Consider the following 122,809-nt stretch of genomic DNA (forward strand, 5'->3'; position numbering starts at 1 on the left):
GCTCTCCCCCTGGCCTAGGGGCAGGGCCATCCCCGCGCGCACGCGCCAGCCTCCCCGGGGGCTGGAACCCCTGCTCCTCCAGCGTTCGAAACGGTCGTTCCCCCTCTAACGGCAGGCGGGGTCCAGCACCAACGTTCTAAACAACGGCCGAGGCTCTCAAAGGGCGGCGCGAGCTCTCCCTCCCTCCCCACGTGCCGGCCAGGCCTGGCGACCTCACTTCCGGCCGCGGGGCGGGGAGTGGGCGGAACCGGAGGAGTGCGCATGCGCCGCTGACCGCACACAGCCCAGGCGAGGCGGCTGGTCCCTTGCAGGTCCCTGAGTGCTCGCCTCGGTGCTGCTGCTGCGGCTGGGCGCAAAGTCCGCGCCGGGCAGGGCAGCGCGGGGTCCCCCCCTGGCCCTGCGGGAGCAAAGGGGGCGCAGCTGGGCCCGGCGCTTCCCACCCTCCTCACCCCCCCGGCCGCGGTGCCGCTGCCTGGCGGGGCGGCGGGCGAGTGAGCGGGGCGGGGGCAGCTCCCCGCGGGCGGAATGTGAGGCTCGCAGCCCGGCTCCTGCCAGCGGCGAGCGGTTCCCCGGGCAGCGCGTCCTCTCCTCCACCCCCGGGCACCCCTCGCTGCGGGGCCGGGCACTGCCCGCGCTTCTCCGGCTCCGTCCCCAGCCCGCCGCTCGCCATGAAGAAGTTCTCCCGCATGCCCAAGGCCGAGGGGAGCGGCGGCGGCGGGACGACGTGCGCTGGCTCCGGCGGCGCGGGCGGAGCGGGCGCCGCGGGCCGGGTGCTCGCTGTGGGACGGCACCAGGTCACCCTGGAGGATCTGCTGGCGGAAGGTAACGGGTGCAGGCCCCGGGCCGTGGGGGTGGGCAGTGCCAGGGCAAAGCCCCCGCCCTCTCGGTGGAGATGCCCCGGGGGCGATCGGCGGGGCAGGGCGGCTCAGCCCCCATCCCGCTCGCTTTCCCAGGGCCACGAGTGCCGGCCCATGCCCCTGCGAGAGGGAATCGGGGCTGGGAGGCAGGAGCCCTGCAGAGTCCATGAAGGGGGCTCCCGTAGACCGACTAAAAAGTTGGGGACAGAAGGAGAGAGGTCTTCCCTTTGCGCCCCCACTCTGGGCTAGAAGCCGGAGACCTTTGGATGCCCCTTTTTTCTCCTCCCCCCGGCACTGGCTCTCCTTCCCAGACTCTAAATAGCTGCATACACATTATAAGCCGGTTAGTGATTTTTTTTTTTTTAAATGATTGGCTGGTGCATTGGCCTCATTATAGGGTTTACTTAGTTTCCTGGCATATTGTCACCAGTAAACCAGTATGAAATTGCCTAGCAAGTGGCATGCTGCTGTTGGATCTGATGATTCATTGGGTCAGATCAAATGGTGTTTCAGAGAATGTGTGTAGTGTACAGTAACCAATGCCAGAGAACGGGCTTGTATAAGATTTTTGTCCTGTTTGCTAAGTAATTCTAAATGAAGCTCATATTAAGGCCTAACTTCTGGAATTCAACAGATTTGTACTTGGATCAGCAGTGAATGTGTGGTGTTTGCAGCTTTATATGCAGTAGGACTCCTGTCTTTCCCCTTGCAACAATATTTGATTAATTACTCCATCATTAGCATGCTGCTTGTATTGTTAAACCGGCAATTGACATTGCAGTGAACTTATGTTAGACAACAAAAGCTCTGAATGGGCAATATTTGGTCATTTATTCTATGCATTTTAGTAAACTAAATAACATAGGTAATCTTGACTAGTATCCGCTTTGGGTTCTTATTGTGGGAGTAACCAGTATAGTTCTTATCCCTTAGCTAAATGTTTATGTATTCTCTACACTATGAAGACTACTGTAAAATTCCCTTCTCGGATGGTTGGACATAAGGCCAGTTTTGTTTTGCAATACACCTATGCGGTGTGGTATTCTTGCAAAATTAGAAAACAGTAAAGTGAATAAAATTATGTTAATGTTTATTGTCGGAGAAAGAAAAGGAGCACTTGTGGCACCTTAGAGACTAACCAGTTTATTTGAGCATAAGCTTTCGTGAGCTACAGCTCACTTCATCGGATGCATACTGTGGAAAATACAGAAGATGTTTTTATACACACAAACCATGAAAAAATGGGTGTTTATCACTACAGAAGGTTTTCTCTCCCCCCACCCCTCTCTCCTGCTGGTAATAGCTTATGTAAAGTGATCACTCTCCTTACAATGTGTATGATAATCAAGGTGGGCCATTTCCAGCACAAATCCAGGTCCCCCCTCCCGCCCCCCCCCCAAATCCATTCTCCTGTTGTCGGAGAGTAGACTTATGTGCATATGCATGCTGGCAAATTTTCATGGTTTATTTATAACTCTCAACCCAAGTACTGTGTGCAATTGTGTAGGTTTGCATGTTCTCATTACCCCTTGCATATATTTATTAAACTGCTATTAATGTCAAACAATGTTTATAGGTTCTAAATTGATTTCCTTATTTCAAAGTGAGAGAATTGGTAAACGGCTAAAGCATTGCAGATACTGATAGTAGATCTGAGTACTGTTTAACCCGTGCTATTGAAAAATGATTGCAACGGGAGTATGTTATTGTGGAATTTTCATTTTTTCAAAAGTATGTGGGATTCTGGGAATCCTCTTTAGAACCTTGAAAGGTCTATTGAAAAATATGAATACTAAGGAAGAACTTGCCTACCCTGACTTTTAGTGCTCTCTGAAAGGGACACTGTCATCTTGAGATCTTTTTGATTTAAAAATATGAAATGAATAGTTTGTTACTGCATCTTTTTTTAGCTTTTGTGCAAATTTTTCTGTAATAATTTCCTATTAAGGTTTCAATTCAACTATTAAATACCCACACAAAGGAATACTGACCATGCACTTCGCAGCACTTGATGCCAAAAGTAGAGTGGAATTTTCCCACCTCACCTTTCAATTAATATCTTTATCTATTGTAATGGATTTTTTTAAATCTTTCACACAGAAGTATTAGTTGACAGTATCCCTTTAGCTAAAATTGAATTAGTGTTCAATATTGAGAAGAAGGGTAGTTTTGCTTTTGCAGTTTGGAAGTGAGCTCAGTACTCATGCATTAGTTTTAGGCCACCAATTCCACAACTAGCAATGCAGGTGGACCCTTTTATGGAGCTTTAGCCCTGGTCTACACTGTGGGGTTAGGTCGAATTTAGCCTTGTTAGGTCCATCTTAAAACGAATGTGTCTACACAACCAACCCCTTTCCGTCGACCTAAAGGGCTCTTTAATCGACTTCTGTACTCCTCCTCGGCAAGGGGCGGAGTGCTAAAATCGACCTTGCTGGGTTGAATTTGGGGTAGTGGAGACGCAATTCGGCAGTACTGGCCTCCGGGAGCTATCCCAGAGTGCTCCAATGTGACCGCTTTGGACAGCACTTTGAACTCCCATGTACTAGCCAGGTACACAGGAAAAGCCCCAGGAAATTTTGAATTTAATTTCCTGTTTGGTTCGCGTGGCGAGCTCAGCAGCACAGGTGACCATGCAGTCCCCCCAGAATCGCAGACAAGCTCCAGCATGTACCGAAAGGGAGACACTGGATCTGATTGCTGTATGGGGAGAAGAATCTGTGCAGGCCGAAATCTGATCAAAAAGAAGAAATGCTAAAGTATATGCCAAAATCGCACAGGGCATGGTGGAGAGAGGCTACAACAGGGACACGCAGCAGTGACGCGTGAAAGTTAAGGTGCTCAGGCAAGCCTACCAAAAGACAAAGGAGGCAAACAGTCGCTCAGGGTCAGAGCCCCATACGTGCCGCTTCTATCATCAGCTGCATGGCATTCTAGGGGGGGACCCCACCACTGCCCATGGACACCTGCAAGGGGGGAGTTTCACGCAACAAGGAGGAGGATTTTGTGGAGGGGGAGGAGAATGCTCAGCAGGCAAGCAGTGAATCTGTTCTCCCTGGCAGCCAGGACCTTTTCATCACCCTGGAGCCAATACCCTCCCAAGGCAGGATCCCCAATCCTGAAGCCAGAGAAGGCTGCTCTGGTGAGTGCACATTTGTAACTACAGTACAGGGTTTAAAAGCAATAGTGTTTGTTTTGCTCTGAAGAATTGGGATGCATTCGCAGCCAGTACAGCTACTGGAAAAGTCTGTTAACGTGTCTGGGGATGGAGTGGCAATCCTCCAGGGACATCTCCATGAAGCTCTCCTGGAGGTACTCTAAAAGCCTTTGCAGAAGGTTTCTGGGGAGGGCTGCCTTATTTCGTTCTCCATGGTAGGACACTTTACCAGGCCAGTAGCAAGTAGTCTGGAATCATTGCAGCACAAAGCATGGCAGCGAATGGTCCTGGGTTTTGGTCGCATTCAAGCAACATTCGGTGTATATCTTTGTGTTAGCCTCAGGAGAGTGATATCATTTCATGGTCACCTGGTTGAAATAGGGGAATTTTTGTAAGGGAACAGTAAAAGGACCCCGTTCATGCTGGGTTGTTTGCGCTTGGCTAAAAGGGATCATCCCTGAGAACAGCCACATGGCGGGGGGAGGGGTGAAGGGATCATCCCAGAGAATAGCCACGTGGTGGGCTGGAGGGAGGTGTGTGCTGCACATCCACCCGAAAACCGCAGCCCCTCCTTTTAAATGTGAAACCCAACTGGCATTACTTGCTATGGGAAAGGATGGCGCTGCAGTTTGAAACCATTCCCACATGTTATGAAGGCGTAAGAAGCCAACCCTGTGTACCAAAAGGCTTACCATGGCTGCCTGGAAACCAAATTCTGTTGCTCCATACCGGCAGGCGCTCAATATAAAAGGCAAAATGCGACCTTGTACCTAAAGCACATGTGCTGTCTGCTGTGAATTGCTTGATTCACTGTGAAAGAGTCTCCTTGTTCTCAGAAATGTATTATTTTAAATTTTACTCTCCCTTTTTATCTCCCCCCAGGTGCAAATGTTTCTATGCTCCCTCTATCATTTCCATCCCTGAGGTTATCGCAGATTAGAAGGTGAAAAAAACGCACTCGCAATGACATGTTTTCCGAGCTCATGCAGTTGTCCTGCACTGATAGGGCACAGCTTAATGCATGAAGGCATTCAGTGGCAGAGGCCAGGAAAGCATTAAGTGAGCGCGAAGAGCAGAGGCAGGAGGCGGTGCTGAAGCTAATAGGGGAGCAAACGGACATGATGAAGTGTCTGTTGGAGCTTCAGGAAAGCCAACAAGAGCACAGACCTCCGCTGCATCCATTGTGTAACTGCCTGCCCTCCTCCCCAAGTTCCATATCCTCCTCACCCAGATGCCCAAGAACGTGGGGGGGAGGCTCCGGGCACCCAGCCACTCCACTCCAGAGGATGGCCCAAGCAACAGAAGGCTGTCATTCAAACAGTTTTGATTTTTAGTGTGGCTACAATAAGCAATGTGGCCTTGTCCTTCCCTCCTCCCGCACCCCACCCAGGCTACCTTGTCAGTTATCTCACTTTTTTTTTAATTAATAAAGAAAGAATGCATGGTTTCAAAACAATAGTTACTTTATTTCCTTTGCCAGCTGTGATTGAAGGCGGGAGGGTGGTTGGCTTACAGGGAATTAAAATCCACAAAGGGGGCGGGTTTGCAGCAAGGAGAAACACACAACTGTCACGTCTGGCGAGTCATGAAACTGGTTTTCAAAGCCTTTCTGATGTGCAGCATGCCTAGCTGTGCTCTTCTAATCGCCCTGGTGTCTGGCTGCTCAAAATCGGCCGCCAGACGATTTTCCTCAACCTCCCACCCCGACATAAACGTCTCCCCCTTACTCTCACAGATATTATGGAGCACACAGCAGGCAGCAATAACAATGGGAATGTTGATTGTGCTGAGGTCTAACCTAGTCAGCAGACAGTGCCAGCAAGCTTTTAAACGTTCAAAGGCACGTTCTACCACCATTCTGCACTTGCTCAGCCTATAGTTGAACTGTTCCTTACTACTGTCCAGGGTGCCTGTGTATGGCTTCATGAGTCCTGGGAGCAAGGGGTAGGCTGGGTCCCCAAGGATAACTATTGGTATTTCAACATCCCCAACGGTAATTTTCTGGTCTCGGAAGTAAGTTCCTTCTTGCAACTGCTCAAACAGCCCGGAGTTCCTAAAAATGCGAGCGTCATGCTCCTTTCCTGGCCATCGTACGTTGATGTCAGTGAAGCATCCCTTGTGATCCACCAGTGCTTGCAGCACCATTGAGAAATACCCCTTGCGGTTTACATACTGGTTAGCAAGGCGGTCCGGTGCCAAGATAGGGATATGTGTTCCATCTGTTGCCCCACCACAGTTAGGGTACCCCACTGCAACAAAGCCATCCAGTGCGACCTGCATGCACATTTCCCAGAGTCACTACCCTTGATAACAGAATGTCAGTGATTGCGTTGGCTACTTGGATCACAGCAGTCCCCACAGTAGACTTGCCCACTCCAAATTGATTCCCGACTGACCTGTAGCACAGTCAGGCGTTGCAAGCTTCCACAGGGCTATCGCCACTCGCTTCTCAACTGTCAGGGCAGCTCTCATCTTGGTATTCCTGTGCTTCAGGGTGGGGGAAAGCAACTCACAAAGTTCCATGAAAGTGCCCTTATGCATGCGAAAGTTTCGCAGCCACTGTGAATCATCCCATACCTGCAACACTATGTGGTCCCACCAGTCTGTGCTTGTTTGCCGGGCCCAGAATCAGCGTTCCACTGTATCAACCAGCCCCACTGCCACCATGATGTCCCAATTGCCACAGCCTGTGTTTTCAGGAACGTCTGTGTCCATGTCCTCATCACAATCGTCCTCATGCTGGCGTCTCTTAGTCTGGTTCTGCACATACTCCAGGATAATGCGCAAGGTGTTTATAATGCTCACAACAGCGGCAGTGAGCTGAACGGGCTCCATGCTTGCCATGGTATGGCATCTGCACGGGTAACCCAGGAAAAAAGGCGCAAAACGATTGTCTGCCGTTGCTTTCACGGAGGGAGGGAGGGGCGACTGATGATGTACCCAAAACCACCTGTGACAATGTTTTTTGCCCCATCAGGCAATGGGAGCTTAACCTAGAATTCCAATGGGCAGCGGGAACTGTGGGATAACTACCCACAGTGCACCGCTCTGTAAGTCGATGAGAGCCACGGTACTGAGGACACACTCCCCCGACTTAATGTGCTTAGTGGGGACGTACACAATCGACTGTATAAAATGGATTTCTAAAAATTGACTTCTATAAAATCGACCTAATTTCATAGTGTAGACATACCCTTATTGAAGTCAATGGGGCTCAGTATAGGGATCTGCCTTTGCAAGGCTTGTTACAGGATACAGTTTTCTTGGATTGTGTAGGGGTATGATTCTCTAATAGTTGAGGAGGTGACTTAAAATAGGCCTGTGGTAGAAAACAGGGAAATTGGATAGTGCTTTGCTCAGGCTTACATACTTAAGAGGACTGGTAATCTCGTTTGTAAATTGTCAGTTAAGAAAAATATAAACTCTAATTTAAGGTGGATGATGTTAGGATACTACATCAGCCTAAGGGTTGGAGAAAAGTAATACGTGTGTAGCCTGTCCCTTTTGTTGGCTGCTGTGTTATCAAGTAACTTCGCATTAGCCATAAAATATAATGTTGTCTATAACTTCATCCTTTTGTGTGTATCTGCTTTTGCTCTATGATTACATTAGAAAGCATTCAAGTCAAACTTACTGTTCAAGTTAGTTGATAATGTTCAACGTTTGTACTCAGCAATGATAGTTAGTGGCATTGTGAAGACATCTGCATCTGTAATCCTTCCACTGAAGCCAAAAGAAATGAAAGTGAAAATGTGGAATTAAAAATTAGCAGAGCTAAAATAAAATCTACTTGCGCAAGGGCCCGTAGGAACCTTTCATCGTGTTATTTACTTCTGCAAACTCTAAGGTTCTGTTTATCCTCTTTCCTGTAAAAAGCAAGTTTCTAGTCCTTATAGTTGTGAAGAAAATGTTCCTAATATGGTGTAGGGCAGGGGTTCTCAAACTGGGGGTCGGGACCCCTCAGGGGGTCGCGTCCTGTGAGCCTCCACCCTGAACCCCGATTTGCCTCCAGCATTTATAATGGTGTTAAATATATAAAAAAGTGTTTTTTATGTATAAGGGGGGGTTGCACTCAGAGGCTTGCTGTGTGAAAGGGGTCACCAGTACAAAAGTCTGAGAACTCCTAGTGTAGGGTTCTCTTGCCTTTCTGAATGCAGGCATACCATCTCAGCCACTCTTGTCAGTTTTCACTGTAATTTAAATGCCGATGAAACTGATAAGAGGGAGACCAATTTAAATTCAGTGTTTCTTGGGATGAGCATTGGAAGTGGTCAAGCACTGGAGCTGTCAATGGAGAGGATTCAAAAGAGATTTGGGGAGAGCTAAAGTAGTAGCTACAGGAGCCATGGAGACTGTAGTATGGGAGTTGGGGGAACAGGAAGAAAAGGCTGGCTGAGAGGAGCAGCAGGCAGAGGACGTTTGGGCTGGAGGGTACCACATTGATCAGACCCGTACTAGCTGGAGGCTATAAAAGATGGAGTCCTGGGGGGGGTCCAGGGTAGCATCCTAGTGGGACTCCCAATGCCTTCACCTGTTGCAGTAACTGGAGGTGTGGGGGCTGGCTTATCTGAGCATTATCAATTTGACAGCAACCTATTAGACCCCAGCCCTGTTTGTAATCTCATTGTATTAGGAGATCTGGTATCTGTTTGTTTGACTTATTTGGCAGATATTTTTTTAATTCAGCTAGGTCTACGGCGGGTCAAATACTGTTCAGCAAACATTACTATTTTTGTTAAATCCTCTAGTCAGGATTAGGGGCACCATTGTGTTTGGTCCTGTATAAACCCACTGGAAGATATATGGTCTATGCTTCAAAGAGCTTTTAGTCTAGGGCAACTGGAATTAATAAAATAGAAATTTATTTAAGAATTCATTGCAATTTGAATACACAGCTGTCTATTCTTCCAATTGAAATGGTGTGGAGTGGCCATGTAGATATTTTCACCCCAGCTGATAGGCTTAGTTGTTGGATAAGTATGTGTTGGATAAACATGTCAAACTCTGAAAATTAATATTTCAGGTTGAGTGTTTGAAGGCTATTACAAAGGCAGGCCCTGATCCTATAGCTTGACTTCAGTTAGGCTCCATGTGAGTGGAGGATTGGTGCCCTGGAAGTGGCAAATTGGTATTTTAGAGGTTTACCTATACATAAATTGCTAGCATACAGTAACGAATCTTCACTAGATTTGCCACTGTAATATACATGTCCTCACTGTAAAGAGGAACAATGCCAAGGAGAGTACTGCCAGTCTTTCAGTGACTTGAATGGCTAGACTTCATAGCATTGCAAGTTTGTTTGGAATGGGATGGGTACCGGAATGAGAGAACAGCATCCATCTGCTGGAACACAATGATTCATGAGATCTAAAAGCACTGTTCTTTTCAGGGATGTTCTGGTCATGACACTTTGTGTCTGGTATAGTTTTCATAAATTAGCAAAAACATGATCAGTCTTACCCGAGAGAGAGAGAAATTTCTGTCTCGGGTGGAGCAAAATTACTTATTTCTGTGCGCACTGCCTATTAGGTGGAGATGGAATTCTGAGACATACATCGTAAATATTGGATTAAGCAGAGCGCAACATTCACCCAGAAATATCTTCACTCGTAAATCAGCATGGTGGGTTGTTTGGTTTCTTTGTATCTGGAAACAGCAGTCAAGTTCTGTGTGGCTTCTCCATAGGTCTGGACCCAAGATATGAGGTGATGAATGACTTCTCATAGTGCTGGGCAATGTTTCTCATTTATGCTTTCCCGCTGCGCCCCAGGATAGTTGAGGGTGGCAGTGATACTGTTCCCACCCTCCCTGGCTGAAGAGGCTATGTTTGTCAGAACTGATTAACCTGGCATGGACCTTCCAGTGCCTGCCTGCCTCCCTCCCTCTCTGTCTCTCTCAGTGGTGGTTTGCTATTGCAAAAAAAACAATTTTCTAGGACCAGACAGTATAAAACGGGTAACTTTAACTGATCATTTCTCTCATGAATGCTAAAAAGAAGTCGTCAAATAACTTATTCTACTGAGTGGTGCAAAGTCCGTAGTTTAATTACTGTATTAAAGAATGAAACATACTTTTGAGTTCTTCCAGAAGGACTTTAAAGTGGTTGTATAAGAGAGTCCAAGCAAAAAGGTCAAGTCTCTCTGTCGTATAATGTTATAGTGTTCAAGAAAGAGAAGTTTTACACAAACACCAACGTTAAATGTTTCCTCTGGTCAACAGCCCTTTTTCCAGCCTCCAACGTCATGGAGCACTACCTTAAAAGTTCAGTCTGCTTCTTATAGCAGTACCCCGCTCAAACTGCTGCAGAAGGTATCATTATACTTTCCACTAAAATATATCTCCTCATAATTAATAACTGCACGCAGACAAAATTTTGTGATGAGACCCAGTATTTTTAAAATTAAACAAGTAGTCCACTGGGCAACCTTAACTCAGAATTAACCAAGTTTTGGGGTAGGTAATATATAATGTAGGTGGTTCTGGATGTCCATTTTTAAAAGATGGTCTTGGTTCCCATTCTGGAGGCATACTGCTGTGAAAATCCTATTATAATGGATCTGTGCAACATAGCACAATGAAGAATAGGAAAAGCTACCAGCGCTTTCCTGAGTTTTTTTTCCTTTCTTTGAGTAATAAACTGTGGCTCACCATAAAGCTAAACAGATGATTTAGAAAAGCAGAGCTGAATTAATCTGAGTGTGGAAATTCTCAACTAGAGGGAACTTCAGGAGATGGTGGCAGAGATGGGTAGGCCTGGTTCTGCCTCCAAGCTGCAAGCCTGCTGAAGTGTCCATTGTGATGAATCTGTGGACTTTGTTACTTGAAAGGAAATTTTCATATATGCTTAGATAAATTTTTGTATTCTCTAGCTTTCAGTCTGAATCAAAATCTCAGTATTGACCATTCTTGTTCCTATAGGCAGAGGATGTGTTCCCATCTGCTACTTCATTTTTACACCTTAATTAGGTAACTATATTAAATGGAAACTAAGGCCTGGTCTACACTACACAGTTAGGTTGACGTAAGGCAGCTTACGTTGACCTAATTATGTCAGTGTACACACTACAGCCGTGTCCTGCCAGTGTAAGTACCGTACTACACCGATATAATAACTCCACCTTCATGAGAGTCGTAAAGCTTATGTCGATGTAATTAGGCAACGCAGTATCTCTGTAGACACTGTGTGACTTACATAAGCTGTTGGCTGCCATGCTGGAGCCTTGAAATTTGACAAGAAAGCTGGGATCCTACAGCCTGGCTGCCCCTGGTGCTCCGGAATATGGCTGTGCCCGCCTGGCTCCCCACTCAGGGAAGCAAGAAGCCCGGGTGGCTCCTCTTCCCCGTTCCCCCCCCCACCCCACAGTGGGGAGCTGCACTGAGTTGAGAGCCATGGCTCTCCGCCCCTCCACACTGTCCATCTTCAGTTGGTGGAAGCGCTCCTTGTGAGGATGTGCACCTCTGACAGAAGTAGGGTAGTGTGAACATCAGTAATTACTGAGGGGGCTGTAAGTTGACCTAACATAGGTTGACTTAAGTCTGTAGGGTAGACATGCCTTAGTAACTCTTTGCAAGCTTACATTTTGTTACACAGGCTTTCTTCAGCACTTCAGCAGTTAGGTCACATGTATCATGCTGCTCCTTGTATCTTCAAATAAAAATAAGAATCCTTTCTGTTGGGAGTCTAGAAAGCTTTAGATATTCAAATGCTTATGGACTACTCTGTTTGCTCAGGAAAAAGTAGTCCAGAAAAAATCAAGACTTCTTGTAAGTTTAGAGAGACAGTTAGTTTTCCAAACTGCTGGTTTGTTTAAGGGCTTTACAAAACATAATATGAATTAAACTTTGTTGAGAAAGGTTAAATACACAACTCACAACTGGTGCTGCCCCTAAACACAACTATGCTGTGCTAATACAGGAGAGCTAAAAAATGGAACTGACTTCTCTCTTTTGCCCAAGCTAAGTTACCTCAAAAAAATTAAATAGCAAAATTGGTGAAAAGGAAATAGATTTAAAAACATTTCAGACTTAAGTGTGATGATGATATAAACTTTAATTTTCTGTATCTTGTCTGTTTATAGAATAAAACATTATTGTGACTGTGAAAGAACATAAAATATTTGATATAGTTATTTTTATTTGAAGTCACAGCTTTGAAATAAGTAAAATATTCCAAATGGAGGACTGAGGAAACTATACAACCTAAAAAGAAAAGGAGTACTAGTGGCACCTTAGAGACTAACCAATTTATTTGAGCATAAGCTTTCGTGAGCTACAGCTCACTTCATCGGATGCATTTCATTCGTGAGCTGTAGCTCACGAAAGCTTATGCTCAAATAAATTGGTTAGTCTCTAAGGTGCCACTAGTACTTCTTTTCTTTTTGCGAATACAGACTAACACGGCTGCTACTCTGAAACCTATACAACCTAACTGTTCTGTCATGCATTCCCCTTCTCTCCTCTGCACCCAGCGCGACTCCACATGTACAAACTAAGTTTCTATATGAAATTCAGTGAGAGTTTTATGTCAATAGCATGTGGGGCAGGAGGTGAAGGGTTAAAGGAACTTTTGATCTTGGAGTTATGTAAGGCAGGAAAATAGGCTGTTGAGTACTAAAAGGTATTCTAGGGTTTTAACTTCATCAACACTTCTGATAGACTAGCTCTAGTAATAGCAATATGAAGTGAGATTAACATTTTGCTTTCTACAGGATGCAGCTGTGTTCAAATACATTTTCTTTAAAAACAGGAAGTGCCTATGGGTAGATGTGTGTAATTCTTGATTTGTCTTTCCCATATGTTGTTGATGCATAACTGAGAGTGTACTGAGTAGAGGAAGGCTTCGTTTTAACTCAGTGTAGTGGTACTAGGTACAAAATAAGAAAAAATGTTATGGCTCCCTCCTTAGCATTTCATTTTCACTGAAAAGTGTTTAATTTTGGTGGAATAATAAAATTAGTAACTAGTCTATTTTGTTTACTAACTCAGTATACTTTAACTGATTTTGATGTATCCTAAATTAGAATAAGATCTTAACACTTTTACCCATCTACTTCACAGGGCTGTTAGGATCAGCTCTATTATATAGATGGGGAAACTGAGGAAGGGAGGATGAAAAAAATTCCCTAGGGCTGGAGAGGGGTGTCTGCATCAGATCAAGGATAAAAATTCAGGAATTCCTGAGTTTTAGTCTAATTCTTCTCTTTTCATATTATTAGTGCTCAATCATTCCCTAGACAATTATTTCCACATTTTAGTGTGTATTATAATTTATTTTCACATTTCCCACTTTATTGTCTAAACTCAATTTGATTTAAAAGAGAAACTAAATATATTTTCTGTGTATGCCTAATTGTAGTTGGATATTGGTTTAAATTAGCAGAAGGAGAAACCCACGTACATGGTAGTTCAGTAGCTCTGAAAGCTTTTTTGTAAAATAGTGCTCAAGAATCAGACTATTGTTAACTAACAGTTTTTCTTTGGGAGACGTTTTATGCTTAGCTTGATGTAAATTTTTCATAATTTTTCCCACCAGTCAAATCTTGATAGATTCTATTTGCAAACACTTTTTGTTTTACATTTCATAAATGTTGCTTTGGCGATATTGACATTAATACAGTTTGACATTACTATTAATTTATATTATGGTAGTACCTACGAACTCTAATCAATGGTGAGGGTTCCATTGTGCTAGGCAGTGTACAGATGAGTAACAAAGAAGACTGTTCTTTCTCCAGAGAGCTTAGCGTAGGGTTAAAATTTTCAAAAGGGACTTGCGCACTTAGGTGTTTTTGAAAATTTTACCCTAATCGTGAGAAAGCAATAGGTGGACAAAATAAACGGAATGGGGTGGGAGTGGGTGGGAAGATGAGGATAAATTGAAAAGATAGTGAAAGCATAGTTTTGATGAAATCAGAAGTATCTTAAAATTTTATGTTTTTAGTGTATCATAGAAACACAAACAAATTAAGATCAGTGTTAGAAGATTTATTTGGCTGTGTATCCTCTTGTCATTCAACAAACTTACCCTGCATATCTTTTGTTTAAAATGGAGTAACAGTAACTTTAACTGACATGGATTGTAGTTAGTGTGCACGAAGCTGGTGTGTGAATCTGCAGCACACTAGCTTGCGACACACTAACTTGTTTTGTGAACCTTGCTACTGTGCATTAAAAGTTCTGTAGTGCACTTTGATATGCTGCTGGAACATATGCAGTTAGTGTGCAGCAAGCTAGTGCACTGTACATTCCCACCCCGGCTTGTCACGCACCAAGTCTCTGGTGAGCTAAGTCCTTAATTTTTGATGGATGAATGAATGAATCTCAGTATTTGATATGACAACACAATACATGTTCAACAGTGAAGAAAAGTCAACTTCTCAGACTAATTCCTTTCTAATCAGTAGTGGTGATTTCATGTCTAAGCTCCTCCTAGGCATTGATCAGTTTATCCTTACAGCACCCTATGAAGTAAGGAAGTAGTAGTAGAGGAGAACCTCAGAGTTATGAACATGTCTGGAATGGAGGTTGTTCATAACTCTGAACAAAATTTTATGGTTCTTTCAAAAGTTTACAACTGAACATTGACTTAATGCAGCTTTGAAACATTACTATGCAGAATAAATATGCTTGCTTTCCCTTTATTTTTTTAGTGGTTTACATTTAACACAGTACTGTACAGTATTTGCATTTTTTTTTTTTTTTTTGGTCTCTGATGCTGCCTGATTGTGAACTTTTGGTTCCAAATGAGATGTGTGGTTGACTGGTCAGTTTGTAACTCTTGTGTTCATAACTCTGAGGTTCTACTGTATGACCATTTTATGGATAAGGAACTGAAACAGGCAATTGGCAAAGGTCACAAGGGACTGAATGTAATTCTCCTAAGTCTCAATCAGTGACTTAACCAGAAGACCGTCCTTCCTCTTGCCTAGTTTGGTGAGTACAACCTAGAAGAGCAGCTTGTCCAAAATTAAATTATGGAGACTCACTTGTAGGGAGAGAACCATCCAGACCCAAAAAGTCAAATTGGAAAGTGTACCCTTATTATTATTTTTAAGAGTTACTTGGTCATTCAGGCATATAGATAGAGAGATAGCACATGCATATTACTTGGGTTGAAGAGAGAGTGAAATTGATTTTTGACAGAAGAGAATAGTACTCAGTGGGTGGGGCAGTATTTTAAGTCTTGTAACTGGGCTCCTGGCTATTGTGTTTATATATTTTTCTTAATTTATTTTAATCTTTTTTCAGTCTTTCCCTCATTGTTAAAAACTTTTATTAGCTTTCTTTAAATCCTTAACTTAGATCTTTATCTCTAATAAGTTTTATGGACTTTAGACTGTCACTTTTGTATTTGTTGCTTGGTGGCACATCCTGGTCATTATAGTCTTATAATTCAGAGTGTAAAAAAACCCTGACAATTTGGACACTTGCCTGCCTCAGTCTACTAGAGAAATACTGTGAGTTTGTTTCAGATGGCACACTAGGAATTATTGCTGGAACCTCTGTAAATCGATTATGAAACTTCAGGTTTTTTTGTCTCTGCATCAGTTGGTTCTCTGTGTGTATACAATATGTCAATACTGCTTAATTTAGTAGTTGCTTGAAAAGGCTTTTAACAGTGCCTGAAATACTTGTATATAGCTAATATCTAGAGGTTAAATGTCTGGGGATAGGATTCAGTTCCCAATGGCTTTAAGGGGCAATTCTCTGTTACATGGCATATACAGTCCAGTCCTCTTGGTTGCTGGAAAGGGAAAGTTCACCCCAGCTTTCGTCTCTGCCTTATGCTGAGAGTAAGTAAACTTTTGAGTTACTGGTCTGGTCTGTGTATGGGTAAGGTTTTGTCTCCATTCTCCCTTGTCAGCAAGTGGACAGGGTGGAGAGAGAAGAGGGGCGTTCTGTTCCCTTCTGTGCTGGTTTTTTTTGTTTTTGAGGGGGTTCAGTACTGTCTCCTATTAGTCTCTTGTTAAGTATCTGAGATTTTGCCATGCTGGTTTTTGGTTCACCTCTGCCCTTGGTCTCAATCACCCCACATCCCTACTCTTCATAACTTTTAGGAGCAGCAGTGTGATGATTACAAGATCAGAGATCCGTGGTGAAACTGACCAATCTTCGAAATATAGGTGGAATGGAAGAGATTGTAATCAGTTACACTGTGCAGCTGCTTGGGAGCGAGCAATGATAGTCATGTTTTTGCACTGTCCACACTGGCGCTTAGGTTAATGTAACTTATGTCGCTTGGTGAGTGGTGGCTTATTCACAACTCTGAGCATAGTAAATTATACTGACATAAGTGGTAGTGAGTACAAGCCCTTAGTTACTGTGCTGATATAGAATGAGAACTTGAAGAGAATACCGTAATGTATATGTGTAGTGAGGCTAAGTTAAGGTTGTACATGAAACTTTAATTTTTTAACTTCCTGTCTTTTGAGTGCTTAACTTTGCAACTGTAAGATTCCTTTTACATGATTTGTTTTCTGTAATTTCTTGGGTCTGCAGATTGACCAATCTATAACTATTTTTTCACTCCCATAATACTGGGTGGACAAAAATTGGCCAAACAAATTTTTCCTGTACATCCGGAGGTCTGTGACAGGGTCTCTCCCCCCTAATCCAGATGGATTAATTTCCTTTGGGACTAAAAACCATGACTGTTTGAGATTCTGATACCTTTGACAAGACAGTTTGTATCTAGAGTCTCTCATCCTATCTGAAAAAAACGTAATGTGGTGAAATTTGTTTTATGAACTTGACGTTCCTATTAGAAGTATTCAACAAAAAGGTTGAGCCACTGTGATCCTTCCAAATCTACCTGATATGCAGAAGCCTGCATTCCACAGGACGTGGTCAGTTGGCCTTGTATCATGGTGTATGGGGAAACAAGTATTACAAGGCTGAGACCACTCCTTCTGAGACTTCAGCTGGATACCTTATGCAATCTAGTTTGAGAAGTTGTCCTGGGAAACACTGGCATCTACTGCAGATGTGAGTACACTGTGGTGTCTCCAAAGTAGTTGTGCTACTTCTGGAAAGATTGATAGCAAGGACTAATTTAATGTTGACTCTGGATTGATGGATTTGTGGTATCAGAAGACACATACTGGTAATGGACAAAATGGTCAATTCTGTAGTACAGAGTGGATTGACTTAAAATGATTTTAATCATGATTACAATCGGCAAGCAGGAAACCTTGATTTAAATCATCAATTTAATCTTATTTTGCATTTGTAACTTTTACTGGTAATCATTAAAACATGTTGGTTTGCAGCTAAATATAGACTTACCAAATTTAGTGTGTTACTTTTTGCTAACCAGGAGGATAAGCTATATCTACGCATTTTTTTAAAGCTAAACATAGCTTTATTTGGATTAATTTTTACTTATGTTGGAAAGTTGTGAATGATTCATTTCTTATTTACTAGACTATTTTTTTGCTTATGTTTTGTACTGAGCTGCATTTGGATTGAAAGTGGAATTCAGCTAAAATTCACACAAGCTGCCTTTTAAAATATTATTTTTATTAAGTAAAACTACTGTAAATGTGCTGGATGTTTTTTCTTATGTAAGTTTTGATAAAAACATGTTTTGCAATTAAAACCGTTTTATTAAACAAAAGGAAGACTTTAAGACTTTCGAACAGGTAGCTCTCGTCCTCTCGGATCTTGTTTATAGATTGGAAAAGGGAAAACAAGCTTTCCTGCTTTTTCAACTTCCAATTTAACTTTGAATAAATTTAAATGAAGAAAATAATCTTTCTTCACCTGCAGAAGAAGCTGTTGCTGTCAAAAGCTGGTTTAGCACTTCAGCAAACTCTGGCTCCAAATTTCTACCATTCATTGGTTTGATTTTCTTTAAAACTTTTTTGTAGCCAGCATGTCCTGCTTGAATATTTTTTATTTAAATGGTAGGTTTCAGAGTGGCAGCCGTGTTAGTCTGTATTTGCAAAAAGAAAAGGAGTACTAGTGGCACCTTAGAGACTAACCAATTTATTTGAGCATAAGCTTTCGTGAGCTACAGCTCACTTCATCGGATGCATTCCTCCACTCCATACGGCTAAATGCAGTGCCTTGCATAATGACAGGTTTCAGAGTAGCAGCCGTGTTAGTCTGTATTTGCAAAAATAAAAGGAGTACTAGTGGCACCTTAGAGACTAACCAATTTATTTGAGCATAAGCTTTCGTGAGCTACAGCTCACTTCATCCAAAGTGAGTTGTAGCTCACGAAAGCTTATGTTCAAATAAATTGGTTAGTCTCTAAGGTACCACTAGTACTCCTTTTATTTAAATGATTTTGATAGATTACTATTAGTTTAATCCTTAATATAGGTTGTCACAATTCCAAATTTAAATTAAAATAGGTTTATTTAAAAAAAAAAGTATTTAAAATAAATCTGATTTAAATAAAATATTTAAATTAAAATCTGATTTATTTATCTGCCTTGTTCTACAAATCACATTTCCATGGGAACTGATTTTCTAATTACACAAAGACTTTCCAGTCAAGTGAGGACTTGACCTCACTTGTTAATTCAGCTACTGGTTATCTCCAGCTGAGATTTACCTATTGGGGCATGTGTGTTTGGTAAGCTTTGTTAAAAAGCTTCAAACTCCACAGCATGGAATTTAGAAGTAAAATTAATTACAAACGACCCACAACCCTGCTGAAATTTACAGACTATATAATATACAATAAAATGCTTCTAAGATACAGTTTTAATAGCAGATTAGTTAATGTGTTTTCTAAAATTTTGTTTATCCCACGTATGGCCGAACTATATTTCTTAACTCATTATTCTTTTCATGGTATTTTAGTTTTTCAGAACTTCCAGATTTACGTATTATTATCCACCAGTGCTTAAATAGTAGGAGACAGCAATTTCTTTGCTTTTACCTGCTGTCCTATACATGGTGGATCTAGCCATTTTGCTGTTGTAAGCAAGTTTCAGTCTGTACATAGCTCCCTCAATTGCTTCAGGTGTAACAGCACTCACATATGGGATTGGGACTGTGTTCAGTTTTGTTCCTTGCACCTGAACGATCCAAAGGAAAGTCATTTTTTTCAGAGTTTCCTTTAAAAAAATTTATGGATAGCCCTTATCATTTCAAAGATAAACAGATGTAGTGATATCTGCTTTATTCTGCATTCAGTCTGAAACAGTAGCTCTGAAAGGTATAAACTTGCCCCATTTATTTCAGTAAGGGGCCTGTGGGCTTCTCTCTTCTGTGGCTGTGGAAAGTGGTACGTTTCCAAGATGCCACAGAATTTGCCATTTTGCTGTAGCTGGACACTTTGTTTCCATGCCATGATGGCAGCTTCAGGATATTCAGTTGGTAAATGATTAGGGAGCGGGTATACAAGATGGTAGAAAGTCACTTATCCTTGCCAGACAATATAGGAAAAAATACAAGCCTTATACCAGTCCAAACAGTCCCCTTGGGGTTCAATCAGGAAAATACACTGGGAGAGAACAGCTGCTTGAGGGGAAAATAGACCTGTCTTTCAAGAAGTCTGCAGGACTCTGTGTTGGCTTAATCTGGACTGAAATCCCCTTGTCTGTGATCTGACTTTTCTCCCAGTGTGCGGAGTATTGTTCAGTTTCCATATTGGATGAGTGAGCTTTGGGAGACTTCCCTTAAGGGGATATGCCTTAGAAAAGGTCCCGGGATGTAGACTCATCCTGTCATAATTCAGCCTCAGGAAGAATCACAGTAGGCTTGAAGCTATCCATTATCTGCTGTGGAGAGGGGTGATAGTCAGAGCCTCTCTTCTATTCTATTCCTCGTTACAGAGCAGTGTCTGATTTGGTGTATTCTGTAAGTTCCCAGAAAAGTTCAAATCCAGCATAGGGACTCTCACATACACTTCGGCAGCCATAAATTTAGAGGCCTTCCCTACTTTCTATAGCTCTGAAGGCTACTTCCTATAAATCCTTATTTATTGATCACATGGGGGAAACCTGTATTTTACCTTGGGATAACAAAAAGAAAAGGAGTACTTGTGGCACCTTAGAGACTAACCAATTTATTTGAGCATAAGCTTTTGTGAGCTACAGCTCACTGCATCCGATGAAGTGAGCTGTAGCTCACGAAAGCTTATGCTCAAATAAATTGGTTAGTCTCTAAGGTGCCACTAGTACTCCTTTTCTTTTTGCGAATACAGACTAACACAGCTGTTACTCTGAAACTTGGGATAACAGTACTTCCAGCACATTTCCTTTGCCTCTTTGATATGGCTACTACTCCTAGTGTGTTCATGATGCTTGACATGATAGTAGCCCATAGAGAGGAGAGAATCTAAGGCTATGTCTGCACTGTCGCAGTGCAGGCGATGGGACTGTGAATTGCAGAGTGCACCAAAATGTTGTGCTCTAACTGCCCTGTGTGGATGATTCTGGCGCAGACTAAAAGGTATCTAGTTCACATCAACATAGATGTATTAGATTCTCTCCTGGTCTCACCAGTGGCCTCCAAAGCTGCTTTCGATCTCTTCTGTACCCTGGTCTGTCTCACTTGACATCAGATATGCAATCCTTCCAAGCAGTGCTGAAGTAACTCATCTAGTATCTCTATCTCGTGAGTGGGGGTTTTAAGGCCTCACAGCTTCTTTTCACTGTGATAGTCCCAGGAAGCCAGTTTCCTAAAGGTTCTGTGCATGTGCTTTGCTTTCGCTGAGGGCTATGAATAGTATGTTGCTACCGGTTACAAGTTACTGCATGGCTCTTTCTAATCAAGCAAAAAGCATTACAAAGAAAACAGATTTAAATGCACACTAAATATACCCAGAGTCATCCATTGAAAGACTTACCAACCCTCCTGTAGGACTGCAGGGTCCCCTTGGACAGAAGATCTTGTCTGCTTGCTAGATCAGAAAGGCCAGGTCTACACTATATATCAGTATAACTATGTCGCTCAGGGGTGTGAAAAATCAAAGTGCTACAGCAGCTGAGCTGCACCATTGCAGTTGTGCCACTGCCGCTTTTTAAGTGTAGACCTGCTCTGAGTCAGTTTAAGCACAGCCTTCTTATGCCCTTTCTTTGTCTGTTGGTCTCTAGAAAACCCAGTTTGAACCACTATATGCAAGCTTCCCCAGTGGGTGGTACCTGCTTAGCAGTGTTTAAAACCTAAGTGATTTACCTTAATGCCCCCCACTGTTTTTGGTTCCTGGAGGAATTGTGGCAACCCTGCTCCCTGGCGTTCGCATACAATCCTTGGACCACAGTGATACATACATTTAATAAAATATGGGCCCCAGCGATATCACATGGGATTGCATTATCTGTTACAGCAGCCTACCAGGTTTTGCAGCAAATACTTTGAGAAGAGAACAGTCCTAATGGCAGGGCTCTTAAAAGAAGGGAGACAGTATAGGTGGCCAAAGCCTCAAGGTGATCCAGTATGCTACTGCTTCTCTGCACAAGTTATGGTTGCGTTATAGTTAGATCCATTCCAAGGTTTGAGCCCTGAATACATATGAGACTTGACATTAGACTAGTTAAAGTCAGAATAAATTCTTGTTTCTATCACTAACTCTTCTGGACTAGATTACATTTTTAAACATAAAGATTTTATCTTTAATTGAAAAGACATCTCTCCAGTTAATAAAACAGCAAATAGAAATTCACAAGGCAGAACTAGAAGTATATTCCTTAGAATGGGACATGTCAATGACTAATGTTTGTATCTTTGGAGAAAAACCTTTATTTGTTTTTAAACTCTTCTGTAACTATCACATGTTTGCTGGCATCCGAAATTGAACGTTTCTTGAACTTACTTAAGAGCTCTTTGGTTTTTTACAGAAGAACTAGCTTAGGCCGGTCAGATATTCTAATAACACAGCACTATTAAATGATGCAATTAGAAGTTGGTGATTGTTGCAGTTAACTGAGTGGAGGGAATCTGAGGGGTGAGCTTGCACTTGTACGACTTTATCTGTAGACTAAAAGATATGCTTAATTGCATATGGGGGGGGGGAAATTCATCCTTCTAACCAATCAGTAATAGCATAATCTTTTTAAAATATAAAGGAAATGAAAAAGCTGTTAAGACAGTTTCTGTGAATAAGAGGCTGAGAGAAGGATCAGTTACCCTCATTTTGAAAACATTAGTGTCTGAAATATCCTGATAGGTCTTGCATAATTTCCTTACGCTTTCATTGTCTGCAGATCTTTGGAAATTGGGTTACTACAAAATTGCTGTACGTTTTACCTAAAAATAACGAGGTAGAATGTGATGAGAAGCTTTTGAATTAGATGGCTTATGCAGTTTCTTTTGACATCCAGTTCATAGTGTGTAGTTATGACGTTGGTAAGCAATGATGGATTTTTATTTGAAGACCTCTCATTGGAAATTAGTGGAGGCACTTCTAGCTTTCCCTCTTCGTCAGTTTAATCATGTTTGAGTTTATCTAATGGCATCACAAGTAACACCAACAGTTAGTATAAATGAGATTAAACTGAAACATGAATTTTTCCTGTCCTGTACACATGACCTTTTTATTTGTTGGATAAGAAATTCAGTTATAGGAAGTCTTGTTTGAGTGAGTCCTTTTTTTTTATAAAGAATTAATTGAGAAGTTTCTTTTTGTATATTCCAAATCTACATTTCAAAGTTTTTGTGTATGACTACTAACCATAACTTTAAATTTTCTCATTGTTGTGTATGAATATAACGTTAAGTTCAACATCAAAGAAGGCGCTGTTGCATTTTGTTTGTCTGCATCTTTAAATCAACATCATGTTGGAATATAAAGGAAACGCTGCAGATTGAAGTGCATTGGTGTAGTAAGGGATGAGATGTATAAAATATTCAGACAGGTGATCAAACTACTCATCCTTAATGTAAACCCACATCAAGTCTTTCTTTTGCATAATTTGGAGATGTAGTCTGGTGTCCCCATTTTGGGAAGATTTAATGCAGGGATTCAGGTTCCAGCATTTTAAGAGCAGTTTGTGTTTTTGTAACAGACATGTCAGGAGCAAAATGTTTAAGGATGTTTTGTACAATATGTTGGTCTAGATTTGAAAGGTTGCTTTCTCTAGGGCGTCCATATAATATTGAAGTGACTACTCTGTCTCTAACCAGATTGGGGGCAGGCCAGATTAATGTCTCTAAAATTCAAGATTAAGCCCTGCTTTCAATTAGTATGTTTCCCCTTTGTGAGAGGATGGCTGCAGATGTGTTGCAGAACACTACAGTACTTCTAGCCCCAAAATGCATAATTGATATTATGTTTAATTACAAGTAAATCTTGATACCTTCTTATGAATTCAGTTTCATAGCACCCAGTTATAAAGCGCTGTAAAAGCTGACTCTTTATTATTAAAAAAAAAAAAAAGTTGAAGCCAAAATGATTGTGATTTATGACCAAGCATAAACTTGATTGACTTTTATATTAACTCATTTCTAAGACTGTTCAGATTAATTCTTGTAGTGACAAGTGTCTCTTGGATAAAATGTATAGGTGAAAATGGGTTATCATTTGAATCTGCATACTTAGCTGGGATATTACTGGCAGTGAAAGCAATCTGTTAACCTTGCATTACTAATTATGGTACTTCATTACCACACTTCCTTGTTAAAAGAACCAAAGTATTTTAGTGCCTTAAACAATGGAGTCCATGAATTATTTGTAATGTTAGAGAAATTTGGATCTTGCTTTTAATGAATAGAAAAAAGGCAGCTAGTGAAAGCAGTGCTATAGTTAAGGTTGATAGACCTCAGTCCAAACTTTTATTTTTGGTTCCAGTATTCATACTTTTAGACATTCTGCTTCAGAAATGAATTGTTTGGGAAAGTTTATAAAAACGTGTTGATTATGTCTCTTAGAGGCCCTTAATTTATCCTAATTGAGAAGGAAAAAGCCTTTTACCTTAGATGCAAAATTCTATTTTTTAATCTTTTCTTTGGAATGGTAGATGCTGAATTAACAATATAGTCTTTTCAAAGGTTTGCAATTCTTGTAACTTTAATTAAAAGTTAAAATCGATATAAAATGACTGAACTTTCTACTGTTCAGGGTAGTTCTTGATATCATGTGGAAAAATCCTGATGAAGCTTGATAGTTAAATTCTTGAACTGTACAATTGTGGGACATTTTAAAAATTCATGGATGTTTATCAATTGTAAGCATCATTGCAAACTTACTTGGATTTAATCTTTTCTCACTTTCTTGGGGTACTGTGCATGTAAGCTTATATTGATATGTTGCTGCTGGTCATGGGTAGGCAAATCAAAAATAGAAGTACAGAAGTTTCTTATATGTAATCCATAAGAAAGGAGCAAAATACTGATGCTGATTTGCCTCACTAAATGTCCCTGAAACATTTTGGTAGCGTACAGTGGCATAGGTCTGTGTGATACACACTTTGAATTTACATGACACAACGCTGCAGGTTTGGTTATGATGTCAAATGTGCTTTAGAAGAGCGTGCTTTAATTGGTCTAGCCAAGCTATACCTTAAAGTGAATGGTAATTTGGGATACTTCAACTTTTTATTATACTTAACTGGAGACAATTTAAAAAGTGCTTGATTTTCAGGAGTTGGTGTGCAGCACTTTTTGAAAATCAGGGTCTCCTTAAGTTGTCAGGTTGGTCACCTAAATTCTTGAAAATCTTGTCCTGTATTCCTAGCTCATAGAAATAGAGGTATTTTTAATAAGCTTGAAACAAATAGACAAGGGCAGATATCAAATGGAAACGACTGGGTATTCGGCTAAAAAAAAAAAAGGCCAGAGATAAATTTGTGAAATGTTAATGTCCAATAAATGGGTACAGATTTGAAAATATTGGTGTGTTGGGTCAGAGAAGAAGGAAGGTTTTAAATATTAGTTTCATAAAACAATAAATAAAGTGGAATAAAATGCAGGAATTAATTTATCTGAAAAATACTATATTTCTTAATATTCTTATATATAAGACTCATGAATGTGACTGTAATTGCTTTGAAATTTCATCCTGTCACCATGGATATAAGCCCAATCAAAGACTTTGGGTAAAATTTTCACAAGTGCCTAATGGGCACTAAGTGAATTAAATGCTTTTGAGAATTTTACCCTTAGTTCATACCTGTTACTTCCTGAGTCTGTTGCATATGGGTGAAGGTGCCTAGTAAAGAGTCTGTCACAAGTAGCATGGCTAATGTATTGTTTTTCTGAATCTGAGACTTCTTAAAAATGGATTTTCCCAAGCAGGAGTAGGTGTACCAAATATTATTTTGTTTTCAGTAGTAGTTTAGCTTCCTGTGAATATATTCAAATTACACAGCTCTTGTTGGCCATACTAAAAGCTGTCTGTAGAAAAATCTCTTCCCTCTCCAGTGCCTAGGTGTACTATTCTATCCAGGTAGAGAACATGTTTTACCATGGAATTTATTTTGTATTTAACAGCACTGATAAATAGATCATGCCAATGTAGAATGTTTTGGCTCCGGCCCATTGGTGGTACTGGTATTATTTATCTCATAGGCTTAAACTAAGGGCCACCAAATGAAATTAATAGGCTGCAGGTTTAAAACAAACAATGCACAGTCAACATGTGGAACTCCTTGCAAGAGGATGTTGTGAAGGCCAAGACTATAAGAGGGTTTAATAAATTCACGGAGGATAGGTCCATCAGTGGCTATTAGCCAGGATGGGCAGCCTCTATTTGCCAGAAGCTGGGAATGGGTGACAGGGGATGGATCACTTGATGATTACCTGTTCTGTTAATTTCCTCTGGGGCACCTGGCATTGGCCACTGTGGGAAGATAGGATACTGGACTAGATGGACCTTTGGTCGGACTCAGTATGGCTGTTCTTATGTTTAAATTACCTACTACAGTTACTTGCATATTTGTATTTAAATTGCTACTGGTGACTGGCCCATTTAAGACGAAAAAAAAAGTTTAAGCCATAGCAGGTGAAAGGTCTACTTCAGGCTTTCATGGAATTTTACTTTGCATGTGTTCTTGTGGAGAGGAGGAAAATGTAACTTAATCTAATCAAACAAATTGTAATTTAGAAATATATTTGATAATCCCTGGACTAAAAGATGTGGAAATATATAGCACGTGAATGAAAACTTGTAATATCTGGATTCTCAAAGCTTCATAAAAGTATCTTTTGGATGGGTCCCAGTAGACAAGGACTCAGAGATCTCACAAAAGCACTTAAGGCTCTCAGTATGGCTAGCTCCAACAGGCCTTATCAAAGCCACTAGAGAGCTTGTATGATCTGTAAGCGAGCTAAAGAAGCTAAAAAATCCAAGTAAAATAGGGGAAGAAAGTGTAAAAGATCTAGGAGTTATGAGTCCTTTGACTTCTCCTTCCTTGGTCTCTTCCACAGAGGATGGTGAATTGCTGGGCTGTGACTCCGATCAGGATTGGGGAAAGACTCAGCAAAGGTTTTTTCCACTTGAGAAATTTGAGGCCATGTTTAACAAGGTTGAATCTGTGATTCAGATTCAGTCTGAACAAAATCCCAAGAGTAAGCCTTTGAACACACCCCCCCCCCCCCCCCCGCATCTTCCCCTGCGGTTGCAATTCTTCTACACTCCTCTTTTGAGGAAGTAATAAGAGATGATTGGGATAAGTCAGAGAAGGACATATTAAACATGATCTTAAGTTCTGTAAGATCCAGGAACCAAAAATTGCAGTTACAGAGATATTGAAGATTCTTGCTACCATAGCGTCCCTGGCTAAAAATATGGTTATCCCCTCAGAAGGGGAGTTCTAGCCTAAGGACCCCATGAGGATGAGGCGGTGCTCAGAACTGCAGAATCGTTTGTCATGAAGGTGAACTCTTCTTTCATTGCTTCCAAAGAAGTGGTTCTACCTTCAATCTGTCTAAGGCCACAGTATCCCACTGAAGAGAAGTGCCACAACTGTACGTGTCAGAGGGGCTCTGAGAATTATAGGAAAAGGTCAAAAAAAGGAAAATGGTATCCCTCCCCGTCTATAATATTTACTCAAAGGGCAAAATCATTTCCAAGTGACAACCTGCAGCACATTCCTGCCAATGGATGCCGCTGCAGAGGACAGGAAGTTCACCTTGTTGTGCTTGATTGTGACGCGTGGCCAGAAAGAGTTAAACATCCTGCAGAATAAATTACTAAAATTCAACTCTTAAAGACATATGGTGAGATAATGTTTGTGTTTTGTATATGGGTAGAGGTCAACAGTGTAATCAACAGTCCCTGTCTATGCTGTATTCTGTTAATTCAAAGATCAAAAGAACACCCTAGCATTTAAATGAATTGAAAACACAGGATATCTCTGTATTCATCTGTTTGAAATGTACAGCAAATCATCTGTAAATGGTGGAGAAACAGGCCATTGGCCTTATGTTAATCTGTGTGAATAGTTAACAACGATGCTTAAGAAATGAGGGCCTGTTGTTCCCTGAGGGACTCCAATTTATCAAATAAGGCCTGAAATTGTATGGAAGATCCTTGGGCCCCAATCCTGTTTATCTCAGATCCGCTTAAGTTTCATCAGGGGAAGTTTGAGTTGTCAGATTGAGATCCCAGTTATGCTGGTACTCCCTGAAGGTGACATTGGACTACAACCTATTAACTAAATTCTAAAGGAACTCTTTGCAACTATAAAGCTTACTGTCTCTGCTATGTATCTGAACCTTAAGAATTGTCTGTATGTATGTTGATCTTTTAGCCATACTCTTTCCTTTTTAAATAAATTTTAGTTCAGTTGTTAAGAATTGGCTGTATGCGTGTATTTGGGTAAGATCTGAAATATTCATTAATCTGGGAGGTAATGTGTCCGATCCTTTGGGATTGGTAGAACTTTGTCTTTTATATGATGAAATAAGATTTTCAGAAATCTTCATCATATTTGACTTGGGTATCTGGATGGAGGCCTGAGGCTGGGTTACTTCAAGGGAACTGTGGTGTTGACTTCCGGGCAACCAGTGAGGTAACAAAGAATCTGTTTTGTGCTGGCTTGGTAAATCTAAGTATTGAAAATATCCACCAGCTTTGGGGATTACCTGCCCCATTCTTTGCAGTTCACCCTAATTGAGTGACCTCAGCTGGCACCCAGCTGGGACCCCGGTCACAATAATACTTACTCAAAGGGCAAAATCATTTCCAAGTCACAACCTGCAGCACCTTCCTGCCAAAGGATGCCTCTGCAGAGGACAGGAAGTCCACCTTGTAGTGCTTGATGAAAGTGGTAGCATTTGACCAGGATGCTATCTTACAAATTTCTGCTGTGGATGCACTAGCTCTTTCTGCCCATAAGGTCACCAGGGATCATGTGTAGTGTGCCCTGATTCCTTCTGGAACCAGAATCTCCGATGTCTTGTATGCTTTCACAATACATAGTCTAATCCACGTAACAACAGAGAACTCGGAAGCTCTGAGTCCTTGGCATTTCAGATGGAAGACTACAAACAGGGCATCCTGTCTCCTTTTGGTCTCTGTGTTTGAGATAAGTTTCAGGAGAATGATAGGGTTGGCTATAACTGAGGGACACTCTTGAAGTACGTGTGTATGCTTCAGAAGCATTCCTCAGAACAGTTCAGCTCTGAGAATCTTGCCAACTCCATGCATCTTTAGGGGCTGGAGGGACTGGGGTTAGAGAACGTGGTAATAGAGAGGCTGTGAGTAGTGCAGCTGCTGTAAACTGTACTGGCAGTGAGGGGACCTTTGATTTCCTACTGCAGATCGGGTCCCAGTGAAGTGGGAAGAAGCTGTGTTGCCTTTCTCATAGATGCAGAGGGAAAAAGGAGCCCCTTGGAGGTATGGGGTTTTGAGGCTCCCCTTCCCCTTCTCCCATTCCTTGCAGGCAATCTACAAAATTAACACTTGTAGATGTGATTCCTCCTTTTTTTTTTCTAACATGCTTTGATCAGCAGAAAGGTAGTTAACAAAGTTGACATTTAAATTACTGGGCATCTGAGCTAACTCCCAACTGAGATCAATGTTCACACATCTCAAAGCTGCTATTGCAGGCTACCTGCAAGGCTAAAATAGGCTTTCACTAAAACAGTCTGGTCAGGGCTACACTGCCACCAAAAATGTCAAAAGTAACCTATTAATGCTCATGCCTAGCATTTGAGGCTCCTAAGAGCAGGTAAGATTCCAACGAGCCCATGTCTGATGGGTTGGTGGTGGGCTCCCAAACTTAGCCTTCCTCAGTCTCTCTTCTCAGCACTGTTGGCTATAGGTAATGGGAAGCAGAAGGGCTTGTGGGGCTACAGTCTTTTCCCACTGCTGCCATTTTGGCAGTTCACAACCATAATCTAAACATTCATTATGACTTGCCTTCAAAATTAGACTAAGAGTAGTGCTCAAATTTCAGAGTAATAGCCGTGTGAGTCTGTATTCGCAAAAAGAAAAGGAGTACTTGTGGCACCTTAGAGACTAACCAATTTATTTGAGCATAAGCTTTCGTGAGCTACAGCTCACTTCATCGGATGCATACCATGTGAGCTGTAGCTCACGAAGGCTTATGCTCAAATAAATTGGTTAGTCTCTAAGGTGCCACAAGTACTCCTTTTCTTATTAGTGCTCAAAGATGATTTGCTCAAGAGTCCTACCGAAAAGTGTAAACACCTTAACTAGATACTTCCTGAAGATACCTCTCTTTGTATGTTAAAGAACAGATGCCTTGTTTTTCTGGAGAGTAACTTTCTCCCCTTCTCTTTTCTAAGTGTAGAAAGGAGATTCTTTGTTCAAACTATCCTAAGAAGCTTTTCTGTTTCATGTTTTTTTTAATATAGCTACAAAAGTCTAGGCAGCCTCTAGCCAGCAAAACAGTGTTGATGGTTTTCATTCCTAAATAACTTTTAACAGTGAAGCAATTTGGTTTGGAATGATGGATGTTTTGCCTCTAAGTGAAAATTTCTTAATAAATAAAATTTTCAACTCCTAGGCTACAAATGCGTATGTGCACATGCTTTGCTTTCAAGCATTTGAGTAGTCCTATTGAAGTCAGTGGGACTGCTTATGTGACAAATTACCTCTCTGCTTAAGTGCTTGCAGGATCAAAGTCTTAACTTTCAATATTTTGTTTTTGTCTATAACAGTTTTGTAAAAATCAAATAAGAGACTCTCAGGCATTTTAATAAACCACCATGTGTTATTTCATTATAGCACACATTTTCAAATGCATTTTACAAAGTCTCAACTGGATTTAAATCATGATTATCTTAAAAAAAACAAAACAAACAAACCTACGCAAAACACCACCCACCTAAGGAATTTAAACAATTTTAAATTGCTTCACCATGAATTTACTATTTTTAGGTAAAATAGTTGAAGAGAGCATAAATGTTACATTACGTACATTTGCAATGACAGTTTCAGTATCTCAGAATACCTTCTCTTGTGTTTTTTGGGAGGCCCATACTAACACTTCTAGAAAACTTTTAAAAACTATTTGCCAGAATGTTTTTAAGGATGTCTTCATATATGATCACCCTCTCCTTTTTCCAGTGCAAATTGTCAAGAGAGCCATTATATCTCTTAAGTGGTGGATTAATTTCTGGATTATATTACAGTAATTTTAAAAATTTATGCGTTTTTGAATAGGAGAAATGGTTGTCATAGTAGTTAAGCATTTCATTTTGTATTTGTGCATTTCCATCCTTGTTTTATAACCTTTCATTTTCTGCATTGTTGAGTCATAATTCCCAGATGAGTATTCAGACTCATGATCAGATTGTAGTGAATTATGGAGAGCCCTGATTGCTGAGTTGAGACAGTTTGCCTAGAAGTGTGGGAAAGATGTGGACTTTAAGACATTACAGACTTGAAAATCACACTTTTGAATAGTTTTCAAATCTACTATTGTTACAAACAGCCCCGAAGATTACTGTAATGAACATTAGAGAGGGAAAAAGGTTTTTTGTTGGTTTAGTGCATTTGAAAGCATTTTGTGCATATGCAGTTTCACTGTTTTCCCTGTACAGTTGTTTTTACCTATTATTTGTATGGTTCTTATCATAGCAAGGTGAGGAGAAAAACTAAAAACAAAAATAGACAAAAATTGACAGGATGACTCAAGTGTGTGTAACACTTGAAACTGAAATTTGCATTTCGTATTGATGGTGTTGCTTTTAGATGGGGTCTGATCTGACTGATGAAGGGAGAGTTTAATTTCATTCTTGGATATGTACATATGTGTTGCCAAGGGGATCAACAGTATAAAAGCAGATTAAGTTTAAATTGTCACTTGCATTGTGTGCAAAATTCAATTAGCAAGTATCTTTTTCAAGTTTGTGACCTTTTTAAAGGCTTTATCTTTACAGTTCTCAAGCTACTTTGCCTACCCCCTAGCTTTCTAGGGTGCCAAAAGAATTTCCTAAACTTGAGTTTAGGTTGTGTACTTGATGAAAGATGGGGTGAATTTGCCATATAAAGCTTAAAAATTGTGAGTAAGTATAGAACTAAAAATATAAAACATGGCACTGTTCATCCTGGATTAAACCTCTCAGAAAAGTTTCATTGTCATCTGCAAATGGCAACAGTTACAAGCTGCAGGAGTTGACAGACTAACATTAATGTGAAATAAACATTTTTCAGGCAATAGCACTGCATAACATATTGTAGTTGCCTTAAATTGTTAACCAACAATTAAGTACAATTACAAGAGGACCAAAGTGTCAGTGATTTCCTACTTGATTAAAAAAGTGTTCTAAAAAATCATGTTTTATCGTGGTTTGATACATTTTTAAAGGAATAATGGAAATTCTAGTGGTCTAACTTTTGTGTAATTTTTTTCCTCAGGTGGCTTTTCCACTGTGTTCCTGGTGCGTACCCATGGTGGAGTACGCTGTGCATTGAAACGAATGTATGTTAATAACGTGCCTGACCTCAACATTTGCAAAAGAGAAATAACAATTATGGTAAGTAAAGGTTTCAGAGTAACAGCCGTGTTAGTCTGTATTCGCAAAAAGAAAAGGAGTACTTGTGGCAAAATAAATTGGTTGGTCTCTAAGGTGCCACAAGTACTCCTTTTCTTTATGGTAAGTAAAGCAACTATTTGATGGTATGCAGCCAGGCATGGATTTGAATGGAAATTTTGCAGCTTTATTTTTCTAGAGGGGTGAGATTAGGAATATAGATATCCTCTACTTTTGGAAGATGTAGTGTGAATTGTGCTTTAGTTACTCTTAGCTGGTCAAGGAGTAGAATTGGAGAGAAACTCTTGTGAACCCCTTCTCTCTCAAAGATGATTTCAGTGCATCTCAGCAGCAGCCACAAATGCAGCAAATATAAACATATAATACTGAATGAAGAGGTGGGTAAAAGTCTTTATCTCTGATTCAGGATTATATCTGGAGTGACTGATTTGTGAAGGTCAAGTGCAGGCACCTTTGCTGGTGTTAATGCAACAAGCCACGGGGGCAATGTGCAAATGCTTTAGGGCCCAACCTTGCAGTATTAAAACTCATTTTTTAGCAATCTCAGTATTAGTATCTCTATTTGTACTCAATAGCCTATGTTAGAATTTCTTCACTGAACGCTGTTGTTTCCTGAAAGCTGTTGCTAATGTGTTCATGCTCTTCAACCTTCTGACTCCTAGTTAAAAGGTTTGAGAACATGCAAATGTACTGCTCTAGTCTTATAAGACAAACTCTCTTCCATGTATAAAAGAGAATATGCACACTACCAAAAAAAAAAAAGAGAGTAACAGTAAGACAGCATATCCCTTATCCTTCTAAATTTTTTACCTTGTGAATCATGTGAAAGAGATCCTCTCATTGACCGCCTCCTTTCTAAACCTCAAAATCACAATTCCCCGTAGCAATTGAAGTGTTACATGTAACAAGTAACATTAAAACTGTTCTAAAGTATAATTCTGTAAAAGCGATGGTAAAAATAGCAATGTAGGTTTCCACAGTTAGTCTGTTTCTGTGTCAAATGTGTTCTGTTTACAACTAAAAAAAAATTTTCTGACAGATCTGTGAACTCTAACTGTAAGCTCTGAAAGTACTATATGTGACAATCAAGGTTCTGCTGGCTAAATGATGCTTGTAATGGGGTTGTCAAGCGATCTAAAAAAATTAATTGTGCAATTAAACAATAGTGATATACCATTTATTTAAATATTTTTGGATGTTTTCTACTTTTTCAAATATATTGATTTCAATTACAACACAGAATACAAAGTATATAGTGCTCACTTGATATTTATTTTTTATTACAAATATTTGCACTGTAAAAAACAAAAGAAATAGAGTTTTTCAATTCACCTCATACAAGTACTGTAGTGCAATCTGTTTATCATGAAAGTTGAACTTACAAATGTAGAATTATGTACAAAAAATAACTGCATTGAAAAATAAAACAATGTAAAACTTGAGAGCCTACAAGTCCACTCAGTCCTACTTCAGCCAATCGCTCAGACAAACAAACTTGGTTACAATTTGCAGGAGATAATGCTGACCGCTTCTTGTTTACAATGTCACCAGAAAGTGAGAACACGCGTTAGCATGGCAGTTTTGTAGCTGGTGTTGCAAGATATTTATGTGCCAGATATGCTCAACATTCGTATGCCCCTTCATGATTTGGCCACCATTCCAGAGGATATGCTTCCATGCTAAAGATGCTTGTTAAAAAATAATGCGTTAATTAAATTTGTTACTGAACTCCTTGGGTGAGAACTGTATGTCTTTGGCTCTGTTTTACCCGCATTCTGCCAGATATTTCATGTCATAGCAGTCTCGGATGGTGACCCAGCATGTTTGTTTTAAGAACACTTTCACAGCAGATTTGACAAAACGCAAAGAAGATACCAATGTGAGATTTCTAAAAATCGCTACAGCACTCGATCCAGGGTTTAAGAATCAGAAGTGCCTTCTAAAATCTGGGAGGGACGAGGTATGAAGCATGCGTTCAAAAGTCTTAAAAGAGCAACACTCAGATGCGGAAACTACAGAACCCAAACCACCAAAAAAGAAAATCAGCCTTCTGCTGGTGGCATCTGACTCAGATGATGAAAATGAACATGCATCGGTCCGCTCTGCTTTGGATTGTTATCAAGCAGAACCCATCATCAGGAAGGATGCATGTCCTATGGAATGGTGGTTGAAGATGAAGGGACATATGAATCTTTAGCGCATCTGGCACTTAAATATCTTGCGATGCCGGCTACCACAGTGCCATGCAAATGCCTGTTCTAACTTTCAGCTTGTAGCAATCTTGTCTGCAGTGTGGTTCTACAGGTGTAACTGATTGGAACCCGGTAAACCATTCTGATGTGCAAAAAAACCTCCAACCCCAACCTGGTTTAATTTGTTAGTTTTGAAGTTTCTACATGAGAAGAAAGCAGTAAGAACTTTATATTTTAAACTATATGCAATGAGTAGATGTCTTAAGTAAGATGATACATTTTTTTACGCCAACCCACACTCTAGACACAATATAGAAATAATATGAAGGGTGCAGCTGCTTGGTTATGTGCCCTCACTTAGTATCAGTGGTGCAAGTAGAAATCATTTCTTTCGGGTACGCTGCCCTCATGGGGGGGGCGCATGTGACCTCCACACAACCTGGGGCCCCCGCATTCTACCTGTCCCCTCCCCATGATCCACATCCATCCCATGTTAGCTGGCTCATAGTTGAATTTAAACTAAAGAAATAACAAAGGTAGATGTGAAGCAAACATGCAGGATGCAGAATTTTTTTTTTTTTTTTTTTTTTTAAGTAGGTCAGAAGATCCTTTAGAACCCATAACAGTCCTGTACTAGGCTACAACAACCAGGGCAGAATTTCTGTGAAAGGCACAACATCCACATGTACTGCCCTTACTATAATTATATCAAGTCCATTCTGATCAGCATCTAATACATGAAGCATATTGTATATGGCTGCATATTCATGGGTCCATGGCTTTGATCTGATGTTTCTTCCTGGTGAGCAACAGATCTTTCAAATGTACTATACAACTCTTTTAAAGATCCTTAGAGCAGGGGCGGGCAAACTTTTTGGCCTGAGGGCTGCATCGGGTTTCTAAAATTGTATGGAGGGCCGGTTAGGGGAGGCTGTGTGTCCCAAACAGCCAGGCATGGTCTGCCCCCCCCCCCCCCCCCCCTGCTTCTCACCCCCTACAGTCCGCCCCCCTCTCCCCCCTGGGACTCCTGCCCCATGCAATCCCCCTGTTCCCTGATGGCCCCCCAGGGACCCTGCCCCATCCACTCCCTGCTCTCTGTCCCCTGACCACCCCCGGACCCCCTGCCCCTAACTGCCCCCCGCCTGCCCATCCAACTCCCCCCTCTCCTTCCTGACTGCCCCCTGGGACCCCTGCCCCATCCAACCACCCCTTGTCCTTGACCGGCCCTGGACTCACTGCCCCCTGCTGCCCCATCCAGCCCCCCTCTCTCCCCCCGGGAACCCCTGCCACATCCAACCACCCCTTCTCCCTGTCCCCTGACTGCCCCCAGAACACCTGCCCCATCCCCCCCCCGCTCTCTGTCCCCTGTCCGCCCCTGGACCCCCCCGCCCCTAACTACCCCCCACCGCCCCATCCAACTCCCCCCTCTCCTTCCTAACTGCCCCCCCCGGGACCCCTGCCACATCCAGCCACCCCTTCTCCCTGTCCCCTGACTGCCCTCAGAACCCCTGCCCCTGGCTGCCCCCCGCCGCCCCGTCCAACGCCCCCCTCTCCTTCTGGACTGGCCCCCTGGGACTCCCGCCCCCATTCAACCACCCTGTTTCCCGCCCTCAGAGTGCCCTGATCCCTATCCACACCTATCCCTACCCCCTGACGACCACCCCCGAACTCCCCTGCCCTCTATCCAACCCCTCCGCTCCCTGCCTCCTTACTGCACTGCCTGGAACACTGGTGGCTGGCGGCGCGGCTGCACCAGGACAGGCAGCAGCCCAGCATGGAGCACCGGGTCAGGCCAGGCTCTGCAGCTGTGCTGCCCCAGGAGCTCACAGCCCCGCCACCCAAAGCATGGCGCCGGCAGAGCAGTGAGCTGAGGCTGCGGGGGAGGGGGAGCAGTGGGGGAGGGGCCGGGGGCTAGCCGCCAGGAGCTCAGGGGCCGGGTAGGATGGTCCCGCCGGCCATAGTTTGCCCACCTCTGCCTTAGAGCATGACAAGTGATCCTGATCAAAGGGATTATTAAAGACCAGTATTTCAAAAAGTTCTCTTGATTCTGACAGTGCCACCATGTTCTCCATAAATCTATGGGGAGGCAAGGGTCTTAATTCTTTTATATAGGAAAACTATCCCTGTGAATGATAATTGGAAGTTGTTTAAGAACACTTCACTAGATGCTCCAAAAGCCACAATCAAGGAAGAAGGCAGTATTGGTTAGAAAACTGACCCGATTTAGAAGGGAAGTGAAGACAGCTATGAATAATAATTAAAAAAAAAATAGATGGAAGAAAGGAGACGTTGATAGCAGTCAATATAAACCGAAAGCTAGAATTCGTTGAAAATTTATCAGGGAACAAAGGAACACCAGGAGAAATCTATCACTTGCAGAGTTATGGACAATGAGTTTTAAAAAAAGTATATTAGATACAAAAATAATCCTGACAATGGCTTTGGTCCATTATTAGAGGCCAATGGTAGAATTATTAATAGCGCAGAAAAGGAAAAAGTGTTCAATACATATTTCTGTTCTGCATTTGAGAAAAAACAGATGATGATGTCTCATATGAAAATACTCTTTCCATTTCACTGGTATCTCGGGAGCATATTGAATAACCGCTATTAAAGATTTTTAAATCAGCAGGCCCAGATAACTTGCATCCTAGAGTTTTAAGAGCTAACTGAGGAGCTTACTGGAACTGGACTGGTAATGTTGGTTTTCTATAAGTCTTGGAACACTGGTGAAGTTCCAGAAGAGCGGCAGAAAGCTAATGTTATGTCAATACTTAAAATGAGTAAACGAGATGACAAGGGTAATTATAGACCTGCCAGTCTGACATTGATCCCAGGCAAGATAATGGAGCACCTGATATGGAACTTGATTAATAAAGAATCAAAGGAGGGTAATATAATTAATGCCAATCAACATAGGTTTATGGAAAATAGATCCTGTCAAAGTAACTTGATATCTTTTTTTAATGAGATTAGACGTTTGAGTAATAAAGGGAATAGTGTTGATGTGATATACTTTGCCTTCTGTAAGGCATTTGTCTGGGTACTGCATGATATTTTGATTAAACAACGAGAAAGATGAAAAATTAACATAGCACCCATTAAATAGATTTAAAGTTGGCTAACTGATAGGTCTCAAAATGTAACTGTAAATGGGGAATCATCATCAAGCATCTAGAGGGGTCCTTCAGGGATCGGTTCTTAGCCCTACGCTGTTTAGTGTATATTTATCAATGACCTGGAAGAAAACAAAATCATTACTGATAAAGTTTTCAGATGACCCACAATTGAGGGAGGGATTAAATAATGAAGATGACAGGTCACTGATACAGAGTGGTCTGGATTGCTTGGTAAATTGAGCATGCACAGACAATGTGTGGTTTAATATAACTAAATGCACACATCTAGGAACAAAGCATGTAGGCCGTGCTTACAAAATGGGGAACTCTATCCTGGGAAGCAGGGACTGAAAAATATTTGAGGGTCATGGTGGATAATTAGCTGAACATGGGCTCCCACTGCGACGCTGTGGTCAAAAGGCCTAATGTGATCCATAGATGCATAAACTGGGTAATCTAGAGTAGGAATAGAGAGATAATTTTACCTCTGTATTTGCCAGTGGTGTGACCGCTGCAGGAATGCTGTGTCCAATTCTGGTGTCCACAATTCAAGAAGAGTATTGAAAAATTGGAAAGGGTTCAGAAGAGAGTAATGAGAATGATTAAAGGATGAGAAAATCTGTCTTAGAGTGATAGACTCAAGGAGCTCAATCTATTTAGTTTAACAAAGAAGGTTAAGGAGTAATATGTTTATGTCTATAAGTACCTACATGGGGAATAAATACTTAATAATGGGCTCTTCTATCTAGCGGACAAAGATATAGCATGATCCAATGGTTGGAAGTTGAAGCTAGACAAATTAAGACTGAGAATTAGGCGTACATTTTTAATAGTGAATAATTAATTTATTGAGGGTTGTAGTGGATTCTTTCTCACTGACCATTTTAAAATCAAGATCGGATCTTTTTCTAAAACATATGCTCCAGGAATTATTTGGGGGAAGTTATACAGCGTATGTTATATGGGAGGTCACCTTAGATGACTGCAATATACCCAGTTGGCCTTGGAATCTATGAAGGTAGGACTGGGAATTGTCCAGTATATACTGCTTTTGGCTACTTAACTAGCTGGAAAAGAGAATGTTGTCATAGTAAGAGCTGGTTTTGGACCCTAATAAATGGTTGCTTGATCGGGTCTTTCTCTGCTGGGGTACATTAGAGGTGGAGCTCTTTGCCGCTAATTATAAAAAGAAGCTCCTGCACCAAGTGAAGGCTCATATGGTGTAACTCTCACATCCTTTTGTGAGGGAAAGCTCTCATAACTTTCCACTAGTCCTCTTAGAAGCAAGGACTGTGACAGCTGTGGAAACTGTCAGGCATGGATCAAGTTGCCTGAATTTTGGCTTATTTTCCATTAGTCCTTTTTAATGTAACACACAGTCCATGAATGTTTGCAGTGTATTATGATTATAGCTGCAAAATCTTAACATTTTTGAGTTTGTCTTAATGATGAAATTAACAGAGAACATTTTTCTTTTGACATGTGCTTAGTGTTTATAAAGTTTCCAAACTGACAGCACTGTAAATTGAACCTTACTACCTACACGGGTGCAGCATAAATAGTGGCAATCCAAGCGTGTTCACATTGTCCTGTCCATGGTATCTAAGTCCTCTTTTGGAGGAATTATGTTTCTGCTCTGTTTGATCCTTGGTGCTTAGCTTGGTGCTTAGCTATTTTCTTTGAAGTGGGCACCTGTCCCCTGGGACTTGTAGTTGGCACCTACTCACTTGACATAAGCTCCTAAGTAGCTATTAGAATGTTTTTTCAACAGTTACCTAGGACGTTTCAAGCATGGTGTAGAGATGAAAGACTCCATATCCCAAGAATTCTCCAGTCTTCTATATAGACGTATCTTTATACTTTCTAGAGTTTATTTAAACGTTTGTTATTCAAAATGTGATGTGTTGTTTTTTTTTCCGATTTCAGAAAGAACTCTCTGGGCACAAGAATATTGTAGGCTATTTGGACTGTGCTGTTAATTCTGTTAGTGACAATGTGTGGGAGGTGCTCATCTTAATGGAATATTGTCGAGGTAAGTAAACTACTGTTGGAGTTCTTATTTTTTATGAACATAAGTAAAGCATTCTTAAAGTTAGAGTCCAGGGTTATCTCCTAAAATGTGACATGTATTTTGGTAAAGACCACATTTATTATCTTCCTAGTTAAGGTCAAGACCACTGAAAACACTATCACACTTGACTTTGTTCTTAACTGCCAGAAAGAATGAATCTGGGAATATTGAAAAGCTCATCCTACACTGCTTTATATGAAGGTCTGACCAGAAAAGAGGGGGGGAAATTAAATGTTTACATAAATATGTAAAGTGTCCTTGTTCCCTCTTAACAAATCTCAGAATATATTTGTGTATTGATTTGGGAATGAAGACTTTGCAAAACTGAATATCTTTTCACTGATGAAACTGCTGCTCCAGATAATGAACTGTAAAGGCTACATGCTGTCTCATCATCCTGATCCCTTAAATTGTTTTAAATCAGTTTATTCGGTGGAGGGTGGAGGCCATGGAGGTCCAAATAATGGTATCTCATGTCCTGGTCTATAACGGTTCTTTTTGTTTTAGGCAATACAAGAGGCTTCAGAATCATTCCCTCTTTTTCAAATATTTAGTTTCTTTAATTTACAAGTACACCTCTACACCGATATAATGCGGTCCGATATAACGTGAATTTGGATATAACGCGGTAAAGCAGCGCTCCGGGGAGCGGGGCTGCTTTACCTCGTTATATCCAAATTCATGAAACAGCTGATTGGCGCGGCAAGCCTGGAAGGAAGGGAGGGAGCGGGGGAGAAGTGGAGCGGCGGCAGCGCACTCAAGGGAAGAGGCGGAGCGGAGGTGAGCTGGGGCGGGGAGTGGTTCCTCTCCCTGCCCCGATATAACGCGGTCTCACCTATAAGATGGTAAGATTTTTTGGTTCCCAAGGACCACGTTATATCGGGGTAGAGGTGTATAGTTTGGGTTTTTCCCCCTTTTTTGTATAGAAATGTATTCTAGTAGTTTAGCTCAAATGTAGAGAAGTGTTAGGATCCAGTTATGGTGAATCGGGAGAAATGCTTGGATTTCAAAGTAATTGTGTCTGCTCCATGTGAAAATAAAATGTTCTGCATAAGCCTGCGCATTAGGTGCTTAAAATGCTTCAGGTGCCTTCCCTTTGAGGGTATTTGGCCTTTGTCTGCACTCAGCCAGTGCTGGTCAGTTGGCCTTCTGTGAATTGCCTGATGTGATATCCTTGGATCTCTGTTTTGAAAGACAAATCTGATTCTGTGTCATTGTAGCTTGTGTGTATTCTCACTGTTGCTGTGAGGTGCACTGTTGTGTGCTTCTGCAACCTTCTAGAAAGCTATGCTCATTGGGAGCCATGTGAGTGATGCTTTCATTGTGCTCAACATTTACAGCCTGAATTTACTTCATCTTCTCCTATTGACTGAGGGTAAAGGGAATGTCTGCTGTAACCCTCAGATTTCCAGCTACCTATTCTCTTGTTGTACTTAATTTAGATAGATAACTATAGTTCTTTGACTTTTCTGCACCATCATGTACATGGTTTTGGCGATGGTTTTATCTCTGTGCTGATCACGTAGACTAAGAAAGCTCCTGCATTGTTCTGAAGCAGCCGTACAGAACTAAAACTGAATATTGCTCTTGTTCTCCTAAACTAAAGATGCTTTTCGATAGGGAAAAGGGGCACTGATCTGAGAGCCAGAAGACCATGCTTTTCCACTAATACTAATTCTTTTCATATTGCTTAATGAACAAGACCTGATACCTTCCCCCTTCTTAAGGTAGGGTTTAATCACTTCTCCCATCTTATAAAAAGGTCTTACAGGGTTTGCACAAGGTCACTTCTCCAGTAAGGCAGACCAGGTCTCATTCACTTAGCTACACTGCCTCCGAATTTTACCTAGGTTGGTATAGAAAAGGAGTGAGATGTAACTCCATTAATTTCAGTTGAGATGGACGAGATTTGTGACGTGGATTTGAAGCTTCTGGGTTCAAACCCTGTTGAAAATCCATGCAGGAGCTTGGTACAGTTGCACATGATGATGTTAGGTGGTTTTTAAAAAATGAAAACTGAGGAAATTACATGAAAAAAAACTGTTAAAAGGATATTAAGTTTGTGAAGTTGAGCACTCAGATTACAAAAACAGTAGAATTCAAGTTGCTGTTTGTGCAGCTTCTGTTTGTCAAAATGCATCAAGGGGGAGACAGCCTTTAATTACATGATCACATACTTCCCTTGCTCAGGCCCTTGCCTCTGCCTCATTCAGTGCATAAGCAGGACTTTTGAATGCTTGACTTCGCAGTTTTAATAGTGGGTGAAGTAATATCTTTTCTAGGACCAGCGTCTGTTGGTGAAAGAGACAAGCTTTCGAGCTCCACACAGATCATCCACGTTGTTTCTCTAATATTCTTGGACCAACATAACTACAACAACACTGCAAACAGTTTTAATAGTGTCTTTTAAACATATGTTTATATAGTAGAAGTATAGATTGCAGCTGTTCATGTAAAAATTGACTCAATTCAGCTCAAATTTTGAGTCGTGTTTTGATTTTGCACACTTCTGAGATTTAAACATCTAAATTTCAGTAAGTAAAATCTTAAAAATTTATGGCTTGTCCACTTGCTGATATTAATATAAGTTAACTAAACTGATAATTCTTTATTTTTTTTTTTCTGTTTGCCAGAAGCTGGGAATGAGCAACAGGGGATGGATTGCTTGATGATTACTTGTTCTGTTCATTCCCTCTGACGCATCTGGCACTGGCCACTGTCAGAAGACAGGATACTGGGCTAGATGGACCTTTGGTCTGACCCAGTAGGGCCATTCTTATGTTCTAACAAATGTGGTTTTGAAACTAATGGGAGCTATGCTTTCCTAGCGTCTGAAAGTAAGGCTTATAATCTCATAAAAGACAGTATTCTATGTGTAGTATAACTAAGCCCCTGCGTTTTCGGTTTAAACTGATTTTTACAAATAAAAAAAAATCCTAGGTTTTACAATAAGTGTTCGGTTTTTTTTTCTGATTTTCACTCTACGTTTGGATCATTCATATCTATATATAAAATATAACTTGTTTTATTAGGAAAATACAGTACGTTGCATGAGATATGTATTACGATAATACATTAGTCTGTGTGTGTATATGCAAAGGTGCCTGTTGAAGTAAGGTTATGTATTAGTCTAGAAGATGCACACAATAAAGCTCCTGAAGTGCGTATGCATCTGAATGTACTAATGAATCTCACGCCCACCATGTACGCATTTCAGGCTGTTAGCAGATAACAGTTTAAAGCTCTGACACACTAAAGTCGGGAAAATCTGTATCAGAATACATTTCAGAACATAAGGAAAGTTTAAAAAACTTTAAAAGTTTAAAAAACAACAAGGAAAAGCAATGAAGTTGAGTGTATACACTGCAAATGCTGTGGCCCACTTACTAAAGTAAATATTTATAGGCTAATAGTTTTAAGTCTATAACAGTAAACTGTTTATTCAAATTAAAAGTTTTAGTTTGGGATTAGAGGTATATTGTTTTCTTAAACTCATAGTTGGCATTGTGTTTTGAGTGGTTATAGTTCTGTAGCAAACCACATTGAATTCTATTAATCAAAGCATTAATCTACTCAATACTTTTGCCCTGTCCTTGTGTCCACCAAAATAAATACCGATATTTGTCCATAAAAATTAATAGTTTTTTCCTCCAGTTTTCATCTGTTTTTGTCATTGTATTAATAAACACAGATAAATTCCTGGGAAAAATAAAATAAAATAACTGAAAATGAAGGGCTCTAAGTATAACATGAGAATAATATGGTGATCAATTCAAAAACTGCTGTTTCTAAATGTAAGTTTAACTTGATTGCAGTGTAGATGGAGTAGAAAATTAAGCTACTAATTAATGGAGAGCATAAATGTATTTCTCATTTGATCCACTGCTTTGAAGTCATAATTAATAGGTATTGGTGTCTGAATCGACCTAATGGAGACAGTCTTTTCCTTCTGAAACTTCTCCCTGCTGGCACACTTGCTGAGTTAACTACACCTTCCTTCCAGTATGTCTGCCTGCACTGAAGATAATAGATGTTTTCTCTTTTGCTCTCTGTGAGATCCTTTGACAAGGGAGTTGCCTCTGGGAAACCAGTTTTTCCTTTATTTTTTCCACTTTAATGGAATATAATGTTAGAAATGACTCCATGATCACCAGAGATTACCAATAATCCAAGAACTTCCTCTGAGAATTTGGTGCTTATTCTGCCAGAGATATGTAACATAGTGGAGGGAGAACCATCAGTCCTCTCTGACCAAATCACAGTGTTACAGGATTTTTTTTCAATCTATTCTTTCTGAAATAGAAAAGGTGAATTGGTTTCTTCAGATAGCAGTTCTTGGGCAACAGATCTGTCAACTGTCAGTGGTTTTCAGGATAAAGATGTACATTTTAAAAAATACAATTTTGTGTTCAAGAAAATTATTCCTTCTGCATGCGGAAATCTTGAGTTCAAAGACTGTTGAATAGTCTCCATTGTATCTTTCTAATGTGATTAATTCAGATTTCTGGCAGTTACTCAGTGGTTGCTTTTTTCTCCTGAGTTATAGATGTTAAGGACAGAAGGAAGCATTATGATCATCTAGTCTGACCTTCTGTATAAAAAACCAGACCAGAGAACTTTCACCTATTGATTCCTGCATGCAGCCCCATACCTTTAAGCTGAGCTAGAACATGTCATAGTATCATAGAATATCAGGGTTGGAAGGGACCTCAGGAGGTCATCTAGTCCAACCCGCTGCTCAAAGCAGGACCAATCCCCAATTTTTGCCCTAGATCCCTAAATGGCCCCCTCAAGGATTGAACTCACAACCCTGGGTTTAGCAGGCCAATGCTCAAACCATTGAGCTATCCCTCCCCCACTACAACCGTTTCTGTCATTGTGATACTCTTTGCACTGGTACTTTTATTACTTTCCCTATATGGTGGTTGAGTGATAATGAATGTTTGTTACTTCTCATGAATTAGGACTCCTGTCTAGGACAGTGAATCCAAGAGAGGAAGGAAAAAACCAGATTTCTTACTTGCCTCCCTAATATGACTATAATTCTTAGGACATACTTTCCCTATATTTATCAACTAGTTTTTGTTTAGGCAGGTGAAGAAGCGCTGTCAGATGTCAAATATTGCAATAGTGGCATCTGCATAATGGTGGTTTATTTTCTATACTTTGAAATTATAACAACTTTTGTAGTTTTTGGGTCTTCTCAGATTTGGAAGGATTTGGCAAAGGTCAGCAAGTGTGTTCGTGTGGGGAGGTTTCAGATTTCAATTCCAAAAGATCCTTTTGCCACCATTGAGTGGGATTGGACACTGAATTACCTTCTGTTTGGAGCAGTGGGTTCTTATTAGGAATCAATAACATTAAGGGTAATTAACTTTGTCTGTTCTGTAGATGTACGGGGGATGGGGGTGTATTAGCCTTGTTTGAAAAACAGCAAGAGTGGTTGATTAAAAACTTGTTTAATTTTTTGACAAGAGGTTGAAACATTTTGAGTGCATATAGATAAGGTTTTAAATAGAAACACACTTTGTTAGATTCAAGGCCACAAAACATTTTGAAAGATCGTTAAAAAGAGTTGGTACTTTTACAAAGTTATGTTTCTGCTGTAGCGGGGCAAGTCGTAAATCAGATGAATCAGAGACTTCAGACAGGCTTTACTGAGCCAGAAGTGCTGAGGATATTTTGTGACACCTGTGAAGCTGTTGCCAGGTTGCATCACTGCAAAACCCCAATAGTTCACCGGGACCTGAAGGTAAGAGTTCCACTAAAAGGTAATGAGCTGAAATGTTTGCTGCTATTGAGCAGCTGTCAAAAGATGACTTGTAATGTGGAGGACATCTCATAGCGTGCAAAAGCTGCCCTCTTATATATGGGGAGAAGAACAAAGTCTGTCTGCAGAACCGTACCCAGAAGATTAAATGAAAAGCGTTAGGTAGGTTAGGCATCACATTCTTGTAGAATAGATTTTGGCACTACTGGTGACCTAATGAGGTAATGATGAAGTTATTGTTTTACTATTAATGCTAAATTTCTTTAGAATGTTCAGAATATTAATACATGACAGGTTTGTTAACACTAACTGAAAATTAAAGGGAAGACTTAGCTGCTTTCTATAAAATTGGACACTACACTGTTTTTTGTCTTTCAGTTTGTCAATTTACCTGATTGTTTCATTTTTCCTTTTAAGGTAGAGAATATTTTGTTGAATGACAATGGAAACTATGTCCTTTGTGACTTTGGCAGTGCCACTAACAAATTCCTTAATCCTCAGAAAGATGGTGTTAATGTAGTTGAAGAAGAAATTAAAAAGTAAGTTCACTTAAATAGCTATTTGTAAGCACTAATTAATTTTCTTAGCAGCACAGAACTTATTATATGTTATGTACATTAATGGAAACATAAGGGACTAGCTAGGAACAAATTAGTGTTCAGGGTGGTTGATTTAAGTGCACAACTCCTGAAGATACATTCCTGTTGTTAACCACTTCCTTAGTAGTGATCAGGGCTATGCAAATACCTAAAATAGGCATAGCAAGATAGTAGGAATACCTGGTAATGTTGATGCTATTTCAGTTAACCTACAGGCAATTCCTGCAAAATTTAAAGTGAATACACTAACAGTAGAGTGTTAGTTACAAAAAGTTTGATGCCTCCAGGTAATACATTAAACTTAGAATATATGCAACCTTGTGATACTTGTACTGTCTTGGCTCTTTCCCCCTAAGAACCTGCAGTGTTCTAAGCCTCGCTTCATTCCTGTTTAGGCCCCTGACCTGCAGTTTACAGCATACAAGTGAACTATTGTACCAACATGTTGTTAATTGCAGAATTGTGAGACCTTAGATTCAAAGTTATTTGATGTGCAAGTTTGTTAGCACATTGTTGAGACATCTGGGTGCTATTGAAAGACAACTAATAAGAACAGGCTCAATCAGCCTGCATGATTGCTGACACTGGAAAAAGGCTTCATACTAAGGTCTAGATCTGTCCTAATGATGGATCTAGTAAGATCCACGTCATTTCCACTCTGTTTAATCAGAGAAATTGTGCATGTGTTCAAGTTTAAAATTTGTTTGTTAGTTTGCCTGCTAAAGATAGTTGGTGCTGAAGAGTAACTATGTATTATTCAGAACTTAAATGGAAAATAAATAGTACACCTTTTTGAAACTACTACTTAGGATACATACATATGGGAATGATATGTTACATTTTATAAACACACTGTTATTTGCAAATATGAGACTCAATATCCCTGGAATATGCTTAGTTTTTAACTAGCAAGAATCAGTTCAATGAAGTGAGCTGTAGCTCACGAAAGCTTATGCTCAAATAAATTGGTTAGTCTCTAAGGTGCCACAAGTACTCCTTTTCTTTTTGCGAATACAGACTAACACGGCTGTTACTCTGAAACCAGTTCAAAGATGTAACTTCCGCATCTGGGTTTGGCTTTGACTGCAATATTTATCAAGAAAAGTTACCAAAAAATAGAAGTAGACATACTGCTATGAAAAAAATCACTCTTGGCTTTTCTAGCTCCATCTTTCTCTTTCCATGCTCCATATTTCCAGCATTAGCTTCATGTTGCTTAGAACTTCAATAGGAGACTGATCTGTTAATGTGTAATACCTTTAGAGTAGTGTGAGCAAAATATCAAAAAATAAGAGAAGTTAAAATGCCACAATCTAAGGTGTAATTTGGAAATAGTTTTTTCGTAGCTGCTTTTGAAGATAATCTATAACAAGAATTAAATATTTATCATTTCCCTGATTTTATTAAAATCAGGTGTTCAAGTTTGATACCTTTAGACAAACTTTTTTGTGTTCATAAACTTGGTGTATTTGATTTGCAATAGTTATAACTTGTTGTAATTCTTCTAAGAGTATAGAAAAACAGCAAAAGATTCTTTCCATAAAACAAAAAACTTTTGCTGAGCTATTAGTAGCATATCTACTGCCATGTCCGCATAGATGGTCAATGATCAATCCACACAGCATCATTTGTTGCTTACAGGAATGCTGCAATGACTTACTATTTTACATAGTAAGAAGAAAAGGAGTACTTGTGGCACCTTAGAGACTAACAAATTTATTTGAGCATAAGCTTTCGTGAGCTACAGCTCACTTCATCGGATGCATTCAGTGGAAAATACAGTGGGGAGATTTATATACATAGAGAACATGAAACAATGGGTGTTACCATACACACTGTAATGAGAGTGATCACTTAAGGTGAGCGATTACCAACGGTGGGGGGGGTGGGTAATAAACAAGGGGAAATAGTTTTACTTTGTGTAATGACCCATCCGCTCCCAGTCATACATACTTCCAGTCATAACATTCAAAAACCAGTCGGAGAACACTTCAGTCTCTTCGGTCACTTGATTACAGACCTAAAAGTTGCAATTCTTCAACAAAAAAACTTCAAAAACAGATTCCAACAAGAGACTGCTGAATTGGAATTAATTTGCAAACTGGATACAATTAACTTAGGCTTGAATAGAGACTGGGAGTGGATGGTTCATTACACAAAGTAAAACTATTTCCCCTTGTTTATTCTCCCCTCCCCCCGCTCTCCTCCTGGTAATAGCTCATCTTAAGTGATCACTCTCATTACAGTGTGTATGGTAACACCCATTGTTTCATGTTCTCTATGTATATAAATCTCCCCACTGTATTTTCCACTGAATGCATCCGATGAAGTGAGCTGTAGCTCACGAAAGCTTATGCTCAAATAAATTTGATAGTCTCTAAGGTCCCACAAGTACTCCTTTTCTTTTTGCGAATACAGACTAACATGGCTGCTACTCTGAAACCTATTTTACATAATGTATAAGTAATCTGTAGTGGGCAATTACCCATATTAAAAATAATTAGTGTGTATTAGCTTATGAATGGTGGATAAAAAAGGTATACTGCAAATCTTCCATTTCATCTCAGTTCCACTTTACTTATTTTCTGCTAGGTATACAACACTGTCATACAGAGCTCCTGAAATGATTAATCTTTATGGAGGAAAACCAGTTACTACCAAGGCAGATATTTGGGTAAGTAATATAAAAGGTGGTCTAATTCTTGTAGAGTTGTTCTGCTTTCTTAAGAGTAAAAAATTGATAAAAGGGAAGTTAGTGTCTCAGAAAATACAAAATAAAGGCTTTGCAGTGAGAGAATAAGGTGTGGCTTCTTGCAGCAGAAGTAGTGTGTGGGAAATGGTGATAAAAAGAAATAGCTGTAGATAATGGTTTTGTCTTTTCCTACAGAAAATTATTGGCATACGTGATGTACTGTAAAAGGGGAATTATTATTTAGATAAGTATTTTTTTTTTCTTTAGCCTACTAGTGCAAAATGTAGGTAACATCAGTATTTTTCCTCGCTCTGACTCAGTTGTTAAACAGGTTTCTATTGAAGCCATTGTTAAGTATGATTTAAATAAGGCAGACTGAATAGGTGACCAGCTCCTGTGCATTCAGCCATGTCAGCGATGTTTAGTTCAGTGTGGAAAAATAAGATTTTATTATCACTAATGATGTATAGTGAATATTTGCAGAGTGCATTAAAGATGAAGAGTGCTATATTTGCTGATTATTACACTATATATAATCAGAATGCAAAGTTCAGTAATAACCAGCTGGACATAATTTGAGCGTAAGGAGAAAAGTAACAATGAGAAAATAAGGTATGTAATACAAAAATAAATATTTGTAATGAGTGGCTGGTACTGTTCGTTAAACATCTTTTAATTGCTAAAGAAACAAGGTGGATGAGCCACTCTCTTTTATTGTACTAACCTCTGTTGGTGAAAGAGACAAGCTTATGAGCTATGGAGAGCTCTTCAGGTCTGGGAAAGATATGCAGAGGCCACAGCTAGCCCAGGTCAGCTGAGCTGGGCTGTGGGGTTATAAAATTTGCAGTGTAGATATTTGAGCTCAGGCTGGAATCTGGGCCTTGAGATCCTGTGAGGTGGGAGACTTGGCTCTGAGATTTGGTGCCACAAGTTCTTTATCGTAGTGTGTATCCAGAGTTTTGCAGCTAAATACAAGGTGGAAAAGAATTTGTTTAACATAAGTAGCTAATGTGCATTCTAAGGGCAAGTCTACACTACAAAATTAAGTCAACCTAAGTTAGGTCGACATATAGCAACCACAGTAATTAATGGGGCTTTTCATGTCCATACTGTGCCCTCTGTCAGTGGTGTGTCCTCACTAGGAGTGCTTCCACCGACTTAACTGTGTGGGGCATTGTGGGGTACTGACAGCTGGGGCTTTGGGGCTGACAGCCTGAGCTGTCGGCAATGCGGGGCTCGCAGCTGCAGCCCCACTCTACCCAGGGACGCACGGCCCAATATTTACATTATTATGTAAATAATGTAGCGTCTACATGGATGCAGTGTTGCCCTAACTATGTCAAACTAAGCACTATGCCTCTCACAGAAGTGGAGTTAAGTTGATGTAGTGGGTGACTTATATCCGTGGGAGCTAAATTTTAGGGTAGATCCTTATTAGATAAGGTAGCTTACCTTGACCTAACTCTGTAGTGTAGACCAGGCCTAAGAGACGATTCAAGGAGAAGTGGACGCGTTAACACCTCTTCAGTCATAGGTCTGTGAGAGTTCATTTGAGAGCATAGTTATGGTCTAGTTTCACCCACACATGATGATACCCATATAGGGTATCATTAAACAATTACAATCCATACTTGATGGGGACCACAGCCTGAAAAATCTTTTCTGAACCCTCTTTTCTGGCCTTAAAACAACCCCCCAGACTCACCAATCTCATGAATAGAGGCAAGCTCCCCACAGACCAGGACACATCAACTCAAAGTGGTACTGGCCCTGCCATAACAGATGCAAAACCTGCAGAGTCAACTCTGCTCCTATAATGACCATTACCCACCATAACATACCTTTTAAGATCCACGTGGCCTACACATGCCTATGGCAACGAGGTGTACTTCATTCAGTGCACTAAATGCCCTAGTAACAACTGTGTGAATGAAACCAGTCATTACTCTCTCAAATGAACTCTCACAGAAAAGTGATAAGACAAAAACAACATTCATGGGCCAACACTTTTCACAAAACAATCATTCCATATCTTACCCCTCAGTCCTCGTTCTCAAAGAGAACGTGCATAATGCTTTCGAAAGATGAGCCTGGGAGCTTAAATTCCTAACCTTGCTAGACACTAGAAATCATGGTCTCAATAAAGACACTGGATTTAAGGCTGATTACAACAATCGGTAACCCTCTAGCCTGCTATTTTTTTTTGTCCTATGACTGCAGAGGTGTTCACAGGTCACTTTACCTGGAATAGTCTCTTACAATATGTGTTAACTGCTTATGCTAAACAATTGTTTCCACCTTGTATTTAGCTGTGATGCTCTGAGTATCTTTCCCAGACTGGAAGAAGAGCTCTGAGTAGTTTGAAAGCTTGTCTCTTTCACCAACAGAAGTGATCCAATAAAAGATATTACCTCACCCACCTTGTGTTTCCACTATCCTGGGACCAACACTGCTACAACAACACTTTTAATTACTAAAACCACTGAGGAAATGAAGCGAGGGTAAATCTGATTACTATATGAAATATAACACGTTCATTGTCAACATCTGTAATACCTAATGAGGACTTAAGAACTTTTTCAGATCACTGAAATGGGAGAACAACTCCATGATTACTTTTCTTCTACATGCCAGACAGGTGCATCTTGAGTAGATTCCATCAAAAAGTTTATGGGAAAATAACATGAGCTCAAGGACTCTTATTTGTCAGTTTAGATGGTGGTTCTACACGTGCAATTTCGCTGTATAAACACACATTGGAATATTCATCTGAATTAAAAAATAGATTTTTTTAAAATTCAAAAACAGACGTAAGTTTCCTCTCTGAATTTCTTTACGTTAACAGCTTAGTTGCTGTCTGGCATCCAGTTGGAGGGACAAAAAGCACTTGTAGAATTGCTTCAGATCACGTCATTGCTTACATCCCAAGTTATGTCAATGGAGTGTTAACTCAAAATGCTACCATGTTCAATGTCTATGCAGGCATCAGTAGTGACCAGCATTTAAGTTATTTATTAAATCTAGCTTCACTTTTTACACTGATTTATTGCCATTTAGACTTTGCAATGACAATACTTTTTTCTTTCTTCTCTTTTTTTTTATTTTATTTTATAGGCACTTGGCTGCTTGCTGTATAAACTTTGTTTCTTCACACTTCCCTTTGGGGAGAGTCAGGTTGCTATTTGTGACGGAAATTTTACCATTCCAGACAATTCCCGATATACCCATAATGTACATTGTTTGATAAGTAAGTAGCTGGGCAGCACTTAAAATTGTTTTGTGTGAATTTATTAGACCTTACTACTAGTAACCTTCCCTACCTGCAGTATGCACTTATAGTTAATGTCCTTTAAATCAGTGAATTTGAAGGTTTGCTTAAACATAATCTAACCTTGCCCTAACACCACTTTTAGACCTTTGTTCTAAGTTCAGAAGAGTCCTTATCTCCACTGTCTGAGAAGTCAAAGTAAATCTGTTGTTTTGCTGGGGAAGAAAGGGGGATCATTGCATTGAGGAAATCTTTTGAAAAGGAAAATTGTCTGCTCTGATGAAGAAAAAAAAAAAACAGTTTCCTTTTAGTTCTTCTTCGAGTGCTTGCTCAAGTCCATTCCATGTAGGGATGTGTGCGCGCCACCTGCACGGGTGTTGGAATCCCCCCTCTCCCTCGTGGTATCCATAGGGGCTGGCTCTGGTGCCCTCTGGAGTCACGTGCATATGCGCCAGTATAAGGGAATCCCCCTCCCCCCTTCAGTTCCTTCTTACCACCAGTGCTGGTGCTGGAACGCTCCTCTTGCCTTAGCAAGCTGTACTGACCAGTGGTGGTTCTAGTTTTTTCTTGTGTATATACCTGTAAATAGTAGTAGTTTTAGTAGTTTCTAGTACTTCTTAGTGGTTAAGTGTAGTATAGATAGTCCCTGGAGAGACTTGGTCTAGGGACAGGGCATGCCCTGGTCCCTGGGCTTTAAGCCATGCGAGCGGTGTAAGAAGCCTATGCCAGTGAGCAATCCATGCATCCATTAGGTAATATAAAATATTAAAATTTTTCTTTAAAAAGGTATCCCTGTCTGAGATCTTTCACCTTCTTCAAGATCTTCCCTACAGATCTCCCCATTGTTTACAGTGTCTCTTCTCCTCCTTGCTGAAAACTTACATTGAGGACAGCCCCCCCAAAAAACTTTTTGATAGGACAACCAGCTATATCTGTAAAATTTTCAACATTGGTCACTGTATAAGAATCTAAGCAATATATACTGTCTTCAGTAAAACTAGTTACCTGTGCCAATCTTTTTTAAATAATCAGTTTTGAGCTACCCCCGCTTTGTGAGGACTGTTGAGTTTACTCCTGAGCTAACTTAAAAAGACAGAATCGCAGCTAGGATGGAAAAAAACATATGTTTTGAAAGGATACTTATGCAGTATTTGCAAGGATACTTTTGCAGCAAGGAGCAGGAAATGCATTTCTTTCTAAAAAGAGTGTTTATAGAACACACTGGTAATACCAAAATTCTGCAGATATCCATAAAACCATGCTGAGATATAGCACAGAATTTCCCCTGCACTTCCTTGCAATGCTCCCAAATATAGCCCTATATTGCTCTAATCAATTTAATGAGGAAGCTACCATAGACAGAAAAACAAACAAAATTTTAAAATTCTGGGGAAAATCTTGTTTAAATCGTAGACCTCATAACTTTAAGTAATTATTATTTAAGTACTTGAAATGTACCTCTACACACTCACTTTTTTAAAGAATAAAAACAGTGTTGCCTTCTTCGTCGATAAAGCAAGATGTGTTCTAGAAAATGTTGTCCATCTAGACCAGTCTTACATTTCTGTTTGGTTTGCTTTCTACCTGGAGAAAAGTAACAAAAAGTAGGAACAGAACTCTCATCAGAATTAACTCCAGATACCTGGCTGTGCACACCAGAGATGAGGAAGAATCTCTCGCTTGAAACTTACATTTAATTTGATACAATCACTCTTTCAAATCAGATCTGTTTAGTTCTTTATTCTTATGACCTTTCTTGATTCCTAGAATGAATGTTGTCATATTTCAGCTGGTTTCTCAGGTTGCCAGGAAAGCTATTACCCCAAAACTGTTTGATAAAGCTTGGGCTGATGCAAATTATACTTTTAAAGTTTCCTGACATGTTCTTGCTATAAACTTCTTGTTCAGAATCTAAGACAGATTTTTCTATTTTTATAATTGTTTCTGTATTTGGCAACTTATTAAATGATGAGCTCAGTATGCTGACTTCACTGGCAAATTTCTGACCAACGTGTACTTTAATAGGCTGTAACTTATCGTGTAGTCTTGGTTCACACAAGACTACAGGTGATTTTGTCATGTATTTAGCAGGACACTAAAATCCAGGATGAGTCCAAATATGCCTCTAAATCCTTCTGAGCCCTGGGCATCTATCTTTTTAACCTCGAGTTTGTCAAAAGCTTTGTTGTGACATACCTCTTTCAGAGGAGGGCTGCACACAGTTTCTCCTAGCTGCAGTATATTACTTCTGTTAGCTAGGGGAACTTAATAGAATTGAGGTCCTAATTGTGTCCTGACCCCCCGCCCCTCGCCCACTACTTGCAATGCCTGAAACTGTTCTTTCTCAGGTGCTTCTGATGCCATCATTTCCAGCAATTTTGCACCAGGCTAGGATCATGTGGTGGTGACACTGCAACTTTTCCATCCTATCTTACACTGTTCTTGTCATCTTTTTTAAATGGTATTTCCCCAGCCTTTTTGACTAAACTCTTGGATTATTGCAAATATGTGAAATGAGGCTAGACCTCATTTTTAGGGTGAAATTTGCTAATGTTTTACTACAGTAGTGTCCAATCTCTTAATCCTGAGGGCCAAGTGTATTTCAGAATGGTCAGGAGTCTACAATCAATATTTTGGGGCTGATTCTCTGCACTGTTCTGTCTCTGCACCGTTCAGGATTTACCACGATGTAGGGAAGTCTTCTAGCTCTGCACCTGCTCTAGCTCCTGCATAGAGGGAGGCATAGCTCCTGAAAAGGGAGCATCTGAGTGGTTGGGGTGGACACTTGAGTTGGAATGAACACTTGGGCTGTGCCCAGTTGGCATATTGTCCCTTGGGGACCACAGCCAGCAGGCATTTCCCAGGGCAAAGAATTGGGGAACTGTAACAGGGTGGTGTTGCTCAACTCCTGGCCTGCCCTGCATGGGAGAGGAGAGTGGTATTTTGCTTAGTGCGCCCTTAAGCTCAGGCAGAGCTAATAAAGCTCTTTTGCTGCCCTTTCTGGGGCTTCTCCACGGAAGCAGACAGTGGAGCAGCCAGAATTTTTCTCTCCTCGGTGACGTGATGAAGGAGATAGAACTGCAGCAGGGAAGGGACAGCAGCAGCTCAGAGCGCTCGCACCTCAGAGCTGTTGGAAGTAGCATGAGACAGCGTGTCCTGTGTCCTCCCTGAAGTGATGGGTCTGTTTTGAACACTTCATTTTTTAAAATTGCACTTGTTTAGGAACACATTTTTCACTTGGAGTCAAATATCGTTTTTTCTTCATGTAGTGACCCTCCAGGCCACCAGCTGGCGCCTAGGTCACAGATGGGACACAGCTAGCTTAGCGTCTTATAAATATCACTACATACAAAATCAGGCTTATAAATTTGTCTGGTTATTCTTTGTGATTATCATTTTCAGTGGCAAATTGAAGCAAGTTAAAAGTAAAGGATGCGATGTGTAGGATTTCAGGCATGGCTAGACTTCCAAAATGAAGTTTAAGAAACCAGTTACTGTTTAGTGTAAGAGCCATACTTTTAAACATAACTCTTTGGTTTCCAAGCTGCATTTCTTTGTAATGTGTAAAAGGTAAGCTTCTGTGCGGTTATGGAAAGGTTTGCTTGCTCATGTTTTTTCTTTTAATCAAATAAATGATTTATTTTAAAATATCTCAAAACACTTAAGTATTTCGTACTCAAAATACTTTCCCTCTTGCTCTGTGTAGAATACTTTGGAAGATTGAAATTGAACTTTTACTGAAATGTTTTTCCTTCATATGTGAACTTTTCCTTGCTTAAAAATGTAGGATGGATGGATGCTTAATTCTCCAGTGCATTAGGTGTTTCCATATTTATATTTATTATATTGAATGCATTGCGTTCCAAACTAGTTAATTACATGCCATTACTCTCTGTAGTGAACCTAAATATTTCTGGTAGTTTACTGATTAAATCAGTGGTTCTCAAACTTCACTGTACCATGACCCCCTTCTGACAACAAAAGTTACTACATGACCCCATGAGGGGGGACTGAAGCCTGAGCCCCGCTGCCCTGGGCAGAGGGGTCAAAGGCCAAGGGCTTCAGCCCTGGGCGGGGGGCCTGTAACTTGAGCCCCACCGCCCAGGGCTGAAGTTGAAACCTGACCTCTGCTGCTCAAGGCTGAAGTTCTCAGGCGTGGGCTTTGGTCCCGGGCGGTGGGGCTCAGTCTTGGGCCCCAAACCCCAGTAAGTCTAACGCCAGCCCTGGCGACCCCATTAAAATGGGCTCACGGACCCACAGTTTGAGAGTCACTGGATTAAACTGAGTGTACTTCAGAATTACTTATTAACATTAAGTTTGTTTTTAATAATGCTGTTTCTGTAACGGACACATGGATTGGTGCTGGTCTAAAATCCACTCTTTTTTTAATTAGTCTGCATCTAATTTTAACATTCATATAGAATAATGTTCTCATGAAATGGCTGGCTGTGTCAGTTCAGAAAACATAACTTGTGTTCAGAGATGGAACTTGGTTATGTTTTGAGTGGGAGGGTGTGTGTGTGGTTTTTTGCATGGGTCCTCTAATTAAAAAAAAAAAAAAAAAAAATGTTGCCGGTTCCAAATGCAGTGACATTTACACATCAGCCCACCTGTGATGCCTTTAGTTGGCTCACTGTTTTACATTTCTGTGTCTCAGAAAATGATTTTCAAGAAGGCTGGTACTCCTGAGTTGTTTTCATTCTAATAATGGAGAAGAAGGTTTTGAAGACATAACTCTGATCTAGCTGGTGGAGAGACTCAGTTTTCCTAAAATACGAACTACTTTTTTTTTAAATTTATTAGTGTAGCACTTTGCAGTTTGTTTTATAGAATCCCTAGTAGTCCTTACAAGTCTGCTGTTCAACTGATTCAGCTGAGCTTCAGGACTGGTAATGCAAATTTTCTACTCTTTCATTCAAGCAAAAGAGTAAAACATACAGTATAAACCACATATTCTTGGCAACAGACACCATTCTAACTCAGTACTTGTCTGAAAGAAGTAAAAACCACTTTTTGAAATGAGTAAATTCTAAATCAATTAGTAAAGTAGTTTAATTCTCATTTACTCTTCATTTGTACTATGTCGTAGGCAAATTTTCTTTAATTGCTATTAGAGAAATTTTAATCAATCCACTTTTACAGGGTACATGCTTGAACCAGATCAAGAACGGAGACCCGACATCTTTCAAGTATCTTATTTTGCCTTTAAACTTACCAGAAAGGAATGTCCATTGTCCAATATTAATGTAAGTAGTCTTCTGTTTTTCACATCTTTTGATAGATTTAGTAAGTGTCCCTCAATATTGTCAAAAGGAGTTATTACTTCTAGATCAAATCAAGTGAAAACATGTCTAATGTTAACTTTTTTCTTTATAAAAGTCTGTCCCTGTGCTGAAATTTCTGGATATGATAAATTTCAAATAGATGCTGTGTTGACAGAATTCTTAGCTTGTTAAACTAAAGCAAAAAGGAAAACTGCCTTAGAATCTTCTGGATAGCCCTAATAAATAAAGATGGAATGGAAAATCGCTTCTGACACATCCTGATAAACTATATCAGAACGTAATGGTACTTTCAGTGAACTGTACTTTCCACACTTTTTATTTGGCTAGGTCTCTGGGTTAATATAAAATACATTTTAAATTGTTCCTGCTATGTTGATTTTCTCTCAGTAAGTTCAAATTTGAGAGTTACTACATGAGGTAATGAGGACAAAAGGAACTGATAATTTTGAACAGAGCTTTGAGTTAACTTAGTATTATTAACCATCCTTAGCCATTTCCAGCCTTGGCAGGCTCTTACGTACCGACAAGGGAAAATGGAATAGCCTGAGATTTTCTCCTCAGCCACCTTCACCCTATTTCTATATTTCTCTAGCATTTGGGGGAAAAATATAAAATCTCTAATTCCCAGACACAAACTACATTTAAGATGGAGTTAAGGTTGAGGGGACATAACTAGTAATGTTATAAGGATGGAATAATTATTTCAAAACCAAGCATTCTTCTTGAAGTAGTGTCCATATGGGTGCTCTGCTTCAGTTGTGCATATGCCTCTTGAGCCCTTTGATCAGAGGTTTTTCTACTACCTGTGCCTGTTTGACCTGTGTATGTGCCCTATACCTCCTCATGCCAGATGTCAAGGCTATATAGGGATGCTTGAGTGAACCACCCTTAGTTCCTATTCTACCGCCTTGGCCGGAGAGGGAGCTCTAGTGTGCCTGCCTGGAGCGTGCCGTGGCTATTGTGTATTCTTCTTAGAGTTGCTTGATAAGGTTGGTTAGTATAGTTAGCTGTTAGTAATAGTAATAGTACCTGGATGACTGGCTACTCGAGGACCATTCTTATGAAGCTGTGCTATCTTCCACCCAGAGAGCCCTTGCTCTGTTCCAAAAGTTGGGTCTTCAGCTGAAAGTAAGGAAATTCACCTTAACCTTCATAAAGAAGATACAATTTATAGGGGCTTCATTGAACTCGTTGACAGCCAGGGCCTGCCTTCCCTTAGACAAGTTCATAATCGTATCAAGTTTGGTACAGACAATTCAGGGAAGTCCTTGGACTACTATAAGGACACATGACAGCTTGCGGTTTTGTGACCGAACACGCATGGCTACGTCTCCACTTCTTTCCAGGCTGGCTCAGAATGACCTGTTTTCTAGGCAGCCGCACCTTGGACAAACAGGTGATGGTTCCTCTACAACTGAGGAGCTTCCTGGATTGGTGGAAAGATCAACTCAACATTTCGATGTGCATTCCCTTCTGTTTCCCAACTCCATCACTAACTTTAACAGAGGCAATATTGTTGGGATAGGGAGCTCACCTTAATGCTCTCATGACTCAGAGCAGATGGACAACGCAGGAAACCAATCTCCACATCAATCTTTTGGAGTTCAGGACTGTCAGGAATGTCTGCCTCCATTTCCTGCCTCTCAGAGGCACATCGGTCGGGTCATGATGGACAGTGTGTCCTGCGTGTTCTATATCAACATACTATGGAAATGGTGCATAGCTCATCAGATCTAAATGTTGGTGGTCTACATCTTGGGCATTCAGAACACCACAGCCAATGTTTTCAGCGGACACATGGCACAGAACTGTGAATAGGAACTAGACTTTCAAGTCCTCCAAAACATATTCCTAAGATGGGGTCTGCTGAAGGTGGATCTCTTCACAAGAACAAGAAGTGCCCTCTTTTCTGCTCATGAGGGGGGTCTGAACCACCATTTTGGGGGGGATACCTCTCTTCCTTTCTGAAGGAATAGTGTCAAATTCTATCCAAATGTAGGTTTTGTGTTTTAAAAAAAAATCTTTTATAAAGCGTATGGTGAAAATAAATGTTTCCATGAATGTGTTTGAAAACTCCGAAGGAAACATTTTAAAACAAATATTCTCTGCACTCTGTGCAGCCCAAACGTAACAGCGTTGTGCTAGTGCATGGGAGCCTGAAAGTTAAACTGACTTAGCTGACTTCTATTCAAGATGAGAAAGCTAAAAGCAGTCTATATAATGGTGAATTTTTTTTTAAAAAATTGCAATTAATAATCTCTGTGATGGTTTCTCCATGGGGTTCCACCTGGAACTGGGGTAACACTGAGCCCCCTGACCCACCAGCCTGTGCTCCCTCTCACATGGTACTGCTGTGACAAGCTGCAAAGCCCTTCAGTCTGCACTTTCACCAGCATTCATACAGGGAGGGACACACTCAGCTGCAGTTACATGCAGGCTCTCTGACCAGCCCCCCATAGGAAGGCTACAGCCAAGGCAACCCCCAGCTCCCCAGGCATGCCCCCCCTCTGGCGTATATACCCAAAATTGTACCGTCTTGTGCTGCATGGGGAACTCAACAGCATAAGCTCAAAGTTTCCCCCCTCCTTCAATGTGGAGAGGAATACCCAACAGCCTTTGAGCTATGATTCCCAAACCCTTCTCTGCAATTCACTGGTTAAGATAAAGCAAAAACAATTTATTAACTACAAAAGATCGATTTTAAGTGATGATAAGGAACAGCAAACAGATCAAAGCAGATTACCTAGCAAATAAAAAAAAAAACCAAACTAAGCTTAATATACTAGATAGACTGGATATGAATTAGCAGATTCTCACCCTAAGAGATGGTACAAGAAGGTTGCAGATTCTTACGGGGCAAGTGCACTTGCTTTACAGCTTGGAATCCCCAGGTGTTTCATTCACAGGCTAGAAATCCCTTTAGCCTGGGTCTAGCACTTCCCCCAGTTTAGTCTTTGTTCCTCAGGAGTTTCCAGGAGTTGTCTTGAGTGGGGAGTGAAGAACCACAGATGATGTCACTCCCTGCCTTATATAGCTTTTGCATATGGTGGGAACCCTTTGTTTCAAAGCTTGGTTCCCAGACCAGTCTGTGGAAAAATACTGACATCCCAGGATGGAGTCCAGCATCATGTGGTCTGATCACATGTCCTTGTAGAGTCATAGCAGCCAGTACTTACAGGCTGTTTGGAGCATTCACAGGAAGGCTCACCAGGTGGGAGATAAGCTTCTCCAAAAGCCTATTGTTTTTTCATAATGGCCCATTGCCCTGAATAGGCCCTTCTCCACCCACTATTTTGTCTAGTGGGCATTAGCCAGGTGTAACTACATTTGAAATACAGATATAGTCAATATTCATAACTTCAGATAAAAAGATGATACATGCATACAGATAGGATAATAATAATCAAATCATAACTTTTCCAATGACACTTCACATGCCTAATGTACAAAATGTATCATAATTATGCCATAAAGCTATCATAACATCACTGTGAAGAACATGAGGTGCAGCGTCACAATCTTTGTAACATAGGTAAGGAAACATTTTTAATACATTTAATCTGACAATGTGTGTTTAACCACAATACTGAGCCAAAGCACTGTCTGATACTTTGTTTATGAATTAAGATCCCCCAAGAAGCCACAGTATTCCTCTTCAATTTGTAACAACTTTCAGGATTTTATATTTTAATTCACATGTGTTTTTTCTGAAGAATTCTCCTGTCCCTTCAACTCTTCCTGAACCCATGACAGCTAGTGAGGCAGCTGCTAGAAAAAGCCAAATAAAAGCCAGGTGAGTAAAATAATGTAGAACTTCGTGGATTCTGATGTAGATATTTTTATAGCAATTTTATGCACCTGAAGTTTTCTTATATGTTTGGTTAATATGCTAAAACTGCTCCTGATACCCAGGACTTGTGTGTATATGAATTTTTTTAAAGGTCAATGTTTTTAGCAGTCTGAGATGGTAATTTTAATAGATAAGAATATTTTATTATGAAAAAATGTCTCTTTAGCATTTGTTTTTTTTTGACAGATTAGTGATAGGGGCACATATTGATAGGATAACTTCAAAAGCTCCTAGTTGACTTGACTTAGCCTCCTGTGTGCCTAATGACAGGTTTCAGAGTAGCAGCCGTGTTAGTCTGTATTCGCAAAAAGAAAAGGAGTACTTGTGGGACCTTAGAGACTAACCAATTTATTTGAGCATAAGCTTTCGTGAGCTACAGCTCACTTCATCGGATGCATAAAGTGGAAAGTTCAGTGAGGAGATTTTATTTTCACACAGACCAGGGCAACAAAGCCCGTTGCCAACTGTGCCCACATATCTATTCAGGGGACACCATCATAGGGCCTAATCACATCAGCCACACTATCAGAGGCTCGTTCAGCTGCACATCTACCAATGTGCTGTATGCCATCATTGGCCAGCAATGCCCCTCTGCCATGTACATTGGTCAAACTGGACAGTCTCTACGTAAAAGAATAAATGGACACAAATCAGATGTCAAGAATTATAACATTCATAAACCAGTCGGAGAACACTTCAATCTCTCTGGTCACTCGATTTCTGACCTCAAAGTGACTATCCTTCAACAAAAAAACTTCGAAAACAGTCTCCAACGAGAGACTGCTGAATTGGAATTAATTTGCAAATTGGATACAATTGACTTAGGCTTGAATAGAGACTGGGAGTGGTTGAGTCATTATACTAAGTGAAACTGTTTCCCCTTGTTTAATTCCCTCCCCCCCCAGTTCCTCAGAAGTTCTTGTTAATGCCTGGAAATGGCCCACCTTGATTATCACTTCAAAAGGTTTTCTCTCCCCCCACCCCACTCTCCTGCTGGTAATAGCTCATCTTAAGGGATCACTCTCCATACAATGTATATTTTTTCTTGGTCTGTGTGTATATAAAATCTCCTCACTGTACTTTCTACTTTATGCATCCGATGAAGTGAGCTGTAGCTCACGAAAGCTTATGCTCAAATAAACTGGTTAGTCTCTAAGGTGCCACAAGTACTCCTTTTCTGTGTGCCTAAGTACCTTTTGAAATGAGGTTAAGGCTTGCTCCTAAGTCAGTTTGGCACTTTTGGAAAATTTTACTCATGTTCTGGCAGAATATTGCATTGCTATAAAATTCCCAAATAGCGAAATAGAACTGGAAATGACTGAAGCTCTAGAGTCTGTAGATTTTTGACCACCATGAAGAGAGAAGAAAGGATTCTTGCTTTTAAAAAAATTTTATCATCTCCTACTTTTTCTATATTAGTGTTGAGTTTCTGGAATATTCCATGAATGATCATCATGGTGCAATCACAGTACTTTGCTCAAACTCTGAAACAGTTGCATTCTGTCATTAAGTTATGATCAATATATGTCTCCAGGAAAAACAGAACACTTGCACTTAGGAAGAATGAATGTTAATGATGTTCAGTCACCTTGGTCTCCTTGGAAATGTTGTTGCATGGGCCCCCTCTTGTGGTATCTATAGACATTTGAGAGTTTATCTGAATTAGTAGGCAGGTCTTTGGGCTTGTTCTCCAAAAGTAATGTCGGGTTTTTCAATGTCTTCAATATTTTTAGAAATCAAAACTTAGAAATATTAACATAAAATTTAAAGGTATGCAAAAAGAAGATGGGCTTAAGGGTATCTTGAATAAAGCTGAAGAATAGTCATATACATTGAAATGTCTTCTCTGGAAAATTTTTCATTATAGAATAACAGATGCTGTTGGACCAACAGAAACCTCAATTGCACCACGACAAAGACCAAAGGGCAATTCAAGCACTGCCACTTCTAATGTGCTAACTATCCAGAGCTCAGCAACACCAGTAAAAGTATCGGTTCCTGGTGAATTCGGTAACTGTGTGCAAAAAGGTAATTCACTCAAGCTGAAGGACTTAAATATTAACACCCTTCCTTCCCCCCATCCCCACCCCCAAAAGGGTGGTGGTGGAGAAGATTTGTTCTATTTTTCCATTGTTTTTAATGATAGAAATCCCTAGTCTGTGACAGTCACTTTAAACCCAGAGGTAGCTGTTGTGATCAGTGTCCTGGAGCTCTGAGCCATCTGGATAGCCCTAATGGCCATCCTACCTATTCTTCAAAACTCCACAGTGCGGATCCTGACAGATAGCACCTCCCCTACATAAACAATCAAGAAAGCACAAGTTCATCTCTCCTCTGCCTGGATTGGAAGCTGTCAAACTCTAGATGTGTCATCAACACCAGATAACTGAGATGGCAGAAACAACGTGGCAGACGTCCTGAGCAGACAGTTGGTTACTACTCATCAGCGATTTTTTGCCTAGATCCATCATAGAGATGAGACGTGGGGACCCTGGTGATAGATTTGTTCGCCACTGATGTCAACACCAAGTGCCAGAACTTTTGTTCCAGAAGGAGCACGAGTCTAGTCTTATTGGGCATCTTCCTTCTGCAGTGGTACCAAGGTCTCTTATGTGCCTTTCCAATTCCCCAGATCCCCCAGCATGATTTCCAAGATTAAAAGGGACAAATGAAGAATTATTTGTAGCTCTGTACTGGCTGAAGCAGTTCTGGCTTAAAGATTGATTACACATGTCCATCCAGCCTTTGGTCCAGCTCCCAGACTGCTTGAAGCTGAGCTACAGCCTCACAACCAGATACACTTCCCAATCCAGAAGTCACTGCAGCCTCCCAAAGACAGCATAGCTATTAGCTGGTTGAGTACCATGGACAGAGACTGCTTCCTTCAGATCCAGAAAATCCTGATACAGAGCAGGAAAGCATCTACCAGAAAAACATATTCATTTAAATGGGAGATGTTCTTGTTGCAAGCAGCCCAGCATGGTCTGGACCTCGTCCAGGCCTCTGTACTGAAGGTCCTCAACTACTTATTGCATTTAAAACAGTCTGGCCTTTTATTCATCTCTGAGACCCACCTAACAGCAAGCCAAGCTTGCCATCTGCCTGTACAGTATTGCTTAGTCTTGTCACCCTCAAAGGAATATTACACACATGCTCTCCCACTGGTCAGAGAACCTCCTACTGCCTGGGACTTCAGTTTAATCTTCCTACGGCTTGTGGAGCCTGCATTCAAACCTCTCCTTACACCACCGTGGTTTTTGTTGTTCTGATCCCTGCGATAAAGGGAACAGAAATTACATGAAAGTACCCCAATGTGGGAATTGCCAGTAGGTGTAGAGCCAGCATATATTGCTCCTTCACCACCCTCTCTAGAGACCACGATGCAGAGGGCATGTTGCAGGGAGTGGCTGGAGAGCAATTACGTGGCACAAGTGAAAGCAACCTTCAGATTGTAACTGGTGCAAAGAATCAGGGACATGTAATAATAGGTGGCTGGTTCTCAACTTCTCCTTTTTCCTGTATCCTGGACTCTCCCACATAGCTGTCTGAGGGAGGGGAACCATTCTTGGCTACACTCTCCCAGGCACAGGCAAAGGCAGTCAAACTCCTGTCTGACTCTCCGTAGGGCTCCTGTCCCGGAGATAGGTAGGTCAGATTTCCTTTTTCCCCTGCAAAGCAGAAAATGGCCAGTAGGGGAACGCGTGAGCAGCTGCAACAGATGATGGCTGTGCACCCATACAGTGATAAGACTGATTCAGGTGCTTAATTTGAAAAGTGGCAGGATACTTATGAGAATAATTTGTAATTATTTTCTTAACCCAGTTGCTCTCAAGGACCACTGCTTAAAGCTTTGGTCACAAGTGGCCCCAGGGCACAAGTTTTATACCACTGGCCTAGAATGTTACACATGAGATACATGATACATGAGCTACCTGACTTCATCTTACTTAGACAACAGTGTGTAGTACGTTAGTAACTACTTACCTAATAAAGGCTGCACAAAGAGGACTGTGTGGACTGGAGAATCTGGCCCAGTGTGTGTGTTCAGTATATTGCAAATGTTTGTGTCAATATGCTCTAGATCTCTGAATATACAAAAACATTTTTTCCTAGCTATTTTTTTAAAATCTTAAGCAACTATAATGTGTGAGGAGTTAGATTTACCTTGATGCATGAAGACTTCATGTGCCTAACTTGCCAGCGTGTGGAGTGATCCACAACAAGCAAATATATATTTTCCTAAATGGATGAGTCATGCATCAAGGTATATTCATTACATTAAAGAGTCAGAAGGATACAAATGGAATAAAAGGAACTGTCTATTTCAGTATCAAGTTCCCACTCACTGGAATGTTTTGGGACCTCTGAGCATTCTCAGTAAAGAAGAGCCCTCGAACCAGCTGACAAAGGCCATAGAGTCAAATCATAAGAGCAAAGGGAGTTTCCCACATGATTCAGGCTGGAGGCATGAACTCTTAGAGTGAGAATTCTGCAAGATATCTTCAGAGATATAAAATTTACCTTGTAATTCTACCTTCTCTTAAGATTTCAATTTCCCAAACTGGTCAAGGAAACTCTTAGAGCAGGTCTATGCAACAAACTTGAATTTGTAAAGACTTCTGGTGAAGATGCTGTAAACTGACAGGAGAGGCAAGAGCTGCGTCGGCAGGAGAAGCCCTCTGGCCAACATAGTGCTGTCTACGTGGGGGGCTAGGGTCCATATAATCTGGATTTTTCACACCCCTGAGTGATGTAGTAATAACGTAGTAACTGTATACTCGGACTTAGAAAACAGTTTGTTTGCAGTAAGAGTGTTAAAATAAAAATGTGACTGTTACTGACAATTCTGCCAATAAACTTCAGCAATACACGAGTTAATAAAATTCTTTAAAAATGTTATAGGAACCCTAAGACCAGGAAATGGACAAGAGATCTTGTCCCAAGGGACCAATCAGCACCCTCCACAACAAAATAGAGTACTGCAGCAACTGCAACAGGGGGACTGGAGATTACAGCAACTGCACCACTTACATCACCAGCAACAGCAACAATTACTTCAGGATGCTTACATGCAACAGGTACAGGTTTATTTTACTAAAGGAAAATGCCATGTTTAAAAATAATTAAATGTGAGTAAGCCCTCTTTTTAAATTCTATATTTCAATTACACATGGAAATTTAAACTTTTCTACTACTGGGGGGGGGGGGGGGGGGGGGGGGGGTTTCTGCCTTTTTCAGGCAGAGAGCAAAGTGGACTGTCTTATTTCCCCTTTGTCCTACATCTGTTGTGTAACACACTTTTTATAGTTACATTCTACATGCTAACCAGTTGCTGTTTCTTCCGGCTGCTTGAACTCGGATCCTAGCTGGATTTTGATTTAGCACTAGGTGTAAGTGATGTGTTGTGTGAGACACCCTTTCATTCCAACAATCTAGGAAAGCAACGTGATGCTGGCAATGACTGTCAGCAATAGTTTGTTCTCTAAAGATGCCATCTTATGTGTAGGATTCTCATTCTGTGGTTTTGCCTAGTCAGTGTAAAATTCCCATAGCTGTTGAGGTTTTTTTGACTCTGGAGGGTAGCAGCAGTGAGAGCAGAAGACAGATTCCCCTTCTTGTTGGATCCCCCTGTAAATACTACTTCGCAAACATTATGATCCCTTTTTTGACCATGGTCAGCAAAGGTGCTCCCTTTTGGTGATTTGTGATTCTGCATTGCTCCAGCTCTTCTGTTGACACTGTGTATCCTTAAAAGACTTACTTAAACGTGTGTTCTGTTGAGTATGGCTTCCTAAATTTCCTGAGGATCACATCATTTTACTTGTACTGTGTGGTGCCTAAAACACATTTGAGGGTGAGTTATACAATAAATAACCATCTGAGAGGGAATCTAAAAGAGCAATCAGGTTTGACAGATTCAGTGGGTCCATAATACATAATTTTTTCCCCCACAGGACTCTATGCTTTTTAAGGTAGACCATTGAGTTTTCATTTAAGTGTTCACTTGCAAAATAGACTAAATACTGGCCCAGTTTTTATATCTTGTACTATCAGAACAACGTGTTTTAAAATGCACCAATTGTTGATAGTGCGTTTTACTCTTATTTAACCATTGCTCTCCTTGCTGATGCATATAGATGCATTTTTTAAACAAGCTGTTTAAAATCATTACTCATTGAGTTGTTTTGGTTAATTTTTTCAGAAATATCTCTTTCTTTCTAAATGTAGTATCAACAAGCAATGCACCAGCAAATGGTCCAACAACAACTTATGATGCAATCTATGTACCAACAACAACCTTCCCCATCCCAGTATCCTGCCATGGTATGTTGCCTGTAGATGCTGATATTCTTTCTTTGATTAGTTGGTGTGCTGTACAGATTAATTGCAATGTATAGTAGTCTTAATAGGTATCTGAGCTGCAATAGACATCTTAAATATTGGGCAGTGAATCATCTAATTTGTTTCCCAATATGCTACAGCTTTCAGTGCTAACATGTTTCTCTGTTCATATCTGTTAACTGATTTTATAATGAACACATTTTAAAGAATGTGTAGATTTGGGTACAGTTAACACATACTGCCTGAAACACTGCTGAGTAGTTATTCACTAGCCTGAGAGATATTTGGTTGTTACAAGAACGTAGGCAGATGTTCAACGTCTAAAGGTTGGTAGAAAATTAAAGCTCTATAAAATCCAATATTTGAAATAAACTTTTCAGGCCAAGACTTTTTCAAAAGTGGTTGCTTAAAATAGGGTTCTTAAGTGGCCTGAATATCCAGCAGCTCCCCTTCAGGCTCCATTATACTGGTACTTATCACAATTGGCTAATAGTACATGTAGCTTCTGCAGTTGCATGCAGTCATATTAACCGAACACTCATTTTGAACACAATTGTGGAAGTCTGGTCCTTAAAGACAAAAATAGAAAATAAAGCACTACAGTAGACACCATTTAAAATATTTATAATTTTGCTTTTACAAGTAGATACTGAAGTATAGCATAACATACATTAATTTTGCTTGCCTTTGCCAGTAAATATTTTAATGGTGACAGTTGTATGCACAAACGTGGCTGAGTTAACATTACTATTAGAACCTTAACTTTCTCAGAGTAATGTTAACTTGGCTACTCCATGCATACTATCTCAACATCTCATTTTCCTGTTTTTACTTTTTATATTTGTTCATAAATAAATATTCTGAGTATGCCATAAAATATAGGATGGGCACCAGAGCAGAGAGAGAATTTTTCACTTGCTTATGATAAAGCATTTGAAATCAAGTATATGTTACATTGACTGAAGTTTGTTTATATGAAATATTCTTGAATGCAGCTTTTAAAATATATCTAAAGTCTTGAGTTAACAAACATCAAAAAATATCAGTTAAGTTAAACCTTTCCTTTATTTACCATTTGATGTATCATGATTTCCCTAAAGAGTAAATGTTCTTACATAGTACGTGTGCTGCAGTATGTAGATACATCACGGTGGAAACTTTAAGCTCAGAATTTTCCTGCTTTAAAGAGATCTTTTGTAGGTGGTCTGGTCTTTTCTTAACAAGATGGAATAATTTCCTATTGTTTTGCGGTATGCAGTCCCTCTGGACTTAGAACCTGACTGCAAAGGTGGTTTTATTTCATTAGACTTACGGTTAAACTAATTTTAAATTTTTCTATTTTTATTAATAGATATAATATTGTCAGTTTACTCCACCTTTGTGATGTAGAAAAAAGGACATGGAAAAATAATTAGCCCAATCTAATTAGTACACTCTCTTATCTCTAACATAATTAGAGATTTTACACCCCCCCCCCCCATCAAAATAGATTTATCTGGGTATGTGGGCAACTATAATTTTTGCAAAGATAATTTACACCAAGATTACTAAAATGAACATTACTCAGCATTTCAGCCTTTAGTGGATATAGTAAAACATAACTTGTTGACGGTGCATACAGTACAGCATTGTAAGGACTCCTCTGTGCTGCCATACAGTGCCCTCAGTATATTGAATGTGTGTAATTTTAAAAAAAAATGGTAGCAATTATATATTTACTTTGATCTTTTTCCTTCTCCAACTCGTATGTTTCAATGAGTGATTTATTAAACAAGCAATTTTATTAGTAGTATAAATGCTCTAATACTGATTTCTTGCAGTTTCAGCAGAAATATGTAACTTTGGCTTTGCCATAGCCTGATGTTTTTTGTCTTCCTCCTCATATATTAATTTCAGACAAGATGGGTGAGGTAGTATCTTTTATTGAACCAGCGTCTGTTGGTGGAGGGGATAAGCTTTCAAGCTTCACAGAGCTCTTTCTCAGGTCTGGAGAAGGTGAAGAGCACTGTGAAGTTCGAAATCTTGTCCCCTCCACCAACATAAGTTGGTCCAATAAAAGATACTACCTCACCCTCTTCGTGTCTTATATCTTGGGACCAATACAGCTACAACAACATTGGAAACTACGATGATTGAGTCATATTGCAAGTCCAAATACTGTACAAGAAGGAAAAGGAAAGTGGCCTGTTGAATGGCCACATGAATTCTGGTTACTTTATAATGGTGAGTCTCTTCCTCAGGTGCAACAATACCAGCAAGCTCTCTTACATCAGCGGATCCTTGCACAGCAACATCAACAGCCACAGTCTCCTGAGTATCTTACCTCTCCTCAAGAGTTCTCACCAGCCTTAATTTCCTACTCTGCATCGCTTCCAGCTCATGTTGGAGCAGTGATGGATTCTCCTTATACTGCCAATAGGCAAGTAGGCATGTTGTTGAGACAGTAGTGCCGGAGGCCCTAGTTGACTCAGTCCCGTTGTGATGGGGACTGTACAGATACTTGCCTGGTCCTTTCTCAAAGAGCTTATGCTTCCTTCACTATTCTGAAATGTATTTAAAATGTGTCCTACAATCTGCATTCAACTTGATGCTGTTTATATTGGGGTGGGGTGGGGTACTTCTCTGGTTACTCTGACTGACAAATCAGTTCAGGTTCTGCTTCTGACAGAACACACCATTCATAGCTGCTTGCTTCTGGACTAACCTCACTTCCTGCCTTGGTCGGTCATGGGCTAAGTTGCTCAGGTATTGAACTTGACACCCTGCTGCCATTTACCATTCTGCTATCTCTAGGCAGGATTAAAACCTTTTCATATGCTGCTTCAAGGTATGAGTATGTCGTGATTTGCTGTTGACTGTTACTTGTACACCCCACAACACAAGCTATGGCTGAAGTTTCTTTCAGTTTTCAGGCCTCAACTTTAGCTGCACGCAGTGTAAACTTTTCTATTTTATTCACTATGCAATGGAAGGAAAAGATCAGCTTCATTTGTTATGATGGAAATATAAATGAGGCTGCAGCTAAAATAGTTTCAGCTTACTTACAAAGCTGTGATTTTGTTAAATGAGTTTTCTGAACCAAACAGACATAGATTGAAGGGTAAAGGAGAGCTGTTATGGTCAGATGTGGGTGGGGGTTGTGTTAAAAAATTAGGCTGAATTTGGCACCATATGGGAGCCCTCTCCACAGATGTAAGATCACACTTGAGACTCGATAGCTGAAGGCAACATTCAGATGACAGGCAAAATTTTCCTCCTGGCCAGTAGCAGGAATCCACAGAGACCATATCAGATAAACAGGCATAGTCTGCATCCAGGACAGCTAGGGTATGCTGTTAGAACTCAGGATTAACCAGGGCCTGAGGTTTGATAGGCTTCTGTGAACCAGATGCATCTCAGAAGCCCCAGGGAGTTCAGCAGGAGATCACTAAGGTGTTGTGGCCCTCCAGATAAGTCCCAAATCCCACAGCTCCAAATATCACCAGGGCATTGTCTGATGGGCCAAGATGACCTGACAACCACAGACAGGATGGGGGAAGAAAACGGACACCAGCGAGGATGTAGGAGACCTTACTAAAGAGGTGTGTCAGTATTTAGTTTATCATCTACAACCAGAGTCTACATATTTCTCTTACCTGTCAGGCAAGTTCACAGTTTCTTAGCAATGCAGGTCCTAGTTGGTGCCCCACCTTCCCCAACTTCAATACCTTTTTCCCCAAGGTGGCTGCCTCTCCTCCAGCCCCTTCCAGGGCAGTTTTTCTTCTTGGCACTCCTTCAGCTTAGTCTTCTTGGGTGCTGCTGGTGTTGCTCTTCCTCCTCTCTGGAATAAGCTGGGTCTGGCTTGTATAAACCCCAGCCTCCTCCCACTCCAGCAGACTCTGAAAAAAGTAGTTAATTGGAGTCAGCTTCTTGGGTCCTTTTTTCTTCCCCATGTGGGAGAGTTCCCTTGGTCACAGCTTCACAGCCCCTAAATCTCTGCAGCTTACAACAGAAAATAAAATCAAAAGTAAAATACAGACGACAAAACACAAGAACATTGACGAAAAGCTGCCAATCCTTTGAGTTTTTTCGGTTTTTATATGTTGCGTCAATGATAGATACTGGTACAAGTTAATCATGTTTGAAAGACTTCAAGAGTGGATTTTCTCATCATTTTGTATTTTTTTTTTAAAGGCCTTGACTGACTGACTGACTTGTTTTCATTGTCCTAGTATATTTCACTTCTACCTATAAATAAATGTTTCAGTTCTTTAAGTTCATGCCTATGGATGCTCCACCTTAAGATGTGCTTGCGCTCTTGAGTGGAGACTGCAAATTAGTGTCCACAGGGCTGTTTCTGCTCTGAGCTGTGCCTCATGCATCAAACAAGAGGATAAAAGGAGGCATGAGCCTGCTGCCACTCAGCTTCCTCTTCGTTGCCTACAGCTCAGAATGGAGCGTTCTGCTGTCTTCAGGTTTCTGCCATTTTTTCCATTATTTATTTTATCTGTTGTTTTACTTAGTTATCCCCTTTTCAATTTTTGGTTAGCATGTTTGTGCTCCTGGGAGCGAGGGGCTGTTCCCCCTTCCTCTTCTTGGACCTTTCATTTGCGCTGGAGCACAACCTGTTACACTTAAGGGCTTAACCCCTACCAGACCTGCCGCAGGACTTGTCCCTGCAGTGACAGACACTTGAGTTGCCTATGGTGTTTGGGGGTCTCTTGCCTGCCCTCAAAATGTAAAGTGTGTCTGGTATTCAAAGACCGGTCCAAAAAGACAGGGAAACGAGACTAGAACTCCTGCCTAATGAAACGTACTCTAGTTCCAGAGGGGTCTGCTCCCTCCTCCTCTATGTTGGCCTCAACATTGCTGGCTGCTTTGGCCACTGTTGGAGCTTCGTCTGCAGCTCCAGAAATGATGATTTCAAAGGAAAAGAAGTACGCCTCCCCAGCCAGGTGGACGAAGAAAAGAGGTAGGTCATCCCATATGACCCACTTTCAGGAGACTGTGCATCCCTCAGAGGGTATGGCTGAATCTCTGGCTGAGTCCAGGACCAAGGTTTTTGTACCATAAGAAGCCCTATATAAACAAGCCCTCTAGCACCAGAGCACCTACTGCAGTGGCACCACCTGATCCTTCATGACACAGCTGTAGACACAGGGCTATCCTGCATATCTCGACACTGGTCTGTTACCACAGTTCCGCAGATGGTTGCAGACCCTGCAGCTTCCTCAGTACTGCAACAATCTCTGTCTCACCAGTAGGCATTTCTGCCTCTGGTAACAGCCCAAGTCTTTATTATAGGCTATCAGAGGCCTCCAGCGCCTAGATTTTTTTTTTTTTTGGGAGGACTTTATAATTTCTGATGAGCTGGAGTCTCCACTGTTGAGATCTGTCAGAGCTCCCTCCCTGGTAACATTCAGACAGTCACAAGTTGAGACTCACCTAAGTTGCTAGCCTTTAGAACTGGCTATGTTACCTTGAAGTTCCATTTGTAGCTCAAGAGAGGATTGGTCAGACTCCGAGATCTTGGTACAGGAATTCTTCCATGTACTGTACCACTACACTCCTATGAGTCCCTCTAATGGAGAGAATTTGGGGGAACCTGCCGGACATTGTAGGCCTAGAGAGTCTGATTATCATTGAGAACTCCTACTTTTTTCTTGGGGATAAAGGATCAGTAACCTTACTGTCCATGGGTACCAATGGACAATTCCCTCACTACTTCGGTATTGGATGATACATAGGAGGAACAAGAACCTCAGGCTGAGGGGATCTCTCTTCCTTCCGTCAGGTCCTCTTCATTTCTGGACCAGGTGGTAATACCATCACTGCCTTCCTGTGCTGGTGACATCAAGACCTTCCAGGACTTCAGGCAGTGGCTGGCGGGCTCTCTCCAAATCCTGCTAGAGGAAGTCCAAGAGTCGCATCATTCCTTCATGGATATTTGGAATATCAATCCCCAAGGAAAGTTTGCCTTGTCTATTAATTTCTCTGTCTCTTACGTGCACCCTGTGGCAAACACCTGCCACAATTCCACCCACCTGTAAGAGGGCAGATAAGATATATTCTATCTCATCAAGTGGAATAGAACACTTCTTTTCCCATTCCAGTCCTAATTCCTAGTGGTGGATGCAGCCAACGAAAGGAGCCATCAAGCTCACTCTAGACCTTCTCCAGTGGACAAGGGATCAAGTGGCTGGACTTGCTGGGCAGGAAGAGCTACTAGTGTTCTGCTCTTCAATTTCATATTGTCAATTATCAGGCCTTCATGGGAAAATAAGACTTTGCCACATACTCAAAATTTACACATTTTACTGGACACCTGCCACAAGACCAGAGAGATCAATTTCAGTCCCTCTTGGAAGGCTAATTAGTCGCAAAAGCCTCTATGCAGGCTACCCGAGATGCCACGGCTCCAGGTCCAGAGCCATTGCTGTGGTCGTGAGAAGAGCATCCTGGCTCCAGGCTTCCGATCTTCTGAGAGAGGTGCAAAACGCTATGGGGAGTCTCTCCCTTTAGAAGGACCCAATCTCTTCAGTAAGAATATGGACTCCTCTTCCTGCATACTCAAGGATTCCAGGGCTGTTTTGCAGTCACTGGGGATTTAGTGTTTGTTTAGTAGATCTCAAACTGCTCAAAGATTCAGTCCATTACAGTATCATCAGCACACCTTCTCTAAGCCCCAGGAACTCTTCTTTGGAAGATACAAACAGCAAAAACGAGGACCCCCTCCACTCCCCCACACACTTCTACTCAGTCTGCTCTCGACTGAGCAGTCAAAACCACCTCTTAGAGCATCGAGCATCCCATTCTGCTGGATCCTCTCTTGTGCAGTTACTCCCCCATGTCCCTTTTGGTGACTGCCTGTCCCACTACTTACCTTACCTCAGCCAAGTGGATACCGGAGGTCATCAGAGTTGGTTATTCCATCCATTTTCACTCCCCTCCTTCTCACTCCCCCTTACCCGTCCCTCTACAGGGACCCTTTTCACGAGGAACTCATAAGACAAGAGGTTCAATCCCCCCTCCTCCTCCTGTGAGCAATAGAGCCAGTTCCACCAGAGTTTATTGGAAGAGGCTTGTATTCCAATCTCTTTCTACTTCCAGAGAGAGAGAGGGTGAAACTCAGGAACTTGAATTATGTCCTAGCACAGCACTTCAGAATGGTGACACTCACTACCATTATTCCATCCCTAGATCCGGGAGGCTGGTTTGTTGCCCTCAACTTACAGGATGTCTGCGTTCATGTAGCCATCCACCCATCTCACAAGCACTGCTTACACTTTAGAATAGGAACAGATCACTACCAATATTGAGTTGTCCTTTTCAGACTCTCCATGGCTCAAAGGCTGTTGACAAAAATCCTCTCAGCAGTAGCAGCTTCTCTGTCAGCTCGATATTCCTGTACTTGGACGACTGGCTGCTCTAAGGCGGGTCACCTGAGAAGATCCAGTCATCAGTGGGCAAGGCATTAACCTTATTGTAATCTCTGAGCCATCATAGGAAATCCATACTAATTCTGGAACAAAGAATAGACTTTATAGGGGCCACTTTAGACTCCACAATAACAAGAGCCTGTCTACCCAAGGAAAGATTTTTCCATCCTATCCAGTTAATCTCAACACTGCAGTTCAGCCCACAAACAATCTTAAAGCCTTGTCTAGAGCTACTTTTGCCGGTGATATTCCCAACCCCAAAGAGAATTGGGTTGTCACCATTTTTTCTCTTAGCTTTTTAATTTTTAAATTTGAGTTGAATTTTTTCAGCCTGCATGGGATGTGGGATCATGGTTTTTATACAAACTGCAAAGGGGGTGGGGGGGAGCAACGTAGAAGGGGTTTGGAGATGTAAACCAAGAGGCTAGGGCAAAATGTTGTATGTTTCCAGTTAATAAGAAATGGAAAAAATGAAAGTATATTTACATATTTATTTAGGCCTGGTCTACACTGTAAAGTTATGTGTGCTTTAACTGAAAAATTTCATGCCCTGTGTGATGTAGTTAAACCAACCTAAGCCTCAGTGTAGACACTCTCGACATAGCTATGGCCTCTCAGAGAGATGGGTTTAAGAACCTCTTCCATTGTGGTAATGTCTGTCTGTGGTGCAGCTGCAGCACTGTAGGTGTGCCACTGTAGTGTTTCTAGTGTAAACGTTCACTTAGACATTCACATACTACTTACTCTTTGTTCCTTGAAAGTGATCTCCGAAGGAAATGGGTTTATGCCTCTTTTTTTTTTTGCTATATATATGCGCTATATAAAGGCCTGAAAAGTTTTAAAAACCACATTCATTAGAAGTTGACGTTATATAGCCCTCCTGTCTTCCCTTATTTTTAATGAAAACCAAAGAACAGATAGTATTAAGATTCCAAGAAAGGAAAAACTTGATTAAAGAGAAAGTGACTTTATTTTGTTTAAAATTTATCTTTTTCTTGTTAACACTTATTTAACTTCATTAACTCTATAAATAATTGGAGGAGGAGAACCTTTTAGTCAATAGCCCCAGCCCTTCAATTAAGGACCAGCAGCTCTCAATCTACAGATACGTTCCCCTCCCCCCCCGCCCCCCCCCAAATCCCAGCAACAAAACAGGGGAAACAAATTTTGACATTCCCAATATACCTCCCCTGCTACCCCCCTAAAAAAGCAGAAATAAACACATTGGCTATTTTAAAATATAATACAGAAACAAATAGATACACTGCCTTGACTATTTCAGGTCATGTTTACATTAGAAGGTATTTGCAATTTGGCCATGCTTAGAATGAATGGAGAAAAAAACTCAAAGTAAAACACAAGTTGAAGTGATTTACATACAACAATGTAAAATAAGGTGGAACAAAACTCTAAACTATCTCACTGGGAAGCTGTCACATTGTGTGTAAGAACAAATGTTCAAAGACCTCTGAAATGACGAAATTCTGATATGCTTAATTTTACATCAATAGGCTGTAATGTTTCTTTATCTGCTTCCCCAAATTGACTTCACAGGTCAGCCGTTCCTGATGCAGAGGCCGTTTCCAGTTACCCAAAGCAGAACATCAGTAACCCACCGGATATGTCAGGCTGGAACCCATTTGGAGAGGACAATTTCTCCAAGCTAACAGAGGAGGAGCTACTGGACAGGGAATTTGACCTTCTGAGATCAAGTAAGGGACGCTTGAAGGCTTATTTCGCTTCACAGTAAATAAGGGCTCTGTAGGTACACTCAACAGTGCCAAAGACTGTCCTTTTGAAGGGCCATGCAGTCTGTTGTACACAAAATTCTTTCTGAGCATTTGAGGGCAGAACTAGGTCCGCTTTCTCACTTTTCTTTCCATTTGGAAAATGTTGTGTGCGGGGGAAATTCACTGTTTAGCATTAGCAGCTATTGATATAATCTTTAACTCTTCAATATTTCTCACATCTCCTTGATTGTCAAGAATTCTAAGTATCAGTAGTATGGTGTTCAGATAAATGAGACAATTTAGCTGCTTGCATTATTCCATTTGCAGCTCTGTTTTCTTGCACACCAGAACAGAAGGGTCTGTTGGTCTGAAATGCCCTTTGAAAATGCCTGAAAGAAAAATTGGTCTATTACATTATGTTAATGTTTTGTAATGTCCTTTGATGAGTGGCTACATGTAAGGGCTGCTTTATTGTTCTGACATGGCAATAGTTAAATAAACTTTTTTCCTCTTTAAGTCAGATATCTCAATGTTTTGACTTGAAATCACTTTCTTTAGTCAACTTGTTGGTATTCATCCCGATACTGTTTTCAAATGTAATTTTGTTAAGGAAGACTAGATCTGTTTTTAAAAAGACCTGTAGCATGTAACAAAACATGACATTGACTTCAGAGTTACAGATATAATAATTTGACGGATAGGATCAGATTTCTCACTTGTAAAAATGCAACAAAATAGCTAGTGGGGAATTAATGGAAAAAGAAACTATAATTTTAACAGAGCTGGCTTCTTTCACATTTCTGGTGGCTTAATTTTTCCAAGTGACTTTTTTTTTGTAAGCTTGCTGTGAGAATGTGGAATGCCAACAAGCAAAGTGAACATAAGAATATTAAAGAACATACATGAAATTGTTTTTCTACCATTTAAATTCAAGAAATCATCCTAAAATAAATAGGGCAGAACCGAAAGCTTACCATAGTGTTGCACAAATGTAGTTTATTTGTACCATTTTTCTAAGAGATGTCAAAGTAGCACTGCAAAAATGAATTATTTCCAGTAGAACAAAAAACTTGTTAATGTTTGGGAAATGAAGATTGTCCTAGTTGAAAATAACCATTCTTTAAAAAATTGAACTTGAAACTATTGTCTTTCCAGTAATTGTGTTTAAAATCTTAAGCATACTTCCTTCAAAAGGAGCCTTTGAAGATTTGGAAATCAAAATAATACTCAACAGGAGAATGTTTGTTTAAAAGTGAAAGGTCAGCATAGCGCTGCCCATTCTCATAATTCCTAACCACTTTGCTGACCATAATTATGCTAAATGTCTGGAGTATGTCCTGTGTCTGGCTTCACTGATTATTCGATGTTTCCAATAGATGTAAGGAAAACAAAATATACTGACCAAAAAAATATTTTAAGTGTCTTCATGACTAATGTACTAGCTGCCATCTAGCAAATGTACTTACTGAGAATGGCCAGCTATACTGAGCATACCCAAAGTTCTGTTCAGTCTGGTGAAAGATGTAGAAAAATTGACAACTTAAACAGATTCTAAGAAGGGAAAATAAGATTGTCAGAGATTTAAGATTTTAATTTTTTTCTTCATACAGTGTGATCATATTCTAAAATTCCAGCAAAATAGAAATCCTAAAGTAATGCTATTTTCACGCAAAGTCACTTTCTTTGAAGGTTCTAGGAGGTTGATTTCTTCTTGTAAATGCTAGTGAACTTTGCATAAGGTTATCTCATCAGGAAATTCTAACACCATTGTCTCAGAGGCCCTGAAGTTATGTAATGCCTTTATACACACCTGATAGAGAGCTTATGACACTTTGTAGTGAGATGACTGGTGGTATTCTCAGTGCAAGATTAAGGAGAATACAAAGAAGAATAGTTGAGTAAGATTATTATACAGTCTGTAGGCTAGAGCTACGTCTACACTAGCACTTTGGTCGTTATAGCTTATGTCACTCCGGGGTGTGAAAAAAACACACCCCAGAGTGACATAAGTACACCGACGTAAGTACACAGATGTGCTCCCATCGACACAGCGACCGCCGCTCGTTGGAGGTGGTTTAATTATGTTGACGGGAGAGCTCTCTCCTGTCAGCATAGAGCAGCTGCACGAGCGATCTTACAGCGGCACAGCTGCATCGGTACAACTGTGCCACTATAAGCTCACTAGTGTCGTCATGGCCAACAGTTGCTTTATTCCAACATCACAGTGAGCAAGATGGGACTGTAAAGTGATGGCATAAAAAGGAAGAATTATTGTAACATGACAAGAATTAGGACAACTTTTACATGGTTGGTGGCTCCTGTTAATATTGCGTTCATTATATATAATGCCTGCCATTGAATTTGTGTAGTAGCCTTAATATGATGTTTCTTGGAACGCAGTCCTTGTAAAAACGGGAGTGCTTGAAACCACACAGTTTTCTCTCCTCTTTTGCTCTTTACTGTTAAGTCGGGCGGAATATGTAGTAAAAGTTAGAGCATAGTAGACATTAGACTTCATGTTTCCTTAATGCCGACATCTGTTTGAGTTATTCCTTATTTCCTCAAGTATACTGAGCTTCTACAAGAGAATTATATGAAGAAAATAAACTAATGGTGTCTTGTACTCTACAATTCCTTGTATCTTTTCTGCTGATTCTCCTTTAACAGTTACTGATTACTTCCATTGTTCAGTGTTTGTATTATACCCTGCTAGTATAACTGACTAAACAAACAATGGGTGCTGGTGTATCTTGCTTTTCCCCTACCCTAGTCTGTAAAGTGACTTTACTATTGTATAAGAGGCTCATGATAATAAGCCACTAGCACTTCACATTGTAAAATTAAGTACCTGAGCACTGTTCCATTTATTCAGTATTTAGTACTTAGCTTGTACGTAGCACTGTATATTTAAAAAAAAAAAAAAAAACTTTTCAAACATCAACTAATATCACATTACATTTCTGAACTAGGGAATAACTCCATTTATAGATAGGGTTAAGTGATGTGCCCTAGGTCCTTCAATGAGTTGTTAGAGCCAAGACTAGAAACTCAGGTTTCCTGACTCCTTTTTTTTTTTTTTATAACCACAAGACCGCGCTGCCTAGGAAAATGTTGAGACATAACTTGCTGTGGTTTGACAAATAATACACTAGGTGGCAGGCTGGTTTAGTATACTGCAGGAGGTGCAATAGTTTTTCTTCCTCACCTTTGGCTTGAGTCCAGTTTAAAAGCCTCAGTGGCAAGCCCTACTACACATCACAAATTTCCACAATCTTCACTCCGACAATGAGGATTTTCTTAATGAATTTCTCATTGCAGTTATTGACGTCCTGTCACAAAAGAGATCCCTGATATTAAGGCAGTTGTAGACAAAGTAGATAAAATACTTCCATTACATTTTAGCCTATGGATTTTGATGTTGAGACAGTTAGCAGTCTTGTTCTAAATGTATGTTCTGTAATACCTATAGTAATCTTTTAAAATCAGAGCACAAATGTTTACCACTATACAGTTAAAATGGCAAAAGTGGTAAATGTACAGGCATACACCTCTACAGAGATAATTTACATAATTCTGGTTTTAGTTATTTCATTGTACATTAACAAGATTATACTTGCTAAAATGTTTTTGACATCGTGCAGATGTGTTTAAATATATATCACCGCTCTTTTCATAAAATCACCAGATTCCTTTCAACAGGAGAAGACATCAGTTTTTACAAGAGAAAGCCACTGTTTATCACAGAATGTGTAAATTTTCTAAGTTTATTTTTGCTTTTTTTGATCTGAGGGAATAAGGACGGAAGAATGAAAACCCAGAGAAGAAAATTTCATTGCTGTACTACTTAGCCCGATAATTGACGTGTTATAAGCTATCATATAGTCTTTTGAAATAAACTTTTCCATTTGCTTTCAGTTTCACTGGGCTGGCATATCACAAAATGTTGATCCTTGTTTTTATTTTCTAAAAGCCTAATTTGTTATGTCATGTCACAGTTTACATATACATTAAAAATATGTAAAGTTTTGTTCACCATTCATTAAACAAGTTTCCTAGGTTCTCCCTTTTGGGTCTCAAAAGTCAACGTTTTTAGGGTATATGATTTATCTGCAGCTATCAGCATCTTCATCTTAATGTGGGCACGTTCTGCTATACAATCTCTCATATAAACTGGTTAAACTATTATCTGCGTGCATAGTAGAGTATGCACAGAGAACTAAAGTTCTTGATGCTGTGATGGTTAAGCTTTTTGTTCTCCATGTTCACTGCAGGAGAAATGAATAAACTGAATATTTTATATCATATATAAAAGAATATTATGCTGTGGAAAAGATCTTACTTTCACAGAGACAAAGTCACTTGACAATTAATCAGTAGATGAAGCTAAGTGAGAACTCTTTTGTGTAAAAACATTTTTTTCAAAATTAGCTATTCCATTAGCTGTTGGCTTTTTTTCTGCATGGTTTCCTTTTCCGTGGTCATGGTTTTAAAGATGCCAGTGAAGCTGCAAAGGCCAAACATGAGTGATTGTAATGGGTTTCTGAACATTATAAAATTGCATTACGACTAAATGGTTTCTTTACTGACTAAACACTCAGCTGCAGTACTACACTTTGGAGCCAAAGTAAAACACTCACTGGAATATGGGTAACAATAGTTGAACGGTCATCTCTGCTCACTATGATTTTCTGTTATCTTCGCTCCTGAAATCTTTGCTGAAGATTTTGTTCCTAGTCTAAATAAATAAATAAAACATTCTTTCCCAAATTGGAAAATTTTACTATTGCTGAGTTATTGCTTTTTAAGCTCCAGTACTCTTAAACTGGAACCTATGGTTTTGGGATTGAAAACTGCCCATTCTCCTAAATAGAATTCCTCTTCAGATCCATTCTGAATCATATTATTTTTGAGATCCAAAATCACTTCAAACAAGTGTGCATATCATAGAATCATAGAATATCAGGGTTGGAAGGGACCTCAGGAGATCATCTAGTCCAACCCCCTGCTCAAAGCAGGACCAATCCCCAATTTTTGCCCCACATCCCTAAATGGCCCCCTCAAGGATTGAACTCACAACCCTGGGTTTAGCAGGCCAATGCTCAAACCACTGAGCTATCCCTCCCCCCATATGGGGCCTATGGTTGCCAGCATCCTAGAGAAATGTATAGAAGACCCATGGGCATGGGATGCTCAATATAGTTTAACTCCACCTGTGTTGAGGAACCATCCAGTCCATGGCTTAAGCAAATTAACCATTTTTTGAAAATGATTTTTTTGTATAGTCATTTTTCCAATTTTATTCTGTTTTATGCTTTCTTGTTGGTTCAAAGTAAAAACTAGAGAGAGCTGGTTATTAAAGAGGTGTGCATCTTATGACAGGATGCAAGTCTTGTTTGGATTGTGGCACTTGTGTGGAATCTATTGCATTGTCAATTGGCATTAAAGAAACTGATAATTTTCCTCTAAAGCCTAATCATCTATGCTGAAGGACAAATAAGTCTTCATATCAGTGTGCTAACAGTCTTAATTGCCTTAATCATTGACACTCAAGGAAAGCTCATGCAAGCTTTTTATCCCTCAGTTCCAGGCTATCACATGAAAGTAACTTTGCTTGCTCCACATGTTGACCGTCCTTTTGAGCATCAAGAAACCATAGAGTCAGCCTGCTTTTGCCCTGGCCTTAATCAGGAAATTGGACAAACTCTTAAATCACAGCAAGATGCAATCATCTTCCTCACCCTTCCTTCCTTGGGCTCCTTGTTGTTACCAGTAAATTTACAAATCAAAGGGAAGCATGTCACTGTGACATTAACACCAAAGGTTAGCTCAATTGAGAAGGAAGGCTTACCCATTTTTGCTACGAGCAGAAGTATAACGGTAATGGTACACAGACTGAAAACCAGCCTCAGCAAAAACAATTCAATAGCGGCAGTCTCAGGGTGTGGAATGCAAGGAGTGCCAAGTCAGTGAAACCTTTCCTGGATCCCGTTAGCTTCGTCTTCTGAATCAGCTGATGTTCCCAGAGAGCTAAGAATCCCAACTCTTTATTCGGAATCTAGCTGTCCAAAAACCTTCTACCCATCAATCTGCCTCCTTCCCATCCATATTCTGAGGTCTTTTCTGTGAAAAATAGAGGAGAAAAACAGCTGTCTCCATTTTGCCTATAGCAGGAGACTAGGGATGATGGTACCTAAAGCCTCCCACATGCACATTTTACATAAACTTGTATTACGGTAGTGGCCACAATGCAGCAGGCTCTGTCCAGATATGCAGTAAGAGGCAGTCCTTGTCCTGATGACCTCACAACTTAAAAAACAAGCAGCAAACAAAGGGTGGAGGAAAATACTTTTTTTTTTCTCTATCAGCTATCTCCAGCTGGTCCTCAGACTCTCCGTGAATAGTCAGTTCATTTAATTGGCACTTGGAAGTAAGAAAGGTCAATACAGACCAGATCAGAGAAGATGTTACCTGTAAAAGGGTCATGTAGGAACAAATGTGAAGATGGCTGTGGGAGAAAAGGAAAAAATTGGAGGTTGTCTGCTCATCATGGGCAGGGAGGCAAAATGTAAGAGTTAAACAGTTAATGTTAGGCCGTATAAGTAGAGTATATGCAAAAGAACGACTAATCAAATTCCTCAGACTGGCCCTATGCAGGGGTGTGATGGTGGGAGAAAACAATGTTTTTTAAAGCCTACCCATACACCTGTCCTATACTATGCTTTAATTTGACAGTGCTTATTACTATGGCCTCTGCAGAATGCCATTTTTGAAACTTAAACTGACCAGGAGCTACTTGAAGTCTTCCATGACTCAGACATTCAGGATTTGCTGTAACAGAGCAGAAATTGACAGGCTTTTAATACAACAATCTGATAGATGAACACACACACATAAACTGGCACCTAGTGCACAGATGAGCTAGTGCAACTGAGAGCAAGTTGAGTGCACATATGACTCAAGAACCTGCTCAGGTCTGACACAGTGATGTTGCCACCATCATCTTCCCCTACACAGAGATCCATATGAAGTCTTGAGACTTGGGTACTGCTATAAGTGACACACCTGTAATCAACATAGTTGAACCACCATGTTCTGCAACTCTTGTGTGGGTATTTGCCAGAAGGGCTTATGACCCATTTTAGAAGAGCTGTGGCCACCTCTTTATCTTGCCTCCATCAGATTTACAATGCTTTCAGTTTGTATCTGTATCTGGCTCAGTAATATTCTCTCAAAATGCTGGAGCTAGACAATATGCTCACTCTGTCAAATCATTTATCCAATATCTGTCCAATTAAACACTCATTAGTCATCCACCTGGGAATTGCAACTACTTGTTAATCTACGATGGAATACCACAAGGGTAATTATATTAACTCTGGTTACTGGTAATTTTTCTTTCTTTAGCTGAATGTATAGTTTCTGTAGATCCTTGCTCACCTGCCCTCCATCCCTTCTTCCTTTTGAATCAAAAATCGGAGTTTAGCCAGAGGGAGAGGCGCTGTGGGCAATTGAGGATGTGGGCTTTTTATATTCACAGAATGCTCAACTATGACTATCAGTTTGTGTACTGTTGGGTAACTGCTTTGAAATGGTTCCAGGACTCTTGAGCAATAGTGCACCAAGATAGATCTGCTGACAGAATTCCATTATGGGTTACCTTCTTGTCTTATCACTGATGACCCTTGGAACACTAGGCTACAATAAATGAGGAGACTACATTTCCAGTTTTGTGTTGCATTATTCTTGTAATGTTGATTACTGTATGTATCCCGTTCTAAAACACATTGTATGGACCAGAACACTAGAGAATAAAGAGCATACAAAACATAACTATACTTGTTTGGATTTGGTGAAACTCAAAAACTGGTATTGCAATCATTAGTACAATTCCATAATTTAAAAGGGATGCTGGCGGGATTACAAATTTATGTCCTTCATTGTGGTTCTAGCAGAAAATCTTTACCTTTAGGGAAGTTGGTGAATTTTTTTTAAACTGATTTTAGACATAAAAAATTAAAATGTAACACAAGGTGTCTGACTTAGGTCCTTGGATACCATGGTGTTTGTGATGTTAGAACCTAAACGGAACAGAATGAAAATTAGTTTCTCTTACAAGTGCTGCTTGACTATATTGGTTTTTGGTTTTAATACTTTTTCATCATCTGCCACAATTTACTTCGGGGTGGGAGCAGAGAAGTAAAGCAAGAATGAACTCATGCAGATGAAGGCCTTCAAAAATGGGATAGCTGTCAGGGTACAAGGAGAGGATGTTATCCTTCCGAAACAAACACAAATCTATTAAACGTATCATTAATTTGGCATAAGAACTGCCATTTTTATTTTATTTTATTTTTTGTTCTGTTTCATTTATTTTTACAGACAGGCTCGTGGAGAGGAGAGCATCCTCAGATAAGAATGTGGAGCCACATTCTGCTCCACAGAACCATCCTTCTGAAGATCCCTTTGGTTCTGTACCTTTCATTTCTCACCCAGGCAAGTTACATATGTAACATCACTACCTCTTATTTAAATATCTCTCTCTCAAAGGAAGCTTGTTCAGTTATATGACCAAACCAATGCAAATTGGAATCATCAGCCTTGTGGTTGAAGATTGAATAGAGGACAATTTTTCGAACATTATCGTGTATGTCTTGGAGTTTAAATCTAACCTAGCACCCAAATGCATTGATACATTTACATTTCAAAAATTACATATGCATGATATATTGAATTTAATACAACCTGTGTCAGTTTAAAAAAAAAAGTCTCTTGTTAAGGAAATTAGTAATTTAGGTCACACACAAGTATTGCTACTTTCCTTTATTGTTTTCAGCCACCAGCCTTTCTGTCTTTTATTTTTGTTGTTGGCTCCTCTATTTTATTAGAATCTGCAGGTGCAACAGCAGAGGGATAAAGAGCTTAGCTTTATGTCTGGTTACAGTCACACTTATGACACTGAAACTCTGTATAACTTTCTTTATAGAGACAAATTTTCTGACTGTACTGTGAACTCTGGGATCTAAAAACCAAGTTGTGCTCTATCGCTTACTAACTTGCCAGTTATTAAAAATTCGGCAACAAGAACTTCATTGACAATTTTAATGCATGAGGTAGAATAGAATCTAGGGCACTCCTCCGTAACATTACCAAAAGTTTTTGTTACTTTGTACTACGGCGAAGCCAGCAATGAGTAAAATAAGGTGTAACTTAAAGATGCTCAAAGTTGTGGGTATGTTGAGTTAAAAATGCCCTCTTCATGTGATTTTTCTGACAGTCCATATTCACAGAAATGGTTCCTCTAATATGCTCTGATTTCACTTTGTCTTCAGTCTTGTGTACTTTTTTTTTTTGCAGCCACATTCCCTTTTTTTCTTTCACTTTGCATTTCTGTGAATCTCCTTATGTGATCTAACACTTAGGCCCTTTCTGACCATGCATTACCAGGTGTGAACAGAATAATATTTGGCATTCTGTTCTCTACTGTGGTACTCATTAAGAGCTAGGCTGTTAGTTCTGTTCTCATTCTCTATCAACTTTTTCCTTGTCAGGCTGCCTTAAACTGGTTAAAACTGGTTAAACTGCTTAAACTGGTTTTGCTCACATTACTACATTCTCTGAGTTTTCGTCTGTTATATCTGCTCAGCAAGCACTAAATTACCACCTTCAATCACCCTGCTCTAAAGAGTTCTAGCATTTCAGAGGTCTCTTAAGCCTGTCCTAAGTACGGTGTGTTTCCCATAGAACTAGACTCTGCAGGATTTGCATTATGCAGTATCTCCAAAGACTCTTCTTTGCCTTATAGGCAAGGCTGAATTAATGTGAAATAAGGAAAGAAATGGTCCCTTTGAGTGATGGCCATCCAACTTAGTGTCACTGTTTTACTTTCCTGATCTTGATACGCACTCAGCAAGCCAAGGTATCCTGCACTGAGATACTTCTAGGTCTGGAAACTTTTTATAGTCCCTTAACTTCTGACACAACTTTTTGATGCTTTTACTCTGCTACTGCTTCTCAGCCTGCTGTGCCTATAACCTTAAGATAATTACACTGAATTTACTAAATCATATAATGAAAACCCCCCACTTTTTTCCATTTACGTATTTAGGATAATCTTGAGTCCAGGAAATGGAAGAGCTGGGGAGATCTAGAGAGAGAAAATATATACCCTCACTATTGACTCTTTTGCCATTTGTAAAACTTACAAAAAAAAAATATTTACAATCCTGGATCAGTTGAGGCTGAAAAGTAAGAGGAGACTTATAAAAGATCTTCTCTAGCTGTTGATTGTAAAAATTCTTACACTACAGCAGTCTGGGAGGCATGGCCTATGTTGAGGTCTTTTACTGAAAAAACTGCAACAAATGTCAATGTTCTTCTTCAAGTGATGGTCCCTATTGTATTCCACTGCGGATTACACGCTCACACAATGTGTCTGAAGCCAGAGAATTTGAAAGTAGTGTCCACTGATCCGCATGTGCTCCCTGGCTCACCTTGTGCCTCTGACTGAGGGGATAAAGGGCAGGGCAGACTGACCGCCTCTCCAGTTCCTGTCACTGCTGCTTGGTGCGGGTCGGAACCTCTCTGTGTCCATAGCTTCAGCTTCATCCCTTAAAATAAAATTTAGCTTTTTAAATAGTTTTAGTGGTGTTATGTTATCCTGGGGGGACCCTCCCCACTAAACCTCTTGTGGGTACTATAAACACAGCTTTCAAAAATGGCTTTATTAGGTTAATTTCTTCAACAAGGACCACTTGTTGAGATATTGGACATGATAAAGCAAGATCAGTGCTATTTAGCAAATACAGAAGCCTGAAAATACATCCTTTCGTTACAAGGTGACAGTTATTTTTTCCCTAAATTCTTGATAGCATATCTACTGTCCCACAGTCTGTCAAATCTCAAAGCAGTGTATAATGTCTTGTGATGGCTGGCACAATTTGGTACAACATATGAAAGAGTTCTGAATTCTACAAACGAATTGGTCCTTTGTAGGTTAACTTCTGGTAGAGTTTTAGTTTAAAAAAAAAAAAGAACATTCCCATAAATAAATTTCTGCTATTTGGAATGGTACTCAATGATAATGTTATAGATAGATAGTTAACGGCCTTGTACTCTACTCCTTGCATAGGACATTTTGGTCTCAGTCTTTTAAGCGTAACTAAACTGGATGCATACAATTCCCAAGAACTTGAAGACTTTTAAAAAATATATATATATATTTTCAGGCTCCCAAGGGCTGGAATTATTCTCTGAATCGAGTTGTATTTTGTAGCTTTTGGTAAAAAAATTTTAAAAAGTAGAGTTTTCATTTCCTTACTACTGCAAAGCATCTCTAATGAAACTAATTTATATCTTTACCAGAAATATCGTCTAGCTTTCCCTGAAAATTTAATTTTGAACAGGTAAACTATAATGGTAGTGTCCCAGTCATCAGACTGTGGTAATCAAGAATAATGAATGATGCATGATTTTAAATCTGTAGGCATGATTTTAGACCATGGTAACTCATGTGATAAATTTCTCCCCATCATATTTTTACTATAACACACAGATTACTATAGATTTTGATTTGTAAATGTGAGGCACAATTCACTTAAATTTAGGCAGAAGAAATATGGAATATAGTTGAATCAATGAGGCAAATTTGCATAAAACATCTGATTCCCTATATAAATATCAAATAAGACTGCACAGTTCTCCAGCTGCATGCAAAACATACTTATTTTGGTATTTTTGAGTTGCCTGGAAGATGATGCAGCTAATTCATGCCAGTATCTCTGGCTAAATGATCATCTACTAAGCAGTGGTCCACTTCACAGTAACAATATCAGTGAGTTCATGGAGTAATTCACTTTGGGGGGAAACTTTTTTTTTTAAAACCTCGCACTTAATATTGTGGACTTTGACCGAAAAAATAGCATAGCTTATATTGCAGTAGTCTGTCTTTATTAAACTATGGCTGTCAGTTTCCTACTACAGTGGGAATTCATGATCTGTGACAAGTTGATGGTCCAGGACAATACTGATTGCTTTGCTCTTGAAATGACTCAAGTATACTCCTGTCACTCATTTTGTTGTGTGGTCATTTTCAGTCCTTTCCTTTTTGGGGATGAACAGAGATCCTTTGGAGGCTGCATAACTAGGCATCCTTTAATAGTAAATAATGAAGTAGGTTTTCTACTCCTAAAATTAAAATAGATCAGTACATCAGGATCATGCATTATGTAAGTCCACTCATGTTTCATGATACAAGAGGGGTCCCACTAAAAACCATCAAAGACGTCCTAACAAGTGTAAAGTTATTCACAGATGTGTTTTGAAGGGGAAAAAACACATCTAAGAAATACATGTTTTAATTTCCAGTTCTTGTCTTGAAAACAAGAGCAGCAAGCAATATACATCTATTACAGTATTCAGCAGCTGCTGCTCTGCCTGTCGTCAAAGAAATAGTGCAGATTTAGTTGAAATGTCCCAGTAATCCTGGGGCCTGACATGTGGCAAATTGCTGTGAAATGATGGCGGCAGTATGTTACCAATTCAAAGAAAGCGTAAGGCCCTTATGCCCCACTCTTCCACCCCCCTCCCCCAACCCCTAAAATAATGAACCAGCAGAAGGAATGTAATTATTGCAGTTGTTACAAGCCATTCATCCTCTTATAATCGGATGTCTAGAAAAAGAACATCAGAACAGAAAATTTCCTTGAAGATTATTAGGATCTTCTTATATGATTAAAGATGTTCCACCTGCCTTGCATTTGAGTGAAGAACAATTGTCTCCTACAAGATGCAAACCTGATTAGAAGTGTAGCAATCTGAGCAGTACATTGCAAACAGATGTTACTGCATATTTCTTCAGCTTTTATAAATATATATTTGAAAATTTCATTGCAGCAGTTTACAGTTTGAGAAGATTACTTAAAAAAAATGAAATCTTCTGCTATGTTTATTTTAAAGTGCATTCTGACAACATTAAAATGTCATTAAATCAACAAAACTCTTTTTTTCCCCTTTGGGCATTTATTGTGATACATTTACAAATTTTGGTAAATGAAGTATAGTTTGACAGCTTCTACTTTTGGGGTTGAAAATAGTTTTACTGTTATTGATGGAGGAAAATTTCTATAATGTTTAAACTTATGTGAATTATTAACAATACCGGGGCTTTGTATTTGGATATTTATTTTTACTTGTTTAAGGTTGAATGTAGTGCTCATTAATTTAACCAACTGTGACGCTGACCAAAGTCACCAGGAGTGTTGTCGTTGGTTTCAAGTGGGAGTATGCTTATTCCCTAAAAGCATGTTTGAGCTGTGCATAATCATAATGTGTGCAGGTACGTAGTGGAAGCTTCTTCAAGCAATGATGAATCCAGCAAAGTCTAGCACTGTAATATACGCCTAGTATATTCTGGACTTGGGCTTTTTTTCAGCAAAGACTGTTAATCATACTTTTTTTGTGCTGTGACTTTGTACTGTAAACAAATAAGTAGAGTAAGATCCACGCTCTTTTCTAAAATGCAAGGACATATGACCAGTGATGTCCCAACTGTACAATATACATTAGCCATGCATTCGTCACAGAATGGAGAAGAGGGAGAAACATCTGCCATCAGGAACATCTGACATTCACTGTTTTCCTGTTTTGAGGCCCCTTTGAATTCTAGTCATAGAGGCGTTACCAATAGCAAGTTTTTATTACAACTTTTGCTCCCACTTACTGAAGATTTTAATTAGCTTATCCATTATGCCTAGCCCATCTTTTTAAATGTTTTTGTATTTATTCAGGATTTTTTTGGTTTCATTACAAAAATCTAGTAATTCAGTTCTTCTCTCCACATCAGGAAATCAGCAATGTTCCTGCATATTGTTGGGGACATGGGTGGAGGGTGAGGAGAAACAGAGGAGAGAACCCTGGGGGAATTTTGGGTGAGGAGGCGAGGAGAGAACCGTAGGAATTTTGGCTTTTCCTGTTCAGAAGTAACGTACGTTGATTGAAAGACTGCCTTGGGCAATTCATTTTTATTGGTCCACTGGGTCCAAATAATACGTTTCAACATGATCAAGAATGTATTCAGTATGTAAGGGAATTCCTTGAGGTGATCTCCAAATCAATGGTTGCTTAAAAAGGATTTTCTCTTGGACATGTTTCATTGTGTATTTTTGGTGTATATAAAAAGTAAAGAAAACTCTTATTTCTGCAGAAACTGATGTAACCTTCTGATGAGCTTTCTCTTCCGTTTACCCCCAAAAGGGCCTGATTCTCCCCTTTCTTAAACTGGTTTAAATCTGGAGTAATTCCACTGAAGTCAATGGAGACCCCATTGTAAAACCAGTGTAAGTGAGAGGAAAACCAGGCTTACTATCTCTATAACTATATTATCTCAGCATATGATTTAGAAGTTGCAGAAGTTTAATACATCCATAATATATCAGATTTTCCTCAGCAAAGCTGAGGAAAATCATACAAAGCAAAATGTGAATCTCTTCAATGAAATTGGGGGGGGGGAAAGAGCGTTCCTGGGTTTGCTTTTGTATGATTCTAATAAGTATTTGACAGTTTCAGTAGGGACTATGTCAGGAAATTAATCTCAAGTTTTGAATAAAACACTGTGCTTCTTCCTCTAGGAAATAGTTTTTCACAGTTTTACCTGCAGATAACAAAAAAGAAATCGAGATTTGCTATTAATAGAAGTGGAATGACTTTTGGCCTCTTATTGCTGAGTCATTAAACAAATATTCCAAATTAACCCCCATAAACTGGCATTGGTTGTATGCACTTACAAGTACCCTGGAGAGGGTGCAGGGAGGCAACTTATTTCTAGATCTAAACAAAAATCACCTGTGTATACAAACAAGGAAAACCTACTTCTGTGGCTTGTAAACAAAGTATGAGAAATAAGCAGTTTAGGGCAGAAGTGTTACTTAAATGAAAGTTGGAAGTTATTCTAAGTCTAATAGTAACCAGAGGTAATTTTTTAATTGATAATAGTCACATCTAGATAAGGAGCAAGGACAACCCAATCCTAAATCTATGAAATAATTAACTGTCCTGGGGGAAAATATTTTGTAAATCTGATTATTCTAAAATTCCAGATGGAGTGGGTAATATTGAGGGTGGTTTTGATAGGGATGAGAATTAACAGAACGTATCTCTCACCCGCACTTCTTTGCAAGCTATGTCTTGTAACCTTCAGATTTACATCCAAGACACCCAAACTTGATCTCACTGTTAGTTACTGTCAATAAATGGTAACAGAACGCTGACACAGAGCTGTGGTTAGAAAAGATCTTGCAAGTTTAAAGAAACAAATCCCCCACATAGTTTCTTGTTCTCTATTCTTGGGTTGTCTCCTATATTTAGGGGTTTTTTGGTCACCGATTTTAAACTGCAGTGGTTCACATTAGACCATGGCAGAGAGAGAACTAAGAATGAGTCGGCATGGCTGCTGCTTCGTTAAAATCTTTTTATATGAGAGGTGGAAAGGGGAACAAGGGATGAACAAGGGTCTTTCAAGTGCACTTCTGTGTGAAAGCTCTTTGAGTTGTAGTACAAGCTCAGGAGACAGAGCTTTGATTCTAATCCCCACACTTACACGGTTGTGGTTTCAGAGTTTAAGTGGGCAGTCCTGTATAGTATGTAGGGTAGGAACCATCAAACTAGAAAATGACTTGGCAGTCATCAGAAAATGAAAATCCTGCAACTGTCTTCAAAGTAAGCCTGTAACCACAGAAATAATATATTTTGAATTATTTTTCTACTGGGTGAGTTGTAAGTAGTGTGGATACCACTTGTTCAGAAACTGTGCTGCTCTTTTTTTCAACCCCATAGCAACAGATATGATGCTTTTGTAACTGCATTGCAGTCACGAGCCGAAGTAGTAGGAAGTTCAAGTTTAAAGGACGTTATTTCTGTGCATGATATGCTCTGGGGAGTGCAGTTACTCTGTTCTGTACTTTGAAACAATGTACAAAAATGGGTATCGAGAGTGAGTTTCTGTTTAGACATTTAAGTGGCCTAATTTTCAACAATACTGCGTGCTCAGTAGCTCCCACAGAAGTCGTGGGAGCTCATCAGTGCTCAGCACTTTCAAGAACCAAGCCACTTGTTTAGGTACCTGCATATGGATTTAGGACTTTAAAGTTAGGTTCATGTTCTCGAAAACCTTGGATAGGGGATGGTCCAGTTGGTTAAAACTGCTATACTTTCTACTATATACAAGTAAGGGACACAATGAAAAACTATGGACTCTTAGAAATGTATAGGTCATTATTATTTTTGTGTGATCTACCTACTTCAGTGCTGATATAGCATAATCCAGGGGTCTCAAACACACAGCCCATGGAGTTATTTGCTGCAGCCCGCCGAGCTCCCCGCGCCCCCGCTCCCAAGTTATTTCCTGCGTCCGCCAAGCTCCCCTCCCCCCCAGCATGCCATGTCCCCGCTCCTCTGCCTACCTCCAGGCTTAGCGCTTTCCGGGGAGGGGGGAGGGAGGAGCAGGGACCCGTGCACTCAGGGGAGGAGGCGGAGAAGAGGCGGGGATTTGGGGAAGGGGTTGGAATAGGGGCAGGGAGGGGGCGGAGTTGGGGTGGGGACTTTGGGGAAGAGGTTGGAATGGGGGCAGAGAAGGGGTGGGAAGAGGCGAGGCAGGGGCGGGGCCTCATGGAAGGGGTGGGGGCGGGGCTGGAGCAGCGGGGGGAGGGGTGTCAGTGATGCGGCCCTCAGGTCAATGTACTAGTCCTCACGTGGCCCTCGTGGTGATTTGTGTTTGAGATCCCTGGCTTAATCTTTATTCTGAAATAGCCTCTCATATGTATATGATCTCTGTTCAATCGATTGATAGGTGGGAACAGTAAAAGACTTCAATCCTAATTCATCAGACACTTAGAATAAATAAGAAAGCACTCAAATAACACTAGTCCTAGCAATTTATTCTTCCTGTTCCATGCTCTGCCCCGATCCTTATTGCATCTCTGTGCAGATCTTTAGATCTATTTCTTCAGTGTTACGATTAGTGACATATGGATGCTAACAATGTCTAAGGACTCCATCGAACAATCTCAGACAAACACAACCCCTTTATCGACCTGATCGTGGAAACATGCCTGTGAGTACTGCTACTCATGTGACTAGTCCCATCAGCCTCAATAGGACTGCCTGTTCCTATGCCATTACAAGGAATGGAGGCACCAAAGCTGATTGGCAATGGAACAGTTAGTCATATACTGACTGTTTGCAGAGTGCTCTAAATATGAAAACTAAATATTATTTTATGTCAGCTATTAAGCTGTTCCCCAAATCTCTCAAAGCTCTCTTGGCTTTATTGCGGCTGAAAGAAAAACATCAATAAAGGCTATGGTGATAGTAAGAGGTGCTCGGGTGATCAGACCCAATAACAGCAAATGTTCATCCCAGTAAACAAACAAAAAACCCACCTAACCACTTCATGTATAATTAAAATAAGACCTCTTTGCAGTAGACATAGCAAGCAAGCTCAAATTAAAAAATTATTTCCCAACTGATTTCTTCTCCCGTTCCTCCATTCTCAAGCCCCTTCCTCTACAGGAGTTATTATCCATATATTGGAAAACTAGGCTTTCGGATGTTCATGTAGGTCAACAAAAGTGAAGTTGACCTAGTGTGCTAGGACTCTTAAACTGTATAGATCAGATTCAGCACACTGATTATAACGTGCACAGGCTCAAGCCTCAAGTCTTTTATTACACGTGTTCTGTCATGGCAACGTTTCCCATTTAAAAAGTAAACACGCACCATTATATGGGTTAAATCTTGCCGCAGTACAGTAACTCCTCACTTAACGTTGTAGTTCTGTTCCTGAAAAATGCTACGTTAAATCAAACGATGTTAAGCAAATCCAGTTTCCCCATAAGAATTAATGTAAGGGGCGGGGGGGGGGGGGTGGTGTTAGGTCAGCAAGTTGAGACAGCTGCTGCTGCCAGCAAGCTCCCTCCGTCCTGCTCTGTGGAGATGGGGTAAAGGAGTGAGGGGGACACCCTGACATTAGCACCTCTCTTCTCCCTCTCCTCCCCTCTGCACAGCAAGCAGCAGGCTCCCAGGAGCAGCACATGGCAGTGGGGGGAGGGACAGCTGAACTGCCCCGCAACTGATAGCCTGTTCGGCGGCTACCGCACAGGGAACTTAGGGGAGTGGGGATAAATAGGGGGGCTGTCGGTCCACCCTGGTTCCAAGCCCCGACCAGCTAGCTCCTACGGGCTGCTCTTTCTGCAAGCCGTGGACAAAACAGACGGCTGCCAAACAATGTTATAAGGCAACATTACGCAACTTTAAACGAGCATGTTCTCTAATTGATCAGCAACGTAGGATGACTTTAAGTGAGGAGTCACTGTGTATGCTCCAAGGGGTCAAACACAGCCCTCACAGTTTCTCTTTGTCTTGCTAATGCAGTTTGGGGATGGTTCGTCTCCTAGTATCATCAGGGTGAGAGGATGAATATGAGACTAAAGACTAATATGTGATATTTAGATATTTTAAGTGTACCAAATTTTCAGTTCATCAGACAGAAATTGAACCATTTACCGGTTACAAGTGTTCAACTCTCTTCATACAGAAATAGGTGTGTAGGTATATACAAAAAAGCGGCGTATACACTTACATTGGTACTAATATTTTAAAAACAAGTTTGTCTTTCTGAACCTAATGTTGCTAATGTCTACCCTAAATCAGATAGATTTAGGTTATTTTCATTTTGCAAACTAATCACATTCATGTTAACAATTACAGTGTCTCAACAAATATTGGAAATGTCAGGATTTGGAAGACATGGGGTTATCAAGTCCAACATGAAGGCTATACCTTTGGGAAATCTAAAGTATCCAGTCAAATAATCCAGATTTTAATTTAACAGTAAACCAAATGTGTACTATTTAAACTAAGAACAGATAAGACGCAATTTAACACCAGAAGCAAACAAACAGTCCAAAGCTATAATCACCTGATGTTTCTGGTCATTTTGTTCTTAAATCCATATAAAAAACGTACATTACTTCTAAATTCTTATTATGACTCTGGGCATGTTTTAGAGGTGAAAAAATGGTTACCAAAAACTATTGTTATACTTTTTTTCATAGAATACAACAAGATAGTCCAGTAAGCTTCTACTTCCTGCCAGAAATAGACCATTAACCATCAAAAGATAATATTGACCTTGCTTGGAGTGATAAAGTTGCATACTCCTTGAGTGGCAAAGGAATAAATCATAAGCCAACAGCAGAAGCTTTACCAGTTAGAAACCAATGAGTAGAGTGACAAACTTTTTACTCAGACTAACCAATTCATCCTTTAAGAAAAGAACAAAAAAACCATGAAAACTTGCCCTGTACTGTGAACAATCTTCAGTTGCTTATATTCCAGGAGTGCTGATTTTTTTATGAAGAGAGGGCCCAATACTTTAGTCCTTACTCAAGCACAACTGTCATTAAAGTATATGTAAATTTTGCTTAGCTGAGGACTTTCCAGGTCAAGTGGGGTACTACAGAGGTTGTTAGTTGCTTTAACAGTACATAGCTGTTCTACCTATAATTTACGTTGGGTGTTGACCGTGATGTAATGATTTATTCATTTATTTTTATGCATTAATGACTGTTGCATATGGGTATATTACTGAATCGTACTGTTTTAAACTGCCCCCAGTGGACAGTACAAATAGCTCCCCCCAGCACAACCCATTTCAATTGACCATAAATCAACTAGTAATTATCAGTTAGTCGAGCAAATGCTTGATCAAAAATATGTTTTGTTCCATGCTCTGAAGGTCGATAAAAGTGATCTCTTGTGATACGCCCAGAAGAAGTGGCTTCCATGCTAGGGGACTCTCCTGAAATTAACCAGCCTCAACTCCCTACACGAAAACACCATCGCACGGTCAGCAAAAGAGCTTCAACTGAGATGACGAGGCATAGGAAGGGGATGCTGTTCAAGTTTTACAGGACCCAAACCACATATGGCCTTATCAATTAAAAACTGAACTGGGAAGCAGTCCATGGAGCATAGATGTAATGTGATTGGGCCAATGTTATTGCAATTGGAAAGAAGTGCTTAAATGTGTAGCTGGTTTCCCTCATCCACAAAACTACAGATTTCTACTGACAAAAGTGTTTATTCTGTTCAGTATTTTGTATACCTCTCATTCACTTTATGAACAGCCTTTGGAACACACAACTAAATGTTCTCTTGTCAGATGCAGTGACAAGAAGCAGAGATTTTGTCCTGTGTGTCTTTGAAGGAGGAGCAAGGGGATATACGGTAGAGTACACGTTGCTGCTTCTGGGAGCAGACATATAACTATACGGCCCTTGCTACTGGCTAGTGCCTACTGCTGACCATGCTCATCTCAACACTGTTAAACTCAGATCCAAAATCGTGCCCTTGACACTCCCAAAACTGAAGAGCTGCATCAGATCTTTTGCCTTTAAGCTGTTTTTCCCCTACTATGCTACAGTTGTATTTGTAAAAACAGTGCCTAGGGCTGGGGATTACAAATTTGTCCCATCTCTGAAATAGGTGACTGTATGTCAGTTGTAAGAAGTCTTTTTATACATTCAAAATATATTTCAATTTAAAAATAAACATGCCTTTTAAAGTCTTTTATATTAAATTTTAAAATGTGTTAAATGCTGTAAGAATGGAGTTACATGTGGGGGGAGTGTAGATGAGAGAAAAGAGGTAATTGGCCCTTCCATATTTTAAACTCTTCTGCCGACGAGTAATTTTGTTTCCATGCCACCCATCCCTCTCCCTTCCTACTGATTATGAAGCACTTCAGTGTAGCAGTGCTCTGTGGGTAGGTGTTAGCAGTTGCTTTTTTTACTATCTGGAGTGGAATACAGTAGTGGCTTACTTCCCTTTATTACTCACGTTAGAAGAGACACTCATCCCCTCCTCCTTGCCCGTCAGTTTAATCAATGTAACCATCCCCCTCTTTCCAAATCCTTCCATTGGCTGCCTACCCACTATTGCATCCAACTTAAGCTTCTCATCAACTACCTTCAAAGCTCGCTGTAATTCTGGTCCTCCCTACTAATCTTTCCTTGTCAAGCTTTTCATTGCCCCTCATCCCTTCTACTCCACCCATGCTCTTACCTTTGTCCACTCATTTGTTAGCTTTTTGCACAAGCCTCTCTGTGCGGTCTTCCATGTGACCTCTATGCTACATAGGAGCTCTCTGAACTCACCTGCAAAGACTTGACCCCATCCACATTTAAGTCCCTCTGAAAGACACATTTGTGTGATGCTGCATATAATGATTCTAGTTCAGGGGGTCTCAACCTTTTTCTTTCTAAGCCACCTCTCCCAACAGGCTATAAAACTCCACAGCCCACCTGTGCCACAACGACTGTTGTTATGCACACAAAAGCCAAGGCCAGCATTAGGGAGTAGCAATCAGGGCAGTTGCCCTGGGCCCCTCGCCGCGGGGGGATGTGCAAAGCTAAGTTGCTCAGGCTTCGGCTTCAGCCCCATGCGATGGGGCTTTGTCTTTCTGACCTGGGCCCCAGCGAGTCTAAGGCCAGTCCTGCTTGGTGGACCCCCTAAAATCAGCTCCCGGGCCCCAGGCCCCTGGTTGAGAAACACTGCTCTAGTTAACTTGTATATAAACTGCCTATTGTTCCCTTTCCTCAGTCTCAATTTGCTTGTCTGTCCTTAGATTTGAGGTCTTAGATCAGGGACTATCCCGTTTCAGTGTTTGGAAAGCACCCGACTCATACTAGGCATTGCTGTAAGTAATTAATAAAGCCAAAAGTAAAGGCCAGTACAAGAGCTTTGCTTTATATTTTCCCCTGTAGGACAGCAAAACCCAGTAGTAAAACAGCTGCTGCTAGGAGATATTCAGTCCTTTTTTGTAGTTAAAAAGTGGGACTCATTAAAGACAATCAGTGGTGTGCTTCAGTAAGAGTGAAGATCTGAGAAGTCAGGAAGTATAGCATTTTCAGTAAATAAATTGATTTACTTTGGTGTGATACTATAAACATGAGACCCGTATTCATTAAGCAATCTTCTGTGGGTGAAATGAAATGTATCTACAAAGGTATAAATATTCTCCATACTGTGTGTGTGAGTAAACTTTTCTGATGTCCTTTAAGATGAAAGGTGCTGTATAAGACACCTGTAAGATATTAAAATATTAGTATAATTGAACTCTGAATTTTACAAAGGTCTCAAGGGACACGTGATACCTATGTAAAATCAGAGCTTCAGGTGACCCGGGTTCCCTCAGTTATAGGCTGGCTGAGTCCGCAGAAAGGGGTGCTGAAGCTCCACAAGGCTGAAGCTAAACTCCAGTGGCACTCGTAATTTCTGCAACAGGGGAGCTCTGAAGTTCTGCTGGAGCAAATCTAACCCCCTGGAGGAGTAGGGCTCTGCTTGATCCCTGCAGGTGATTAAGAGCTCTGCATGGTTAACTACACTCAGTAGCACATCAGAATAATAACAGATAACTTGAGTTTGAATATCTAGCTCTTGTATAGCACATTTCTTCCATAGATCTCAAAGGCCTTTACAAAATACTGACCACCTGATCAATATCATTCCCATTTTACAGATGGTGAAACTGAGGCAGAGAGGTAAAGTGACTTTCCCAAGGCCACCCAGCAGGCCAGTGACAGAACCAGGAATAGAACCCAGCTCTCTTATATTACAGTCTGGTGCTTCATCCACTACGCAACTCTGCCTCACCCATAAAACTGGGGTTGCAGTGTAGAAAAAATCATTTAATGAAAGAGGTCATTTTGTGCTATTCAGATGGACCCTAAATAAAGATGAGCTGCCTTTTCTATTTTCCCTGCCCCCCCCTTTTGTTTACAAGCTCTATAGACACTATTTTGGCCTCATAATTAACAAAAGTATTCCAAGTAATTAGACTTGAGACTCTACTACCTCAAGTACCTTATTCTGGAGTGGGGAGAATATTCTCTGTTCTGTATCTGCAAACCTACAATCCTGTACCACTGAAACAGGACCCATCATCTCTGTTCCTTAGAGATTGAAGAAAGATCCTTTAACGTATCCCCTTTATGCTATTTCAGAAGACTTGATTTTGTATTTGTAGTTTTAGTCTTTCTAGTGCATCAGTGTTTTACGAAGAAAATGAACAGCCTGTAGGCAGTGTAAGACCCTGATTCAGCAAGGCACTTAAGCATGTGCTTAACATTAATTATGGACTTAAGTGCTTTGCTGAACCAGGGCCAAAGTATTGTTGTAGGTGAGAAATTAGAACATAGTTTTTAAAATGTGCTCCTAGGGAGGAGGGAAGAGACGTGACCTTTTAAAATAAAGCAACAGACCGGTGTTTCATAACAGTTACGTCCTTTTATAGATATAAGTGGTACTGCTCAAACATCTGTTTTTGCTGGCTTTTTCATAGGGAATTTGCATACGCTTATACATATGCTGATCCAGAGACACCGCCAGGTTGGCACATTCACCAATAGTTCACCCTGCACGTGGTGCTGTATAAAAAATACTTCTGGGACCGTATTGCAGCCATGTGGCTTGCTGGTGTGCTGAATTCCCCCACCTCCTCTTCATCTGTGTATTTCTTCACACACAGCCTTCTTACTCGGACTATGTGCAGGAAAAAGTGAATTTCACCCTTTGAGAGCTCATGCAACAACACTAATCAGCACGATTATTACTACCATTATATTGTTCTATGATACACTCTCCATTCTTTGCACTGTATTTTTTTGCAATTTGGTTTCACAGTCAGAGCATAGCTAAGTTGTCCGCTGATGTACGATGCTGCGGTAGTGTATCAATATAAAAAAATCAATATTGCTATCCAGACCGGTACCTATGCAGTTGTACAGTGCACACAGCCAAGTAAGGTAGTGTCCACATTTGTCTTCCAAAAATAAAGAAGCATCTTCAAATTCAAATGCTGTCATACAACTGTATTGCTCTCTGATTTGTGATTGGTAGTTTGTTACATGGTGTACAGAAACTGCACAAATTAGATTCAGTGTGACTAGCTCACACTGGTAGATTTTTTTCCCCCCATTAATTGAGCTATAAGATTTTTCAGACTAGTTTTTCAAAAGATCAGGACCCCACCGGCTCCCACTTAGGCATCTTAAAGAAATGGAAAGATTTTCAAAGCGCTCAGCACCCAGCAGTTCCCATCATTTTCAGTAGGAGCTGCATTGTGCACACCTGAACAGCTGGCCCTACTTGTTTATATTATCTTTTGAAGATTGATACCAAGAGCTGTCAAAGGAGAGAAAATGTTGTTCTCACAGGCCAGGTGTATTAGAAGTAACCGAAGGGCACAAAGGTCTGACAGTTTACCTCTTTCATTAACATCAGATCAAAAGTTGACACTCTATATGGACCTTCAATCTCTTTTATGTGAATAACTGCAAAAGAGGCACATCTGAATGAACCTGCACCCTTCTACATGTCTATGTGGTATATGTGAAATAAGAGCTGTTGGTTGTAAAAATGAATGTAAAGTTATGTTTTATATTTTCTTTGGCCCTGCAGGTTCTCCGGGAAAGGCAATTGACAATTCAGCCAGCAGTCAAGAAAATAATTTAGGGAGCCCAAACAAGGCTGAAAAATCAAGTCAAGCCTCTCGAGAGCACCATTCAGGAAGAAAAACAGCAGGGGGACAAGTGCAGAAAGGAAGCGATGAGTCAGAGAGTGACTTTGAATCTGATCCTCCTTCTCCCAAGAGCAGTGAGGAAGATGAAGAGCAGGAGGATGAAGATGTCTTACAGGGGGAGCATGGAGACTTTAATGATGACAATGATACAGAACCTGAGAACTTAGGCCATCGGCCTCTCCTTATGGACTCTGAAGATGAGGCGGAGGAAGAGGAGGAAGAAAAGCAGAGTTCTGATTCCGATTCCGATCACACCAAGGGAAAGCCCATGGAAGGGATCCCTTGCGGTAGATACAGAGAGGTGGGTGGCAGTCGTGAAGACAAAGAACCTAATGTAGCACTCTCTTCCTTGCCTGAGTTACCAAGTACTGTGGCCAAGGTGAGCGCTGGCCAAGAATTTGATGTCTTTGGGGCTGTCCCCTTCTTTGCTCTTCAGACTCAGCAACCTCAGCCCAGAGAAGAGAGTGACACAGATTTCTCTCCTCAGCCTGCTTTTCTCAGCCTGAGGCAAGAGCAGGATGACTTTGATGTCTTCACCAAAGCCCCATTCAGCAAGAAGGTGGCCCAGCCAGATGGCCTGGTTGTAGGAGCTGAGACCCAAACCTCCCCTACTTCTCCCCGAAGTGTGGATATTTTTGGCTGCACCCCTTTCCAGCCTCTTCCCACCCCAAAGAGCAGTGAAAGCAGAGAGGACCTCTTTGGGCTTGTCCCCTTTGAGGAGATTACAGGGAGCCAGCAGCAACAGAAGGTGAAGCAGCAGCGGAACCTGCAGAAACTCTCCTCCCGGCAAAGACGCATGAAACAGGAGGTGCCCAAAAGCAATGGGAAGCGCCACCATGGCACCCCGACCAGCACCAAGAAGGCTTTGAAACCCAGCTACCGCACCCCAGAGAGAGCCCGCAGGCACAAAAAAACTGGCCGCAGGGACTCCCAAAGCAGCAACGAATTCCTAACCATCTCAGACTCCAAGGAAAACATAAGTGTTGCATTGACTGACAGCAAAGATCGAGGCAACCCTTTGCAAGCGGACGAGAATCTGCTGGACCCCTTTGGAGCCAAACCTTTCCACCCACCAGACTTGATGCGGAACCCACAACATCAAGGACTGGGTGACAACCGTGGGGACCATAATATAGTAGTGCCTGGTAGACCTAGACAGAGCTCCCTACATGGGGCCGTTCACAGTGGTGATGGGCTAAAAACAGATGACTTCGGTGCAGTGCCCTTCACAGAACTGGTTGTGCAGAGTGTAACACCACAGCAGGCCCAGCAGCAACAGGCATTAGAGTTAGATCCATTTGGGGCAGCTCCATTTCCTTCCAAACAGTAAAGGCTTCCACCAGATTATTTCTCGTTCTCCGCACTATTTAACTTTGTTTTTAAATAGTGTAATAATCCATCTGGTTGAATTGACAGGAAACTGATTTTTCGTACAGTTTATTCAGCCTCGGTACTGCATGCCCAGCTCTCCCCAAAAATTTAAAATCATTTGTTTTTGTATCATATAAAACACCCAGAAAAAGGAGGAAGCATTTCAATAGGACAGCACATTTCCAGAGGAATCAGACGTGAGCTCTTATTTCAGCCACTGACTTTGTAGCCATGAAATATACTGTTCTGCACTTTTGCATGGCCTTTCCACTCATAGGCAGTGCCAGGGGAAAAACCAGGGAAGAAGGTCTGTCATGATGCATCCAGTAAGTCTGATGGAATGGAATCCTTCCATGATACAAACCTTTGACTGTCTCTGAGACCTGAGATAATACGTATCTGCTGGTATCCAGGATTTGCTGGAAATTCTTCAGTCTCCACCTTCTAAATGAAAGCTCTTTTCTAATCCTAACCAAGACACCTACTCAAAGGATTGTGTGTCTCAAGATTGTGGAGTGTGGTGGTGGCTTGAGAACTGGTGCACAAGTAGAGGTGAAAGGCAATTTTTGTGTGCCTGAGTATAAATGTTTTTACAGTAAGTGCCATTAATGTAAAATAGCAAAATGAAAGTCTCGAGTTAAAACTAAAGATATAGAGAATATATTGGTTTGCTAGATAAAATCCTGGGTAACAAAGTAGCAGGGATACAGCCAGCGTTTGCAGCACTTTGAAGACTACACAGTACACTTGACAAGAGGGGTTGATTTACCTGGGTGCCATGTCTAGCACAGCAGGAGTATATCAGATCATCAGTACAATGGGCAGCAAGTGCAAACACGTAAAGATTACAGAGTGGCTTTATTCAATTATTAATTAGGGTGTGCATCTGAAAATACCACTACTTTCTCTTGGATTTTTATTCCAAACAAAATCTGTGTATACCTTAGAAACTGTTTTTAAACAACAACTATGAAATTGTCGCATAATATTCTTTTCAGTTCTGACAACTCTGCTATTGTACTTAGTCTGTTTTATAAGAGTTTCTGCTAAATGCACTGAGCTATGAAGAAGCTATACCGTGAAACCACAGAGTTTCAGAAGAGAAGCAGTAAGCAGCAGGTAGCTTGTAGATGCTGATTACTATTCTGTCAGTAAACTGCATTTCACACCACAAGGCCTTACAGACAGGACCCACTTCCTGCTACAAAGTACCTCTAAGCCAATAGGTGCACATGAGATTGCTAAAAACGTATACTACACAGTATATCATGATGGGCTGGTGATGCTAATCCACTTGGTGAATACATGATTTAGCTGTTCTGTTACAAAAGAATTTACTAGCTATATATGGGCCTGAATCTCCACTGTCTTGTGCCTTGTGTCTAGTCACTTACACCTATTGCAAAGTGAACAGAAATCAGAATGGTGGTATTTGACACCCATTTCACACTAATTTTTCACAGGTGTAAATGACTAGACACAAGATGGAAGGCATCGGGTCTTCTGTGTTTATTTCAACATGGTATATCTTGCTCTGAATATTGACATTTTGCACAAAAAGCCCATTTTAAATTATTTGAGACAAATCAATGGATGAATGTATATACAGATGCAGTGAGTGTTCCCTTCCTACCCACCTGTCCACGCCCCCCCCCCCCCCCACACACACATACACATTGTGGATTAGCTAAACATCTAGATTAACACATTTCTTCTGAAAGTCTTGTTAATAAGACAAATACAGTTAGGTGCAGACTTCTCCATAGATTTTTTCCAGAGGAGTCTGGCTCTTTTCACGCACAAAAAGAAAAAGGGGACTTCTCAAAACAAATGGCTGCTCTCCTTTGATAGCTTTATTCCATTTTAATTGACTGCTTTTTTGGATTGACTAGAAACCATCTGTAGCTAAAGTATTCATGTCTCTGGTCTTAGGCATGAGAAATAAGAGCTGCATACATGGGTCTTTATCTCTTCCTCTCTTTTTCCTTTATTCTGACAAAACAGATGAAATTCAAATACAAAGTCTTGCTGAGTTAGGGGTGTCCTCGTGCTAAAATGTTTAGCTTTGGGAAAGACAGTTAAAAATGGGTAACCTCTATCTATCTGCATCTGAATATTCCAGCTCTTTTAGGCTCTATCCCTGTTATTCTTTCCTATTCTTGTGCCAGGAAGCAAATGTCGAGCTTGCGTTTTTTTTCTGGCTCTCAGATTAACACTGATTTACAAAAAACCCACCAAACTGCTTTTATTGAAATTTTACGCACCTACCTAATTAGTTCTTGGAAGATGTTAATTCCAAAAGTGAACAGATGATCAGATTACTCATGGGGGTAAATCGTGTAATGTGGACTCAGAAATTATAGTAAATCATGTCTAGAACACTCTGGTCATTGCTTTCATTTGTGTAGAATGATCTTAACTACCTGCAAAACATTTGTCTTAAATTGGAAAATTCATTTTTTAGTCTTAGATCTATCTCACACACAGGAATTATACCTCTGAATTTAACAGTCTGCACAAAGGGATTCTTGACTCTGCTCTTTGAAGTGAAAGGGAGTTTGCCTTTGACTTCAATGGGGGGAACATTGGGCCCCAAAAAAGGTTATGTACTAAGATAACTCTTTCCTGGATTTTCAGTTAAAATGAGCATAGAAGGCAGATCATTGTCATCCCAATTGGATTTCTTTTCTAAGACTTTTATCCTGAAACATGTTTAAGTTGGAGAATGTTTTAAATGTTTTCGTCTTTCTTTTCTCGCAGCAGAAGGAAGGTATATGTTAGATTAAATGAGACTCAGTAATGAAGTCTCATTTAAGGGAAACAAAAATACTGTAAAACCAAGTAATTCCAAAATTCTCTGGCCTTTCATTATTATGGCCTTTCCTTCCTAATGGCTTAATATACCTTGATTTATGTACTCTATTTATTTAGCAGATCCTTTTCAGAAATGACTTATTTTTAAAATGTTTCTGTAGTGACAATGATTTTTGGGAGGCGGTGGTAAAGAGAGACAATATTTGCATGCCTTACAAACCTGGCTTTGCCTGGTTGGCTGTGCAGTAGACTTGGCCTGTGGAGATATTGACCTTGAGTTTAATTTCCATTAAGATCTGTTAATGGAACCAAAGTAACTGGTGTCACTGGGGAAAACAGTATACCTTTGCCTGTACTGTGTGTGTGTGTATGCATGTATATATTTTAAAAAGGATTATTATATCATGACCAAATACTGGAAAAAACATACTATGATAAGTACCACGATGCTGTATAAGACAACGATAGAAAGGTAGGGAATTGTCACTTTTTTTTTGGTTACCCAGCAGGGAATATCGTTTTAGGGTTTGATCCTTCCCTCTAGAACAGTGATCGGCAATCTTTGGCCTGCGGCCCTCCAGGGTGAGCCCCCTGGCGGCCCGTGCCAGTTTGTTTACCTGCTGCGTCCGCAGGTTTGGCCGATTGCAGCTCCCACTGGCCGCGGTTCGCTGTGCCCGGCCAACGGGGGCCACGAGATGTGCTGGCCGCCGCGTCCCACAGCCCCCATTGGCCTGGAGCGGCGAACTGCGGCCAGTGGGAGCTGTGATCAGCCGAACCTGCGGACGCGGCAGGTAAACAAACTGGCCCGGGCTGCCAGGGGGCTTACCCTGGCGGGCTGCTGGCCAAAGATTGCCGATCCCTGCTCTAGAATATAAAAGGCAGCAGGGGAGATCTTCACAAATCAACTACTTTCAAACTGCAGTAGATCCCAGCACATTAGGGAACGTAGTGCCATGATAGCAGTCCACACAGTCCATCAGTGGATAGCACGCTAGCATGATGTAGATTTACACCCCAGCTGGCAATGCACTAGCTGTTCGTCTTAACAAGCGTTGAGTGGATTTTCTAAGATTGCACATCTTGTCAGAAGGTACTAATAAGCCCTTCATGGCTAAGGGCAAGAGTCACTGAAAATAAGTCTAGCTTCTCTGCAGACCCCAAAGCATCAGATTTGGGAGATCAGCATTGCTTTTTACTAGCTTGCACAATACAAGAGCTGGACGTAGTTTAGTGTGTCCCACGCTTACGGAAATACCTTTTAACATGTTCCAGCTAGTCAGATGAGATACCCACTGTGAAAATAAATGGATACTTTGACTACTGTGAGAATAACAAATAGAGTTTATCTGGAGATTTTTATACTATACGGTGTATTTTTATATATATAAATATACACATGCACTCACACATTACATATCTCTTGGAGTTAATGTGACTTTTTTTTTTTTTTTTTTAAGTATCATTGCAACCACAATCATTTTCATGTGACTGGAAAAGAGAATATGAACAAAAGCCATTAAAAATGCCAGGGAGACATAAGAAAAACGCCAGGGGGTGGGTGCCCCGTTATTTTTCTATAGTACTTCTTTCAAAAGGAAAATCAAATAATTGTGTATGTACCAAGTTTGTTTGTGTGACTAGGGCGTCCTCTAATAGTAAACAGCATACAAGCTATTTTTAAATTGCTGGCGTACAGCTTTAAGTGCACTTTCCTGAATTACACTTCCATTTCTTGTTAGACTTGAAGTTTCTAAAGCTTTTTTGTGTACCACTAAACAGAGAACTTTAATTTTTCTGTGAAATTGATGTACATCATAAAATACTTGCGATTGTTATTAAAAAAATAATCAAATGTGATAGTGATTTTGCAGACCTCCTTAAACAACTAATTGTGTAATATCATATTCCTGATGAGCTGCCGTTAACGTTCTCCATTTAATCACTAATTGAGTTTTACGGCATTTTACCTTTTCACTGCTACAGACTTGATTTTGGTCCCTAGTTCATTTTGTTTGAAATATTTTTTTTCTTATTGTTTATTATATCTGCTGCCTAATAATCTGCTTTCTCATAAAGCAGTAAATCCCAGTGGATTACACATTCTTTTATAATTCCATGAATGCAACATATTTACTTGACTCCGTCCTGCAGAAGATTTTCATATGTGAACATTCAGATTCTTAATAGGGAAGCCAAATGTTTGCAATTTCCAGTACTGGCTAGAATTCTAAATACTGTCTATATGCTTACTATACAGATTCTGCCCTGCAATTGATTTTCTAACCATTTCTTAGGATAAAACTACGCTGGGCCAATCTACTAAAACCCCAGAGCAGACTGGGGTAAGAGTAGGGCTTTATTGAAGACTAATGACAATGTTAATGTTACCCCTATTCAAACCAAATGTAAAAGTAAAGTGAAACGGGAAGAAACCAATATTAGTAATTGGTGGTGAGTACCCCATATTAGTGGTGATTTGGCTGTGTGTTCTGTCCTTCAGTCACCATCATTTGATTCAGAAACTTACTACCCGCCGGATCAGTGGGCAGCGATCAAGCCAGCGGGGGTCAATTCATTGCGTCTAGTCTAGATGCGATAGATCGACCCCCTGAGAGCTCTCCCGTCGACTCCTGTACTCCACCGCCGCGAGAGGCACAGGTGGAGTCGATGGGGGAACGGCAGCAGTCGACTCACTGCAGTGAAGACACTGCGGTGAGTAGGTCTAAGTATGTTGATTTCAGCTATGTTAGTCACATAGCTGAAGTTGCGTAACTTAGTTTGATCCCCCCCCAGTGTAGACCCGGCTAGAGTCTCAAAAATGATGTACATCTATAAAAGAAGCTTTGTTAAATAGGTGGCTAATGAGATTTTTTTTCATCTGTAGGTCCCTTTTCAAATCCAGCTCAGTTTGCTTTTTAGTAAAAGTTACCAACAGCTGGTTGGCTGGTTATAGTCTTATGTTAAACACTTGGCACCTTCTTTAGCAGTCTCAGTACAGGACCCAGTGATTGAATAGGCACAGAAAATCTCTCATTCTTCTTAGGTGGTTGTTACAGGTTGACTGTCCCTTTAAGGGGGTGAAACCCAGCCACACATGGGCCAGCTGAGCTCCCCCTTCGCCCCATGATATTGATCAGCTGCAGTTTTAGATGGGTTCATTAATAGGCTCAGCTGGGTGGATTGCACATAAGAAGGGTTTGCTTCTTGAGTGGAGTGAGGCCAAGTTCCCAGGAGAAGTAGCAGACAGCAAAGGGAGCTAAGAGAGGCCAGTTGTCTGGTTGGCTCCTCTGGGGGGACTGGAACTGAGCTAGGGCAGACTCAAAGCAGGAGGGGTGTGGCTGGTGGGAAGCAGTGGGTACTCGTTGTGTGTTGGCTAAGTGTGGACTCTGAGGGGAGGAAACCTGAGAGCCAGCTTTCTGGGAGAAGGGTGAAGGGCTGAGCACTGAGCCCAGGAGGGGCCAGGAAACTCTTGGTTTATGTCAGGTGTGAAGATTATTTTGCTGGACTCTCTGTTTATAGCTCCAGAAAGGGACGGAAGGGAGTCTGATTTGGCCGGAAGGAAATGGGGTGCGGTTGTTGCAAAACCAGGTCTTGCTGGAAGGGGATGTTGAAAACTATTACAGTGGTCTTTTTAGTTCAAGATGTAAGCATTTTGGTCAGACTTTTGGGGGGAATGTGGTGGGAGGGAGAGAGCTTACTCTGATGCCTGTGCTACAGCTAATTACAGTATTTAAATCTCCAGGACTATCCATCTGACATCTTTTGCAAGTGCTGAAATCCACATGCACACAAACACACAGCCCGGGTATGCAACATACGGGGAGATAGCATAATTACTGTTAAAGTTCCTTAGGATTCACGACAGAATCAAGTAGAGGAATATATGTGAGCAATTTTTCTGCTCTAGCCCAAAACCCGCTCCTTTTCATACGCAATATCTTGATGTAGGCTACACTTACAGCAAGATTACTTGGTAACAACACTACTATGGGAATTTCACTTTTATGGTCTCTACTAAGCCTATGGTAGTTTGATTTCCTGTAACAATGCATCCAAGAAGAGGAGAAAATGATGCCCCTGTTGTTCTAACATGAACCGTGCTTAGCAGAGAAGGAGGGAATGTCTCATTGAGGAAGGTAAGAGAAGCATCACAGGTGAACTCCCTTTACTTGTGCTGACCTGGTTTAATTCAGGTTGGGACATGGGCCAGGCCCTCCTGTGTCTGGGATTAAGCACAATGTATGTACCTGTGCCCTTTGCAGTGACTAGGACCTTGTATTGGAAGTGATCCCTGTCCAACACAAACCTGTAACCCAAAATCTCCTGCAATTACTTCATCTTGAAATATGACCAAGATCCATCTGTTTGACTGACCCAAACCGCTCCTGCAAAGGGAGGGAATTAATATTGGTAGCCAAAGAAACCATGCAGTGTTTCTTAGAATTTGATCAAGTTTCTTCAGATCAAGAGGGAGCTGAAGGTTTTCCTCCTTTTGGGAATGAAAAAACTGCTAAGGATTAGCCCCCTGACCTTGGACCGCATTTAGATAGGGAGCACTTTGGCACCTTAGAGACTAACAAATTTATTTGAGCATAAGATTTCGTGAGCTACAGCTCACTTCATCGGATGCATGCAGTGGAAAATACAGTGGGGAGATTTATATACACAGAGAACATGAAACAATGGGTGTTACCATACACACTGTAACGAGCGTGATCACTTAAGATGAGCTATTACAAGCAGGGGAGCCGGGGGAGGGGGGAACTTTTGTAGTGATAATCAAGGTGGGCCATTTCCAGCAGTTGACAAGGTCTGAGGAACAGTGAGGGGTGGGGGGGAATAAACATGGGGAAATAGTTTTACTTAGTGTAATGACCCATCCACTCCCAGTCTGTATTCAAGCCTAAGTTAATTGTATCCAGTTTGCAAATTAATTCCAATTCAGCAGTCTCTCAGAGTCTATTTTTGAAGTTTTTTTGTTGAAGAACTGCCACTTGTAGGTCTGTAATCGAGTGACCAAAGAGATTGAAGTGTTCTCCGACTGGTTTTTGAACGTTATAATTCTTGACGTCTGATTTGTATCCATTTATTCTTTTACGTAGAGACTGTCCAGTTTGGCCAATGTACATGGCAGAGGGGCATTGCTGGCACATGATGGCATATATCACATTGGTAGATGTGCAGGTGAAGGAGCCTCTGATAGTGTGGCTGATGTGATTAGGCCCTGTGATAGGGTGCAACTTCATGTAACAGTGAAATGGGGATTCTTTAAAATTGCACAAGCGAGACTTTTTCAGTTTCTAACAACCATGTGTTAGTAATAAAGATTGCCGTGGCCTCTGAGCCACAGGGGAAAACCTCTCTCTAAAGAGAGCTCTCTAAGGCCCACTATTAGCATTACCCTGTAGATGGAGACTTGGGAGGAAGTTCACAGCTTGAAGAGGTCCTCTGAATGTGGTGATGGGTCTTGAAAGATGAATGTTGGTGTCCATCTGAATTAAATGCACCTCACAGCTAAGATGGTTGGGCCCAAAGCTCTAACTAAAGTTTCTTAAAGCATTTTTAACATCTGTGACAGAGCACCATTATCAACACCTTAAGGAGGACAGGCAAATTAATTTTGACAGAATTTCTTGGGAGGGACCCAAAAATCCAGGAACTCAAAAGCAGCATGAATTGCCATAGTTTAGGCTTTAGCATTTGAGAAGCACTGCAGTGCAAGTGTAACCCACGCACCTTCTGGGTGTGGTGATGAGTCCCATCTAGCGGCACCGAGACCACTTAGTGAGCAAGAGAGATTAATGAGTTTGCTCTACAGCCTTAGCTACCAGCCAGGTGGCTTTTAGCTCATGCGGTAGAGGCTCATGCACTAAGCTCCAGGGGTGTCCCCGGTTTATCCTGCCCACCGACGACCAGGGTCTGTCGGTGTTACACAAGCTCAGTGAAATTGGATAAGTTCATAGAGGATAGGTCCATCTATGGTCAGGGAGGTAACCCCATGTTCTGGGTGTCCCTAGCACCTCTGATTGCCAGAAGCTGGGAGTGGACAACAGAGGACGGAGCACTTGATGATTGCCTCTCTGCTCAATCCCCCTGAAGTACCTGGCATTGGCCACTGTCAGATGACAGGATATTGGGCTACATGGACCATTGGTCTGACCCGGTAGGGCCATTCTTGTTATTCTTTCTGCAGCCTAGGGTCTCACAATTCTGGCCGTGTGGGCTGCTCTAATTTCGTTGCAGCCTCACGGAGGCAGATCATTTGGCTCCCAGGCTCTGGCTGTGCCCGTTCTGTTACAACTTGCCACCAGAATCTCTGCCTCTGTGGCAGCAGACCATGGCAGTTTCTGTTGCTCCTGCCCTTATTTAGCAATTTGAACTGTTTCTGTGCAGCTTTTGGGCAGTAAGGAGCGGGTGTTCTCCTCTCCTCCCTCAGTTGGTTAACCCCTTAGGGGTTTAACCCTTTCTGAGCCTCCACTGCAGCATCTCCCTGCTAGCTCCTCTGTCCCTTGCAAGCATGGAAGAGCACCCAAAGAAGCACAGGGCTAAGTCCAAGCAGTGCTCTATTTTGAGGCAGCCTTCCCAGGCTTGGCAGTGGATGAATTGTGCCCAGCCTGCACCGAGCCTTCCGTCCCGAACACTGTTAGATCCTAGGGCTACAAGTCAGACAGGTGGCATCCCCTAGCCACCACCACAGCCACAACTCCAGCTGGGGAAAATGGACCAGGAACCACAGTGCAGAGCAGGGAGAGGCTCTGAAAGTGAAGACCCTGACCACTCAACTCGGGTAAGTCCCAGGAGACCTCTGCAGAACAGAGAGGGGAAGCACGCAGGGCCACAAATCCTCTCCTCTCTCAAATCTTAACCTGAGCACCCTGAGGAAAGAAGCAGGGCTTCTAATCAGCCCTCCTCCTTCCCAAGCTGCCTAGGAGGGCTCTGACAAGGAGGGGGAAGGAGACCCAGTGGAGGGGTTTCAGAGACAGACCTCTCGGGAGGGCTCCAGGCCCTTAGGAAGGCAATACACAAAAGGCTTCACCAAAGCCACCATAGAACTTCTACACTCCCAAAGTGCACAAAAAGTTTAAAAAAAAAACAAAAAATCAGAAGGGGTGGGGGTGGGGGAGAAAAGCACATAATATCTCGGAGACGAGTCCTCTGCCTCCCCCTCCTCCACTGAGGCAGGTGAGCTCTCTGGCTTTGAAGCCAAACAAGGGGTGATGGGGGGAGGGAGGGGGTAATGCAGCAAAGGTGGGTTTTCTTTCCCCCCTTTGAGAAATTTCAAGCTGAACAAGGTTGTTTCCATGATTTGAATCCAACCTGAGCAGGCATCTGAGAGTAAGCCTCAGAGTAAATTTCTCCGCTCACTCCTCCCCTGAGGGGCCGATACTCCTTCAAGGAAGTGATTCGGGGTGAATGGAACACTCCTGACAAAGGCAAGTGCATTAACTAGAGCAACCTCAGCCTCTTAAAACATTCAAGAACCAGAGGGCTCCATTGCTGAGACACTGCTGTAGTGTCCCTCGCCAGCTATGGTTGTTCCCTCAGAGGGAAAGTTCTATCCTAAGGACCCCACGGATAGAAAGATGGAGGCCACCTACAAAAAGGACTTTAAAGCCTCCTCCATTGCCCTCAGAGCATCGCTGACAGACACCTGCTTTGCAGGAGCATCTCTCACCTGGCTGGAAGTTCTCAAAGTTCACAAGGACAGAGATCACCCTGACTTTGGTTCCATTTTAAAGAAAGCCCTCCCTAGCAAGAGTATTTGTAACTGATGCCTCCGGCGATGCAGTGAGGTTCTCAGGCCAAGCCATGGCTTCCAGCTCACTAGCCAGGCACCACTTATGGCACCATCCCTGGAAGGAGGACAAAGCAGATTCTGTTCTTGGCCAAGTTTACAGGTTCCCTCCTTTTGGAGAAAAGCTGGAGAAGGTGATGACTGGCTGCAGCAAAATCCAGACCCTCTTTTCCTGTCTCACTAAGTGCCCCCAGGAGAGAGTACAGACCAGCTTTCAGACAACGGTGCTCCTTTTGCGCCTCATCCTCACAGAGATGACAACAGATTCTACAAGGGAAAACAGTGGAATCGAGATCTGGGGGGAAAGTCAAGAGGGACCAAAATCCACTTAATGACAAAGATCACATAGGTCTCTGCCTAGAACTGATGGTAAGGGGCAGAATTTCCCATTTCCTAGTGGAATGGTTTTCAGAAATAGCCAGGGATACTTTCTCAAGCTGAGGGCTCCATCCCATCCATTCTTCATCCACTCATCTAGTTCCAGCAACCCCATAAAGTGCAATCTGATCTGGAACAAAAATCTCACCTTCTGGATACGGAAGAGATAGTGTTTTCTCAGAAGAAAGGTTCTCTGGGTTCTATTCCATCTTTTTCATTGTGCAGAAACACATGGGGAGTGTCTGTCATTTATTACCTCAAAAGACTCAAGTGGATGAAGAAAACTAAGTTTCGGATAGAGACCCTGCCTTCTCTAGTGTCATCCCTGTCAGGGGGATGGGGGGGGGGGTAGGAGGGGAAGGGGGAGAAGGATGGGGATTTCTTGAATTCAGTAGACGTAGTGGACTGTGCCACCACAGAGCTCTGAGAGTTACTCATGGCAAGAACCAATATTGGTACCAAACACTACTTCCTCGAGGCATGTCCCTGTGGGTGCTGCACGTTAGGTGTCTTGACACCCTGTGCTTGTAATCAGAGATTTGTGGCAGCAGTGCCCGGCTGAGCCGTGCACGCGAAGCAGCTGACTCACGTGGCACAAAGTGGCTACATGGCAGTGCACAGCCAACCGTCTACCACCTTTGGCTTGAGTGGGAGAAATCAGCAGTGTCCTCTCTGACTTCAGATAAAATTTACGGTAGATCATTCAGAGTGGTAGCATTAGCTTAGTTGTAGTTAGCTTCCCTATCCCTTTGCCATACTCTAATTTCTTTAATCAAAAAAAAATTTCCATTTTTTCCTCCCCTGTCTCTCCGGCAGGTGTACAGCCTTAGTCTCAAACAGGGTTTACCCCTGTTTTTTCTCTAAGATACCGACTCTCAGGGCCGGCTCACCTGGTTGTAAACAATGCCTGATTTGCAGACTCTCCATACACCGCTCAAGGTGTCCGCTAACTTGGCAAGACACACATTACTCAAAAGTGCCCACACTGCAGAAAGCTAACAGCCAGGACAAGAAAAGCCAGGGATCTCTTAACTGAAGCACCTCATGATGGAGAAATCCCTCAGACCAGCGGGTGGAGACCCATCCTGGATTTACGAAAACTCAAATTCATGAGAACGCAACGTTTCAAAATGGTGACTCTAACCACAATAATTCCGGCATTAGAGAAGGGAGATTGGCTATTGGCCCTCGACCTTCAGGATGCTTACTTTCATATTACCATTCACCCGTCACAAGATTCCTGAGATTCACCCTAGGGAAACAGCATTTCCAATACAGAGTACTACCCTTTCCACTGCCCCAAGGGTTTTTTCCAAAGTCCTTGCTGTCATTGCAGCTCACCTCTGCAGACAAGGAGTGATGATATTTCCATGCTTAGATGACTGCCTTTATAAGGGCACCAGTTCAGCAAAAATTAATAAACACCATGCAGAGCATGATAATCCTGTTCACAGACCTAGGATTGCGAATAAATGTACAAAAGTCCACACTGGTTCCTGTCCAAAAGTTGGAATTCATAGGAGCTTACCTCACTTGTTTCACAGCAACAGCAGCGTTACCCCAACAACGCTTCCTCACTCTAGTCAACCTAATTTCAACGGTGATGGACAGCCCACAAACATCCGCCAGAATACGCTTACAATTCTTGGGACATATGCCAGCGACAACATTTGTTGTGAAACATGCTAGACTCCACATGAGATGTTTGCAGGCCTGGCTTCGAACAGTGTATATATACCGCACAGACACATTCTCAACAACAGATGCCTCACAACGAACAGTGAAAGACTTGTTAACTTGGTGGACACAACCAAAGAACATCTGCTCAGGAGTACCTTTCCAATAAAGAACTCCAACCATGACAATCACGACAGACACTTCCCTAATAGGTTGGGGGGCACAACTATTCAACAATATGATTCAAGGCCCCTGGTCCCCAGTGGAGTCCAACCTGCACATAAACTTACTGGAGCTAAGGGCAGTCCAAAATACATGCGATCACTTTCTCCCTTTAATCAAGAACAATACAATCAAGATCCTCATGGACAATATAGCATGCATGTTTTATATAAACCACCCAGGGGGAGCACAATCATACTCCCTATAAGGAGACAATACGTCTTTGGAGTTGGTGCATCACCAACAACAGAGATATCAGCATCTTATCTGCTGGGATGTCAGAATAAAACAGCGGATCCACTAAGCAGGGATTTTTCACAAACCCACGAGTGGGAGATGGATCCTGGAATTCTCAAGTCCATATTTAAACTATGGGGGTTGCCTACCACAGATCTATTTGCAACAGCTCAGAATGCCAAGTGCCCACAATATTGCTCCAGGGCGGGATTGGGACACCACTACCTAGGCGACGCTCTCCCCATAAAATGTGAGGCGCCACTGATGTATGCCTTTCCTCCAACCCCACTCCTAAGCCAAGCCATTCACAAGATCAGGCAGGACAAGTTCCGGGTCATTCCCATTGTGCCCACATGGCCCTGAAACATGGTTCCCATACCTGCGTCAGATGGCAGTGAAAACACCTTGAACCCTTCTCTTAGTGCCTCACCTTCTATCACAAGATGCGGGATGCATCCGTCACCCCAACCTCGCAGTACTCCACCTAAAGGCCTGGTTACTCCATGGCTGACTGGGTTGAGAAGGCCTGTTCTGAGGCAGTAAAAGATATACTACTGAACTGTCGGAGACTAAGCAGAAGAAAGACATATATCCAGAAGTGGAAAAGATTCTGCACCTGGTGCCAAGATAAATGGATCTTACCACAGTCGTCGTCCCTACTGAGGATCCTCGACTACTTATTAGGACCACAAGCTCCTTCAGAGTACACTTGGCTGCTATTACCTCCTTCCACGACAAGGTGGACAGGGTCACTATGTTTGTTCACCCGACGATTAAACACTTCCTTAAAGGCATTGAAAACACTTATCCTACACTAAGAAACCCTACACCCATGTGGGACCTCAACCTTGTTCTACACGGACTCATGGAAAAACTGTTTGAACCCCTTGCAACTTGCCCTTTGTTGCACTTATCCATGAAAGTGGCTTTCCTCATTGCCATCACGTCCGCAAGACAAGTGGGAGAATTAGGTGCCCTAATGGCACACACACCTTATACAGCATTCTTTAAATATAAAGTAACCCAGTGACCGCATCCTAAATTCATACCCAAGGTCGCCTCCCCCTATCATTTAAATCAACCCATTTACTTAACTGTATTTTTTCTGAAGCCATATGCGGACAGGAGGGAGGCCTCACTCCACACGCTGGATGTTCGCAGAGCATTAACTTTCCACACTGAAGGAACAAAAACATTTAGAAAATCACCTGGACTATTTGTTTCCATAACAGGACACTCAATGGGTCAAACCATTTCAAAACAGAGACTATCCAAATGGATATCTGGATGTATCCATTTGTGCTACCAAACCAATGATTTACAACTTCCACCGGGAGTTCGCACACACTTCACCAGAGCACTGGCAGCATCTGTGGCCTTTCACTGACATTTGCAGAGCAGCTACCTGGGCATCACTCCATACTTTCACTAAACTCTATGCTTTAGAACAACAATCAGCATCAGATGCTCACTTTGGACTTACGGTGCTATCCACCATTTATAGACCAACTCCGAAGCCCCTGCCCTCCCCCAAGGGGCCCCGCTCAACAGTCACCTAAAGTGGAGCACCCCCAGGGACATTCCTCGAGGAAGAAGAGAAGGTTACTCACCTTGTGCAGTAACAGAGGTTCTTCGAGATGGTTTCCCTGTCCACTTCAGAGTTTCAGGCCGATTCTCTGAAGTAGAGAAGGAACAAGGGTCAGTTGGCTGCACATTGCTAGGTAGCCACTCGGTGCAGTGCGAGATGGCTGTGGCGCGTGTGCTGCCCAACTGGACACTGCTACCACAAATCTCCGATTACAAGCACAGGGCGTCAAGACACCTAGAGTGGAGCACCCACGGGGACAACCATCTCGAAGAACCTCAGTTACTGCACACGTTGAGTAACCTTCTCTTTCATTCGGCCTGTCCTCAGACCCCAGGGTTTTTACAAAGATGTTGGTAGTGATAATAAACAGACTCAGGTTGCAGGGAACCCTTTCGTGGGTGACACTCGGATCAGAGCTCCATTACAGTGTACAGGACCACGTTTCGGACTTTGAGTCTCCTCCAGGTGCACGGCTTCATCATCAGTGCCAAGAAAAGTTCCCTGGTTCTATCCATGAGAATAATCTAGCTCTGGGGGGCAGAAATAGACGCCTTGGTAGCAAGGATCTAACCAGCATTAGAAAGGCTTCAGAAAATCCAGGAATTTTTTATCATCATGCTCCAGAGCCGCAGAAGACCTGCCATAGCATTATACCTCCAACTGCCGGTGTCAAGCATAGGCATCACTTCATGGGCACATCAGAGCGCTTCACGCCTTCTTTTTGAAGGAGAGGGACCATTCCCTGAAATGCATGAAAAGGTCAAGTACTGGTTCCGACACAGCTATTCAAGTCCTTACAAATTTGGTCAGTCCATGACAATGTCTGCAAAGGCATGCCCAGCTGCCTTCAAGATCCTTCAGTCCACACAACTGATGCCAGTCTGGAGGTTTGAGGGGCTCTCTTGGGGGCCCAAACAGTTCAGGGCCTCAGGAGCGAGGAGGAAAAGGCTCATAAAACTCCTACAGCTGAGAGTGGTCAGCTTAGCTGTGTGAAGGTTCCAGCCCCACTCCCCCACAAGGGGGAACCACTTCCTGGTTCAGTCAGACATAACATGACTATGGAAGCCTATTTAAACAACCAAGAGGAACAAGAAATCTGACACTGCATGTGTGTAGCCTGTAGGTCTAAGTGCATAGGTATAAGTTGCGGCAGTAATGCAATGAACCTACCGGCCTCAAGGCCTGTGAGAAACAGTTCAACTAAACCGATGAAGGCATAAAGCCCCAAAAGCCTTAGCAAAGTCGCTAACCAAAACTAATCCTCGATCATAAGATATCACAAGATAGAATGATGCAATGACTAAACTGCTGACAGGTAACCACAAAATGCTAGTTTGTACCGGCTTGGCCTATTTGAAATTAGGGACATCAGGGGATGTCTGACCACAAGAATGCCATGGTAACCAATGACGTATATGTTAAAATTGAGGTAAAAGGATTAATAACCTATCGGAGAAGAGCATCCCAACATTAGCAGGATGAGGAACTACAAATAAGGAAAAGGGGCTGAAACCCCTACCTAAGATGCATTAGGCATACTGGCATCAGTATAATATACTGTAAGAGCTGTATCCAGGTCTGTCTCCCTTCGGAGATGCCAGGATGACTACCACTGCTGATGGGGATGATAATGAGGTGGCAGATAACTAACTCTTCAAGTTGTTCTGCAAGGGATAGTGAGAGTATATGGATGCTCCGCTCAGTCTATATTCTCTACCTCCCTTGCTGGGAGTGTTTGTAACTTTGCTAATAAAATGTGAGTGTTGCAATTGGGGTTCCCAGTTAAACAGGAATTCTAATAATACTGGGCCTGATCTTGGGACGAGAACCGATCAAACCTCAAAATGTTAATTGGGAATTTTTAAGCAATCATATAATTAATGCATAATAGATCAGGCAACATGTGGAAGCAATGGAAATGAGGAGGGCAGAACAGTTCTTCTTTGCCCTCAGAGTGATCCACGTGAAAGGAGATCTGAACCAAAAGGCAGACTGGCTTAGCAGGTGCATGGTCAACACCTCCAGGTGCTGACTGATGATCTTCGTGCTGCTGGTCTTGGAGCGTGGGTGTTAGCTGCACTAGCAGAGAGTGCAGCCTGCTGATTCAGCAGACCTTGATATTAATCAGAAAGAGAGACCACAGGTTTGGTTCGGTGGCAAAGTCGCTTGGCCAAGTTTATGGTCAAGGCAAGTCCTAGTGTCCTGGCTCAATGGTTACAGGTACGTGAACCCATATATGCCCGCGACAACATAGTGGCTCACTTGACGTAGTGTTGTCCCCTAGGCCAGTACAAAGTAGCCCCTCCTATGGCTTCTCCTTTTATACATTGATACAAACAAGTTACGTGTCACACTCCAGACATTGTTAGCTACCACCTATATCTTGTACCCTCTAGTTTGAACAAAACATCCTCATCCATTATCCTGTCATCCCCTCCTGATCTTTACGAGGGGTCTGTGTGTCCCTGTACCGTCCTCTCAGGTCAGGAATGTGCTTTCTTGGTTAGCTGATAGTCTGACAAGGCTGAATTTAGCCATTCCTGGGGATCCAGCAAGGCCTACATTTCCCCTCCTCTTTGTCTTTTTATGTCTCTCTCATCCTGGAAAAGCATAGTGTTGGAAGTGAAAATGACCCAGTGGGCTAAACACTGTTTCTTGGCCATTTTACTTTACATATCCATACATTCATGTCCCATGCATCCATTCGAGGCAATGTGCAGACCAGTGACTTGTGAACAGTTTCCTTTTTCCAATTGTTCTTTGTCCCATACAGTGGGCCTGGGAACGTTAGGTCCAGGACTTCAGTTGAGAGGTGTAGTCTGACTATTGAGCCCTGGCGTCAGTGTGTGTAGGATAGAGATAGTGGTATATAATTGCTATAGTAGATAACAATACCCATAGATATAAGGATGATATGCATTCTATAAGGATATCTGGAATAATAAATGCATATTGCTAATGCTATCATTATATATTTTTAAATTTCCTCCATTACTGCAGCTTTATTAATGGTCAAAACTAATTCTTTCCCAGTCTGCTGTTGTAATTTAGCCCTTTTATTCTGGTAACCCACAAAGCAGCATATTCCTATTAGTTTTGGAGTACTGACATTACAAGTGAGGCCTTCATATCTAAATTTCGTGTAATTAGTTACTACGCTATTGTCCATTCATATTATAGGTGACCCTTACCGCTGGTTGTCACCATCTGGTAAGCTTCACCAGGCAGCAGACAGGAGAGGTTACCCTCTCCGTCACATAGAACTGGGCTGAACCATTATGACCACTGGAATAGCGATGTGAAAAAAATCCCTGGCATAACAAGCAGCGTGCAGTGCTCTTCAGGCTAGCATTGTTGTATGATACACCAGTAGTTGAAGTAGATCTAGTTGTTTCTTGTAGATGAGGTCTTCCAGGTAGCCTATTAACTTGATTACTGCCTATTTATCTAATTTTGCTGTGTCAGGATTCCATGTTGATGGCGATACCGTAAAAGAAATGTACATGAAACTGCACCAGATTATTTTGAATAACATCCCTCAGTTAGGTTGCAGTGCCATTGACCTCAAATTATGAATGGGACTAAAATGGCTAGAGTAGTTATCATGTAACTCCCATAAGCAGTAGAAATAATTTCTTTACCAACCCAGTTTTTCCCTTGCCTTTATACTGTTTGTTGTAATTAGTTTAACTTTTACTGGTGTTTGATTAAACAAGTTAGCAATGGCATGTTTGTTGTAAGTGGTGAAACGTTTCTCAATAGCCAGACCCTTAATACCATGGATTATAGGTTTAGAGAGAGTTTCCGCTGCCTGGTGGTCAAAATACACCTCTATCCCGATATAACGCGGTCCTTGGGAGCAAAAAATCTTACTGCGTTATATGTGAAACTGCAGTATATCGAACTTGCTTTGGCCCACCTGCTCCTTGTCCCCTGACCGCCCCCTCCAGAGACCCCCTGTCCCTAATCACCCCCAGGACCCCACCCCCTACCCAACCCCCCTGCTCCCTGTCCCCTGACTGCCCCAACCCCTATCCACACCCCCGCCCCCTGACAGGCACTCACCGGCAGAAGCGGGAAGCGGAGCAACGTGGCCCCAGCCCGCTCCACTCCACCAGCTCCCAGCCACGGCACTCCACTTCCCGCCACCGGTATGTAAGGGGAGGTTGGGGAAAGGACGCCCCCCGCACTCACAGGTTGCGTTATATTGGATAGAGGTGTAGTTAATGTAGTATATATCTGTATACATAAATATATTTTCCACATTACCCCTGTTCAAAATGGATATTCCAGATTTAAATAATCTTGAAATGTAACCAATTATTCCATCTAGATTTTGGACTCTCCTATTTTGAAAGATGCCAGACTGCAGAGTTTTCTTTTGCCCAACCGTTGAGTCTTGTGCACATTCCTGATAAGATCTAGTATATTAATTAACAAAGAAGTATACAGTAATGATATATATAATTTTACACCAGAGGTGGGCAAACTATGGCCCACGGGGCCGTTCTGCCTGGCCCTTGAGCTCCTGGCCGGGGAGGCTAGTCCCCGACCCCTCTCCCACAGCCTCAGCTTGCCGTGCCACCAGCGCTCTGGGTGGCGGGGCTGCAAGCTCCTGCCGGGCAGCACAGCTGCGAGAGCCGCGGGTTTAGTGTATTAAATTGCTCCCCGTAGGAATGTGCTACTTATGGAGCACCAGGGCTGGCAGCCATTAGTACACCGTAAGTCGCACATTCCTACGGGGAGCAATTTAATACACTACACCATCCCTCCATACAGTTTTGGAACCCCGATGTGGCCCTCGGGCCAAAAAGTTTGCCCACCCGTTTTACACAGTAACCAAATCCAGCCATATTTCAGTGAGAAAGATTGAAAACCACAGGTACCTGAACTCCTTTTGCTCAATAATATCTATTTTAAATAAGAGACCTGGCCCAGCTAGCAGTCTTTCTAATGTCTCTATAGTCGATTGCATACTCAACTGTCCATATATGGTAGACTGAAGTGTAGTTGACCAGTCTGTTGTTTATAAAGCACTATCTTTTCTTCTTCCAAAACCTCGGGTTTCTTCACTGTGTACTGATACCTTCTGGCGTCTCGGTCTGTCAGATGCACCCTTAAATCACTTAAGATAGTTAACATGATACATTTTTTGTTTGTTACATTTCTCTTCTTTTTTGTAACTCTAATTTATACACAGATTAATTTAGTTGATCAACAGTGTAATAAGAGCCAAATCATTTATAACACGAGCTAAGCTTTTGTACTGATTTTCCCAGTTCTTTAGCACAAATATACCCGTTTTTAGCTGTTTTTGCATAGACAATTTTTACTTCCTTAACATGTGCATTACTAGTTTTTCAAAATAAATAGTGTTTGACTGCTAAAATAAATGCTCACGATTTTCTGTGATCAGGTATATTGCTCTCCCTCACTGAGCACTCTGTTTTTGCAAAAGAGATAGTACTGTAAAAGAATTTTTACCCAAGCTTTGTTAGAATTACTTTGCTTGTTATACCAATTAAACTTTTGTCACTATTTGAAAGCACAAACTTTAACCACCACTACTTCTCTTTAACCAAACAAACGAAATCAGAATAAAAATGAAAGGAAAATGAAATTTAAATGCAGGTCTATGCAAACACTTTGAGGGTATTAAACTTTCATGACATTTGGTTTTGTTTGGGAGACAAAGGTGGAAGCCTACGGAAATTGTTTGGTTAGCTTTAACATTTTGCAACATAACAAGATTAATATCTATGATTTTATTTTCTGACATTTTTGCTGCAAGATTCTTATAACTATATTTTAATATTTAGTAAAGGTGCAACTAAGTTTATCCAACCCCCAAAAAAGAAATTAACCATGTTACCTTTGCATTAATG

At 41.1% G+C, this 122,809-nt stretch overlaps 1 protein-coding gene across 1 annotated transcript; it reads left to right on the forward strand.

The window, feature by feature from the left end:
* The first annotated feature begins 251 nt into the window (after positions 1-251).
* On the forward strand, positions 252-104,592 carry BMP2K (BMP2 inducible kinase). The gene is made up of 16 exons (XM_037896740.2): positions 252-822; positions 31,736-31,854; positions 39,110-39,215; positions 44,864-45,006; positions 45,442-45,563; positions 48,216-48,297; positions 51,430-51,562; positions 56,726-56,829; positions 60,582-60,661; positions 62,586-62,746; positions 65,621-65,796; positions 66,947-67,042; positions 69,301-69,479; positions 76,033-76,190; positions 84,588-84,701; positions 100,722-104,592. The coding sequence occupies exons 1-16, from the start codon at positions 669-671 to the stop codon at positions 102,170-102,172; spliced, it is 3,378 nt and encodes a 1,125-aa protein (XP_037752668.1). The 5' UTR covers positions 252-668; the 3' UTR covers positions 102,173-104,592.
* The last annotated feature ends 18,217 nt before the right edge of the window (positions 104,593-122,809 follow it).

Source organism: Chelonia mydas, chromosome 4 (assembly GCF_015237465.2).
Source record: "Chelonia mydas isolate rCheMyd1 chromosome 4, rCheMyd1.pri.v2, whole genome shotgun sequence".
Classification (NCBI taxonomy): domain Eukaryota; kingdom Metazoa; phylum Chordata; order Testudines; family Cheloniidae; genus Chelonia; species Chelonia mydas.

Coding starts and splice junctions, on each gene's coding strand:
- BMP2K (XM_037896740.2), top strand. CDS start 669: ATGAAGAAGTTCTCCCGCATGCCCAAGGCCGAGGGGAGCGGCGGCGGC. Junction 56,830..60,581: donor GTCCATTGTCCAATATTAAT/GTAAGTAGTCTT, acceptor TTTTTTCTGAAG/AATTCTCCTGTCCCTTCAAC. Junction 65,797..66,946: donor AGGATGCTTACATGCAACAG/GTACAGGTTTAT, acceptor TTCTAAATGTAG/TATCAACAAGCAATGCACCA.